Source organism: Ciconia boyciana, chromosome 1 (assembly GCF_034638445.1).
Source record: "Ciconia boyciana chromosome 1, ASM3463844v1, whole genome shotgun sequence".
NCBI lineage: Eukaryota > Metazoa > Chordata > Aves > Ciconiiformes > Ciconiidae > Ciconia > Ciconia boyciana.
The window spans coordinates 198,777,737-198,885,770 of NC_132934.1; the positions used below are offsets into that span (position 1 = coordinate 198,777,737).

A 108,034-nucleotide genomic window follows, 5' to 3' on the forward strand; every position below is an offset into this window, starting at 1 on the left:
AAATGACCTGGCTTTATGTTACCTACCATCCTTACCTGGATTCAGTTTCCAGTCACTGCTGCTTACGTCTTTACCATAAGAAGTCATGTAATTATATGCAATTATCAAAGTATTACTCTTTCTTTGCAGTCCTCTACTCTTGTCAGTCAAACCATCCCTTCCCTTTCTTAATCATTTAAACTGTACAGCATCCCATTTGAGTAACATTTTTCTGAATCTTTTCAACATATAAACCTTCTGGACAATGTTTGAAAAATGGCCTAAATAATCACGGGTAATTCTCGAATTGGTATTCTCTAATTCCCTCTTTCTTCAACCAAGGTTTGAAACTGCTCTTGCTGCTGCAGTGCAAGACAAGTGCAGGCTCTGTTGGTACTAATCAGGGCCATGATTAGGGCATCCTTTTCTGTTTCAAGAATACTGCTACTCTCATTATTTACGTATCTATCTTGTCTGAAACAGTCTACTGTGTGGAGTACTTGGTTTTCTTTTCAAAGACATTATACAGACAGCAATCTGTGGTGCCTACCAGCTTTTTTTTCTTTCTTGAGAAGCAAAATTTTGAAAAGATTCTGAAGCACTGTGATTTTAAGGACTGATGTTAACTTCCTGCTTCTTCAAGGTTCTCCAGCTTGAAGAACGATGCTACTGTTAAACAGTAAGCATCTCAAGACAAAGAGGTACCAAATTATACCGTAATTTTAATGGATTTTGGAATTTGGAATTCTATTAATTCATTATGGAATTCTAAAAATAATAAAATAATTGATCACTAACTTTCTATAGAATGCTATTATTAATTTGAGATCAACAAACCAAGACTGGTTCATGTAACGTTTTATTCACAAGTAGAAAAAGTATTACAAAACAGTTTATACAAGATTTTAATTTACATTCCTTAAAGGAGTATTTAAAACAGCACTATAAGTCCCTAGACGTGGTATGTGGGCAGTCTAAATGCGGTGGTAGTGTATGTTTTCTATTGGCATGTACAACATTGCTTGCCACAGGCAATATAAAAAAGACCAATTTGGTTAAATTAAGGAAAAAAGTATATACACAATATACACATATATTTAAAAAGCACTCTTCATTTTTTCCTCCCAATTTGCTCTCAAGCTGTTCTGTCACTCATTTAAAGAAATGAGTATTTTTCTCTAGAGTTGCCGGACAAAACCAATTATACAAAGTGTAAATTCCAATGGGAAAACATACTTACTGTGGCAGATGCTGGCAAAACTTTTGAACATAGCATTTTAAAGAACTGTTATTACTGAAAAGTTAAATCTCCATATGTTCTAAAAATATCTTGCCATATACTGAAATGCACATTGGATTTTTTCTATTTACAAAGTATATACAAAGAAGCACACATCTCTTCATGCACATGTAGTGAAAAATAATGTTTTGCCACTTCTTAAATGTATGAAAGTATCCAAAGAAATTATTCAAAACTACTCTTATTTGACTAGACACTCTAAAGTATTTAGCTGAGTAACGGTACTTCCTGTATAACTGTGTATTATTCTGTCAGTGACCAAATGGTGGTATTTACTACTTAAAAAAAAAAATAAATCTCTTACATAATTTCTTCACTTACTTTGGTTTGAATTTGATAACTGTTATTCAGGATTTCTGCACACATGAATAATCTCACTGGTTTTAGCTGAAGCATCTTACTGCCTTGGCTGCCTATACTGGCTTTAGCTATTCTTGTGCAGGTTCAATCTTTTACTGGGTGCTTCAAAGCAAAAGTCTTTTCCATTATGGAATATGAATACTGTCTCAACATTTCCATTGCCACACAAACCATATGGGGAAAGATGAGTCATATTTATTGCAAATTTGCATTTCTTTTGCTGATTGCTTTGCTTTTGTCAAGGCACATTGGCTACTTTAAAGAATAATTGCTAGAGTTCATCACTGACAAGTTTGAGCCTGTTGAATGTAATGAATCAGTAGAGATTACTGGGATTACTCACAGGAGTGAAAACTATTTTAGGGATAAAAATGGCTGCAGAACAAATGGTATTATGGGATGTGGTGCAACAAACTGCAGTTAAAATAATCTTCAAGAACAATGAGGGTGGAGAGTTGATAATTTACTAGGCATGCACGCAACTTTGAGGATTCAATTCAGAGTTGTTTTTTTTTTTAAATTATGAATTAATTTTTATATTTTGTGTGGAAAAATGGAATTTACACAATATTACAGTGAGAAAGACAGAGTGACATGAATAAAAAGGCCTGCTAAATGAATGAATTAGGTCACTGTGAAGCTTGACCCTTAAAAATATTGCATTACTAACAATATTAGTAATAGTCTCATTGTATGAATACTTTCATGGCACACCTGCTATAGTTTGACATTTTGATGTGACAGTCAATTACATTTATTTCAACATCCAAAAATTACATGCTGTAACAACAAGTGCTGTATTCCAACACTGAGACTACCAATTAAATACAACATCCCTATCTATATGGCTGACTTGCATTAAACTAAATCTAATTTAAAGCTAATCTCCTGCTATATTTAACAAAACAATGCCCCCTCCCACAAGTGTAATAATTGGATGGAGGAGACTTCAACCATACATATTGTAACATGCAAATTCTTTAACTCCCCAAACTAGCTTATTGACTATAATGTAATATATAATAAAAGCTTCAGTTTATCAATAGATGATCCTTGCATAAATAGAAATGTTTATTTTCTAAGTCCTTCAACAGCAGGAAACTGATTTAAAATTACAACCAGCCAAAAATATCCAAATGCATGCATAAATCTGCAAGCAGAATAACTGGCAACGTCTTGTCCCATGCCTTCTGACATCTGTAACCATATTTAAGATACCCACCTAAACACACTGAAGTATTTATATTTCTTGCTGTATTTACATATAATTTTAAGCTCACTCCATTAGACTTTTTGAGAATGTGAGGGAATAGAAGGTTCTTTTTTTAAAAGAGATGCAAAAGGTCATAAATCCACTTTCAGGGTTCTCCTAGGATTCTCCTTGAAGTCTCACTTTACAGCTGTTATGGCTCAGATGCAACTGCTCAGAAGGTGTGAAATGATGCCATTTTTTCCATCTGGTTTTGAAACCATGCAACATTGAAGACCACACTAAGTTTGATGAGAATCAGCAGAGGAGCATAAGGGAAGCATTCAGCTTTAGTGCTGAGAGAAATAGCTTGGTTTCCTAAAAGAAAGTGATAGAGCAGTTGTTACATAAACTCATAAAAAACCTGTATGTACTTCTATACGTGAATAAACACTAAAAAAATACACCTATACTTACTGCTTGCTGTAAAGATTCACCTAAACCTGAAGACTGAACCTGTATTAAAACACCCATTAAAACCCTTATATTTATGTGCACATAAATAAAAACATGTGTCCTGGTTTCAGCTGGGATAGACTTAATTTTCTTCCTAGTAGCTAATACAGTGCTATGTTTTGAATGTAGTTGAGAATAATGTTGATAACACACTGGTGTTTTAGTTGTTGCTAAGTAATGCTTACACTAGTCAAGGACTTTTCAGCTTCCCATGCTCTGCCAGGTGCACAAGAAACTGGGAGGGGGCACAGCCAAGATAGTTGACCCAAACTGGCCAAAGGGCTATTCCATACCATATGGCATCATGCTCAGTATATAAACTGGGGGGAGTTGGCTGGGGTCAGTGATCACTGCTCAGGGATCAGTTGGCAGGTGGTGAGCGGCTGTATCTCTTGGTTGACCCCCCCCCCCCGCCTTGGGTTTTGTTCCTCTCTCTCGTTATTTTCCTTTCCATTATTATTATTATTATTATTATTATTATTATTATTATTATTATTATTATTATTATTATATTTCAATTATTAAACTGTTCTTATCTCAGCCCATGAGTTTTCTTATTTGGGCTTTTCTGATTCTCTCCCCCATCCCCCTGGGAGATGGGAGGGTGAGCGAGCGGCTGCGTGGTGCTTAGCTGCCAGCTGGGATTAAACCACAACAATCTGCTATCTTCTGATTTTATCACGTTATTATTTATTTTGCAATATAATAATGAAGTATGGCCCTATGCAAAACTCTAATGCACCCACATGTACTAAAAAGACCATTCTTCCCTCAAAATACTTCAAAAAGACAAGAAAGATGAATGGCAAATGGAAAAAATGGGGTAGACTGAGATGAAATAATTTTCTTGGAGTTGTACAGCTGTCAGAGTTCAGCCTGAAAATACATCTCAGGTAAGCCTAGTCCTGGTCCTGTCCCTCAGATGCTACTTAAATTTCTCCACCAAAGATGCATATATAATGATGCACTGTACAGTCTGAATATGGAGAAATTGTACAAAATGAATCAATAAAGTCTATTAAAGAAAAAAAATGACAAAAAACCTAACTTGCTTGGTCCCAAACTATCTTGCTTATTCAGAATTATACACAAATCTCAGTAACACATGATAGTACAAATCCGCCAAAGAATACAGGATTTTGAAATGTCAGAGAAAATGTCTACATACACAAAGGAATCAGTAAGAAAATTCACAATTTATATAACATAACAAGTATGGTGAAATGTAAGTTAATTTTCATAGTGATATTTTGAGATTCTGTGGTTCCTTTAATGTAGAAAAACTAAATAATATTAATCACATACCTCTGAAGTTGATACATGGTTCAGTGGGAAAAAACCCACAAACTTTCAATTTTTAAAATCTTGTTAATATGGAAATATATTCCCTTAGGACATCAAGAGAGCATTCAAGTTCCATTGATAACTGCTGAAAAACTGGGAACTCGCAGCGTCGAGATTTGCAGTCATAGCCATGTCACTGTCCCTTCCTATATATACCTAGACCATACGACTATCACCTATTGATATTTGGCATACACCAAAATGAAACTATGACAATTGCTATCTAACACATGGGCAGTTAGTGCCAGACATTGTTACAGACTAAACTATATATTGTAAATAATATATTGAGAAAAATATGTGCGACCTAGATAAGGTTGATATTTTCAGTGACAGCAGTAGATTTTCAGGATGATATCCAAGTTCCATTGAAGTCAATGGCAAAAAAATTTACTGACTTAGCAGTCTGTTTACCTCCCTTTCCTTCTCTTGAAAACGTCATCTAAAGAATTAAGGCTTGATTTACGAGGAATTAACTACTGCACTTACATGTTTTCAGAATATGCATATTTTTTTGTTAAACACTAATTACTTTCTACTTCTTATTTAAGAACAATATGAAAGTGGCATGCAAACCAAATGGAAGAGGATCAAAGGAAGGCAGTTTTATTTCTGCAGATGACCCCAAATTTTCCTAATTACAGATAGCATAATTTTCTTAATTAAGTTTGGTGGATTATTAATATTAGTGACAACTGCTTCTGTTCCTGCCTCTGTGTACATGCACAGGAGACTATTTCAGCTTTCCAGCCACAGCCTGCATAGCTCTCGAGTAACAACGCCAGTACACATGCCATAATTTGGGATCCTTTCACAGATTAGCTACTTGTTGCTCCAAGTTACTTCCAATAGTAGAAAATGCTGTTTTAAAAATACAGAGCACAGCTAATGTTCAAAAAGATATAATGATGAAGCAGTAGCAGAGTGACTTTTTTTGATGGTTATATTGTTATGCGGTAGAGATGATTGTTTATCACCTCTTCTCATTTTGACCTCAGACCTGCATTTTCTCTGAACTTTTATAGATTAAATTCTATTCTATGGACAAATTTATGGAATGTTTTATCTGATGACATGGGAATATGAATGGCATTAAAAAGCATTTGAGATTTTCTATTCTGTTTCTGCTACTGCTGTAGTAACTTCACAGAGAAGGCTTTGTAAATATTTTTGGATGAACACTTGCATGTCTTTTATGCTTTGTTTACAATGAGCAAAGACAAATCCTCAGTTCTTCCCTCATAAACAAGGACTAGCCTCACATAATAGTTTGGTCATAAGGCTATTAAACTGATTTTTTTCCCCTGAAATTTAATGAAAAAAAACCCCTGATAAAAGCTGACTGGTATACAGACTTCTCCCTGTATTCTGGTTCATATTATCTCAACATTACAGTTTGAGTAATTACACCTTTCAAATTCAGTCAATGATTTAAAAATGTGAAACTGTTGGATCTCTTGTAGAGTTTTAATTTATTTCAGCAATAGCTAGGTGTAACCTATGGAGAAACATAACCCTACAACTTTTTACAATTCTATTTTATCTAGCTCTCCATGCCGCCTTGAGTACTCATTCTCACTCCTTTGTAGTTACGTTTTTTACCTCTTTATCAGTCTGTAGAGTCATTTGCTGTTCCATTACGCTTTCTCTTTGGCTGGGTTTCAGCAGCTGCTGAATTCTGAAGTGATGAAACCTCTATGCATGTTCTGTGTTTGGAGATTTCAAAGGACTTTGCAACGTTTCCATCAAGAGACTTAGCTGAAATAAGTACTTCACTTAGTTCCTGGTTATTATCCAGCTCAACAGTGGCTGCATTTTCAGTCTCAGGGCTGCAGGATTTTGCAGATCCTCCAGCCAGTTCTGAATATGATTCACAAAAAGAAATGCTGTCACAACAAGCTGAGTTTTGCATGAGAGGCCAAGCATCTGAAATGTCTCCACAGGCAGAGTGTGAAAGAGAACCAAGGAAGGTAGGAATCATTTCTCCAACAGAATCAGAAGCCCTGCAAAGGGATAAAAGACACATGGTTTCAAAAGCATTCCAGAAAATATTATCAGTATTGTAATTATTGTCATTAGTAATTATAGGTATTTCAAGAAGGTTTAACAGGGTTATATTAAGTTAATACTCTAGAGGCATCCTGTACAAACAAATTCTTTTGAAAAGGAATACATTTTGTTCCTCATCTGGAAATGAAGAAAGCTCTGGAGAACACTACTAAAGGTAAAGAGGATGCCTAGAGCCCTTCATAACTGTGCATTCAGGCTTCTAGAACACATGAACTAAAGTTGGGGTTGTTTATAGTCTAAAGAACAGAAATATGATAAAAAATACTATAGTAGTGTTCAGATACAAAGACTGTTGCAAAGAGGAAGGAATTTATTTGTTCTCAATGCATGGAGGGGTGTGTTGAGACAAGATATAACAGGCTTAAATTGGAGCAAGAAAGATGTTTGGGAAGACTGTGGAATCTCCAACTCTAGGGGGTTTTTTTCCAAAAAAACCCAGGCTAGACAAATACCTAATAGAAGTAAAAGAAGTAAAGTGGGTTCAGACTGGGAGAAGGTAATAGACAACAAGAGTGCTTGAAACTCCTTCTATCTGCGTGATTTCATATTGAACATGCATTCACTTTAGATTTTTCAGTTTGTTCTGTCTAGCCTTCAAAATGTGAGAAATTTTTCTCCTATTCTCTTTCATGTGGAAAGGACATAATATTAAAGAAGGGTGAGCATTTTAAATTCTCACAAGGATTATTTTTATTTTATGGAAAATGGAAGAAAGTGGAAGTAGAAACTCAATATTATCTATCTCAAGTGTATTTAAAGTGCATGATGATACTGGCATGTCTGACTGCACTATACATGCCTATCTCTGTTGAAAGCCCAGTAATGTTTTTTACTATAGTATACCAAAATAAGTATTAACAAAACCAAAAAGATATATTAATATGTTCTATTTCAAAAAACTGTCTACAGATTTATAAAGCTGCAAAGGCTATATTAAGTCTGATATACAGTAAAAATTTGTGTGACAAAACTCATCCCACATTAACATTGCCTATAACAGATTTTAAGTAGCCTTACTCATTTCCAAAACATGATGCTTTAATAGCTTTGATATTCACACAAAGCATTTTCATAGATGAGGCCAAAAGTCAGGACATTGCACCACAATTGAAGGAAATACATTATTTTGGCAAAGGAAACTGGAGCAAACTCCATTTCTACTGGAAGGAACCACGGGATCTTTGATGTCCACATAGCATGGATATAACATTTATTTTTAAAGCCTTAACCAAAAGATCCCTCACAAAGTACACGACTCTCAATTTGTCAGCCTTGGTGGTATAAAAGGATGACTCAAGCTTGCTGGTATTTAAACAAGTTGTTATAAAAAATATAGGTATTTTGTATCTTGTACTTAGGTCACTAAGTCACCTTGCATAAACAATATCTATGAAGAAGCTGCCTCTACATTTTTAGCTACATTTGGCCGCAAGAACAAAACAGCTGGAGACCAATTTAAACCTTATATGGAAAATGATTCTCGCTAAAATAAATAAATACATCCTGTGTTAAATCTGTAACCAGGAAACTCTGAATGACACCATAAATTTTATATATTTAGCTCATGGCACTGCTGTAGAAATAACTACTCTACTACTGTATTTATATTCAGCTGATCAGAAGAAAATAAGGGTTACAATCTGGTAGAAATTCAGATATAATAGATATTTCAAATCTCACAGTCATTAAGAGTTTCTAAAAAAAGAAAATCTTCATGACACTTCTAAACTGTACCTTAATCCCCCCAGATTCACAGGTTTATGCCACACCCTGCTAACCCATAGCAGAAGAGGGGGTCACCAAAGCCTCTAAGGCACCATAGAGTAAGAGAAAGACTATCTGCTTGTGAGAGAAGTCACTTGCTTCTTCTTCAGAGAAACCGATATATCAAGTCAGCATTTATTACGTAATACTTACTTAAAATAAATTTTTCACCATAAACCTGGTTTTGCCCAAACGGGAGGATATGGCTACAGTTCATCAAAATCCCTCATTCCACTCCAAACAGCTATTGTATCTGTGTAAATACTAATTTGACAGCATAAAAAAAATTTAATGTTTAATGGACGTTTATAAAACTAAGTTACCTTTCATTGAGCGTAGTCTGTGAGTGGAACGCACAACTGTGACTGCTGTGCTCCATGCTACAGGTTTCATCACAGCACAGTGATGGAATCAAGTGAACTGGTCCTAAGGAATTAAAATTAATTTAATAATGTTAAAAGTGTTAAAGCTCTGTATAAACTTAGTCTCTGTACTCTTTCAAACCTGAGTATTGGTTTGCCAGTTACATTACAATATACAGATTGAGGAAAGAGATTTCTTATTCCAAAAAATGGGTTCTTTAATTTATTACTTTAAAATCGAATTACGTATAAAAGCCAAGCCCTTCCTCCAGGAGGAATATAGATGCCAGTCATGAATATCTACTTTTTAAATTAATTTGCTTTCCAATTAGACAGGCGTGAGAGGAAGTACAACATTCTGAGTTAACATATTAGGATGATATTTAAGCCTGTAGTCTTGTGCTAAATTATGTATTTGTTAACCTCATAAATGCATCTGTTCTGATACGACTTCACAAAATCTCAATGATTTGAATTGTTCAGGTTGTTAATGTCCTTTAGCATTCATATCACGTTCTTAGATACTGTCTGGTAAATCCTTCACACTAATTTAAGCCTCAAAGCCAGATGCAGTGCTATTTTTATCAGAAAGAAAGGAGATAGACATTTAAAGCTTTTTTTTTTTTTTAAGTGAAGGGCCATTGGAATGAAAACAGGAAAAATAAATAATAATCAAATAGCTACTTAGAAATTCTATCTGCTTATTGAGAAATTAGCCTAGGACAACGGGTAGTTTGACAATGTTAGCTCTGTAGTTAAAGTTAAATGTAACAACTCAAGTGTTAGATAACTGTCAGATAAATGTTCATCATGCCATAAAGTCACCTTTTAGTAGACCTAACATACCACATGTCTGTGATGTGCTTCTCTGGCACTGGCAACATGTTCTGTGGTCATATTCATTTAGCCGTGGTCTATCAAAACATGACAATTCAGAGCCATTGTAGTGAACGTCTTGTGATCTCAGAGACCCTTTGGACAAAATGAATAAAAATATATATTATGATATATATAAAATGATATCCTTTTTCCTGTTCAGAGCCTTCTATCTTCACAGAATGCTTAAATATCATACTATACAGTATTTCCATACATTTTCCAATTGAAAGATCCACAATTATCATGTGGTTTCATATAACGTAAACCACAGATTTCGCAACAAACCCTAGAACAGCTGGTTCAACTACAGCCTCTTCTGGGAAGATATCTGCTCTTATTTTGATGATTTGAGAGTATATCTTATTCACTGTACGTTTTCTCAGTGTTTAACGATTCTCAGTGATTCTCATCTGAAATTTCCCACATTCAGCTTTCACCTACTGGGATTCTATTTATGTTATCTTACAGAACTTTATATTAACAGCAGACGTCCTTTAATCTGTATAATTGTAGGCCAAGGGAAACCAGTTACTAAACTTCACTAACTTAAGTTTGAATTCACTATGTCTGAATTTCTCAAAACTTACATTGTAAAGCATCTTCTAGGTTAGGAACAATTCTTACAATGCCTCTCTCAGTCTTTTTATTTTTGCATGTGCTCTAAGCAGTGATAATATCAATTCTTCCTAGATATTATTCTTGTTTCACATCCAGGGTTGATTAGAAGCTATAAACATATTTTAATAAAAGTTTTTTAAAATGATAAATGGGAACTAGAGTGCTTTTGACTTTTCTCTTTCTTCATTTAAATTAAGGGGCAGAAAAATGTTTATTATAAACAAACTGAATTACATGGATGAGCTGGTATGGATTTTTTTTTAAATTTACAAATCTAACTGGCTTAGGCATTTAATTCATCTTGAATATGCCCATAAAACCAAAATTGTTAATGACAAATCTGCTATTTACACTGGCCACATTCATTATCTTGATGAGCTAATCTGTGTTTCACAATCGCATGTGATGCACACATCCTCCAAGCTGGTATTTCCACATTGGCATTGCAACTCTAACGACGTCCCAGCTTGGATCCTGAATGGTCCAAATATATCTGTCCAGCATCTAACAGTATGACACAGAATTAATGCAACTGGACTATTTCTGGACATCTGCACAGCATTTTCTCAGTAGAAGCTGGAACATCCACAGTGAGCTGGCAAACTTGTACGGAGTCGGGCTTCTGCTAGCTTGTTCATCTCAATGCTAAACTTGCTTGAATGCTGTAGACATTTATTTACCTACAGAGGGATCTGCCAAACTAATACCGATATATAAACATTACAAAGAAAGAGTAATAACTGGAAACTCACAGCTTGGTTTCTTCTCCATAAACTGCCTCTTACAATAGATAACACAAAGAATAAGAAGAGCTAAGAGCACTGTTGCAAGTGCACTGCATATAACAGCTGCTAGAGCAGTGTCTCGAGGACTGGAAGCAGTTGAAGGGATCTTCACAAGATTTACTTTGGTGGTACCTGAAATATGATTAAATAATAGTTAAGGCAAACTGTAAACATTTCAGGAATATAGTCACGTAAATGAAAGTCTGGGAAATAGAAGAGGTTTGTAGCACAGCAAAAAAAGGATGTTCCATCTGCTAATGTATAAACATTAGTTGCACATATAGAGAGATACGATTATCAGCAACCACATTACGAACAAAATCTTAAAAAAAATATATTGCAAAAGGAGTGACAATGAGTGGAGATGCACACAAACACATACTGACTGTCCATGAGACTGGAATCAGATCTTCACCATGAAAACAAAGACCTCTCAATTTTTAATGTCAGATGATTTTAATATGGAGAACATTTCCTAGTGTATAGTTGAGAAAGCTATCCACTAGAGGGAGTCACAAATACATGAACTTCCCTTAATAAGGAAACTTTCTGAGAACTGAGACACCCACAGAAGTTCAAATGCTGTCAAAGCTATCATTTTGCCTGGTTGCGTACGTCATGACACCATGGTAATTTCTAGGATCAAACCTAGGATTTCAACTGTGCTAACTTTTTTTATTCAGCGATAGTTTTTTAATACAGATAATACCTCTAGTAAAAATTCAACAGATTGACTTTATATCCATATTAGTAAAGATTTAAGCAGTGTTTCTAGCTTTGACAAACACTGTTACTTTTAGGTGGAAAGTGAAAAAGATTTTAAGAGTATCAGAACTTTAACTACAACTATTGAAACGATCTTAAATTACGAATGGTGTTTTAAAATTAAATTATTTTTTAACAACTTATGAATTTTGATAGCTCATCTATTTCAATCTACTTTGAAGTCCACATCAATTCAATAATATTTTATGAGAAAAAGGAACAAAACATTGAGCATTTCTCTGACAGCAAATTTTCTAAAAACCACAAACCATACTTTATTAACTTATAAAAATAAGTTAAAGGTGCCTATTTACCCCAGAAAATCTTTGGTTAAAACCTAAAGATTATAATTTCCTAAGAAATGGTCCATGCAGTCATAAGTTTAATTGGGAGATAAATGTCTGCCAGAGTATATTAAAATCACTAATCAAATTGTACATACATACAATTGTTTGATCTCTTAACTGCAATATAATAAGCAGGAGAGAACTTACTAGCTTAGTTAGTGCAATCAATGGAATTGTATTACTCAGGAATAATTTTCTGAAATAATTATGTTATCTCCTCCACACACATCAAACGTGGGCACCAAAGCATTTACGATACCATACTGTTTTGTTGTAATGGCCAGATTGCCAAAAAGCTAGGTATTTTGAAAATCAACTTAATTCCATTGAATTCTAAGTCTTCAGACCACTTAACACCAAAGAAAATATTAACTTCTAGGAAATAAAGGATCCAAAATTTTTAAAAAAGACACCCAACATACCCAACATATTCAATAAAAACAGTTTCTGTGGATTATCATGTAATTGCTGGTAAGTGGGGGAATATAAAAAAGTGGACAGGTCAGATCACGGCTATTATTCAGAAGAAAGAATGTTTAGTTGTTAATTTCCTGATTTCAATGTGAAGAGAAACAAGTGTTACTGCATTTACATCTACTCAAATATTTCTGTTTGCCTTTCATTTGTACTATTATGTTCCACTGTCACATTAAAAGTGTGAAGAGCAAATTTATAGCAGATCTTTTAAATATCCTTTTAACTTGCCAAATTGGACAGAGTGGAGCTACTGGAGAGAGTCCATTGAAGTGCCACAAAAATTATTGAGGAACTGGAGCCTCTCTCCTATGATGAAAGGCTGAGAGAGCTGTGACTGTTCAGCCTGGAGAAGAGAAGGCTCAGGGAAGCTCATCAATGTGTATAAATCCTTGAAGGGAGGGTGCAAAGAGGACAGAGCCAGGCTCTTTTCATTGGACCAGAGGCAACGGGCACAAACTGAAACACAGGAGATTCCCCCTGACCATCAGGAAACACTTTTTTAACTGTGAGGGTAACCGAGCACTGGCACAGACTGACCAGAGTGGTTGTGGAGTCTCCCTCCTTGGACATGCTTAGAAGCCGTCGGGACATGGTGCTGGGCAACCAGCTCTAGGTGACCCTGCTTGAGCAGAGGGGTTGAACCAGATGATCTCCATAGGTTCCTTCCTACTTCAACCATTCTGTGATTCTGAGTTATTAAAATACAGCAGATCTGAAAACTCAAGCCAATAAAGAGGCTGAAGTCTCCTATATAAACTAGAAATACATTTTGTCCTTGTATTTAAATGTTATTTTCATTATCGTAGCAGATGTCTACCTATTATTTGTGTTCTAGATAACAGAATAAAATTCCAATGCAAGGTCTCAGGTACTTTTCCTCTTAAATAATTATTACCTGTCCTTCTCTTTATGTTCTTCTATAATTCCTATTACTCACAGAGCTAAGTTCTATGATCTCTCTTCCAGATCTTCATTGTTATTTAAAAGAAAAAGCAACCAGTGTCACAATCTTTTTGTCATAACTTGAATGCTCTTGGCAGGAGCTTTGCAGTCTTCCACAGAGAAAACTTTTCACTCAGTTTCTAGGATTCTTGCAGCTGTAGTTTTAAGTTTATAGTTTTAACAGACAGCAGCAATTTCTGCAAGGTATGTAAAGTTCCAGGATATAATTCTGTGAGAAGCAGTAAAACAAAGCAGCATTAAAAAAAAAGCTGTCTATACAGCAACGTGTGCTGGCTTTGGCGTGAAAATCAAGGACAGTGCTTTGATATCAGGTTTTCAATTTTAGTCAACTGCCTGACCTAGTATTTAGAAGGTTAAAGACACCCTGGACAAGTCTTTAAAAACACGACAATAAAAAACTGAGCAGAACATCTTCAAACACTTTTCATATCAATATACCTACTTGTATCAATGTACCTACCCAAAAGCACTAAACAGTTCTTAGAAATTAGGCCTTCATAATCAGTAGAAAAAATAATTGTTAATTTTGGAAGCAAAAATAGAACAAGAGCACTGGAGGTGGAGCTGCTATATTTTTCTCTCTCTTCATTTGCTCACAAAATATATCTATTTGCAAGTATAATTACATATTACATATTACATATTCTGGGAAATTCTAAATGACATGTATTCCTTTAGTGCCCATCAGCAACATCCAAACTGGAAATACAGAGATTTTATTTTAAATAGGGATGGCAAAAGTTTAAATTTATTTAGCCATCTAGTTATTTATTTTAATTAGTTGAGTTTGGTTTGTTTAGTTGGTTTTTTTTTTTTAACTTGAGAAAGCAATTTTCTGTTCCTGAGAATGCCTACCACTCATCTTCACCTTCAAAGAACTTTTTGGAATAGCTACTGTGAGCAGTCCATTGTAGTGTAGCTCTAATTATAATGATAGTGATCTTCCCTGCAGAGACCAACATTTCAGAAGTGGATTGCTATTGTAGAAGTGGCCCGTTGGGCATTGCTGAACTCTGCTTTCAGTGTTACTCGGATATGTATGCATTTTCATAAACTCTTTCTCTTTAGGCTCACAGACTTAATGGTCCCATTTCAGTAAAGCAAGGAGGTGCATTTTAAACTTTAAACTTGTACTTACATCTATTAAATGATTACATGATTAAATTTAAATATGTAATTAAACACTTTGTGAATTGGACGTGATACATTAAGAAAGGAGGGAGGAGGTGCACACTCTTTTATGATTCTGGAAAGCATGTGCATATTATGCATCACAAAAATAAAACAAAAAATATTTTATTTAAGAAATAGATTTCCTTTTCTAAGTCTTAGTTCCAACAAATTCTGGAAATGTGCTAGTGCTAAAGAAGAATTACCCAAAATACCAAGCTGTCTCCTGCATAATTTTGAGCAATAAGCCTAAATAAACATTCTTCCCTTAATTAACCAATAGTACATTGTAATGTCAGTATATGCAAAGGTGTGGTTCTTAAAAGCAAGTAAAGTTTCTGTTAATCCAAGAAGGTTAAATAGGAGTAACTCAGCTAATACAGAACATATGAATCCCAGCTGTATCGCTATAACTTCTGCCAATAAACAGAATAGTTGAATTTTCAGCCTGTTATACCAAACAACCAGAGACAGGACGAAATGTAAAAAGACTTCCTTTATCATTTATTTCATGTTTATTTTCTCAGATTTTATTTTCAGAACCATGATTAGTTACAGTCACTACTGGAATCAGAATGCCTAAAAGAAAGCTTTCTGTGGTAGATTAACCATGTGAAAACAGAACTTGCAACATTTTACATTTCCTCCACAGATATAATAAATAATAATATAATAATTACCAAAGCTGAGGAAAATAAAATGTGGAATATTATGTTGGGGTTTTCTTTCTTACCATGTCAAGTCAATGCTAACACAAAGAGGGTTTACTCAATAAAACAAAACTAATCAAAACTCCACTTAGACAGCAATAACATGGTAACATTGGACAGAGTGCCAGCTTTTACAATCAGGATTTAAAATAAGATACAAAAGTAAATTTAAATGTTGTTAATTCCTGCAATATAGGTTTTTTTGGTCAAGAGAGGGGAAAGGAGCATTTACCTATTATCAAAAGTGTTTGCCCACTACCTTTATGCTGATTGGTCCAAGTCAGTGGTATTGACCTTAATCTGATAAGAATTAAGGGCTCAGACATCCCCTCAAGTTACGATAATTTAACAAGTTACTGCCTGTCAGCTGAATGGCAGTGGCTACCTGTATGTGTGCTCTTGATTAATGGAAAATACAAGGCAATGTGACTTATCTTGAAACTCCTTCATTTTGAAAAAAGTTTAAAAGATGTTTATGTTCATTTAAAAGTAAAAATGCAATACCTCTACCTAGTCCCCAACAAGCAAAAGAATGTATTATGTTTAAACATGATGTGTGTATATATAATTCAGATACTACATGTATTATATATAAGTAATAGATATATATAATACATGTGTAATATATACTACTAAGCAGTAACATCAATGGAAAGTAAGTTGTCCTGAGTGTATTTCTGAGTCTTTACAAAGCAGCAGATTGCCTCCCTTCTCCTGATCTTTCAAGTAGGAGGTAAGAAACTTTATTAAATATTACTGTTGGAGACTGTGGTAAACACTGGAGAGAGAGTCTCCCAACATCTGTAAAAGGACAGCCATTTGCGTGCATGGCCTACACCCAAAAGTTCATCATGTCAAACCACATTTTTCAAATGTACTCCAAGTGCTGACTTTAAAGCCTTTAGCTTCCAAGTTAGTGCCCTACAAATTTTTTGTTTTATTTTGCTGGTTTTGTTACTTTTTCAATAAATGTACCAAAAAGCCCTAGGGCAGAAAATTACTATTCAAGTATTTATCCACTCTTTGGAAATCCTGAGAAAAGTGCTTATATTAAAATCTTTGGAATTTGATTTATTCATTTCCAAGACCATTTCTCTTGCACTGCGTATTTTCACAAACTCCAACTGCTGACAGCCTTTTATGTTTAAAATGGTAGAACTATTACACTGTGTATATGAATTTAAAATATATATGAACTCCACAGTACTGGATACACACCGCTATGTCTGTAAGACACAGTCAACCTCTGCAACATCTTTTTATTTTTATTTTATTAGCAAGAATCATCACCATCTCTTTTATTCAAGAGATGTTAATTCTTGGTACTACCATGGCCATCTAAATTGAACTGATATACGGACACAAAAGTAACATTGTTTCCTATACAAAACTTTCACCTTTGAGAACTGTCTAGCCATTTAAAAATACTACTACATGAGAATAAAGCCTCAAATCACTGGTACCCTCAAATAACCTGAAAAAAACCTGAAAGTAATCAAAAAATCAGAGGAAGTGGGATAAAATCTGTGTCACTGCTGAACTACATATTCTCCCCCCCACAACATAACATAACTGGTTATCCATGTGAAAAGACAGTACATCTCTCCTCCGTAAACTGGAAATACTTAGCATGATCTGGTGGCACAAAGTATATATTGCTGTTAATATGTCTGCGGTGTTGTCAGCAATTACCTCTCTGTCCTTTGCTTCTAGCAGCTCACTTTGCACCTCTGACAGTTCAGGGTGTCTAATATCTATTTTGCAGAAAATGCAATTTCGTTCTCAGGTGTTTTCATGTATTAAATCAGTATCACATAAAGTTTGTGTCAGAACATATAAGATTGCTAGGTACAGCAGAAAACCTATTTCCCTACTTCACTTCTAACTTGTACTTTTAACCAAATTATTTTACAGACATGTTTTGGGAACAAGAACACAATATTTTAGGATATTCTCTTGTTCAAATCCAACTATAGAATGCATCCATCCCACCCAGGCTATGATTTACAACTGAAGATGAAAGGAGAAAGTATCTGTTTTGTATTCCATATGTGCAGTCCCATTTCATCTTTCGGACTACCCAGTTATAGAATAAAAACAACCTGGTGCAGTATTTGAGTTAATTAAGTCTGTTTATGACAGTTACTGCTTCTATACACACTCTATCAGTCTCGGTTCCAAAATGCTTATACAAGGCATTACCCACATAAGCAGAAGAAGAGTTTGTACTGCCTAAATGCACACCATTTTCAAGTGGGTAACTACTGCCATTACCCGTTTTCTAAAAGAGGAGAGGAAGACCATATACCCTTTAGAATCTAATTATATATTCACTAAATGACAATGGCATGTATGTAAATACAAGAATAAGCATGTCTGAAGGTTGTTTCTTTAGCCAACAGAGAGTAATCCACTTTCATTAACCAAAAGTGGAATTGAACATTGTGAATCCCATGCATACTGGTTACAGATCTGTTCTAAAAGGTTCAAACAAGATCCCATGGTTGCTGTGCGATGAGCTTGCAGATTGGTGCATGAATTGGTTTTCAGTATGGATTGAAACATGACAGTGTAGAAAGCTCCATCCTGTAACCATGACCAGACAGGCAGGACTGAGGGCTGAGGGCTGGCAGGGTAGCTATGGCACTTTATGCCCTCTCACCTGCGCAGGGAACATACATGCTAGCACACTGTATGTATTTCAAGTGCAATTGCCACGTACACCCACAATCACTGAAATTAATACAGTACTATATATATTTGTATAAATCCCAGTAAAGCAAGAAGTGAATTGTCAGTCAGTCATAGAAGAGTTTTTGTCTCCCTCTGATTCAATGAGAAGTAATTTCTAACACTTCACTTTCTAACCCAATTATTTCCCTCTTTGTCCTGGTTCAGCTGTGGTAAAAGTCAGGGAGTAGAGCAAAAGCTTGCATGACAACTGCAAGCCTGTATCCTAAACTTGTTAACACAAACTTTGATGAACATCACTAATAGTCTAGGCAGTACATTTTCAAGAGCTCTGGTTTTTTCTTGCTTTAAAAATGTTTTGTAAACATTGAAGATAATAACAGTACTCAGCTACATCACTTCCATCTCCTGACTGGATACCTGTTTTGCCGCCAGAATCACAGGGTATATTGCGATAATTTTCAGTCACAAAGTTTTTATAGCTTTAGACAACAGGGATTATATATTCAAAGAAAAAAATTATATGAGTGATACATTACAAGACCTACTATATTTGAATATCAAATTATTTGTAGGATCATTTGCTTATTTTGCTTAAAAAGGAAGTTCTTGAATTGGCCAAATAACCTATCTAGTCCAGAGAGCTAGATGTTCCAGCAGTGATTAAAAAAAAAATCAATAAAATTTTAGTACCCTTCCCTTGTTGGTTCCTGGGCTACAATTCAAATACAAAATAACTGGGTAAGGAAAATGAAATCCTGATGGTTAGAGACATCTTCACTCCTTAAAATCTCTGTAATGTACTACCATTTTTTGTTACTGAATGTGAAAAAACATAAATGCTAAAGAAATTCTTCCAGCTATTAGAAATTCCATGCAGAAAGAGCCTAATTCTAAAATGTGGCTAATAAAAAATCGGTACTGAAAGAGATCTGGAAATATATATGTCTGCCTGTGTGTTTAACACTGGAAGAATTTATTACATTACATTTTAAAAAGGTTACTTCTGAATTGAAAGAATATATGAGACATGAAATACACAAGTCCCACAACTTTCAAATAATCTAAAAATCAATGCACATATAAAATTGATGACACTATATTTTGGTATCCATTTTGAAGAGTGACAAAGGACTTGATCTTTTTGCACAGGTCTTAAGTATATAGAAGTTAAGCCCTAAAATCTGTAATTTTTAAATCCAAGGTCTCTATCTGGGAAACTAGAAGCCTGTATTAGATCACATACTTCCTATACAGTGCGAAGAAAAAGTTAAACATGGAACAGAATCTGAAATATCTGTCACACTGAGTAACATGGTGCCTAAAGTCACCATGCTTGGCCTATAGATGTAGAAACCTGGAGAAGGATACTAAACTTTGTTCTTCCCATAAATTACTCAGAGTGGCAGAGAGGGGCTTCCATCTTCTCTTAAAACTCTCCCGAGAACAAAAATCTATGATCTTATTTTAAAATTAAATTGAGGGGGAAGAAATCATGGCTTATAATACCTTTCACATGCAACTCTGGAAAGAGGAAGTAATGATGGGGTTTCTGTGTTCTGTAAAAGCTTAAGAGCCCTTTGCCAAGAAGCACGAGATAGAGGTTCAGTTGCCTCCTCTGCCACCTCCATGGAGACTATTTTAGCCACTAGGCTGTAAGCTGAGCTGGGTAAAAGCTTATTTCACCTCTCCAGTTGAATTTGCTAAGTTGTAAAGCTTCAGCAGAAGTAGTAAGGACTACTCTTCGCGTAGCCAACAGTCATGTGAAATATATTTGTGGAATGCAACAAAATTAAATAAATCATACTTAGGCTTGCCCATCACTTATTTTTTTCCATTTACAGTTGTGTTAAAATATCACTAACGTAGGTTAAATTCTCCAGGCAAGGCAACTGCTTCTGAATGTGGGGTGGTTGCTTTTTTGTTTTGGGGGGTGGGGGTAGGGTGGGGCTGGTTTTGGGTTTTTTAAAAATGTAACTGCTAGCTATTTCCACATATTGGGGGGAAAATATGTCTGTACTCTGGAAAACACAGAGGGTGTTTACGTGATTAAGACTTGTTCATAATACTTACACACAACTGGGCTGCATTATGATTCGGAATTAAGGTGGAAGTTAAGAGTTGCATAACCAACTCTACGAGTATTTTCTAACTTTTAAATGTTCAACTTTGCAACCTCAGCATGTTTTTAAAATGCTTTTTTGGGTAAGTATTCTGAAATATATGGGATTAAATGTAAATTTTCATGATTTTATAACGTATACCCTTAACACCTTTAGAAGCTGGACATTTATCACCAGTTCATTGTAATACTGCAAATATCAAACTAAATGTCATGATTTACTGCAAAGAAAGTTACCTACTGTGCAATAGTAAGCATACACATGAAAACTATAGCACAGATGAAAAAGCTTTGAAGTCAGAAATAATAATAGCTTATAAAAAGCAGTTTTTAATTCACCACTTAAAGCTTTGGGGATAAAGTCAAGTCATACAGAACAAAAGGCTGCTGCGTACAAGATCCTTGCTTTGTTATATTACCTCATCTGAAACATAACATCTCCCCTCTTTAACAGAAGTCAACAGGAATTAGTCATAGAATACAGAAGACACTCGGAAAGGTTATCTTTGAAAAGTCAAGCTCTATTGGTACGATTCATCTGACCAAAGCAAACATCTGCTTCTTGAGGGAGTCATCTTTCTCTACACAGTGATGGTGGGGAGGAGAAAGGCTCTTTTAGGGTGCAATTAATCTGATTAGTGTTAAAAAGCTCCCTTGATCATTTCTCTCCACCAAACAAAGAGTGAGCCTAAGGTCACCAGCTTATAGATGTAGCCATTATAGATATCCACAGTCAAGGAGGAAGCATCCTACTCTGGGTTTGTCAAGTAAGGACACAGGGTTTTGGATGCCCTTGACTATTTTGACTTTAATTTCTGTTTCAGTTCATTACCCATATAATGGACACTATACATTTTACATCACTTCTATTGTAAAGATAAAAGTCAATAACAACTGCAAAATTTGTACCAATTGCTTTACAGTGGCAGAACCACAGGAAAGCCCAGCGGTAATTTGTAATTCACATTCTGCATGGAATATAAAATAGTGTGTGTAGCAAATAAGGCCAGACATAGAATTATAGGTTTTGCCTATCCTGTGCTTTAAATGAACAAAGGCCCAGTGGGAAATAACATATGCAACAATATAAATAAAACCTGTATCAGAGTGACTACATACAAAGGAATCTAATTATGGTTGCAGGCCTCAATTCTGGCACATTCTAACTTTGGCAAGTTTTCTTAGAATGGGGACTTTGGTTTGTAAGAAACATTTAATCAAAGAATAAGAAAAGTATTTTTATTAATTTTTTTATTTATTTAGCAGGAATGAAAAAATAAAAATAATCTACACTCTAAAAACTCAATTTTCCTCCTTTAATTAAAAAGGTAAGAGGAAGATCATATTTTAGGAAGACAGATACAATCATTCAATGTTGAATTTGCAGTTTTCATCTAACCTGATATTGACCTCTAGATGATACTAACTTCAGAAGTCTGAAGGTCTAAAGATGAAGTCAGAGCTACTCACGTTAGGCTCTCTTTCTAAAACAGAGCCAGAAATTGAAATCTCCAGAGAAGTACTTGATCTGAAATGGCTTGAAAGACTGCTTAGTGTTAGTCAGTGAAGCTTACCTTATCTGGCTTGCCTGAACTCTTGAGGTACCTAATTCTCTCTACTGATAATCAGTGGGAGTTTGGGCTGACAATTTCAGTGTAAAGCATTAACTTTTATATGCCTAAATTAGGGTGCATTAATTCCATCCTAAATTTCCACATGCAGATATGGTAACTATAAATTCCATTCAGTAGTATGCACATACAGTTATACCACTGGACTTAAATGAAACTTCATTAAAATTGGTGGATACAACCCTTTATTTAAGAAAGCTGTAACAAAAAGCTGATCTTTTTAAGAAACAGTCACAGCCTATACTTCAAAGGCATATGTCACTGCCCAAAATAACAAGTGAGATCACTCTGTGATCTTTGTAAAAGGGAAGGCTGGCAGCACGCTGCTTCAGCACAAGTGAACCAGTAAGAGTGAGAATGTGTGAGGCCTATCACACAAAAAATTAAAGGTGAGCATAGCAGAGGACAACAACTGGAAGGATACAAGTGATCAGTAGGAACATTAGGTCTTTCTTCTATTAGGTTGTTTCCAGCTCATGAGGTGTTAGTTTATAATGAATCATTACTGCTAAGGCCCTTAGTGCAAACTCCTGTTTTAAGGCTATCACAGCTTATCCTATTTCCAATACATTCCAGTCCTCCAGGTAATTCCAGTCCTCTGGAGTGATATTTCAGTGTTCTTTTGCTTGACAATGATTTTCTTAATAGGCAGTTGGCAACATGGAAAGCTTCAGCCTAGATGGATTCCCTGTTTTCTACTGTGGTTTTTTTAAACAAGAAATTTAAGAGAAACACAGCCTAAGTATTTTGTAGCCAAGCAACACAGCCAATAGTATCTACCAGCACGAAGTAGAATAACAACCCCCCAACACACTATTGTGCATTTGTTTAGCAGTATTCTATATTTGCATGTCTGTCAACTTGGACTCTCTGTACCCAAAAGCCATAGCAGTCAGCATGTATTTATACCGTAGGCACCAAAACTCAGTGCTGTTGAAGTGGTGCTAATGCAACCATTCCCAGAATTAGCTGGGTGATTATGACAGATAAATTCAAATATTTTCAGTCTGAACAGAGCTTAAAAGCATGTTATTAAATTCATATATTTAAAATAGTCTAATGCTTCTATGATTAGAAAATGTCTAAAAAAGTCTAAAAAATATTACAGAAAAGCTGTAACTACTACTTATTTTTTCAGATTACCCCTAAACACAATAAAGTAAAAATTAACTGAAAAAATGTTTTGCAGCTTTACTGCAATGTATGCAATACTGGAATAATTTTGATCAACTTAATGGCGAATTTAAATAAGAACCTTGCGAACCCACTCCATACAATGAACAGATAATTGCTTATAGCCACTGCAAGATTGGGCTAAAGAGCTAGCCACATTAGTAAGTACACATAAGAAAAAAACCATAGGAAATAGTACTTATTCAGTACAGGTCAACGATTAGCCCTTTCTCTGTAACTCTGGAATTTCAAGTTCACTTTAATCTAGTGTAATTGAGCTAACCAGCTCTTACATTAAAAAGTAATGATTAAGTTAAATTTCTTGCAGACATGTTGTACCTAAAACAAACATGCAGTATGCCTCTGGCAAAGAAGGATACTAATTATAGGATTGACTCATAAGATGAAAGGTTGCACAAGTTACTACTAGAAACAAAAGTATGGTAAACTGGTTTGAAAAAACATATTGAAATTCTCATACTCTGCAGTTAAGCTGAGAATTTCATTTTCTAACTGTACTTAACAGTGTCAAGAAACAAAACTAAATATGCTTGCAAACTGCTTGTTCATATTTTAGATGAACAAACTAGAAGTGAATACTGCAATTACAAACTTCGTAGTATCATAGAATCATTAAGGTTGGAAAAGACCTCTAACATCAACTAGTCCAACCGTCATCATTCTATACACTAAGGAATTTTTTAACCTAATAAAGAAGTGAAGTCTCTACAGTGAATTTTTACTACACAAAAGCATGTAAAACTAAGTATTTGGTTACTCTCAGCTTTCTTTTGTTATATAAAACATGCTCTTAAAATGGATATTTAAGGATTCATTGCATTGTCAGGCAATGAATTCCTAACTTCACTCTTAATGCAACAATTCATTCCCTGATTTAAAAGGAATCATAAAAGAAACACACCACCAAGGCTCCAGACATCTGTGGGGAAGGATATGCAAATTCAAAAGTAGTTTTGTGTTTCAAACTGAAGCTTTCACTGGGATTAGCAGATAGGGTTGCCAGCTGTGAGTTAGAACAAAGATACGAAGTCTGCCCTATATTTTACCATGTACTGATTCAATATAACCTTCTGAATGCCAGATGGGCACTGCTTATGTAAACCCCTATTAACAGTTGCATGAGCTTGTCATGTGAATTCATGAAAGCAATGAAATTTGATTCAATTTATTTTAAAATCGCAAGTGGACATTTCCATTTTCATTTCAAGCTATACATTTTCCATCATATTGGAGAAAGCAATGAGGAATGTATTTTCAAAGAGATTTACATTGGAATATTGATTCTCTCCAAAATACATTAATACATGCTTTAGTAGATAAAAATGGATTACACATAATTACTACAATTCTCATGCTGAAACTAGAAAGCCAATGCCTTTCAGTGCAATTCAGCTTCATCAAATATCACCTCAACTTCATACCATCTACTTAAAACTCTACTGGATTATGATCATACATATTTTATATATTAAATTTTCAGACATTATTAAAAAATAATGTTGAAAACCAACATTTCCATTCCTGATTTATTCTATGATTTCCCTTTGTATGATGGAAGCCATTTACATTACATCTGCTCACTCTGAAAATCATTTAGTATTTATATTGCTAACAGCTTTCTAAGTAGGGACTGCTAATACTAATCTTCTGTATTTTATATTAGAGTAGATATTTTTTTTGAAGTTTCAAACTTCTAGTATTCAAATTTTCCTGTCCCATCCCAACCCCATCATAATAAATGAGCACTTTCAAGAGGTCCAGAAATAACCATTTGTTTTATATTATTTTCCTTTCTGTAGATTTTCTGCTGTTGATAAATGTGGTAGGAGTTTATGCTACAACCTTCTCAGTAAGTGCACTAATGTAGCTCCCTGTTCACTACTAGGTCACTTGTTTTCGTAAAATCAGAAAATTCCTTGTCTGAGGTCTCTGTTACTCTGTCAGCATGGATAGAAATTAGTCATCAAGGTCAAAAGGATTTAAAAGGGATAATAAATGACAACAGCATTGTATATACTGTGTTCATTTAGGAAACCAAACTGAAGAAGACACAACTCTAATCTTATCATGTACCTTAAGAGCTTTGCAATAACACTTGAATTTACAATTCTGAAATTATTTTAGCAGCCAAAAATGACAACTGTCACACCTATGGGCCACTGGCAACATTCAGCATGCTTCAAATACGTAATTGCTAAAAACAATTAAAGACAAATTCTCTGTTCTCAGAAACCTGGCCTTCAGTGGCTGGGAAGGAAAAAGGGCTTCCCTCCAAAGAATGCTAAACTGCCAGGAAGGAAAATTCATTCACAGATCCAGAGACTAATATGATACAGGCATTAAATAAATTATCCACATGCTCAATGACAACCACCAAACACTCTGATAGGTGTTCAGTCAACAAACCCAATTCAGCTCAATCCAGCTAAATCTAGAACTTAAATGACAGGGATGTAGAATGATAGGAAATGTTTGACTGTCAGCAAGAAAGTGCTTCCTATCAATAGCCTCTTATAGCCTCAGGAATGTCTGTGAGGGTCAATCAGCACAAGGGTGGGACACAAGCCCACCAATTCTGGAAGAGGAAACCTTATGGCAGCATCCCACCTGCATTCCATCACAAACTTGCACAAAGTAACAGCAGGAAAGAACTAGAAAGGGTTGTTTTGGTTTGGTATTTTTGCTCTGTTGGAAGAGCTACAGGATTCCTTCATTTGTCAGCTAGCAAATGAAGTAGTGATCTTCATGAGTCTCTACCATCAGAGAGACAGTAATCTGTGAATGCTTAAAAAGTACAAGTGTCTTAACTGGCATGTTAAGATACAATGAATATTCTACCTCCTTATTTATTACTTACTAGCACTAACAGCATTTTGCATAAAATGTATATATATGACTGCCCTTGAATCAAAGGAAAGAGTGTTATTTTCAGACCCACATAAAAAACCTACCCTTTACTTTTGCCAGGACAAAGTGAGGTTACAATATTGTTTATTTACTGAAAGATGGATGGTTTTCACTGTTGGTGTATCAGTTTGGGCTTCCTCCTTCCATTAAGTACCACCTCAATCAGACAGATTTCGCATACAAAAAACTCTTCACTGTGGAACTTTCTATCTACATTTTGATCCAGAAGAAAGTTTCACAATCCATCTCACACAGCCTTAATTATGGCAACATGTGTAAAATCAATCTAACAAACCACATTTTGCCAAGAGAAAAATCACATTCTATAATTACCATACGTAATAAAAGGAAAGGTTCAACAATTTCCTTGAAAAATGACACACAGAAAAGGGGGATTCAAGGCACTTCCTTCTGTAGAGCCTCCAGAAAGAAATACTACCAAGAAATATGCATTAAATCCAAATTTTGTTTGGCTTTGCACTGTTACTGCAAAGTCTATGTTAGTGAACCATACCTTGATCTTGCATATGCCACAGAAATATTTATTTATATCTCAAGGACATTTTGTGTTTTTACAGCTGCTCAGAAAATATTTTCATTACAGAAGTACAAATACAATTACAGTCAAGGAAAGAAAAAAAGACAATACTTTTCTGAATGAAAAGGTACAAAACCCACACCAGTTAATACATCGGAAATGTCTTTTAATGATTCTTTTGTGCAGATTCATTCCTTGATGTAGAGGATTACTCATTACAGTGCATGAAGCAGTGCGTTAAACTTTTTCGGTTCAATAAATTGTATTTTAGAATGTATTCCTGATGCTCCACTTGAATTTACAATTACCAAGTTTCATCCCATTACTAATAAACCAGTTTCTGGAAAACTGTGGCATACATTCCTTCCTGTTGATCATACTTTTGGGGGTCGGGGGAGAAAAAGAAAAAAAAAAAAAGATCCAAGGTAAACTTTTTGTCTATGTTTTTCTTCCTTTTTTTGATATACATTGATTTTTGCTAAACTTTGTAGAGCCTTTACAGAGCTGTATTCAGCTTTTTAAATTTCCATTGGATGTCATCAGCAGACCTCTTCTAGGATTTGCTGGTCAGTCTCAACATATCTAGTAATACAAAGGTAGCGAGAAGCAAAACAGAGGACTGCCCATTATTTGGGATTAAAGAGCAGAATAATTGAAATAGAAGGTCTGACCCAGTCACCTGTACTTCACACAAACACATAAAGCAGGAAGCAGGGAGGAAAGTTTGGTTGATTAGTCAGATAATCATTTAAATGGAAATTGACTAATTTACAGCTTAAGCTTCACTTCAAAAATACAACTCAAATTCTTAACTCTTTGAACAAATTTCTATTCAATAAAAGAATAGTTTTATTGGTATACTTTCATCAGCATATCCAAACAGCAAAGATAGCAGATATGCTTTTTCCTTCTTTTTGAAAAGCTATGAGTATTAAATAGGAATTTATTATTTAAGCATCACTTGTGGTCGCAGTCAGAATGGGAGAACTATGAACAATGTCATTATCTTAAGAAGATATCTTAGAACAGTTGAGCTGTATTCAGACTTATTAATTTGATAAGGCATGAAATTAGGATCACAAATAGGCACAGGCCCTGCAGTGCTAAGCACTGTACCATCTAGGCTGCATACACAATGCTGGGAACCTACCTGTGATGGGAACCTACTTGTGATGTAAGAATGAAAGAGCAAGGACAAGAAGCCAACACACAGTTAGTCAACATGATAAGGAAAGAGTTCTGGACTCAAAGAAGTTACCAAGAAAAGGACTCCCAGCCAATATCCCAACCTGCTCTGCTGAGTTGGGCATGAGAAGACACCATAGAACAAATTGTCCAGAGATGGGTGACAGACTGATTAGCCTGTAGATCCTGATGGTTTCAGTTCCAGCTGGGCACATAGCTGCTCAGTGTTGCAAAAGTTTTTGGATAACCACTGAAGAGTACAGAGAACTTTGTAGGTGCCTCCTTAAATTCCAATTCCATTACCTCCTGGATTGACTGTGATAGAGAATGGGGTCCCTATTCTCCAATTAGGCACCTATTGAGAGCATCCTGCCTGATCCATGCATATGTATTTCCTTCCATGGCAGTCAGGGGAAAGGAGGTGAACCACAATCCTTTTGGCCTAATCTAAAGCTGCAGTCTGTCCAAGCCACCTTGACCCAGTGGAATCAGTGGAACACTCCTGGAGACCATAGTCTATGAATGGTTGTAGGTCCCTTGGGCTTTTAAGTGTTTGCACAGTTAGGTAGCTATCAAGCAGGACAGTTGGTGATGCAGTTTTGGAGTCAGGATCCTGGGCCTATTTGGATATTTAAGCCTTAAGTACGTCTAAATACTTGACAAGGCTAATGCTGCCTATACTAAGCATATTTCTAAAGCATTCACTACTAGCCTAGTTTTTAGTTTGTAGCTTGACCTGGGTTACTTGAGACTCAGTGAAATAAAATTTCACTGTGCAAAGAAATCTAAGTTATATTTCAAGTAGCAAGCACAAAATATGTGACCCTGCTTACTGTCGTTATAAGAGCTTCAATGAAGATGAGGAAATTTCAAACACTCATTAGAGTTGCTGAAGTTGTTCAGGTTACTATCCTTTTACGATAGACTCAAATGATAAATCTTTCATAACAGAGCAGACATGCTATACTGAGTACTTCTGTTCTACAGAAGTTACTAGTAAGTGAATCAATTCATTAGAACAACCCTCACACATACAGTTTTGCAGCACTAAGCTGGAAATCTTTCTGATAAAACAAATTTTCCTCTGTAAAAAGTAAACTGCATGGAACAAAACATTTAAGGATCATGCAAGAAGGTGGACAAAAGTCTAACAGTTTAGACTGACTGGAAGCCCCAAGAGCTTTGGCTTCCAAATTTTGATTCTTTGATAAAGTGTCTGGCTGGCTACACAGAAATTCTGTTGGGTTTGGGAGTAGCACCTCCTTGCAATGTCATTTCAACATTTTTAAGCTAAATTTTCTTCTATGGAAAAGTAGTTTTGGGTTTGTTTTTTTTTTTTTTTTTAATTGTGTTCCCCCCTCCCCCCCCCCCCCATTGTGTTTTGGTGCACTCTGCACCTTTTTTTTTTTTTTTTTTTGGAGAGGAGGAGTAGAGGGGTTGGTGGATAGAAGTGAGGGAAACACCTCTGACCAGTTCTACTAACTGTAATACATATCGACATATTTAGTGATAACAAGCTACATAATGAAGTGCTTCTATAGATACAGGCACAGAAATGAGAGGTACAGACAACAGGAGTTAGTGAAAGTAAGTTGGGAATGTGTATGTAAAAAAAGGGCTATTCTAGGCAAGGAGAAAGTTTTGGAACATGATTAAACTATGCAATGAATCTAAGTTTCCTCTCCATTAAGTAACATTTCAGAATTCTTATAACTAATTTTAGTGGTAACATCTGTTATTAAAAGAAGGAAAAATTTGTCCGCTCTTTATTTGCAACTTTTTGTTTTAGGAGGGGAGCCCAGCATGTAAAGCAAATTCAAAACAGGAAGAAAAGGAGCTGTTTGACTCTGTGTCATACATGAATCTTTCCCCAATGGGTCAGAAGAATCAAAATTATCAATGGCAAGGAATTGAAAACAGTTAGGTTTTCTAGGTTAACTCTCTTTGATCTATGATGAGTGAAAGAAATAAAATTGTAATAAAACTTTATAGGACATGAATAGCAATTCTCATCTCTCTGAAACACCTAGACAAATTTGTTTCAGACTTCCTGAAGATAAGTTACTCTACCATCAGGTCACATATGGAAAATATCAGACTGACTTATTACATTTTTACAAAAGTGTGCATTTAAGTTATGAGATAATGGAAAGCTAATGTCTCTGCAATAAAACAGTACTGATATTTGTAAGCTAGTGATGTTATTAGCTGTACTTAAATTAGCTGTCACTCCTTATGACTTTTGTGAAAGGTTTATACAATATTCCAGCTGCTTTCTATCACAGTGTCCAACATGGCCAGGAGGATTAGGAGAGATGCTGTGAGGTAACCCCAAATCAGAAGAAAATATTGAAATAAGATGGACATATATGTTGGAATAGAACCAAATAATTAAGAATGGTTTCACTTGTTATATACTTTCAGCTGCCAGTTGCCTCATATGCACATAAGCAGCCTACCTTCAAAGGCTGCTTTGCCTTAGTAATACAAAGTTTACTGTATAAAGCAACCAAATAAAAACTACAGAAAAACTTAATAGCTGGAAAAACATTATCTGCAGTCTAACAGCTTTCAAATCACAAAATTCTGTAAACAGAAAGAAGAAAGTGATACGAGTAAATTAAAATTCCACTATGTAAACAGAGGAACTAATGTGGAATTGAATGTCACCCCAAAATTACTCTCAAATTAAAATGCTATATTTATGTTTAATGAAATAATGTAAAACACTCCAGCAAAGCTGAGACAGTGGGAATTTTTCTCTTCCGCCACTAGTGAAAGTATTGTACAGAATACATATGTAGCCAGCAAGCTTCCAGCCCCCCCTCTACTTTAATCATGTATTTTGTCACCCTACAATATTCTTTTGCAGACTGTAATTTCCAGCTTTTTATTTTCTTTGTTCTGAAGTATAGTCCTTGCATACCCCAAATACCCATTACACTCACAAGAAAGTTTACAAAATCACAGATCCTAATCTTGTAAATGTAAATAAGCAGATTTATAGCAAATCTTACTTTTCCTATACTAGCTACTTTTAACACCAGGAAGAAGGAAATATCACCAGATTTTAACCCTTAAATAGCACCTTTCATTAGTGAAACAACATACCTTGTAGATTTAAAGAGTAAGACTCAGCTGCAGTTTAGGACACTTACATTTAATTCTCAGACAAACAATTCTGTAAACATACAGAAGCAAACTAATAAAAAGAAATCTACAGAAGAAAACTGTAAAGGGAGCTTTACGATCAATCTTAGTGGAGGTAGTCAAAGTGTTGTAGAAGTTCCTTAAAGAAACAAAATTTAAAGCAGGTAAGATATAGACACCTCACATGAAAATCTGATGTTTTCACTATGATCTGCTATATGTATTTTGTCTCAATAAGCTGTATTCTTTACTTTTATTCATCATCTTAGTAAAAATGTTTATCTTCTAGTTTGAGATACTCTTTATGTTTGAAACCATCATCACTAAATCAATATATCAAAACACGGCTCATGACAAAAAAAGTAGCCATTTTAGACCTGAGTGCAGGTTTATTTCAAATGCACATGATGTTACAATCAAACTGTAGATATTTCCACTGCTGTGACTTATTCAACAAAACATTTCTGCTTCATTGAAGCAAAGAATGCATTTATTTCCTGGAACATGTAGAGGCTAGTTTCCCAAGCTTCACACAGAATGGTATCCTGCCCCCATCCTGTCCCCCCTCCAGCTTCCCATGCTCCTTGCTTTTTGTCATGAAGACAAGCAGGAGTCCTGTAGAAGGAAGAATGAGTTTGGCTGGACATACTGTGCAATTTTTTACTGTGTAAAAAATTATTTTTTAAAAATATAATAGTGCAGATAATTACAAAAAAAAGGACAAGGCTGTTCCTTTGGTGGTGGTTTGGCTGTAAAATGCTCTTGGTGCCTAGGTGTTAATTTCCTCTCTTCCTTGACTCTCACAATTCATTCCAGTTTAACTGTTTGTACAGCCAAATTCTAGACTGAATTTGCACATAACAGGGGAACACCACTGACTGTAGATTGCTGCAGAAAGGAACAGTAATGTGGAAGTGCTAGGAACTATTTTTTTAATACATCTTGAAAAAGTTCAATGTCACAGGTTCTTCTACTTAGTAGAAAGCCTGTTCAGAGGCTAAAGGATTCTGGTGATGCTGTTCTGCACTTTGAATTGAACAATACAACAGGAACCCCTTGCAGGAATAGCTGACATAGCCAAGCTGATAAAATAATTCTATTGCTTTAATTTTAATCTGCCATCTTCTTATGACCAAAAGAAGATAAGGAGTATGGTTTCTAAAGTTTTTTGTTTAGTTGCTAAGACAAACTAGCTGAAAACATAATGCTTGCTCAAAGAAAGCAATGGTATCTCTGCAAAATCTTCTGCTCCTTATCCCAGCTTTTCCCACAGCCCTTCTTCACTTGCGCCACCACAAGTGTTTTGGGGTTAACAAACTCATTAGATTTAAAAATAACCTTAAGAAGGGAGTTATTTTAGTTCTTTGTATATCATGGATAGATTCACAATCTAGCTTACTGAAGAGTTTCATTAACAGTTTAAGCATAACCATTGGGGCAGCACAACACTGGCCTGAGCAGACAGGAGAGTGAACTCTGCAAGCCTAAATTGGTGCTGAGAAAAAAGAATCATTGAGCCGTTTCTACATCACTTTCTCTGCTGAACAGATACCAGTTTGGGACAGTCTATGCTACCTTCCATTTCAGAAATCACATCTTTGATTGACTGGGTTTTCATGCTAGTTCCCAGTTCAAAGGACTCTTTTTCTGTCATTCAGCTGAGAAAACAACATCTTCAGGTGAGAAAAATGTCTTCAGTTTACAAAGTGAACATAAATAGTAATTTTAAAAACATGCTTTCATTTCTAATCTAATGTTTAGATGCTGACCCTATATATAGGATTGGTATTTACAGTTTATTTACCTGAACTAAGCAAATTAAAATATAACTATATCATTGTGTATTTAATTTTCTGACATCCTAAAAACACACATAAGTCATTGTGTCCCCTTTAAAGTTTACACAAAGGTGATAGCAATTCTCCTGGCCTCTAATACTCTCTTTACTTGTTCATTATAGAATCCTTTCAACTTTGCCTCTAGCAATTCACAAACTCATTTTTTCATGAGTAAATATTTAAACCAGATCTGTTTTAAAATGTCTACAGAAAGAAAGAAGATAAAAGCAAGTATTTAGATTTATAGCTAACCGGGTAATAATCAACTGCTACTAGTGCTGAAAGAACTTCATCCATGTCTCAGCTTTAACACGAGCCTTTAGTCCAGGTAGGGGGCTGTGAGCCTTTGTGCCCTTATGGTAGTGTTCTTAAGCAAACAAAAGATTGCCACACACCTCACAGGACAATTAATTCATTGAAACAGGACATTTAAACTTTTCCTTTTCATCTGTAATGTAAGAGTTAGCTGCACTAATATTTGACTTTCTGTTTCACAGTGGAAAGAAAGAAGGATAAGAAAGGCAGAGAATTAGAACTTAGTCCTCTGATCATTGAGAACTTGCCCCACACACCTAATGGTCTGTCTCCATTTAACTTCAAGTAATGCAGTCTTACACCTCTTAACTATCAAAACACATTCATTATTGAAATAAACAGCAAACATTTTCAGCATTAGGTGGAAAAAGCTCGCTTTCACACACCGTAATTTATACTTCCTTGTAGAATCATGTTTTTGTCTTAGTCTTAAAACTGAGATATTTCCACCTATTTGATGTTAAGTAAAACTCAAAACAGATTTCAGTTTGTTTACTGTAGAATTACTGTTCATTTATTATAGGAATAACTTCCTAGGCTGCTCTGAGGCAGGCATGTACACTCTTCTAAGCTGAGACAGCTTATGTTAGAGACCTGAAGAATCAATATACAAATTCCGAACAAAAGCCTTCGGAAAACCAGAGTGACATACAGTAATTGTACTTCATGGCAGGATTTCAGTCTTTTAAGTTTTTAATGGTTGGTTAGTATGCAAATAAAGAACATTTTAATGATTTCAAACTTTTTAGTATTGCATCTGTAAAAGCTGGCAATACTTGCCAATTCTCACAACTTGCCACCAGCAATATGAAAAACAAGCAATTGTTAACACTTCTGTTATTTAGCCAAAGGCTGTGTCACAGCCATGAGATTAGGCAACAAAAAAGTCTCTAATCTGGATTTACTATTGCAGCTTGTGCCAGAGAAAATGCTCTTCTCCATGAGGTTGTCTGTTGCCCACTTAAAATTAGTACTAGCTTTCTAACTGTTCAATTTAGGATCCAAGCTTAGGCTCAATTACAAAAGCCAAATCACTGTAAACTAATAAATTCTGAGTTATTTCAGAAGATTTGGTAACCATTCTTTCACCATCTTTAAAAAAAATATCAAAATTTGTGATTTTGGAAAAGATGGAAATACGCATATGAGTCACTAACTACAGTCAAAGTGGAAAGATAAGGGAGGTAATTTCTTCTTCTTCCCTGTCTTTGATTGTGCCAGAGAGCAGAATTCATGTTTGAATAGCATGCTTTCTTAGAAGAAGGGAACAAACAAGAAAAGATTGCATGAAATGAATTTATCAGTTGGAGATTTGGAGATCCTAGATCAGAATAATACTGTTGCACTTCACATTTCACTAACTTTCTTTTTTTGTAGATGAAAAGAGAGTAAAGACAAATGAAGGGGATAATACTGAACTTGATCAATTGGGGGATTAAAATAAATGTACCTATGAAATTGCCTGTTTGGGTTCAAACTCTGCCTATAAATACCTTCTGCAACTCATTGAATTTGAAGTGATTTGCTCCAGTAAGTCAAGATCAGCATTTCATTCTTGGCATCAAACCCCATAGTGTTTGCTATGAAGAACATACTTTCTCTAAACACTTTTAAGATATTATGTTGTCTACACTACAAAAATAGTTGAAAATTTTTGAGTTTACTTTCTAGGCTTACGTTATACATGGGCAGGAGTTACTGCTGCAAACATTGTAACTTATTTGACTTATTATTTTTATAGAAATCTGATTTACTAGTTTTCAATGGTGCAATCTTTAATAAAAATTAAATTATTCTGATTCAGAGGTATATAATGGAATTCTCTCAAACCATAAGAGAAATGCACAGGAAGCCACGTTTATAAAAACTTTTACTATTAAAGATACTGTCTGAGAATCTGGTTTTGTAAGTTTATTCCCCAAAGGGCACTAAAACTAGAACGGAAGCAAAACAAGGAAGTTTGGTTCATTTGAAAAATGTCTATCTAAGCAATATATGAAATCCTGAAGAATCCTTATTTCATTAAATTTAATACAATATAAAACTATTTAAAAGTATGATTTTAATGCATGATATCATATACTTGGTTATATTTTAATTTAGCACAACTAAAAAGGAAAGAATGTTTATAAGAAACAGTGTGTCCTTATTAAAGTAGCATGAAGCATTTCAGAAACTTGACAATTCATTCTTTCTATAAACAATTGTAACTGTTTGGAACAGGGGAAAAGAACTCCCAAAATGTAACTTCACAGTTACAGAAACAAACAAGTAAACCCAAGGTTTTCCACAAGATTATGCTGAATCAATTTTATTTTTCATATTATAAAGTAGACAGCAATAAATGCAAGAAGAATAATTCACTCCTTTTGTTGAATGAAATACTTGATGGGATATAGATAATCTGTAGCCTTGGAAGAAGTAGTAAAAAGGCTTCTGTTGCAGAATAAAGAGGTTCTCTCCTTTTAAGGAGATTCTAATCCTCTCATTGGCCAAAACCAGAGAAATTGATTACTCATTTCCTTCTTAATGTATATAGTACTATAAAGATATTTATCTCCATTGTTCTCTTTCACTGTAACCTTAGTACAAAAGTTATTTTTAAAGGTATCAACAAATTACTCCTTTTGGGTGTCAGGAAAGAATTCATACTCACTGAGGCCTACCTGATAGTAGGCAGAGGGGCTAGGAAAGCTGCTTTTCTTTTGGCATTAACACAAAATAGAAATTAAAATTAATGACAACATCAGAAGTGGACTCAAGACTTCCTAATCACGTGGTATGACAGGAATGCTTATCCTCCAAGTGACTCCAAGTCATATGAGGGAACTTTGCAGTGATAGTGCTGGACCTGCTGAAGTGTATTAACAAAATCATTTACTAACAAGAAAATGCGCCTTTAAAAGAATTCTTCATAACTGACTATCATTTTTCACCAAGCTTTCAAGTTAAAACAGAAAACATTCTCAAGCAAAAAAGTTAATCCCACTCCAACAGGAGGAAAACAGCACTTACAGTGAGGCTCATAAGGAGGAGGAGGATCACCACAAGGAACACACTCCATGTCTTGAAAGCCTCCAAGCTTAGTCTTCCTATAAAATCTAGAAGATAAAGGAATGAAAAAAAACAGTTAATCAAATCCAGTTATTTTCCTTCACAAAATTAATCAGGTGTTTTAACAAAATCCTCTATAACTGCAAACTTTTGTCAATCTGTGTCCCAATGCAAACTATCAGGAAATAGAAGAAAATAAAAGTAAACAAAAGTACATTAGATATTAATTAATAGTACAGCAGTAGATCTAAAGTAAATTGAGAAAAAATTCTAAATCTGTTAGACCAAATGCATAGTCACTATAATCTTATATTCACATAAGAAATAAACAATTCTGGAGATTTCAGACAGAAATCAATATCCTGTTTTCCACATAGATCACAACATACAAGTACAACTTACATTATGAAAGCTTATTTACACATTTAAAAAATAAAAGTGAACTGATTAATCTACATAACTCTCCTAAAAGAAACAAGATATTACAAGGTAATTATCACCACTAAGTATAAAATGGACCAGATGTCAATGCTTTCTAGTTAAAATCCCCAAGACATACTCTAGCTCAGAGAAGGAAAAAAAAAAATAATCACTCAAATTGGTTCATTTATGTACTTGTACAGAAGAGCATCCCCCCCAAAAAGTTTTAACATGCTGTGTGACAAAATCTTCAGAAAATAAGATTATTCTGATTGTTTTGTAGAACAGCAAAACAGTAAAAATGGCTTTTCAGAACTATATTTTAGCAAACCAACAATCCCTCTCTGACTCTTCTCCTCCAGGAAGATCTTCACTACCAACCGAAGTCACAATGTGCATGGATTGTGAATACAAATTAATGAAGTTGCCACATGAGTCCCGATCTACATTATCCAATTCTCCACTTTGTTTTCATATTCTCACTTAAATGTACACTTTAAAAATTCTAGATAGCAAGCATTTCAAGGTATGAAAAAATGGATATTGCAAACAGAAGTATCACTCAGGTGGTTTAGATAAGTAATAGCAATGGGTGGCCACAAGCAGTAACAGGTGAACAATAAAATAAAACTCTAAAGCAAACTAACTAGCCAGCTACCCATTCCTAAAGAAATAAAAGCAAAAACATAAAAAAAAAAAAAAAAAAGCTGTCGTACCCAAGGAGACCTTTTATTCTAAAGACCCTGCAAGAACTTTACTATTGAGTTTATGTTTGAAGAGCTTACTGACTGCAGTGACAGGCAGAAGTCTACATTCCTAAACCAGAGAACAAGAATAGTTCCAAATGAAAAACCAGAACTTTAGAGTGTTATATTTCAAATTTGTACAAGAGTTTGACATCCTCTAAAGAACTTACCTACAACAGCTCCCTAATCAAGGAGGTCTGTCTGTCCTTCAACCAGTCATTAGTACTAAGCTAGAATCAATACCTGTGGTCTGTTCAAGATGAGTACATGAATTAAGTGTTTTCTGTAGTGGTAGTGGCACATTAAATAAAAGGTACTAACTATACTGATGTTAAATTACTAACACTGCAAATGCCATTAAAGTATGAAGACTGTATCAGCTAAAGCAAACAGCTTTCCAACTGCTCAAGAAACTCACGCTTTAACAATGTGAACAGAAACAGATTCATAGGCTCTAAGACTGAAGGGGCCACTGTGATCATTTACTCTGAATGAAATGTGTTAATATTTGTTTTTAGCTGACATGCTCACTGTAGTGTTCTGAAGCTGAACAATAGGGAACAGCATGTTGGAAACACATGCAAAACAGAAATAAATATGATTGCTGAGAGGTAAAATATTAGCTAAACCATTTGGTTTGGCTAGCTATATCCTCCATTCACTTAGGCAGCACCTAAACTAATGGACAGGTATGAGTGGTGCCATGTTCTACAATTCTGTTCCCCAAACAGTCCTGACCAGATGATCTGTGACTCCTCTACCCATGACTCCCTCCCTCCTCACATTTCCAACTTTGCTGCCAGTAAAAGCAGGTTGTGGCAACAGCTCTCATTTTAACACATACTCAACACGTATCTAGAATACATTCTAGACCAGAATACTAAGAAGCATTCCCAGGTCCCCCAGTTTAGATTTACCCATAATTCATGTTTTATTCTGGCTTCTTTTTTGTTCCTTTCTCATCTTCCAAAATTTAGCTTATGTTGTTTAACACCACAAGAAGAAAATTTTCTCCCTGCTGACAGCCAAATAAGCCCTACAATACATATATATTAATATGTGATAAGAGCATAAATCAATCCACCATGTGGCTGCAGGTAGTATCAAAAGTGGTTGTGAGTAACATCTAATGCCTGGGGCTGCACCTTCTTATACCGTGACTTAAACTAATATTAGTTACCAAAGCTTTACTAAGTGTTTTTAAATGAAAAGACCTCACTTCTGGCTTGAGAGGAATAACTGTAGGAGCTTCAACAGTGTTCAGGTATTTAATAGCCAGCATTATTAAAAAAAAAAAGTATATAAAATGAAATAAAATGGCTGAGAAATATATAGGAAACAAATGTATGAACTTTGAAGCATCTCTGAAATATATACCCTGAAAATACAAAGGCTGTTACAACTGCAGATCAGTTCTCATAACCTACTCCTATCAATTAAACTACCAATCCATAATTCAAAAAAGCATCAGAAATGCCTTTTAACAAGTTCATTGCAGGTATTTATAATAGCAGAACTTGGCCACAATGTAAAGAATAGCCTTTTGGAGATTTAACACTTAATACTACGAACAGAGATTAGCAACAGAGATCTGGGATGACTGGACAACAAACTAAGCACAGGTCTTGATTTATAACAGCAGTTTTGGTGAGTCTCCACACTGTTATAATTTGTTCCAAAACAATTCTTTCAGATCCATTTATGATTCTCAGCCAGGATCATGCTCTATGAATTTACCAACATGATGAAGGAAATTCAGGAGCATAAACCACAGCCACTACCTTTGACCTAAAAATATAGGTGTATGAGAATTATTAGGCATTGACTTAAGGAGGAGAAAAAAGCAAGCAAATAATGTGATCAGTCTTCAAGAAGGTAACTGTGTATGTTTCCAAATGTTTAATTCTTTATAACAATGAAGTAAGTCACGAGTAACACTCAATATTTCAAAGTATTTTGCTCAGGTGCTGCATAGACAATACTCCCATAGATCAGGTAGGTAATTATCAAACAATTTTTATGGATGAGATAATTAAGACTGCAATTCTGAAATTATGTGCTCAGATCATACAGTAAATTATTGGCAAGGCTGAGATTAGAAACTAGGACCTTCATACATACATAAAGGATACAAACATTTATCTGGAAAACATGAACAAGCAAATGTTAACACGAATTAGTTTTGAATTTGTTCAAGTCTCATCTTCAGAAATGGACTTACCCTGGTAAACAGTCTCCACATAGTGCATTGCTGGTGGCAGTACAGTTGGCCTTCTGAAACCGGTTAACTAATGCACAATCCAGACAAGGCTTGCACTTCTGAAAGCCCCAGTCTTCCTTGAATCTGTTTGGCCTGCATGTCATGCACTGTGCATCCTCCCCATATCCAAAGCCGCATTCCTGTAGAGATTAACAAGCAATAGCAAGCTATTCAGTCACTGAAAGCATGAACAAGAAGAGAATGCTGGGATAAAATGAAGACCTAGTGTAATTATTACTGAGAGTAGGTCTTTCTAGAGACAAAAGCCATCCTTTCAGCAAGTTCAAATGTGTCTTCCACTGCTAATAATCTCCCTTACTTCTATAAGTAATACTTAGTCATCCACTTTATTCATGAAACCACTGTGTATTTGAATGATAAAGGGCTTCAAGGACTCCCACAGTTTTATTATTACTAGCTTATGGTAGAATTATTGAGCTGTCTGTTTTTTAATTAGGTCAGTCATGTGAAAGTGCAGAAACTGGGACAAGTGAAGTATAAAGGCACTTACTCAGTTACAAAAACAGCAAAGAAACACTTTGATATTAAGGTTCATAGCTAAGGTGAACAAAGTTAATTGCCGAAGAGAGTGCACTGATCTTCAAAGGCTTAGAATTTCTGTTACCAAATAAAACAGAGCTGGTTAATGACCATCAGCTAGGCATGAAATGTTGCTTAGCTGCTAAGAATTTCAGAAACCCAATCCGCTCCAGTTCTAACGGTTCTTAAACTGTTGCAAAAGTGTAATCGCTCTGCAGATCACAGGAAGGCACGTTATTTTACTATACCAGCAATATCATTATGGTTGGTTATCTATCCCAAATTTAGCTGTTTAAAGAAATTATTTCCATTCATTTGCAAAAGGACACCTAATACAACTGACAGGCCTCAAAGAGAAACATTTCACCCAACAACATGTCATAGTTTGGGGACTGAATTCTATGTACTGATTATCAAGAAGTATCAATCTATTTCATTTTTATGTAACTATTTCTTAGAGTTATCAAGTTACTAAAAGAGTTGCTATTCCCTTTTCTCACCTGAATATCCTATTAATTTTTTTGCAGTACTTTGGAGTTAGATTTGATGCAAACCACAAAATGCAAGAGGAATAAAACAAATTGCTGGAAAGGACTTATTGGGAAGGGAGTAGGTGGGAAAGGCACAATGTGGGGACCTCCTTCTCCAGTATGTGGTCTCAATGGAAGAACAGGGCACAGTTCCCAGTGGGAAAACTGCAGGAAGTCTTCAACTGGGCCAACTTAAGGGAAAGTTTCCACCAGTTTCCTTCACAACACATGCATGTTCGATGCATATAAATAACTTCTTCCAAAGTCACACACCTAAGCAAATCTGATGCAGTAAATAGCTTTGAATCTTACAAATGCACTCAGGATTCTCCAAGGTTTTGCACTGAGAAAGCATCTACGGAACAAGCTATGTGATGGACTGGACCAATATGTATTTTATAGTGCCTCTAATTTGCAATGATAAATTAACAATAAACAACTTCAGATGCATTTTACTGGACATTCTAAGAATTTTCAATTTTCTTTTATGTTAAGGATATCTTTACTGTCCTCTGCAGAAGAACAAGCACTCAAGTACACAGAAAATTAACAATTCTAAGAAAGCAACTATAAATGTACAATAAAAATAGTCTTCTTCCTCTGTCTCTAGACCCAGGAATTTAAAAAATAAATTTTAATTTTTGTTTTGCTTTTTAGCTGAAATGTAGTTTCTTACTATTAACTATTATTCAGATTGAGGAGCACACAGACAAATTATTGCAGTTAGTAACAAAAAAAATCATACTACAGTGTCATACAGTTTCATACACTGTACAGCATGCTCCTTCTGTGAGATACTGACCCTAATAAAGCTGGTAGGCAAAAGGGGATAAAAATATTTTTTTCTTTTCTTTTAATTTACTTCAGACATAGAACATTTTCTACCATTTTATTTCAAACCTACCAGTTTCTGCTAGGAATCAATGCCAAAACAATGGAGGTTCTAGCAGTTCTATTTTATGTCACCTAAAAATATCTTACTGTGTTCAGTTTTACACTCAATTTCATTTATGCAATTGTAAGACTGTATACAAAGCTACATGATTACTACCGGGGTCTGGAACCAGACTAACTTCTGTTAGGAGATTTTGCTCTTCCTAAGTCTAAATAAAGCTTTTCATTGAATCTCATTATTCCTTAACACATCCTTTCTAAATACCTACTCTTTACTCTTTTTATTTAGATCATCCAAATAGTAGCGTTATAGGATATATTGCTCAGTCAAACCACGTATATTCAGATCTTTTGATAAATCACTTGGAATCAGTCTCTCCCAAGTCCTAGTAAACTTTCAAATATGAGGTTTAAATTAACTTAATTATAAGTTTTCCTTTTCAGACTACCTTTGAAGTTTATGATGAAAACCAAACAAACACCAGGAAATAAAGTTAGAATTAAATGCCTTCAACTCACTGGCCCAAACTACCAAAGCTCGAGTAAGTTGTTTCTAGCTCTCTCAGATCTGCTTTGCTATAGTTGAATGTATGGACACATCTTAGTGGTCCTTTGTAACGTGGAATGGTTTACTTTAAAGCTATAAAAATGGTGATTGCGATATAAAGAAATCTTCTGCCCAAGGAATTTACAGTCTCCAGTCTTTTCAGAGGTGGCTTCTAAGTCCTTACCAGGAATTCTGCAGATATAATCCATAACAACTACAACTTTATGTAAGTGCTTTTTATGTTCACATAATATTTGAGGTAGTTAACTGCCTGGCAGGTGCAAATAAATATTTAAGCTTGTAAACCAGACAGAACTTCAAACAGATCTGTACTCATAATTAACCACATTCCCAAAACTGAAGGATACGATTTAGACGATGGATTCAAACCCTTTGAAATCTTGGACTTTTTAATTTAGCAGTCCAGCAAAGATACAAACAATCAACTGTTCATCTTTTATCAGTACATGTGCAAAACTGATGTGCACCAGTGTTCTTAGTGCTCTGTTTATGAAGTTGTCAAGTTATATGGCTGGTGAGATCTGAATAGTTCCCAACTCCCCTCATCCCTTCTATCCTCCCACTCATATTTTTAAAAGAGGGCTCATCTGTTGCAGTTCACCTCAGGACTGCAGAAAAGAGAAATAAAACTTGTAACCTCAGTTAGCTAGATTTCAAAAAACCAATTTTTGTTTTTGTGCCAGAAAAAGAGCAGGTAAATATACGCTATATTTATTTCTCCTATTGTGAAGAACATTTAGCCCACTCTTCCCTTTCCACTTCCCCTTTTCAATGCTACCATCAATGGTACCAGGTAACATTAATGAAAAATTTCTCTCTCAAATGAGTACAAGCCATGAAAACCCAAACACTAATTTAGAAAAGTGCACTAAAATTAATTTTTAAAAAATCCTCAGAATTCAAATGCACTCCTATTTTCTGGATATTTATACAGCTTTCACTGTCACAGTGTTGTGACATCTCATTACCTTTAATGTATGTATGCCAAGAACAACTTTGTTCAGAAGTGGGTTTCACTAAGGTATCAAGTGAGATGACTAGTCAAGGCCACCTAGGAATCTGTAGCAAACTAGTTAACTCCTAACTTAGTTTCAAGCTAAAAATATTAAAAGCATACGATAATGCAGACACCTTTTAAAATACTGCCTTGGCAGTGTTAACATTTTCTTTCAGTACATACTACCCAAAAACTGATTCAGAGAGAATGACCAGAAGATAGCAGACCACAAAGGGTAATGGAGTTAAGTGGTATGGTTTTTCCCTAAAAGTTGAATGCAATGCAGAAAGTAAATGAACAGTAACTTAGATTTTAAACATTCTTTCAATTAAAATAACCTAATTTCATTTAAAAATAATTTAAAACAATGCTTTCAGGCATTATTAAGATTGTAATCTGCGAGTACATTTTAGAATTTGTTTCTAGTTCCACTGATTATCCACAACCCCCGTAAGTCCCTAGACAGTACAGCACAGAGGAGTTCCACTTAGGCCACAATGATTACAAGAATATTTGGGTATTCTCAAGAAAAAGCCTTCCAGTCATTAAGACACTTCTAATTGATGTCAGGTCATATAACAGGTTGCAGCACTACGCTGGGAAGTGTACTGCTACACTATGAAGTTTTTAGTAACACCTTTGAGCATATGGCCTTGTTAAATAGCACACAGTTTTAGCTTCCAAAAGTACCTTAGGCTGTGCATCAGCCTCATCTAGAATCCAATAATCACACATATCTATCAGCAGAAGTCCCTGAGCAGGACAGGCTGCAACAGTGTGCTGCAAACATGTCAGATTTAGCTGCTGTGGCAAAGTGCAAAGTTAGCGTCAGAAAAGTTTCATGTTTAGTGAGTAAGATTTGACATCCCTACATGCAGCTGCTCCAGCTTCCATGACACTGATCCAGAAACATGTTAGCCTCTCCTGAACTAGATATGGCAAGCTTCCTCACAAGCAGCTCTCTTGCTGTGAAAAGTTAGAGAGTGACTGCTAAACAAGGTAGCAGCTGCTCTCAGTAACTTCACTGGGACAACATGTCAGACATAGCACACCATCTTTCATGTTCTGTATGAGAACTATTACATTCAGGAGTAGCTTCAAACAGTACCTTCCTGTTTAATTCACAGTTCCTTTTCTCACCCAAGATGCAGGTCTCCTTTTCCCTCATCATACACCTGGTGCAAGGAAGCAACCTGTGATACTGCAAACCTATGCCATTTCCTTATCAACCATCAAGCTGTCACTGTCCCACAGGCTCTCTGTACCACAGCAGTCTCTTGGTGACAGTATTAATCACCACGTATTTGGTGGCAATGCTGGCTTAAGGCACTCTCTCCCTTTCGTCTCTGCCTTTTCTTCCTTGTCATACATTGTCCTCAACTGAACTGATACAACTGAGTATGAGGCTGAGCTGCAAATCCGATCACGGGACTGATCCAGGTTAAAAGTGATCAGTTCAGTGATCTGTTCCATAGTACACCCTAAAAATCTACTGCGTCAGCATAACTGCACAGGCACGGCACTGTGGAAAGAACTTACTATTGCCAAAACTGCCATTTCAATGTTTCTGAACTACAACCTCAGATGTGATCTGTTGACAAAACAATCTATAATTGCATTTGAAGTTCTGAGCTGCAATATAAGCTTGATGAGGCTGAGATATGGATTGCTTTTTCATATATAAATAAAAAAATACATGGAAGCTATAGAGAGTTATTTAATTTTTTTTAAAAAAAGCAAATGATTGTGAAAGGACTGGAAGGATTCTCCTTTCTGTACTGGAACATTTTCAGGAAAAGGCTGAAACCCAAACTATTCCTGTTTATTTTTTCTGCATTAATTGTGATTTATATAAATTTGAATCATATATAAGGTTTGATTTATACAGAAATACATTACTGGTAAGATAGGACAAAAAAGGCTCTTACTATCAAGCCACACCAATGACTACTCAGGCACTGGCAACCTGAAGCCACTTAAAGACAGACATTAAACCACTTGCTTAACTACATGATGCTTTTTTTCCTACAAAATGAATGAGAAATGAAATAATGCTGAGCCACGCGAAGCAAACACTTCCTTCTGAATCGATACAATCATTTCAGTTTCCCACCCCAGAAGAAAGCACTGCTTAAAAAAAAAAAACCAAAAAACCAAAAAAAACCCCAAAACAAACCAAAACCCAAAAACCAAAACAGACAAAAAACAACCCCCAACAACCCCCCACACACACACACAAAAGCAAGCTATTTCAGTGGTTCAAAGGCTTCACAAACATTGCCAAGGACACATGTTTATGAGAAGAAAAGGCTATATAGATTTTTTTTTTTTTAAATGAACAAATAGAAGCAAACAAACAGGAGGAGAAGCTTTCACTCCCTTCCACATCAATGCTAAATTGTTGATACAATAACAAAGCCGGCTTTCTTATGATGGCAATATGTTACAAGTACTTTATAAAAAATACAATCAACGTTAAGTGATCAATGGAGTTCTAAGTTAATGCAACATCTGCCGCGCTGCTGTTAGAACAGTTGACAGGGAATCAGAAAGGAAAAGTTGCGGGTGAATTCTATTTTCTTATTTTAAGGAAGAAAGAACTACTTTAAAAACTTTCTGGAAAAAAAGAGCCCCACTAAACTGTGACAGCAAAAGCTGAAAAAAATAGTCTAGGTTCAGAACTAGTTACATGAAATAAGGCTGGGGTTTTTTGTTGGGTTTTTTTTGTTTCATGCTGAAGTTGCTTAGCTATGCAGACAGGAAGGTCAATTCAATAGATTGAGCACTAGTTAGCAACTAAAATTAAACACTCATCATAGAGTCACAGAATAGCCCAGGTCAGAAGGAACCTTGAAAGAACATCTAGTCCAACCTTTCATGGCACCAAGAGCTGAGCTGAGCTGATCTAGCACCCTGCGCAATTGCATCCTAAAAACCTCCAGTGATGGGAACTCTATCATGTTCCTGGGGAGGTTGTTCCAGTGAATGATTGTTCTCACTGTAAAAAATTTATTTCTTATACAGAGATAAAACCTCTCTCCTGGTACAACTAGTTTCCGTTGCCCCTTGTCTTGTCCATGTGGCACGTTGTGAAGAAAGAGCCTCCATCCTCTTCTTCCACTCTGTGGCCTTTGTCTACTCTGTTCCACCAAAAACTTCCTGCATTACCATGGGCAAGTTGATTTCTATACGAGTGTCTCATGTATAAATTAAGAAAAGGCAACAGCATTTCCCTGACTTAGAAAGGTATTATGAAATGCTCACATAGTATAGCAACAAAGGTCATATAAATAACTCAAGTTAATAGTTGTAAAAATAAGTATACACACGCACACATATATATGTGTGTATATACATGTATGTATATACACACACCCACTCTGTACAGGTGGTATTTTCCCCTGCACATTTATCCACACTGTTGATGCAAGCCTGTAGTGTATCTGTGTGTATCTGGTGACATGGGAACAGACTGGACTGTCACACAGGACCTGATCTGATTAGGCTTTAACCATATCTTAAGTCACCTGTGCAGCCTGTGTTAAGATTCTGAAGTCTGATCTTCAGGTGTCACTGTGTCTTCCCTTAAGTACAGGGACAACTAATGACTGTTGACTTAACTGGGTTTTATAAATCCACAATAAAAATCCCACTGAAGTTTAAATAAGACAGATATCACAATTAGGTACGTATTAGTTTTGATTTCTATAACAACTTGTACTCAGTTTAACAAAGCCAAAAGGAAGAAGGGACATGCACAAGTGTACTTATGCTGTAAATTGGTTGCTGATCAATTCAGTGGCAATGTATTTAAGTCATAGTACCCATCTGTACCACGGTATTTATCTTAATTTTTATCTTGAGAACTCCAGTTTTCCTTTTATAGTGCTTAGCCTACTAACTCTACTTGGCTTTTGAAAGGAACACAGTTCCTATTTTTGTATAGTCAGTAATAACAAGAAAGAAATCTACAGATTTAGATTGTAACCAAGATGAAGTAGTTTCTCATAAATAAGAGTGAAGCGAGGGCTCTACAGTCCTTGACATTGGACCCGTCTGCTTCAGCTTACTCAGCAGTAGAAGTTCTACCTGAACTGAGTTTCAAGGGAAGGAAATAGGGACATATGTTTACATCAACCATTCACATGGTCCACTGTTGCATGACGCAATAGCTGGCATTTTGCATTCAACAATATAGGCTCAGGTTTTTTGTTACTAACATAAAAAAGAAACCTGTCAGTCAATTGCTTAAAACACTTTGGGGGGGAACCAAACCAAAAAGCCCACTGATAACATTGTATTTTACTATATACTTAGACATACACTCATGCTCACACACCCAGCAGTATATCCAGTTTTATCCATTAGCACTAGATACTTGATAGGAAAACAGACACATTATTTGTTATTAAGAAACTGTTATTAAACTACAGCATAATTACATCATTACTTTCTCACATGTAAAAAAACCAAGCAAACAAAACTCCCCCTGTGCTGCAAATTACTTCAAGTATATCATTAAATCCCTCTTCCCTTTGCGTTCTGACCTTTGACTCAACATACTTTGTTGCTTCAAGCTGTAGTTCAGGAAGACTACTTTCAACTGCATTTCAGTAACAGCCGCAGCATCACATCCTTCGCTATGATTCACAGAAAATTGTACCTCTATTTATAAAGGAAATTATGCTTCCACTCACATTTAGGTTTGACCAAAATTTGTTTAGTTATTTCAGTTCTAGTGTAGTAGCAAAAAGTAGTATTTGAAAGCCTATTCATGTCTGGGAGAAGTAATTGCTTACACATTGAAATTAATTAAGCATTCATGTTTTCAGAAAAACTAGTCCTAAGAATCAGGACTATCAGATTGTAAACAAAACCAGTTAAAGTAAAAACATAACTTGAATAGTGTACTATTGCAAACTATAACCTTCCTATTTTAGTTTAGCATTTCTTTATTAAGCTGAAAGTCAAATTACTGAGGGCATTAGGTTTTATGCTTTTGGTTTTTATTTGCCAACTGGATAAGTATGCTACACCAATGCATATAATACTGTTTTAGTAGGGCCACTGTTGTAAAGTGCCATATTTAGAAGTGCCTTTATAAATTAAAACACTCCCCAGACCTTTTCAGTCCTCAAATTTAAGGCTAATCTGAAAAAACCAAAACATCCGAACAAAACCACACCCATACCGTTAGTCATCTTCAAATCTCTACTTCAACAGCATTGTTTGTATGACTAAACCTTAACTAATACTGCCTAACATAGAAAGCAATCCTCACTAAAGCGTAAAACTAAATATTTCTGTTAACGCACTGAACACCAGCTACAGGGGATGGAGAGATAGAGAAAATGTGTCACTCAATTTCAGTAAATGTCTTCAAACTACCCACAAACCACAATACTTAACTTGTGCTTTTTTTCAGAGCTGAATATAGTAAGAAATACAAAGCCACAAACGGAAAGCTCCTTTTTCCCTGTTGTTTAAACACACATACACACCAGACTTAGTAATGTTTCATGTTAAAAAAATTTCAAAAATAACATTTCAAATTCCCCCTTGGATCTACATAACATACTTGCTTACAAAAGTAACCCTGAAAATTAAATTTCACTCCTCCTAAATAACACCCTAAATTCTACCTTTATCATCCTTTTTACACTATCATTAAGTGTACAATACAGAGTTTGTCCTTCTATATGCAAAGGCACTGGGCAGGGCAGCTACTTCTCTCTTGCTTTATGGCCCCACCTATCAGGTATTGATCAGACTGGAGAGTTATGTCTGGGCCACAGTTCTACACTCTAACAATGGGCAAGATGTAGGTATAGTAGCTGGACACTGAAGAAAGAGTCTTATGCTTATGCATGAGACTTGACAAGTCTGCTCACCCTTCATGATACCAGCCTGCGCTCTCTCTTTTTTGCCTGACCATCTTCACACCTCTAGCACGACACACCTGCTCCCCCAAAACATCCAGTCTCCCCATGATGCATAACTCATTCTGTTGTCTCTCTCACCTCCGGTGATCGAGTTAGTGAATCCCACTATATTCCTCCCTCCTCCTCTCCCTCCCTCTCGTCTCAGCTATAACTTCCTTCATTGTTCTCTATCCTTGCTTATACACAGCACCCACTTTCTCTGTGCGGAAGGCAACTAAGATCCCGCTCATGACTTGCATTCAGACTTCAAATTTTGCCGGAAATTTTGCCAAGTTAACTTTCTAGTTGTACTGAATCCCAGTCCATAACCTCAGTCACCATTCACCTCCATTGACTCATTTCTGCATTCCTAAAAAACCTGCTAATTCTAAAACTTTTATGGGGATTTTCTTTTGGAAAAGATGCAGTTGTTCCAAAAGAAAAAACATTTACATGAAACTCACAATAACAGTCTTTCCTTCTCCATGATATTAACAAGGATTTCTTATCTGCTTTCTACATATTACCATGTATTTTTCTGACCTCAACCTTCTCAATTACTTTACATGGCATAAAGACATGGATTAGGTTTATAGCATTTTTAATAAGTCGTAAAACAATGAAGTTGAGCCTCACTTGAATCTAGCTTCCCAACACGAAGTGCTCCAACCACTGAGCTAGTGAAAACAGAACAGTCACCTGTATCTCCCAGCTGTTCTAAGGAAATATCTCAGTTCTCACTTGAATCTTATTCTGTATTTATGTGCTTATGCCCTTATTTTTATTATAAACCATTCTGTTAAGACAAGTTGTTGTATAGAAAATATTTAAACATTGTCTATAGTGGCAATTTCACCTAAAATCCACAACTGATTCTGAAAGTTGGCATTGTAAAAATCAAGTCCCCCCATTTCAGTGGTCTGTACCAATCACTATTTTGAAATTTATTTTTCATACTCTCTTCTACACAGTGAGGTTATTCACTCTTAATTCCCTGTAGCTCCCCCCACCCCGCTCTGTAGCACTAACTCACCTTTAAAAAAAAAAATTTAATTTGAGAGCCCACACCCAGATCCTCTAATGGTATTGCCTACTTTATTAATGGCATCATCATCTTCTGAACTGAGCATTTTATATAAAGAGAACCAGAAAACATGATACTTGAAAAACTGTAAAAGATTCAAACACCAAAATAATAAAAAATATTTCCACATAAGTACAGATAACTATTATTTTAACCACATACGCAAGTGCACTTATTGGAAACAAAGTAAATTCAAGAAAGCATGATTTGCTTACCTTTGAGAGTTCCATTCCAGGTCCACACTGTTTGCAGAGGATGCAGTTTCCAGTGTGGTCCCTAAATTCTTGCTCTCTGCAATCTCCAGTCTCACAAATTACCCTACTTAGCTTAAAAAAAAAACCAAACAAAAAACAAACCTCACCAAAATATAATTAACATGTGATTAACATAATTTATATAAACTCTATATCTGAGAAATAAATTCATGTTTCTATCTTAAAAATAACTTTTTGCATTATCAAAAACTTTAAATATGGCAATGAAAATTAATCATCTAACTCCAAATATGGATAAGTGGCCTGAATTTTAAAGGTTCTCAGTACTCAGTGACTTGCAATAATTTTACAATTTTTAGAAGACCTGCTTGATATTTGGCACTTGTGGAATTTTAAAACACTTAATTGCTTGAACACAAGTTTAAGTTCCTCAACTTACTCAACATTATGAAAAATGCACATGACCATACTAAGGCTATAATTTTCATGACAGTAAGCTACGTCTATTTGCAGTAAGCTATTGCCATGTTTCATTTATTTGTGATTTTTAATTTTTCTAATGATGCTATTACAATTGAATAAATAAGCTTAAATCTATTGCTTTAAACATAAATATTTAGATTTTAAAAGGTCACTCAAACCTTTTGGAAACTCAAAAAACCCCCCAAACCTGTATGAATACTATTTATTCTAAACTTCACTATCACTTTATATTTAATGGGCCAAATGAGAGAGAAACCAATTTCTGCCTTCAAAGGCATTTAAGTACATTATCTGCCCAAACCAGATACCAAGGTTATGAGAAATACCATAAGCAGCAATATCAGCCATGCAAAGTCCCAGTATAATCATTGGAATCCTACCTAGGAACATCAGCAAACCCTGCGAGCTCCCTCAATAGAACTTTAAACTAAATGTCTAGAGATAGGCTTCCATGACAGAAAGTGCTCTCCACAATTGCTGCTAAATTCTTACTTTGTGTATTAGCCTTTTCAGAAAGACCAAAGCCTTTCTGATAGCTACAAAGCGTTAATTACCCTTAGTTCTAGAGCTTGTCTCTGCAAGCCAGAGTTGTTATGTTTAGTAGGCAATGTAATTGTGTGCTATGCTATGTTCTGTGGATAAACTGAATACTCCGAACTCCTAAACTATACATATATATATATATATAGCATACTGTACTAAGAGATGGCTACTGCAAATTGCCTAGAATTCCTACTACCTCTCTGAAGTGAAGTAGTATCACCTTCACAGCACTATATTCACCTACATTTTCTGTCCCAATCCAGTCCTTCTTCCATGAAGAGGCTCACAAGGTAAAATTTTTTAATTGCATGTGAGGAGTAGCGAGAAATTATACAAATCAGTTGACCAAGCTCACTTTTAAATTGATAAAATGCGTACGTAATTATCTGCGTATATGTGTTTAAGACTTTTAGTGTTAGTAGTAAAGTGTAAAACAAAAGACCTCATTCCTGTGTCCAATATAATTTTTTCAACATTCATGCGGGAGGGGGGATTTACCAAATAAGCCAGTAAAATTATGAGCATCTTCAGTTTATCTTCTCCTTGTAATCCTTTAGCATCCATTTCTTACAATTAAATCTTTCTCCCTATAAAAAATAAAAAGAAAAAATTTAAAAAACCATTATATTTCACAATGTTGTTTAAATTGCAGAAGTCATATGTCCATAGTACTTCATGTCAGTCAGCATGTCAAAATATGTATCTGTTAATGTGTTAATGCCATTAAAATATTTCAGATGGATTCCTGGAAGCTAAACAACAAACATATGCTTTAAAAATAATGTTCTTTTTTAGAAGACAAGGCAATATACACAAAAGTTCTATAGCCTTAATTCTCAAATGAGGAGACTGCTATCAGTCTAGATTAGAGAACGTCAACATTTGTAAATCTAACATCTTCTAACATCCCTAACATCTCTTTCTTGCTTGTTAGATGCCCAACTAAGTACATGATCAATAGACAAAAATAGATTTCTTCAAATATGCCACATATCAGCCAAGACATAGCTGATCACAAGAAGGTTCCTTCTGTGTTGCAACGTAGAGCAGAATGGCTTTGCCTAGTGGCTAAAATAGCCTCTTCTACTTCATTCTGCAACGAACTGGAGGCATACACAGGATCTGTTTCTACCACTTACCTAAGGGGTTTTAACTTGGTAAGATGTGTTAACATGATTGTTTATGATCCGGTAGGCAAAGGCTATTATAGAAGACATTTCAAACAGCATAATCAAATCACATCCTACCTCAGACAATTTTTACCATAATCTCAGAAAAAGAGTCCATAAAGTCTTGCTTAATTATTTTTTAAGAAGTTGTAACAAACAAGTGATAAAAAAAAAAGAAGGGGAACTATTTGAAACCGTCATGGAAAGGAAGTTCTAATTTCGGATTAGGCTTTTTGGATTATTAAATCAACGAACTGCATGCCCGCAATCATTAAGAATATTGTGCTTGGCCAACAGAACATTTTTTCCTCTGCTTACTTTCCTTTTGTTTATTTGAGTCTTTGTGTTAATTTCTGGTTTCTTACTTTTTGGTTTTGTCAGTTACCTGGAAATACAAATGTAACTTTTAGTTCAGAAATTCAAACTATATAGCAACAATAACAAGAAAAGAATAAATAAATCCAGCTTACATAACATGCTATTGGAATTTGATCCTAATTTGTGTACCTTATATGACAGTAATAAAACATTAGATGTTGAAAAATAGATGTGAAAAATAATGTTTAAAACATTTCTGGCCTACTTCAGAGCTTAAGGACTGATGTTTATTTACACTGTTTTAAAAGACAAAATAAGTATTTTTTATCATTTAAGGGTAGAAGAGACTGACAACTGAAAGGAATGAACCCAAAACATAAGGAAAGTAGTATAGAAAAAAATTAAGAACAGTTGCAAAATGCTTTATAATATGGAACTATAACAAGCATAGTAATTCAAAAAGTATACAACCAGAATGAGCATAAACTATAACTAACACACAAATTCACATTTTACTGCATGAATACCCTAATTAATGATTTCTAATCAATAAGAAGATAAATTGTATTTGGAAGTATAAAAAGAGCTAAAGTCTGCTAGGAAGAACAGAACAGGGAAAGAGGCGTGTCAGGCAGCACTCTACAGCAAAGCCAAGACTACATTTTTACGGGTATTTCTCACTTCGTGATGGTAATTGTCTATGGGCCAATGACAATTATCAGATTATATGAGTGTCAACATGGGTAAAAAAGAAGACATACCATCAAGTAATACAAATACACACAGATATAGTATTCAACATAGGTTGCTTTTTTAAGTCTGAGGAAAAAAAAAATAAGCAGAGAAACATGAAATGGGAAATCCCAGAAAGAATTCTAGATGACTCAAATACAACAATTTGATGTAAAAAGCACTGTAGAACAAATGGGAAAATGGAAAAAGAGAGTCAACAAATTTTAAAAGTTATTAAGTGCACAAGGTTGGCATGAGAAGCTGACAGCACTAATGCTGAAAAAAAAAATTAGGTATACAAGAACAAAAGTATATAAGAACAAAACAATTTCTAGTAATAGCAAAGACCAGACAGTGGACAGAGACTGTAAAAATACTGTTAAGGGAACTCAGAAGTTTCAAGAAATGTTTCTCATCTATGTTTGGAAATAAACAAGATGGATAAAAACACACATTATATAATATATCTTCTGGCCAAATAGTAACTGAAGATCTGCTAAGTAAAAACAAAAGACAAATCATGAGACTTTGCACCTTAGCAACCTTGAAAAAAGTATCAAGAAAGACTGAAGCTCGCTGCTGTTCAATTTTTATACAGTTTGGAACGCTACAGAAATTCAAGAGCAGTAATGTTATGAAAAGATTAAAAAAACTAAAAAACTAAGAATGGTAACACAATAAATATCTCTACACAATATTACAGAAAAGCAGTCCTGCAAAACAAACTTGACTTCACTTGATTCAGAGAAGACAAGACAAAAAGCTAAAGTCTAAAAGCTAAATTATATAAACTGATTAAATATTAATTCAAAGAATCATGCTGAAACAAAAGGGGTTTGGGAAAAAAATCCCCACTGACTTCTTGATTTCATATAATAGTATTCAGTGGAAAAAATTAAATACTTCATATGCTTTCTTAATTGCTACAGGAGGCAAAACTTTACATAAGTGTGCAAGTGAAATAAAACTGTAAATGTAACTGAGTTGCTTAGAACTGAATGTCAAGTGGAATAATTTCCAAGTCATATGAATTTATAGTCACTATATTCCTTAGTAATATTATTGTTAAAGAAATAAAAAGCAGCACAGTTCTAATGTAATTATGACGATCGACATAATACTACCAAAATTTTTAAAACAGGATTCTTTATGAAGTTAAAAGTATGGTTTATTTTAAATTTTAGTATCTAGTTTTGCTTTTGAAAATAGATGCGTGACATATCAAAAAAGAAACTGAATATTGTAATAATTGTATATTTTTATGTCAAGTTTCATGTAGATTTATCAATACAGACAGTATTGGTGAGCTGTGCTAAGCCTAATGATCTAAAATATGGAGCTGTGGCATAATGTAAACAGTCTGTATTTTTTCTGAGTAGGTCACCTGAAGTATGGAAGAATAAAGAAAATTAAGAACAGCCTGATTAACTGGCCAGCAGATTCAGTACTTGCCATATTATTGCAATAAAACTATATTAGCTTTATGTAATGAAGCCACATTCATCCTATACATTTTTTCCAATATGCAATAACCTGAAGATTTAATATTGTAAAAAAGTTAGCATACAAACAATTTATTAAAATAAATATTGAAGCAAAGCTAATGATGTTCATGTTTGTAATATTCTGGAGTCACAGTTGGATTAAAAAACAAATGCCAGTTCTTAATAGAAGGTAGCACAAGCAGTATTAAAAATGTTACTGGTCATGCTGACAGCTCGTATTTCAGTTTTGGAGTTGCCATATCTGTTATAAGATGATCTTCTTATAGCATATACTTCAAAGACTTTTAGAACATAGAAAACACATGGAGCAGCATACTGTACTAAAACACATTTTGCTGACTTAGGTGTGGCAATTTTATTGCACCTGTGAAATATTTTCTATTTAAAAGAAAATCTACTACCTCCATAACACTCTTGCCAAATCCAACACCTTCAAACATCAGGAGTTCCAAAACCCAGAGTAAATTTCTAAAATCAAGTGTTTTAGAACTGGCATCAAACTATTACAGACTTCTCCAACTCATCTACACATTTTACTGAGCTTCAAATTTGTTGACTGATCATTATGTGTACAATGCAATCTCATAGCTTTAGGTCTATGATAGAATATGAGATACCTTCTAGATAATTTGTCTTCTGTAGTCATCAAATCTTTCAAAATAAGCTTGCAGGTCTATAGGCCTTAAACTTCAGTACACTTCAGTAGGTTTAGTAGCACCAAAATATGTTCAAATCATTTCAGCAGACATGTGTGAATGTCAGTGGTATTGTATCACGCAATCATTGTGCTTATTGTCCCGGTTCCTACCAAAAAAACCCCCCAAAGACTATACACTGGCTATAACATATGAGAAAGAAATTAACTGGTGTACAATAAAAAACCATTGTTAAGAGTACCAAAAAAAAAAGTTTCTTTTCATGACAACATTTTGATAAAAATAATGCAAATGGTTAAGACACATTAATAATGCATTGTATTGAAAGCAAGTACTGAAGGAGACATAACTGTGCCAGCTGCTTGTTTCCTGTTTCTGTCTCCAGTTTGGTTAAAAGCCCTGCTTAAAAGGCAGACACTGCAGCAGTTAATAATAGGCTGCCATTGGGCAAATTTGTTCTCTCTTGATATCAACTCGCGTTACACTGATGTCTGTTGGACACAAGCCATTCACCTCGTATGCATTCAAGAAGTAACTAGAAGTTTTTGCCTCTAAAATACGTGTGACCAAATAGGAGTTCAATACGTTTAAAGATTATTTGTTCTTGTTCAGATACTGATATTTACAATGCTGAGTTCAGCTATCCTCAATTGTATTAAATGAAAGAAAACTGTGGGCACAATTTTTTGGGGTCAGTAAATCATTCCAAATGCATTCTTTTAGGTTAACAGTAATACACTTGCCCAAAATACTCTGGGAAAAGCAATCATCATTGGTAATGTACTGAACTCAAGATATAGAACTTCCATTAAGAAATGTGGTTGCATCGTTTTAAGGTCGTGTGGGGTCTCCTATGCGTATGTATAAAGAGGGCAATATCAAACAATAAATTAGGAACATGTAATAAATGTATTGTGGAAGTAAGAACTTCCAACCTTACAGGGTCCTAGAATCCATTGTCCTCCAAAATTTATTCCTACGTTTACTTGCTTGCCTGAGCAGTAGTCATCATTCTATTTCAAAGTCAATCTGTCAGAAAAATATTTCTTCCTTCTCTCCAAAAAAATAAAGTTTCACCATGAAGGACACATCACCTCAAGACTCAAGGCAGCACGATTAAATTATGGCCTACTAGCAGGTTTCTCATACATGGAAGCATCGAAACTTTGAACTCAACCATCCATCTTCTAAGGGAAACTTTAGAAGGGGTGAAGGGTCCCAACTTCGAATTCATTTAACTTTCCTAGATCTTGTAAGTTTCCCGTATTTGATTTGACATTCATACTTGATGACCACTTTCATGCTCTCTATAACACTGGCAAAGAGTACTCTGAGAAAGTTCTGGATAAGAAAGAGGGATGAAAATATAATCATCTTATCTTTCCAACAGAGGTCTCTGGTATCCAGTGAATAGGATCTCAGCTCCATTCTAACCATCCTGTTTCCCACCTGCAGCTGTCAACTGCATGCAATAAAATGACAAGGAGTGGCAGATGGCTTTAGCAGAGTCAGTGCCCCACGGGCAAGAAACAAGAGAAGAGAAAGTACTTATGCTGCTGCAATGATAAAGACAAAGGGAACAAGTTAGGGACAAGAACTTCCATTACAGAGCTACACATTGTTATTCTGCCTCATACTTCCAGAACACCTTCCCTTTACACGCTGCCCACAACCCTTGTGCTCTTCCCCTTTGTGAAGTAAATGAGGTCTTGTCTCACCATGTTTGCTCCAACTGCTCGGAGAAGGACCACATACAGGGAAAAAAAATAAAATACTGTCAGCTAGGTAGCACTCATCACATTAAATATAGTGTTGAATAAATCTGTATTTTTCAGAAGCTGCCATACATGAAATTGTACAAAATTAGGCAGCTATAAATTTATTTCTAGTTTTGTAAAGACAGAGATAGCAGATTAAAGTTGGAACATGGCTGGTGATAGAAAACATTTATATCCATTTTAGGGGCTGTAAAAAAACCCACCTTTTTTATTATTATTTTTTTGTGCTCCTTCTGAGTACCATATGCTTTGAGTTATGTTAGCTGAAGTACCTGACTTTACAGGAATAATGGTGATAATAATTTAACACCCCAAAGAAGCATCTCTACAGTGTCTTCACTATCATATGCAGCATTTACAGAATGCATTCTATCCCAGTGTCTCAAAAAGGGTATAATCAGCACAACTTGAGAATGAACTACATAATTCATCCTTTGTTTTGCCACTTACAAACGATGTTCCAAATCCATGCTGGTAAAATTATGTAAAATAGCTTATCATCCATGTTCTCCAACATTTCCAGACTATCATTAATTAGAAATTATAGTAAAATATCATAACAAAGGTGCAACGTGGTGACATTTTTCCTACACTTAAACAAAGCTTTTTAGAGGATCAGAACCTGTGATTCACACAAGAACTCCTAATCCCGTTGAAGTTGATGAGACTACTCATTCAAATAATGAACAATTCTGTGCTTCAACACCAAAACTGTGGTAAAAAATGTTGCTCCTTCTGTTTAATACATCTAGCTCATCTCAACTTCTAGGAGACACTAGTTTGCTAGATGAAGCCTCAGTGTAGAGCTGCATTTGTACATATTTGTACTTAGATATGTGAATAAGTAATAAAATAAAATGAGAATGCCAATATTATACTCATATTTCATTTACACTAAAGTATGCTAATAGTTATTTTTCAAAGTAATTTTTAAGAATCATAAACTATAAAGCATTGGGCTGGTTAATACATTAACTATTGCAATGGTGCAATGCCAATGTGTTACATTTATCCAGCGACCCTTCAGCAATTTGGATAGCATGCAATGTCTTAAAAAGCACAGACATGAGTTACTTTCATTCTCAGCATTCTCTTTTATTAGCATTGCAACTGCAAGTTGTGGAAACTGAGCAGAAGTAATTTATTGCCTCCTTAACTGACAATTTAAACATCTTATTACCGAACTAATAAAGAAGTTTACTTCTATTTCTAAAAAAACCCTTTGCTTATATGGTAAAAAGCTTCCAGTTAATATGCCTAACTTGTTTTACATGTGATGGTGAAGGTTTGCATGAAAGAGATTATGCAGTAGTTAACAAACCTACCTACAGGTTGAATCCATTCGCCACTTTTGCTCATATTAAATGCTACTGGACCCCTTTGTTAATTTGATAAAAGCATTCATTTAAAGTAGTTGTAAGTATAAAGATGGTAAATAGGTATTAAGTATCAAGATTTTTCTTGAATATCAGGTAAAGCTTTCAGTCCAAGGTCAGATTAATGGAGACAGACATCAGGAAAGGAAGTCAAACAATCAAAGGCTTTTCAACAGAACTATAATTGTGGCTTTTCAACCTCTTACCAGCCGAGAGAAAAAGTTACTAGCTCCTGTTCTTCAACTCCAGCTCCAAAATTGTTTGAAGCAGACTGCAACTTACTTATGCAGTAGACACGAGCAGAGCTTGTGAACAAGTAAGCCCTGCTTTCAAGGGCTTTTTGTTCGCCGCACTCCGGAGCCTGGAGGAATTACTCTAGGGCTGTCGAGATCTGCAAAACCCAGCAACATCAGCTGCGACTCTCTTCTGCTGCGCAGTGCCCTTCATACCCACTACGGGACGCCTCGGGGCAGAGGGGCCGGTTAGAGAGCGGCAGAGCTGGAGCCATCTCGGAGAGAAGGGGATCCAGCGGAGCCTTCCCCTCCGCCTCCCCCGCAGTCTGCACTTTCCGCGGAGGGTCATTCCCATCATCTCCCCGGCCGCACGCAGCGCGCCCTACGCGCAACGGGAAGGGCAGAGCGGGCCGGTGCCAGGCGCACGGCGGGGCCGCGGGCGCCCAGCACTCCCGGGTCAGCACCCAGCCAGGCCGGTGCCCTGAGGGGTGGCGGGGGAAACCTGCGCGGAGCCCCGGGAAGCGGGGGCGCCGCTGCTTCCCCCCCGTGGCAGCCGCGCTCCGCGCACCCCCGCCTCAGAGCCTCCCTCCTGCCCGCGGAGAGGGGCGAGGGGGCGCCCCTCTGAGGGAGGGGGAGGGCCAAGCGCGCTCCGAGGCTGAGGGGATTGGGCCCGCCCGGATCTCCCACGCACCCACCTGCCACGCCGCGGCCTACTGGCCGCCCCGGCCGCTGCGGCGGGGTGCCGGCCGGCCGCCCGCCACCGAGGAGCGCTCGCCCCGCGCCCGCTCCCTCCTTCACCTCCTCTCGCTCCGGCTCGCCCGTCACCCCGGCAACGCCGCGCCGCGCCGCGCCCCTCCCCTCCCTCCTTCGCCGGAGGGGCCGGGCTCAGGTGACCGCAGGCAGCCAATCAGCAGCCCCCCGTCCCACGTGCCCCGTGGCGAGGAGGCGCGCGCCCGCGGAGGCAGCCGCGGGAGGGAGGGGCTGCGCGGCCGAGGCGGCGGCGGTTGGGCGTCGCGCGGGCCCGGCGGCGGCGGTTGGGCGTCGCGCGGGCCCGGCGGCGGCGAGAGGCTGTTAGCGCCGGGCGCCTCAGGGGGCGGGATCCCGCCTCGTCTTCTGTGAGGGGCTGCCCGCCTCCCGCGTAGGTCTCTTCCCTGCCGGGAGATGTGTACTTGGTGGTAAGTGGTGGGGTGTGTCTTGTACTAGTGGTGCTCAACCAGGGTGAACTGCAAATGAGGGGCTCGGGTCCCTTTTATCCTACTAGGAGGATAGCGGAGACTTGCTGTGCGTACCTAGGTGGTTCATTGCAGGCTGCGGCTGCTACCCTGTCCCCAGAGGCAGCCTGGGCTTTGGGGGCTGCAGCCTTGGTGTTGCTGATCTCCCTCAGTAGGAGCCCTGGCTTAGAAGTGTTTATGGCTGCTTATCCTCGGACTGCTGGGCTGTTGTTAAGCGGACCGGGCAAACCCCTGTGCCACCATTCAGAAGGTGAGCGTAGGAGTCCTTGTAACTCACCAAAATCCGTTTTGCCTATCCCACCCAAAGACCACGATGGAGACCCTCGGACAATGCACTGCAAAATTGCAATACTCTCTGAAGTACTTGAGTAGCTTTTTTTTCCTGCTAGCTCAGAGTCTGAAATATTTTTCCATTCTGCAGGTAACAAGTTACCTAGCTATAAGCATAGTGTCAATACCAAATGCGAGTTCAGAAATCCAGCCCTTCACAGAGAATAAGTTGTTCACAGTCACTAGAAAGGGTGTACTTTACGGCTACTTACTGTGATGTAAATTAGGAGCTTTGCTGGAGTTAGTGATGCTCCAAAATTGGTGAAACCAGTCTCGGAGACCTTCGAGAAAGAACTGCTACTGCATGGATTTCAGGTCATTAGTTTTACTTCTAATGAAAAGGCTAACGATACCACTACAGTCTAGACAATTGTATGGATACACTGGGAACTGAGTTAGGTTCTGAAGAGAACGAACCAATGGATATATACTTGGCAGTAAAGCATTTTTGAATAAACAGAATTTTTGGGAGCTTCTCACAGAGATAAAATTTTGGAGTTTGCCAGCCTGTGGACTTCTATAAAAACAAATGGCACTTGTTGAAATACAGCAAGTTGTCTGCAAAGAGATAAATGATTGCTGCAAAATGAGTTGTTTTCAATTAAAAAAAATTGAACTAACTCAGAATTTATGGGGGTTTTCCTTTAATTATCCTAAAAAGGGCCTGCAAAGAAGAGTTTTGCTTCAGGACCCTTGCCAGAAGGAGCTCTGCAAGAGGCTGGAATTTCAGTGAGGAATGGCACGCTACGGCGAAACGGCGGCACATCTGTTGTGAATGGCAGCTGCTGCACAGCACTGAGCATGCTACATCCTCTCGCCATTTACAGGCAACTGTTTTGTACGTTAACTGTTTTGTGTAGACACCAGTGAAATGTCTTGCATGAGTTTTTCTTAGTGGAGTCATCGTGTTTCAGATACTCATTTTAAAGTAGTATAGCTAGACTAGTGTATTAAAACAACCCAGAGTTATTAAAGTGTTGCCTAAACACAGAGGATTACCATATAAAGAAACATGAAGACTTTCTCATCACACAGGGGGTTACTATGCCAATTAATTAAGAGCAATGTGTAGTCTGTAACACTGAAACTTAAATGTTTAAGTCCCTGTTGTAGCATGTTAAATATTTCCTCTAAATGTAAAACGGATGAGTTAATTCCATTCATCATTGAAAGATGTTGAAAATTGCAGGGTTTCTTTTGTTTTACACCATGATGTTTCTTCTAAGGAAATGGAAGAAGTGAACTGTTAGAGCAACTAGTATAGATGCAAGTACAGAGATTCTCACTACAGTAGAGAAAGCAGAAAAGAAATATTGGGAAAGTTGTTTCAGCTGACCCCTTTGATAAGACTAAGTTGCATGGCATATCTGATGTGGAAGCAGAAATTGTACAGCAATAGGAAGTTGTTATCTCCATATCTCAAATGCTAACACAGTTCCCCCAGTCACCTGTGAGATAGATCTACTCTTGTTATGACAGCTGTTGGAAACTGATGTCAGTATAACCATGCATGCCTTTTGATAGTCTTAACTATTACAAACCTTAAAATATGTTTATGATCTTATCTAAGACACACTGTTTGGAAATGGCTCTATTTATAATCAGAAATTGCTCAAGCTATTTTAATAAATAAATTATACACTTGTGAGTTTCCTAGTCAGATTTGCTTGAAAAAGCATTGGGAACATTTTCTTTCTGAAGACTTAAGCCTGAGGATTAATTAATGTTTATACAGCACTTTGTAAAAGCAAAGTCACAAGTGCCAAGAATTATTACTATTTAATCTTTAAAAGTCAGATCAATGAAAGACTAAACTGTCAGAGAACTGCTATTTAAAATAACAAAAACGCTGAAAATCCTCTCCCCCTCATACTTAAATATGTCCAACTGTGCTTTCATTTCAGTCTCACTTACATACAGACAAACAAAGATATTTTTCAGTGTAAATGGGTTAACGCCCATCTGTGTTTAAATAGGTGGGAAGATGACCTAAAATCCTAGGGACTTTTTACAAAATGAAAAAAATCTTTGTTTCTGAAATGCTTTTCCAGGTCCTAGATATTGCAAATATTTATATATGTAAGTCCTACTCATCAGTGTAATCTATCTGATTAACCAGTGTTACTTGTGTGTGCAACTTTACCCATTTGTGTGATGGGTCAGATCCTTATAGGGATTGTTTAATTGTATTAGACTCACATAGCTATTTTGACTTCTGAGGAAAAAGAATCCTTACATTATTTTTTTTAATTTGCTTCTCTTTCTACGTTACAGCAAACAGAGGTATGGTATAGAAACAATTTCCCTCAGAAAATAAATGTACATGTTAATGTACATTTAAATGTAAATATAACTAGCAACAAGCAAGAGAAGACTGGAAGGGTAGAGAAGCTCATCAGTGAAGTACAGAATTAATAAATAAAACGATCTTTTCAGGGTTACTGAAACATGTTTTAGTACATCATTGTCATTTAAGGAAAAATAGTAGATTTTGCTTTCGCTATGCCTTAAACAATATTCTTCCTTGACAGCTATATGCACATTATTCATGCAGTGCTAATTACTTCCCTTATAATGTAATTGACTTGTTAAGTCAGAATATGAATTAATTGGTGGTATAGAAAACTAAATGATACCAAGTCAGGCCTAGTTAATCTATGTCTGGCATATTATCTCTTGATATTCAGTAAATTTAAAATTTATATATACAAACATACTTTTAATTAGAAGAAATAAAGTTTGCAGACTGACTAATGAAAGCTGACTACCTTTATCTGGAAGCATTGATAACAATCCTATTCAGATGCAAGCAGACTGTTAAAATTTGGGTTTGCATGTTACTATGGTGCATACTGAAATATGAACATCTTGAGGGTCCTATGGACTGGTAAGCTTCTTGGAGAATAGTTTTCAAACAATGCTTAACAGCTATTAGTTACGCTGACTTTTAGTTGCACTTTGTTAATAAACAGATGTACTTAAGATTTATATACACTTAAATTTAGATTTAAGAATATACATCTAAAGTCAGTATTTCAGAAGAACTCACTATCCACCATTAAGACTAGATTTTCAAAGAGCTCAGTGTCTGGAATGTTGAACTTCTTTGCAAGTGTGGCCCCAGTTATGGGTTCCAAGTTCTTCTGAAAATCTAAATTATATTTAAATACCTACAGAAGAAGCTTCAGTCTTATTTTAACAGATTGGCTCCAGCTGCAGGCACAGAACACTCATGGATTTGGCCCAAACTCACCCAAAAATCTGGCCCTTTAAAACTGCAAATGTTTAGTGAATAATCCTAAATCTTCTAATGATTGCTCCCTTACAATGAATTTCTGGAGTAGATGTCTTAAATTTTCTTAAGCACAGTACGTGTTCATAAACATGAATTTGAGGAACAGAATACAAAATACTGTGAATGGGAATTGCTTCACTGAAATAGGAGCAAAACTTCCATGACGTTCAGCAAAACCAGGTGTTTGCTCTAGATAAGCTTAAGATTTCTTTAATATCTTTATTAAAATTCCTTAAAGGAAACGTCTATCATCAGGTTAAAATGTTACTTTTATTATTGAGATTTCTTTTCATATGGTACAGTTGAACTATCATCTCTTCAGTCTTGAAATTTCCCTTTTGTATATAAGGATGTTATGTTTATAAATTTAGTTCTAATAACTTGTGGAGGAGGAGAATTTTTTCATCTCAAGTATGAACCTATTAGGATTAAAAGTGTTGCGTGAAGTCGTCACAGTTTAATAAACGCACTGAGAGCAAATAAAGTATATACAGTGTGTAGGAAATTTGGTTGGTCTTTTCTTACAAAATAAATACTCCCCTAAGTCATGTAATACTTTTATTCGAATATAACTTCACAAAACTATAGACAGTAGGAATGAGCAGTGCACACCAAAATCTTATATAACCCCAAAATATTGAAAAAAAAATTGATTTTGCTTCAGTTTTCAATTGTCTATATATTCTAGATAGTCTGTTCTCAATATAATGCTGCCTAAGAGTTGCAAATAAAATGCTGCATAAATTATATGTATGATCTTTTGAACTTTGTCCACACAATGATGTGTAGTATTACCGTTTATGTGAACTTTATAAGTTCTTAAAATCTTTCAACACAAAACTGCAAAAAAATACAAAATCCAGTACCTGTTATCTGATGAAGTTTTCCAGTGCCCAGGCTTTCTGCAGCTTAATTTCACACTGCCAGAGCTTCTGTATTAAATGCTTTTACCTCCTTCAAAAAAAAAAAAAAAGTATGTCAGCACAAGCCCAGACGAAACTCCAAATCCGGGAAAATAAAATTAACCGTGCAGATCAAAGGCAGACGAGCACTGAGACCAAATGCCTGTAATCTGATCAGTGATCAGTTGCCATACATCAAAGGCAGTGCTTTGGAGAGGAAAAAAAGCTCCTTCTCCAGCAGGTAGTTGCACTCGAAATTCTGCCTTTCGGTGCTCTCGTTCTTTTGTTAAAAATCGATCACTAGCTTTCCCCCCCCTTTCCTTGCTTGTGCCGGGAGAACGCACACGATTCTGAAATGCTCGGAGTTGAGTGGCTGGATCTGTAGCTTTTGAGTTCCCAAGCTGTGCTGTGGATTGCGTGTTGGAAGCTTTCCCCAGTGCCAGCGGGTTCCGCTTTATCCCTTTCATCTCGCTGAGCTGCAGATCCCATGACATCATTCAATGCTGCGGGACTGGTTAGAGAGCTGTAACACAGCCTGTGGGGGAATACAGCACAGAGCAACAGGAGTTTGCATGATTTCTAATCAGGTTAGCCCGTTGTAACAAACCCAAGACTCACTTCGAAGTTTGCGTTACATTAGTTTCCTCCCAAGAAGGGAGAATAGTGTAGCTATAAGGTTTTCTTAAAAAGATGCCTTATAATTTTGTCTGCAACAGGAAGTTGCAATTTTCCATAAAGTTCTGGAAGTCAGACATGCAGGTCGGTTTGCTAGGCAGCTGTAATACATGACAGAAAACTACTTTTTTGGTCTCTTCATGAGGTTTGGAAAGGAGGACATGATGTGTTTTGTGCACTGGAATTGTTTTTTTGCACTGGCAAAAAGAAGCACAATAGAGCATGCTCTTAGTCCCTGATTCACGTCCTCCCTGCTATTTACTGTGTGGCCTTTTGCAAATCGTTTTATTTGAGCCTGATTCATCTGTGGCTCATGATTCCTTTACGTAAATGAACTGTAAAGCTGCCATAAGTAACTCTCAGAAGCTTTTCAGTGTAAAGGCATTTTTTAGCTGGGGTAGATTCAAAGTGGTCGCCATTGCACTGTCAGCAGAGGGAGGCTTTGGGGGGAGTAAAAGTATATTGACGGGCATTCTCCGTGCTGCTGCAGTTCATAGGCGCAAGAATTGTTGGAGAGTCCTGTGCAGCCCGGGAAAGCAAGGCACTTCTCAAGGCTGTTGTGACTTGCACTGTCGCGGTACAGAGGAAACGCCAAAGAAGTGTACAACTGAATCCCATTTTCTCTGATCTGAGGCAAGGTTAGCTTTTGGCACAGAGATTAATTCAGCCCTCAGTACTTCAGCTGTTAATAAAACATACAAATATCAAGCAGGATGGCTTTTAGGATAATCAGCCATATTGAAGACATCACTGAAGTTCTCATAAACGCATAACCCATACTTTGGGTCTACCACATGTGCAGATTAAAGTGATACAAGCATGTCAACTGGTAGCCATTGGTACACTCCTGCAAATATTTGCACGCTGAGTAACCGGGAATTCATTTAAAAGGCAAAAGTAAAAAGAGGAAATATGCTAGCCACGGTTGCCGCGAGCATTAAAACCAAAAGCAAGGAATCAGCAGATAATGGGTCCTGCATAGTCGAGCGCCAGAGCGAGAAAGGAAGCGTCTTGTTGAGATTCCTCATCCCATGCCCCCTTGGCGGGCTGCAGCCGCCTCCCTCTCGCCGCTGGCCCCCTGCCAGCGAGCGGCCCTGCTTGTCCCGCTCCTGCTTTTGCGGCCTGGGAGCTGCCCGGCCCCCGGCACGGCCGGCCCCGGCCGGCAGCCCCCGGCCCTCCGCCCTCCCGCCGCCCGGGCCGCCCGCCTGCTGCCGAGCCGCTGCGGCGGCGCTCGGTAGATGAGGGAGCCTTCTGCTGGTGGGATGGCGTACTGTGGGAGCACCAGGCCAGCAACGAGCGCTGGGCCTCGCAGCCGTGGGAATTAACGCTTCCAGAAAGCTTTGAGATCCTCAGAGGGGGTGCTATGTAATGCAGTCTTGTTGCTGGTTGGACATGGTTTAAATATTGTTTTGGATCATCTATCCAGGTAGGCCTTTGGGGGATGTTCTGGTAATTGAGATGGAGAGGTGTTGCAGGTACAAAGGAGCATCATGCAGGTAATGAATCCGACTTCCAGGAATACACTGCTGGAAAAATATGTAAACAAACCATAAATTTCTCTCTTTCTCTGATTTCCACTTCCATCTATTATAGGTCAAAGAAAATTATCCAGGCTGCTTACTTCTATTTTAACATTAATTTGCACTCTTCTGACATACAACTTCCCCCTACTCACTGCAAGATTTTTGGATAACAGTCCATTTATTGCTTTCATGGTAAAACTGGAAATGCTTATGTTGAAATAAAATTTACAGGTGAGCTGTACAGAACTGAAATAACCCTTTTCTGTTCATTTCAAAGGTGCTTTTCTGTAAGAACAAGACTGTTCACAGAAAGCACCTTTTAGTTCTCTGGATTTTAAGCAAAAGTGAGTCCTGAAGGTCTATTAGAGGTCTTTGATCTTCTTTTGTACATATGAAAAAGAGAAGTAAGGTTAATTATTACCAATTTAACCTTCTAAAGCTTAAGCATTGCATTTTGCATTTATGACACTATTTTTCACTGTGGAGCCTGGAAGCCTGAACAACCTGCTATTTCCTAGTCTACGGCTTCCTCAAAATTTGATCAGAAGTGTGTAATAATAACCACAGTTGTCTACATAATTCAGTATTTTTCCAAAGGTTGATAATAATCTTTTCTCCTTATTCAAAATGAGAATAATACATATATATTGTGATTCGTGTAAGGCACAGAACAGACCAGTACCAGAGCCAGAAATTGAACCCAAGTAACCTGGCACTTCACTTATACCTTCTGAGCATCAGCTTTTGTTCCTCTCATAGTCACTAATCTAGCAAAGCATTCGAGCACAAGTGGTCTGATTAAAATCTATTAGACTACTCGCTAGATGTTTGATTCTAATCACTAAAATTACTGGGGTAGGATCTGACCTGAAATTACTGGAATTGGGTATCCAGCTTATATTCACTGTTTAGGGATCTAAAAAGCTTTTCTGGAAGAAGTGCTTGTGTTTCCTGTGTGAAACCAGAGAGAGGGATGTCTCTGAAGGCCTGCAGAGGGAGATGCCGTCTTCCTAATTTATTGCTTAAACTTTTCTGAAGTGAGAAAGAATCTTCCTTGAGAAATATTTAGTGGGTTTACCATTCTCTTTTTACTATGTGAGGACCTCAAGCTCTTAAGGAGGTTGCTTCTTTTTTCTCCTAAAGGTTAGGCAAGAATTAGAGAAGGCTCTTAAGTTATACAAGTTAGATCCCATTTTAGGAATTTTTAGGGAAACAAAAAAAAGCCCAGGGCTTTGTTCATGCCCAAAGTGCTTCACTGGATTAAAGCCATAGAAGATAGTCAGCTGATAGAAATGAGAACTTTCTGGGTATGTTTCTTAGAAGAAACCATCAAACCTATCAAACAATTGACAGTGGTTATACAACCCCCTGCCCCATGCTTTTCAAGGATTTTCTATTATTCATGCTGTGCCTAACATACTTGTATCATGGACATCAAACAATTTACCATGTTGCTTTATGTACATGCTGTCTGCACGACTTCACTGTACCTCTTCTGTCACCTTTCCTCTACTTCAATCCATAGGAGCTCCAACAGAGGTTGAGAAAAGAAGTCAGGAATCATCATAGGAAATGCAGTGCCCTCATCATAGCCCATTCACCGGCCATGCAACCATTATTTGTGCTAACCACAGCCTTTCTAAGTGAGCATAGATACTGGCTATCCTATTAAAAATGTCACATCAGCAACATCAGTGTGGTTGCAAGCTTTCATCATGCACATCTACTGGGACAGCTGTGTCCTGGGGATCAGTGGTGGGCTGCTGATTTATAGAGGTGGAAGACAATTTTCAGAGCCTTTTGTGGCAGGTCAGCACTGGCTCTGAAGCAGTAGTTGTCAGTCTAGGCCCCAGCTGTAGTCAGAAGTGCTGATCATCACCCTTCTAAAGCATTAGGGGGATATCGTTCCATGACACTGGTCAGTCCTGTGGTGAGGAGAGATGCTTTAGAATACGCCAATCCATCTTCCTGCATGATCTGCATTGCCATCCCAATAAAAGCTAACGTGCTGTTTCTGCCTTATCACATGGGTGTTGTTAGTCCAGGTATTGCTGATACCTACTCCCACTCTCTGCTACAGTGCTTACAATCTCCTTGATAGTCATAAGGTTCATAAGAACTTCAACTACAGCACCTTTAGGAAGAAAAATCAAGACCCTTTGGCATTTCCTGAAAGACTGGCTCACTGTTATCACGGGGTATGTCATCAGACTTACTATAATCTGCAACACTCTGCCCAGTCATAGCAGAGCAACGTGTTCTAGTTAACACTAGGTTTGAATGTAGCCCCAGCAGGTTTGGACTTTCAGGGAAAAAGCCCTGTCTGCCATTTATATGTGCTGCAATGGCAGGTCTTTGACCTCATGACTTATGAGGAGAAAACAGCTTTGATTTGCCTCTCTTTGGTCCTGAATTTTTATTGCTGTTTGTCTGTGTTTTTTTGCCCGTGGCTCTTCACAGGACCCAGCTTTGACTGGTTCCCTTATAGGTACCCTAAGTTCTAAGGAAAATGGAGATTTTTGGTTCTTGGCTCACCAGGTGAATCACTCTAAGGGAAGCCTCAAGGGCATTCCCGCATCCAGATAATGCGGAAGGTTGGGAATTTGGCTTTGAGGTTGTCCTCAAGGATAATGTAGATGCACCCTGTAGGAAGTATTAGTTAATTCACCTGTGATTGGGAGTCAGAAGCTGTGGTTTTATTCCTAGTTCTATCACATGGGTATGACTGGAGGCAAGTTACTTTTTCTCACTGTGTTAGATCCTCAGTTGTGTAAGTTATAGCTAAAATGAAATCAAAGGAGCAATGGCAGGCTATGCCATATGGCCATCCAGTCCTCCCCAGTATGTTTTCATATCTCTTTAAAAATAATGTAAAGATAATTCTTTGTAATACTGTACTTTAGATAATGCAAAACAATTCTGTATGAATTCCAAACCAAAATAACCTGGTTCTGAAACTTCAAAAGTTTCTGTATTTAAAGTGTTTTTGAAGAATAAGAATAATAAGCATCCCTAGGGTACTAGTGTGCTTCTCACTTTACTGTGCACTGAAGTTTCACAGCCCTTAGCTGTCCTCGCACACATCAGAGAAGTGAATCAAGAGCGTAAGAGTTGTGTCTTTGTAATTGTACCTTATTGTTTCATTCAATGTAAATATAAAGTTTCTTCCCTCTTTTACATCGAGTTTTTCACTTGTACTGAAATGGTCCACTGTGATTTTCTGCCTGTTAGGGTGGCTGAAGCGCTGCACCAGCATGCAAACTAATAATGTGGCATTCTTTCCAGAGGTGCTGGTGGAGTTGTGTCAATGAACTGACTTCCCCCAAGGCTGTTGGAGCTTGATCAGCGATATTGTTCATGTAGCTAGAACAGGAGATTCAATAGACCCATGATTTTGTAATTTGTATTTCAGAAGCCAACGGATGTTTTTGAGGCACTGTATTTTCAGCCTACTTTTAAAAAATTCATGTACATAGCAGCATGTCCTTCCCTTCAGAACACTTTATTATCCAACCTTTACTCTTAAAGCATGCTAAGGTCTCAACCAGGTTATACCATGTTTTGCTAGATGTTGCAAAAAACAGTATCAAAACCCCCAACACTCCAAATCCAAATCTAACCATTCTATAGAAGAGGCAAAGAAAGCAGGCTAAGTGGGAAGAAAGGGAATGGAGAAACCAATCTGATAGGTGCAATTAACTGATCAGGAGTAGAGATCATAGCTGGCCACCTGCCTAGTTGTTGTCAAAACACATGTTTAGAAGTATTCCCTTAAGGCAACTCCAGCAAAACAATTTCTAAAAGATCATTAAGTTAGTTTCAACTAAAAAGAATGTTCTTATTTTAGACAAAATGATGTTTATAAATACTTACGTCTGATCATAGAGACTGCAATCACATGACCACACTTCTATCTTCAAACATTTGCTCAGTTTTGCCCTTTATTTTCACTTTGTAGTTCAGAATTTCCCCATTTAAATAAAACATCCTCAGTCTGTCTTACAGATCTTATACCACTTCTCCCTTTCTCTTCCCTTTTTTCTGTCAATCTTAATCAGAATTGGCCTTCCTTCCCAATCTTTTTTTTCCCCATGTGTAATCAAGAACAAAGAACAAGTTTACTTACTTTTTTTTATCAGTGCTTCATTTTAAATTGTTTTCTAAAATTTTATGCCAGAGCTTTGATTCAGTGGCCTATTTACTTAAGGTATAAACTTGTAGAAATGTAGTAGTCAAGATCCTCAGCTAATACTTGTAGTTTCCTGTGAGTTATATCAGTACAGACCTGCTAACGATACAATTCTTCTTTCCCTGATTTGTCATTACTTTGGCACGTGGGAGCTCACTTCAATAGTTCAAATGTAAAATCCCATACTGCCTATATCAAACCCTATACTCCAAAGTACACATACTGCAAACACAAATCCAAGTTTCTGTGCTGAGCGATTTCAGTTCCTTATGGAATGACTGCAAACTGTGGGTGTTTATTCCCTCTGCAGTTAAGATCCTAAGAGCCTGAACATAGTCACTCGAAAGTTGATAATCATCTTGAAAAGTGGAAAAGGGGTAGAGAGTTGAGGATTCTTTAATGCCATACCTATAGCAAAGTGCTCGTATGTCCGTATCTTTAAGCAGGACACAGTCAACAGGACTTAAGTGTATGCATATTTCTGAACTGGGGCCTAGGCCATGTGTTATTTTTGGAAATTCAGGCATAAAGAGCCTTTCCTCAGACGATGATATAGTAACTGACTTGTAGAGCAGCATTAGTGTAATTTTTGGATGAGTTTTGCCTCCTAGAGAAAAGTAGGTTTATTCAAAGAAATTAAAGACAAGAAGATGTACAGGCTGTCACCACTCTTAAATAGGCAACTTTGATGAATAGCACTAGCATTAAGAAGACATCTGAACAAAATCAACATCTCAGAAGAAATAGTAACTACATCTAATCCCTAAGCAATCGTCTGCAGCCCCAGTTGCAATACATCATTTTTTCACATATTCTACTTCGAAAGAGTTGGCAGATTTGATTATTTTTCTTTTTTTTTTTTTTCCCCCTGGTTATAGATGATAAACTATACTTTCCCTGTATGATGTGATAGCAGCTGCATCCTACTGTCTATAAGAAATCTTCCATATTAGCTACAGCCATAAAAATGCCAATAGAATAAGGAAAAAGATAAACAAAAGAGTGTAAGTTATAAAAAGGATCAGGCTCAGCTGATACTTGCCAGCTTTTCTAAAGCAGATGTTCTTCTTCTGACATTCATCTGTTTTTAGTCTGGAGTTCTGTATCTAGTTTGACACACATTTCCTAGCTCATGATTTGTAAAGCTTTCATATCTTTTCCCTAGATACATTGTTGCATGTTTCCTCACCTTAAAACTCTTTATGCTCTTCTAAAAAACAAGGATCTATGAAAAAATAGTTTAAAACAACCTAAAACCAAGAGACTATTCTTTATAGTCTAAGTGAAGATGACTCAGAAAAAGTGATCATGGGTTCTAATAATATCTTCAAAGTAATATTATAAGTGATGAGAGGACAGCTTTAAGATTTGGTTGGAAAGGGTTATGAAGGTATAACAGATCTTTTTAATCAGGAAAATACTGTGACAGCAGTTTATCTTAGGAAAGGTAACAAAAAAAATCATAGTCAAGATTGGTGACTATCACCTAACGCACATTAATTCCTTACTGAAATTCTACAGAAAAATCACTTCTTAGAAGCCTGTTTATTCTGTGGAGCATGACCTTGCATGACAAAGTGTTTTATTTCTTGATTCATTTTTGTGCGATGTACTTGCTCTCTCTCAAAATGTTGAGCTATAGAAATGTGCCTCCATTATTTATATTATATATTCCAGCTTCTGACCTGTTCTACGTACTTTGGTGTTAAACACATACTTTTATCAAGGAATGAGCTGAACTTTATAGAATGGCCAAAACCATCAGAAACATGATAACGCCCCTATTGTTCTGCAACTTAACATCATGCTGTATGAAGCAATTCCTCCTTTTGTTTATTCTGGACCTGGTGACTTGTTTCATTTGATACCCACAAGTTCCTGTAATAAAATAAACAGGGAATATTTGTTCCATACCAACATTTGGGATTTTATTTTAAGTTTTCAGTAATCTTTGGTTTTGCACCCTAGAAAATACTGTTATGAAACTACTGTCTTACTTGGCACTTAGTATTAATACCTAGCAATTGAAGGGCTCCATGATCTATGAGACATTGGATCCCTGGTATGTTCCACAAGATCACAGCAAATGCCCGGACTAAGCCTTATGCTCCGTTGGACTCCTGCCCAATTGCACGTTCGTGCAGCAAAGTTGATCTAAAAGAAAATAATCTGGAAGCAACAGACATAGGTAGGTGTCAAAAAATGGAGGTATCAAAGGGATCAGATTCAGAGGGATCAGAGTCCTGTGTGGGAAGTGTCAGTAGGTCAAAGATAGCAGCCTGGCAGCCTGCTGCAAAGGGAGAATCAGTTATGTGGGGGGCTGGAGATTTTGTAAGCAGGAACTCTGTGGAGATGCAGTCTACAAGAGGCTGCAGAATGGGAATGGACCTATAGGGTAATGATGGGTTATACACCGACATCACCATAGTATTTCAGTAGCAACTGTTTTCAGAAATTTTAGGTGCTGCTGCTATGACAGTGTAACAGTTTGCAGCAATCACAATGCAGATCTTGTGTTCAGCTCCTGACCCTGCAGCATCTGGCCCTACACTGCCTCTGCCTTTCTCCTGCAACCCAGAACAGATGTTATTTGCACAGCCTCCCTTCGCCAGCAGAAGAAGGAGCAGTGGCTAGAAGCTCTCTGTGTTCTCACATCCTTTTCTCTGTCCTTTGAAACACCTACTTCTTCTCAGAGCAGACTGGAGTATTCAGTAGGGAATCTGTATGTCCTAGAAGGGGAGAGGATGACAAAATGAGGTGCTGTGGGACAGGAGAGCCAAAGGAGGTGAACGTAGAGGAGATCTCAGTGCTCTGAGAACCAGCCTGCTTTGCAGCATCCACTGTTGGAAGTTATTTTGAAGAAGAGGTCCTGGTTCCTCTGTGAGACCAAAGTGACTGCTCTGGAATGGCACTGACCATTTGAGCAAAAGATTTAGTAAGACTGAAACACTTAAGACTTCATAGTACTTATTTGGTACCCGTGTCACTGAAAAATTCAGAAAGTATCACTCATCACTATTACAGGAAAAACGTGTATGAAGGGATTTCTGAGAATGGTTTGCTCTTATTTCCTACTGATCTTTGCCATATTTATTTACTTAAAGTGAAGAAAGCCTGTTATTTCATCAGCTTCTATATGTCTGTCCCCAATATGGTATTTGTTCAGATAAGGAAAACTAAATCAGTCAAACCAGCTATAAGTACCTGCTCTGCACAGCTACGTCATACTCATGTTCTGCTAAACTGCAGCTACACTGACTTCTGCAGCCCCAGTTAGGCACTAGGCTTCCTGTAGCCGTATCTTTTGGTCTGAAGTGCCAAACAAATTTGTGCCACTATTCAAATTTCTTCACAGAGTCTTATGGAAGAACCCGTTTGACCTTCCCTTTCACATGCTGGAAAGTGTTTGTAACATGCCACCATCATAAGTGAAATAAAGCACATAAGGCTATGCCCAGTCTTACTTCACTCCATGACCTGAGTTACAGCCAGTGCTGAAGAGCAGCACTTTCTTGCAGCATCTCTTTCAGCAGGAGGCAGAAGGGCCAGAAACGATGGCGAGAGCTTTGGCTTCCCCTGCGGAGGATGCAGTAAGTGGCTGATGGGAGAACCTGCAGATTGTGTATGAACTTGGCATTATATTGACACCAGGTGCTGATTTTAATAGCTATGTAATCTCCTCTGCTAAACAGCAATCGGAAGCAGGTTTGCTGATACTGAGTTGTCAGACTGCATGCAGGCAGCCATCAGTTCTGTCATGCAGAACAGGGCTGTCAAGCACTACCTGGAGATATTCTGGTTGGAGAAGGAAAATCTCTGTTGCTGGGCATTTGCAAGGCAATTGTTCCTGTGATTTATCCAACCTGCATGAGCACGGCTGATGAACAAGCACCTGACTGGGACAAGGGAACAGCTAGAACAATCAATAATACATATGTGCTCTTGGTTTGCCTTCCTAGCTCTACTTGGTAAACATATATAAATAATTCAAAAAGAAAGAATGGTTATTCTTTCATTTTATACCTCTTCATCAGCCACATAAAAGAATGAACAAACACTAGTGAGGATGCAATGATAGGACATCTGATATGTCTGAGACTCGTATATCTGAGGGACAAGGGAGGATCTTACTACATCCAGATGAATGTACAGGACAACTGTTCATTATTAATTCAGAGAGCCCAACCTATTTTCTAGTGCCCTGCCTCACAAAGCTGTATGCTATACCTGGTGGAAGATCTAATTACTCAAAGACTGGTTGCTTGATGGTATTAGAATTTTGGCTGACTGAAAACAAAAAGGTTTTGTTTTCTAAACCCGGCTGAATGGTGATGTGTCCAGTATTGTTCATGCTATTCATGCTGTCAGGAAAGAGCTTTAACCAGGCTTTAACCAGGCTTTAACCTTTAACCAGGTTCAAGATAGTACCTCACGACAGGTGTGGCTTCAGGAACCCTCAGGACACCACTACTATCTGGAGGAGTGGAAGGTGCTTTCTGTGAAGAAACAGAGGGGGAGATGGGATGGAGGTATCAAATACTAGTAATCTGACGCGTTTTTATATGATTTCAAATAAACTCTTATTTCCTAGACTCTTTTTGTTGATGGGAGTGTGCAGACACAGGCTAAAAGCCATTACATAGAGAGTTTAGTTTCATGAAAGCTATCTTTTCCTGATGATAGCCCTCATATTATTTTAAGAACAAATGCCAGTGGAAGATGTTAAACCACTGGAGAAGACCTCTAGCACAGAGGAAGTCAGTGGGCAGAATGGCAGGTGAACACAAATGAAAACGTGTTGAAATGTGCATGAAGATGATGATAACCTGCAGTTAAGAGGTATACTGTGGTATTTATGAAAATGCACAGAGGTTTACAGATTAGTGCTACATTTTCATGCAGGATTTGCAGCAAACAGCCTTGAAAAGTATCTATAAGACCTTGCATAGTGTTAACAGTTATTCAAAGAGAGAATTACAAATAGTAAGTGCTATAATAAAGACCCTATCTTTTGCAACATAAAATGAAATATGCTGATGTTTTAAGAATCCCTCAGGATCCTTAGTGCTGTAAATAGCAGTGTAGGTTTTTGGTACAGTGATCTACTGCAACTTTTTCACACTGTGTTAAAAGCTTATCTTTTAGGCAACTATGGAAAAGTGACTTAATTTTCAGCAGTTTTGGGCTGTACTAACATGCCACGTAGATTAGCTCTGCACATTTGCTGTTCTTTCAGCTCTGCTAGTTCAACCCCAGTCAAAGTTCACCGTTGCCTGGCCAAGACCACACCAAGGTTTTGTGGGGGTGCTGGCTCCTTTTCTGGGGAACGGCTTGCCTGCATGTTGTGCTCAGCAGGAAGGTCTTCATCCTTCCACCCCAAGCCACAACCTGTGCAGGCTCCCTGAAGTCCTGCCTGGCCATCCTGGTTTTGGCCCTGAATCATTGGGTCAGTGAGCGTTGGCTGTCTTTGATTTGGGCTGTCTGGTGGGGCAGTGGTCCCCACCGAGTGAAGGAGCAGATGCTGCCTTTCATCCTGTAAAAAGGCAATATGCAGCATATTACATGCTGCTTGGTTCTTTGTGCCTAACACGTAGGGAGCAGCGAGTTACACCGCTTTGAATTGGACTGAATCAGTATAAATAATTGTACTATTTACTGATTCTTTAATTCTTTGAATATCATGTTGACACTGTACATGTCTTGCTATTTTGATATTCACAGCTTTGACGTGCCTCTTCTTCAGTATATATGCTTTGAAAACAGAAATGCGTGTTGGAATAAGACTGTGTAGAAGGAGAGTATAAGCTTAATGTTTTGGGAACGGGTAATCTCTCTGGTTTAAAAGGCTTTGATAGCTACCTTTTAATTAAGGATCTGCAAATAGCAATTTTCATCCCGATTTCACAAGAAATATAATTCTGTTGAAAGCTGTCCTTTTATGGCATGGTATGATTACCCCAACTACTCTTTACAACTAGGCTCTTGCTCTTCTTGCTGAAACGATGCAGATAGATAGTCATTTTGAAAGACAAGGTACTGTGGATACAATTCACATTTACCTGTCGTTATGTCTATTTAATCTTCATATTTTGTGAATAGTATTTTGTACTTCCAATAAGTGGTTTAACTTAACCACTGCCTTCCACAGAAGCTCAGAATTAAACTCTAGATGTTATTTACTTCCCTTTAATTATAAAAATACATCAGGTTAGTTTGTAATTAAAGATAATGATAATGTTGTTTGATACCTTGTGGGAAGAAGTTTAAATATTCCATGACCAAGGAGCTGTAGAAAGGAGGGTAGCAAAGACAGCAGAAGTTTCTTTTTCTCTCTCTCTCCTGGAATGGAGAAAAAAGATAATAACCCCCCAGCAAATTTGGTACGTAAACCAAACGCAGGAAGACGGTAGCAGTTGTAGATCCACTGCATGCAAGAGAAGAGAGGGAGCACTGAAAAGCACAGAGATGAGCTCACGCAGATTTGGAGGCCCACCTTCAGGAGGTCACCACCCCTACCTAACTGCTTGTGTCCTCCCAGTGGAGACAGCAGAAAAGGGACATCAGGGGGTTCCGGCCAGATCTACCTCTTGATTTAAGCTGCACGTAAAAATTGGATGTGAGGATGCCGGACTGAGCACAAAAGTGGCCAAGACTTTGTTGTAGGTCCCCTCTGAAGGAACCTTCTTTCAAAGAGGTGGAACAGACAGTTGGAGCTCCTAATTTTGTTAAACCACCCCAGCAATATACAGAAGAAGTGCTTTGTCAGCACTCTTAAGTAGAAAGGGGCACTGCTGAATGACATCTTTGCATCCTCATGAGTGAAGTCAATATCTACTACAGACAAATGTGTATATGTGAGGAGGATTTTTAATAAACTGGAGTTTTTTCAAGCTTGCATATCTCTTGAAGAGATTGTTTTATATCTGGTATTCAAGTATAATTAAATTTTCCTGTATCTTTGCTAATTATGTCTTTACAGAAGGGAAGGAATAAAGAGAATGAGGGCCACTATAGTACAACTCATTCACAACTAATTATCACTGTATTGAAAAGTCAATATATCCCCCTATCATATAAGTAAAAAATGTACCTCGGACATTCCTGTTGTTTCAAACAATGAATGCTCAGCAATGTAGCTAGCTTGTATGTACCTCAGGAGGTTTTAAATTCCAGCTCATAAAACACTGTGCATAGGGATGACTTTCCTTGCCTACCTAGTTAGAGGAGGATGAACCTGAACTGGGATTTTGAAGTTTGCTGCTATTTCACCTCTTTCCTGCTTCATACGTGAATGTATTAGTAATAATCTCATGCAGGAGTTAATCCATCTTGATGGAGTTCTTTTTACATGTGAAGTATGCTGACATATGTGGGAGACAACACAAGAATGAGAGAAAAGAAGGTCTTTTACACAGCTGTAAAGAATGAATGAAAATCAGTCTGTTCTGGCTGTGTGGGTTAAGTATGTCATTTGCTGAACTTGTGGGATATACTGAAGACTGGATAACTTTTGTTGAGTTTGAAAGACTCAATTATTTTTTAAAAATATTGCTTTATGAGACAATACAAATCTGTAAAAAATCTGTTACAGCATTGTTTTATCTACAGATGTTAGCTATTTTAGAAGGCAATAAAGTTTACAGCTGAGATCACATTTAAACTCATATTTGTAATACTCTCTGCCTTGCTTTTTAAGCATTTTTGACACAGATGTGGCTGGTCCTTTGTGAATGCTTTCAGGTAGGGGAAGTAAGGCCATTAGTCAAAATTACCTACATTCTTTATGTTCTCTGAATACAAGGAACAAGAAAAGTACAATTGCATGCTGACTCGAGAGAGACTGGAGAGGGCAAAGGAACTCACACAACACCTTCTCTGAAATGGTCAGAGCCTCTTCCTTGATGTGGGTTTGCCCCAGCAGAATCAGCTAGAAATGCTTTTGGGGATTCCTGTGAGGCTACATCATAGCTCTGCCATCCTCAGTACAGGAAAACTGCACCATAAGTAATAACAGCCCATGGACAGTCCCTGTACAAAATAAAAGGGTCTTTAATAATATAACAAGTGAGGTTATGCATATGTTGTCATTGGGAGGTGTGACTGCAGTATGCGTGGGCATCCTGAGATAGCTTTCATTTAGCTAACAGCAAGCTTGGGTAGCCGTATCAGTGAGTCTTTAGAAGCACTGGCTTTACCCCAGGCTATAAGAAGATACATGAGTACCTGGTTTTCTAGATTTTGCTGAAGTCAGTGCTGCCACACCTTTACTCATGTTGCTCCTCAAACTGAAGAAATTAAAGCTATCCAGGTTCTGCTTACATAGGCTATAATTGCACCTTGCTGCAGTAGAAGTGTACCTAACACTGCAAAAAGTAGTGACTTGAAATTTTAAAAAAGGGGGAAGTAAAGTCCTCATTCTGTGTGTAGCATAGCCATGAAAACACTTTTTAACGTCTGTGTTGGCCTTAGACAATGCTATTATTCAATGTTATCTGGCAGAGGCCTTAAGCACAGACCCACCTCTTCTCTTTCTGGCAGCTGCAGAGAACTTTATGTGTATCTCAGTGAATTGCTGTAATGGACAGAAATGCCCTGAGAAATTTAGAGTACACAGCCCACAAAGGCTTTCCATATATTTTCAGCTGAACCATTTCCGCCAATAGAGTGGAGACTGCTGCAGGCATTGCAGAGACCCATTTCTTCTTTATGCTATGCCGAGGGTAGGACCAGCTTTAATTGCCACAAGGTCTCCTGTGTAAAGTGCCAGTATTTGTGTTTAATGCTTGTGGTGTGTCCTCCAAGTAATTACAAATCCCTTTGTAACTGTTAATCACATTTAATGTGTCAAATTGCTGCTGCTGCTGCAGTTTTATTTAACAGCGACAGCTATAGTAACTGTAATGGGTTAACTCTATTTGAAGCCAGTGGCTTGGACGTTTCAACTTATTACATTCACAGTTGAAACAGAATAATTTTCACTGTGCATGCTCCTAGATTATAGCATTATGACATACTTTGACTTACATTATTTTTTGTTGAAGTTTGCATTTACAATGGGCATGAGCAGCTACCACAGCTTAGCTGAGACACAGCAGCTTCTCTCATCTCTCAGCCCCTAGTGTAATGAGATCCTTCTTTCAAGATAAGCAGAAGAGAAAAATAAACTTGTTTGGGTCAGCTGTCTGAAAGAATACGAAGCATCTTACGGATGTTCCTCAGCATGAAGAACACTGGGGATGTACGGGAGGGTGTATGTTTTGATGACCGGTACAACAGAAAGACCAAAGCAACTCTAAATAAGTAGCAGAAAGCCAGAACAGAATAAAGAACACTGCAGTACAATACTGCAGATAAAGATGTGGTAAAAAGCTTTCAGGCTAAGGGCTGACTGGTGTAGGATTTGCAACTATACTTCCCGTTGCTTGAATGATGTCGTGTCAGGGAACTGAGACCTTGCCCATTTTTTTGTATCAATAAAATAACCAGATCTACTTAATAAATTCTTTACCTGAAAAAAGTGGGCAATGGTCAAAACTAGCTAGTAGGTATAGCAATATATAAACATTGTATGTTGATAATAATATGAAGTTTATTCCTTTTTTGATATCTGGGAATCATTTGCAGTACAATAGGGAGAAAGGGAACAAAGGAGTCTCGTCGTATGATGATGATGATTTTGTTATTTTTACAAATAGCATAGAAGGTGGAGACATAGTGACTTATCTAAAGGGTAATTAATTTCAAAAAATGCTTCTTAAAGTTGTCTTACTGTCCTTTTTGTCCTTTTTACTTGGAAAAAAAAAAGATTCTGATACTTGAAAACTCCTTCTACTTGCAAAAATAAATACATGTTCTGCAAAGTCTGGACTTGTTTGATTTTGCTGGAGAACTTGTTTTTTCCACATCTCCCAGCAAATTATACTGTGAACTCTCCCACTGTACTCACAGTGACAGGTCTACTGAGTTGTCTTTGAAGAGTTCCTTTCTCTGACTTCTGACTATCCACTGAATGTAAACAAGTGATAATTCAAACAACTCCTCACCCCGAATTCTTAGTGGTCTGACACTTCCTTTCTCATGGAGTTGGTCTTCATATGCCCTGATGTATACAGGGTCCTCCTGCGGCGGCACAGCCCTCTGCCTCCTGCCTGACGTTAGCTGGTGTCAGATGCTTCAAAAGAAAACATGAAACCTGTAACAGCTCACGGTGGAAAAAACCGCAGCACACACAAATCCTTACAAAAATTCCTGAAAGCCACGAGCTGACTTGTGCTTGACATCCTAACAGTTTTATAATTCATTGATAAAACAGTGAATTCTGTCTAATGTAGACTCTCTAGATTATTTTCATTAAAGGCAAGGTCTGGGGGCTTCTTTTGTAAAAATGCACTTGCTCAAACAAAAGATACGGTATGTTGTAAATTCTCACTTAATTTTGATCCCTCAGTTTAATTTTTCTTTTCCTTTTTTTTCCCCCACAAAATGTACTAAAAGTAGAAATTCTTACTTGGATTAAATGCTTCTCTTCATAAATGAGAGCCAGTGAAGGACATAGACTGAAAACAAAACAAAATGAAGATGCTTATGTTAATTACTCAGCCGACAAAATGTTAACACTGAACAAGCAACACAGATGTTGGAAAATAAAATACGTATTATAAGTGTTTTAAATTTAATGACTTAAGACATTTTAAAGCATTTAAGTTACAAAAGGTAGAAACCAGGGAATTTTTAATTTTCTTTTTTTTGTTGCCACACATGCTGGTTGAAGTAAATAGAACTATTCACTTTACTGGAAAGAAACTTTTTATTTACCTGCTTTAAATTGTAGATTTCCTAATGTAAATCTTAACTTCAAAGTATTATGTACGCAGTGTACTGAAGCACGTTTTCACTTGTTTCCCAGTAAGTAACTGCTCCTCTCAGTAGGAGGGTAAGATAGAAGATACCGGGAGCAGAATTAGAGGGCTCTTCAATTAGTATGAACAATCAGGCTGGTTCCCATATTTTAAGTCTTGTACTTCCTGATGGATTTCAAAGTCTATTTTGTTCTGCCCACCTATAGTGTAACTTGAACCCTTACTAGTTAGAATTTCTGAATATTACAACTGATTTGTGATTTATGTTCTCTAAGTGCTGCTGTCTGTTAGCTGTCATTTGTCTGGCAGGAATTTGTAGCCACCTGTCATGGTGTAAATAGTTTTCTACACTATCTTATGCTATGCAGCCTTATCGAAGCTGAAGATGTGTCATGGTTCCGTGTTTTATCTTTATATTTTAATTTACTATTCCAAGTCTCGTGCCAAAATAATTTCCTGAAACTTGTGTCTATCTTGATGCAGACAATTGTAGTTCTCTCTTTTACATGTAGCCTCCCTCTTTTGCATGCATATATAATTTCATAGAAGGTGGAAGTGCATATAATCTGATGTAGTTGTTCCACGCATACACCTACCTTTTAAGAATATTTTATATGCACATGCAGATGCCCTAAGCTCAGAAGTCTTAAGCAGGTTTTTCCGGGTTATCAAAATGCTCTAGATTTCTCCTTCCCATGGTAAACTTTATGTGAGTTATTCTTGGTTAGGAAATGTGTGTGAAAATCTCCTAAAAAGTCTGTGAAGGTGAATAATACTTTGTTCACCCTTCTGTTAGCTCAGAGACTCCCTCTCAAGCTGGGCAGATATCCCAGATCCTGCCTGGTTCATTGGGAATCACTTCAGTCCCTACCATTTGTGTTTATGCCGGGGTCCAACCGAGTGCCGACCCTGCAGTAAGTGCACAAACATGCCAGCTAGCTCAGGTACTAGAAACAGTCTGAACGTGCAGCCTGGCGCAGGGAGCAGGACAAATTAGCCTGGACTGAGCACCGTGCTGTCATCCTATGTTGCTATCGGGGCCCAAAGAAGTTGTCTGCAAGCAAGACGGGTTATCTTTATTTTACACGGCAGTCTGCAGTGCTGGTGTACCAGTATCTGCTGAGACATAAGGGCATCCCGGCTCTGCGCAAAGGAGAATGACCTGCAGCTCTACTGCATCTTTTTTGGGGATGCTTCTTGGTCTGTGGAGCAAGCCCAGCGTGCTCCCTTAGTCCTGACTCCTGCTGTGTCAGCCCTGCCTTCTGCTACCTGTGACGCATTCTCGTTGGGGTGCCTGAGAGAGAGGTTAGTGCCAGAGATGCCCTCAAATGTCTCTCTTCCAGTGGAGGCAGAGAATGCTTTGGGTGTGGAGTTACGAGGGCCACATGTGAGGAGTTCCCTGAAGGCATTGAGGTGGGCCAATACTTTAAGCATTGTAGGAGATCACATTCATTTAATGAGATCTTGGCTAGTTTGATATTCATAGTGGTTTCCTTTCTCTTGCCCTTTCCCACCCTACCAAGGAGTAGTGATTAAGAACTACTTTTTGGTTGATTGCTTTTTGATTTTACTGCTTTAAGTGGTGAAACTGGGTAAGATATGTGAAATGCATTATACTGCTTGCACTTTGTGGCTACTTAGCTCTCTAGAGTTGCACTAAAGCCAGAAGGATCAGGACCAAAAATTACATCTGCCCTTTGAAAACAGATTTGTTTAAGCACTTCCATATATCTCGTAGCCTGGGCTGGGAAAGCTTGTAGCCTTTCAGCCGCAACTTGCAAGCAGTTCAGATGCAGTTCTCATGCCAAGACTGTAGCACATGGCTGTCAGCAGGGCTGTCCTGGCATGGGACAGCTGGATAATGTGGCCTCTGGCTGCAGGAGGAGGTGAGCAAGCAGGAGATGGGGAGACCCAACATCAGCAGGAAAAGTAACACCAAGCTCTGTGCTCTGCGCTCCCGCAAATTACGGCAGGATAGATGAATTCCCATTGTGCTGTTATCACCTTCATCCTCTGAACTATCCCTGGAGCTTCCCCTGCTTTACAGATCTCAAGGTATGGCATATGTGTCATATGGCCTTTGATCCTGTGAAGATTTTAAATGCTTACAGGAAAAGGATAGCCACCCCGATGGCAAATCCTTAAAATACTTTTACATAAAAGAATAAAAAGCTATCTCGTCATGTCTTCTTTAAATGCACTACCAACACTTTTTCCTTTTGATCATATTTTAATAACACCACATTCTCTTGTTTCACTGCTCTAAGTCATCCTCTGTGTAAAGTATTTTCATTTGGTCCAGTGGTTGACTGAAATATCAAGTCTGTTCAGAGGGAAATATTCTTGAGACGTTCTGTGCCTGCACAGGTTCCTTGAAACTAGCATTTGTGACTCTGGGATGGTAAAATGTCAAAATTGCCAGTGTATACACTGACAAATGCACACATGCACATACAGACATGTGCACACTTGCAGACAAAAATACCATGTGGCAGAATATTACTATCATTTATTTCGCTGCATACTTGTCACATTATTTTGTTTATATCTGTTTATGCCAATTTCAGAAAGAAAAAAGTTTTCCCTGATTTTTTTTTTAATTAATCTGTTGAAGAGGCTTAGAAAAACATCAAGAAAGAGAGCGGAAATTAATGTTATGATAGGTGAGCACATTGGGTGTGGGATGCAACCAGTTAACAGAAGACAGCTAAACTATTTCCAAAGTAATAGAAGTGCTGAAAAGTAAAATAAATATTGTAGAACACGAGCACACATCCCTATTAATATAAAAATAGCAAGGAGAGCCAATTTGTTCTTACCGGTGTGCAAACAGCAAATAGAACTTCCCAATTAAATACAAGAGTAATTATGATAATAATGCTTCAAATTGGTGAACCTTTTTAGGCGAGGATTCTCAGATAGTTTTACAAAGGAATAGGTCAGAATTATTATCATAAGAACAACAAAGGAGGACAAACCCCCTTCATATCAAAAATATCCATTCAAAATCTGTTGGCAGATACTAAAAACAAGACCAGATGTGTAGATGTAGAGGAACTGCTATATCCTTGCTGGGGTGGTAATTTATGGAGAGGATTTGTTGTGGAATTCACCCATTGCTGCAGAATTGTTGTCTCCATTCCGAGGGTGTGTCCACACTTGTGAAGCTACTGGAATTTATTGAAATAATTCTTCCAGAATAATTTGGTAAATTTCCAGAGAAGCTCCCAGCCCTAGTTTTAAAATGTTTCTGGCCCCGATGTTTGAGAAAATATGTGGTTTTATTTGTATGGTTGTATGGAAATAGAGTTGTCTTCCTGAGGTCACAGAGAAAGCCAGAAATAATAATGTTGAGAGATGGGATCTGCCCTGTACCAGGCTTGTTTAAACTTAAAAAGGCAAGTCCACAGTGTAGTAAAGATGAAATGTAGACTGAAAGATGAAATAAAAACAATTCACTATCAGATAGCACAGAAGCAGCATTACTGAATGTATACTTCATATTAAAACAATAACCTGAATTTTAAGGCTCCTTGAAGTTGTAGATTTCTGGAAATTTACACTCATGTACCGTAAAATTTGGGGTCCTTCCTGAAAAAAGTAATACCCAGCTTTCTGCAGAGCACCTGAAGTCTCCAACAAAAGCAATACATTATGAGTTGCACTTCTGGAGGCCTCAGTAGGAAGATTATCATACTGGATAAAACTACACGTGCTTTCAAACCCAAACTGCTGTAGCTCTGTATAAGAACCTTATACCCTACAAACACTCACACATGAATAACTCTTGGTAAAGGTGACATACTCATGCAGGGTCAGTTAGGTATGAGGAGAAACATTGGTCAATTCAACAGACTGCCTCAGGATGTAGAATTTATATTATATTGGCATTACATAGTCTCCAGAAATATTAATAATTTCTCTTCCACTTCAGTGAATTGTTTGATTTTAAACATGTGTACATATGGGAGAAGTTATAAAAAAAAGCTTAGTGTATTGAGGTGGGCAATAGTGATTTACTAGTAGAATCGATTCTGATCTGTGGGATGGGGAATCTGCATTCTGTAAGAAGAGTATCCATCTATCTCCTCTTTCTCACACCATGTTCTCTTTTATAAACTCTCTCATGTTCACTCTACTGGCTTCCTTTTTTAAAAATAATAGTCTTAGTTTTTATAATATGCTTTATTTAGATTTTTTTACTGCTGTCTCTAGGTTCATTCTCTTCTCCTTGACCTGTATCTTTTTTTAAGTAGATAAGTAAAATATAATCCCTCCCTCAAATACTATGTGTACCATTGTTTTATCTAGGGGTATTTTATTTTATTCTTTAAAAATCAGTGCTGGAATCTCTTAGAGTGTTTGCTTTCTTATATATATTGTGTACATATTGATCTCGGATGTGTTCAACACTGTCATGAAAACCTTTTTGTGGAAAGTTGAGATTAAATTCACATCGAAATATATGAATATTCAACAAGTGCTTTTTTCCCAAAGGACATTAGCTTGTACATACCTGCAGGAATGCCATTTGCTCTCCTATTGCCAATTGTCTACCTTCAAATAGCTCTTTTTGAACGTTGGCGTAATCAGCTCTTGTTGGCAGGATTAATCTCACCTAACTTCAGCTATCCAAAAGTTGGAGGCTAAAACAGTTATTTACACTTTCTTAGCAGCCTGAGGAGACAAATAAGGGCTTTCAGGGAGGATTTCATCCTGCCGTCAACAAGATGCCCAAGACAGGTGGGGTGACTCAGCCTCCAGTGGTACTGATCTTTGTCCACTGCCTGCATGTGGGGCATAGGGATGACCAGTGCAGACACCTAAGGCACCAAACTCCCAGGCAGCTTTGATTAGGTGAAGTGAATGTGTCCTGAGAGTCTAAACCAGTCTAACGAGCTATGTGCCTGCAACACGCTCAACAGCATAGGTCTTAGTGCAGAACAGTGGGATCCTGCCTGCTGATAATTATCTTTTTCACTTTTTCTTTTTTTTTGCCATCTGTTTTCTGCAAATGTATATTGTATGGTTCACGTGTATTATTATTTTTTTATTTTAATTACAACAATGCCTACCTCAGACACCTTTCATGCCTTTGAAAGTACTGGTACTTGAAAATAAGTCCTAGATAACCCAAACCCAGTCCACTATAAATCAGAAACAGGGAGAAGGGAATCACATGTCTGAAGGGTATCACCAGGAAAAATACTCACTCTGGAGTAAATTTGCCAAATACTGCTATTCTGCTTACAGAGAGCCTAGCCATAAGCATACAGTACATATTTAACTATTTCGCCCCTTTTAATAATGCCTTATGACAAATTTGAATGCTTCTGTTCTAAAGAGTTCAATGAGATCATGGACTACTATTTGTTTATTTACTTATTCATTTTCAGAGGAGCAGTTCTGATTTGGTTATCCCAATTTCATGAGAATTTTAAAATTCTCATGAAAGAAATACTATTTTTTAAATGACAGCTGCTAAGTAAACTTTTTGGCCTCTATTTGCCAAGCTGAGCTGTTCTGTTTTGGTTTTTGTTGTTTTTTTTTTTTTTAAATAACAACTTTTGATAATCAGGCAAAACAGCTAGTTTGTACAACAGTGAATTATTTTGTTCACTCATTTAAAATTCTTTAAAAACCTGTGAATGAAGCAATCCAGGTGTAGTTTTAAGGGACTGACTCAAAGACATGGAAGTCAGAGGTAGTCCTTTTGCTGATTTCAGTAGACTTTGTTTGAGGATCTAAGTGATTAGTTTGTCTTAACTTGTTCCTGTCTAAAGTGTTTATAATTCATGGAAGTAGCAGCAAGTCACTGCTGGGGACATTTATGTTCTTGTTTCTAAATTTAAAATTGCTTTGATGTACAGATATAAAAGAATATAATCTAAAATATTCTACAGAGTACGTTATGAACCAGTGATATTTTTCAGTTCAAAACCCCATGATACACTGTTTAAGACAGTCTTGATACATGTCAAATGTCAAAGTTTTTAGAAGTTCCACGGAGTTGTAGACAAATGTGATTTTTTTTACACCCATGATTATCTTAATAGATGAAGATAAAAGGAGTTTAAACACCTGTAGTAGACTCAGAAATATGCAAAGCTCACTTCAACTTCTTTTGGGGGAAGGGAGAACATTTTAAATATAAAATTATCTTTAAATACTGAAACAATAGTATATTTTTCTATGCTGTTGTTAGGCATATTTGACTATTTAGCATGGTCTGTGTGATCTGTGTGAAAGATAATGTAAAAATGACTCTCAGTGCTCTTACATGAAACTTTCTTCTGATATTGAGATGCCTGGGGAAGAAGTAAATTATGATAAGGACAGATTGTGAATGCAGGATCATCTGAATAATTTGGGAAATTTACTATAAAGAAATGTTTGGGCACACTGAAATGTCCATATGTTGAAAGGAGTATTCAGGCCATAGTTACAGGCAAGGGGCCAGGGAAGGAGAGACTCTGGAGAAGGCTTGAGCATCATGATGGGATGCCATGAACACCTCTCCTGGATGAGTTTGTGTGGGTGCACTCTGTGGGGCCTCTGCGTGTGGATGCAGAAATAGCGACCTGAAAACAGCAGGCTGAAGAAAGGAAAATTACATCCTGAGAAGTAGTGTGTGAAAGTCTGTCAGGAGCTGACAAGCTCTGGAGACTCCTCGTCCTGGCGAGTCTGTAAGAACAGATGAACTCAGGCCACCAAGAGCCTGTGCAAGGCTATCAGCGCATGCTGACACCTACAAAGGTTGTACAACTCGGACCGTATTGAGGAAGGCGGTAGTTGCTGCATGCAGCCTGACAATGCACAGGACCACAAGGGACTTGCTGAGCACCCCCCTGAAGCCCCCAGAGCCTCAGCACGATCCTCCGCTTCTGAGCAAACCACCGGGACTGGCCTCCCAACCACTGCTCCAGCCGGGCAGTGAGGAGTGATCGCGCACACGTGTCTGAATACTTGAATGTACCATTATCTGCTATTAGTAATAACAGCTTGATGCTCTAGTAGTAACAGTTACATTCATAAATGGTGTCCTGATAGACATTGGTTGTGACGTGTGTCTCCCTGTCTCGGTCCCCTATGAAGGAAGTTTTCAAGAGGATTATCATCTGAAAATGACGCTTTGGTAAAAAAGACAATTTCCATCTTCTGATGCGTGAATAGGGGAATATAGACTAAAAGTTTAGACTGAAATATTGACTGTGATTCCAGACGGCCGTGGACCTCAGAGGAAAAAAAAAGCACCAGGGTCTCACATCTACATGTCAAGAAGGTGAAAGGCTGTAGGAATGACCAGAGTCCTTGAAAACTTGCCTCGGGGTGAGAAAGTCAATGAACGTGTAAGTACCTATATCAAAACCAGAAACTCGCTATGAAAAGGCTTTTTGAACTCTAAAACAAACTAGGCTTTAATAACATCCAGTTGGTGCAAGATGAAGCAGATAAATGTAAACTACAAATAAAGCACACATTTTTAATAGAGATGTTAATTAAACTCTGGAACAGTTTATCACTGGTTGTGGTAGATTTACCATCACTGAAATCATTTAAATCAAGTTCATATGTGTTTCTAGAGGTCTCCTCCGGTTGAAAGGGGAGTTAATTCAAGGCAGTCCTGTGGCCGTTATTATTCAGAGAGTTAGGTTAGATGATCTCAGTAGTTTCTGGCCTGGTTAAATATTAATCTAACAAAACCCACTTTGTCTATGTAGAATGAGAAGAATTACCTATAATCAGAAACAAATAATACACCACAAACTATTTCAAACAAAAGGTAGCCTCAGAGAGGGAGCAGGGGCTGGACAGGTGGCTGGGGATCTTGCAAGACGAACATTTAAAGACGTAAAAGGAACTAGGGATGTAAAATAGCCAGTTAAATTGCATGAAAAGAGAAAGCAGTAAAAGCATTTTTCTTCTGCAAAAAACATCGTTTTTGACATGCTTATAAGGAATGATTGGAGGGAAGAGGATAAATGTACATACAAGACGCACGAATATAGCATGGTCAGAGATTATTTATGATATGTGGCAATGGGGAAAAAATCAGCATATTAATCTCCAAAATCACTCTTCCTCTGTCTGAGTAAAGTGCAAATTAGTTGCACTAGTGTTGAAACACATAGAGGTCTAAATGATATATATTTGAGCAGCAATGATCTTTTGCTCAGCACAAGTCACTGATGTGTATAAACTACTGCAAATGGTATTTACAGGGGACTAACAGATAACAGTAACATGCTTTAAAAATCTGATAAAATTCCTGAATGGTTCCTTAGCTGATCAGCATATATAAGACTTTTTAGTGCATATGTACTTGGTTAGATTGTAAGGTTATGCAACCCTTGAATTATCTTGTGTGCCATCCTTTTATTTTTAATGATGCATTTTCCTAGGAATATATTTTAATACATTTTCTTGCATCCACCTATATTTATTAGGTGTAAATTGCAAATTCTAATTTGGCAGGTTGCTTCCAGTGATTGCCATTAATGTAACAGTTATCAGTCACAAGGATATACAGAGCTCGCATAGCAATGAAATAAGGCAGCCTAATCTGTTTTTAAAGTGTCTGTAACCAAAGGCACTGCAAAAATATTGCAAAACAATACTTCAAAGTAGCACAAAGGGTCAAGTTTTCTACACAGTTGGTTAATTGCACTGTTCTGTAAAAGAGCTGCTTAGGATCCTGGGGTATATTTGGCACTCACTGAGGGGTGGGATTAGTCCATCTCGCTGGCACCAGGCTTGCGTGTGGGAATCCCTGGTTGTAACCTCGTCGTGGCTCCGTGTTGTCCATCTGACCCCAGTTCTTTGGGGGGGGGGGGGGGCGGGATTCACTTGGGGAAATAATTTTCAGTCTGTATCATACCTGAGGTGTCCCAAGGTGAAATGCGGATGAGGGTATCCTATATTTGGAGGTTGCAAAGGGATCCTCCTCCAACCCAAGCTTCTGTGGAAGGAGGTGACAGCAACGCAGCTGCAAAGCTTGGAAATCCTCTAAGATAATGGTTGGGTCTTTAAATTAATTTAGACTAAAGTTTTAAATGTAGCACCACTTAACAAATCTTCAAAGTTGGATTTTAATCCAAGCTCTGGATCAAAGGCACTTCTGCTTTGCAAAGGAGAGCAAATTATGTCTCTGCATGACAGGCAGACCGGCAGGTTGCACCCCGCTGCGGCAGGAAACGTAGCCCCAGGAGGTGACCAGCCTGCCTGTTCACTGAGGATGGGTAGCTTTTTTTTGCCGTGAGACTCCCATCCAGCAGCAGGGACTTGAGTTCTGAGAGCCGTCTGTGGCTCCTGCAGCTGCGTCACCTCTGCGGGGAGGTGGCAGCCGGGGAGGGTTGTGGCTGGTCGTCACTGCCACTTCTCTCTTCAAGCCCCAGCTGTGCTCTGCCTCGAGGCACGTGCAGTTTTCTTCTCCTAAAGAAATCGGATGGGAGCATAAGTCATGTAAGCCCAGATCAGGGTTAATTCCTTCAGCCTTTGTGTATTAGCAGGTAGCACGTGGTGCTCAAAAAAGAGCTATCTGGGGACCTCCGTAGCATGAAGAAGTGTGTGCCCCTTGGGACGAGGGTCCCAAGAACACGGGACAGCTCTGTAGAGTTAGACTTGCTCACATGTGACACTGAGGGTTAATCTGGCCACCAAGAAGCCTGGGATAAAGGGACTGGAAAAGTGGCTGATATCCATTTTCTACACCCATGTCTCCTCTATACCAAATGTGACCATTGTACAGCCTGGTTTTATACACTTGCACATACACACTCGTCATCTCAAGATTGTACTTCAGCAATTGTTATGGACACAACCTATGAAACCCTGTCTTTTTTATAGTGCCCAGTTGTGCCTGCAGGTAATATCCCAATAATTTATTTTCTCCCAAAGACTGCATTTTTGGACACAGGAGTGACAGCGACTCAGTGGTCATAACTTCTCTCAGTTATTCCGGGACAGCAGCATAACTAGCAGCGAAACATGAGCAAAATGAGAGCACAGAGCTTTCATTGGTGGCCAGTTGAGGAGAGGACAATGTACTTGTCCCGAAAGCATAACCTGGGAGGCAAGTAGGGCAAGTGCACAAAAAATGTTGATTCTTTTTAAAAATGTAGACTAAAGTTGACATCCAAAGGGTTAAGTATCATACAGCTGATTAACTATTTCACTATTGCAGCTGCTTGTGTAAAACCTTGTCAGAGAAAAAAAATGTAATAAATGTTCATTTGAAAACATATTTTCTTTATCCTTTGCCTTTGTGCTAGTTTTCAGGGCATAATGAAGATATCCTTTAAAGTCTGAGGCTTTCAAATTAAGTAATTTTTAAAATTATAAACACAAAAAGTCAGGCACTTTAAAACATGGGAAACCAGACGACATTTTTATTTACATCTCACTCAGTTTGATGGTTTTTCATCAGGTGGGGCTGGGAAAAAAATCCTTAAAGACCTTTTCTGCATTCTGGCAACAAACAAGGAAAAAAGAGACTGTGTGGTGTGGTGGTGGATGCAGGGGAAAGGAGGGCTGAAAGAAAAAAAGAAAACCGAAAAGCTGAAAGAGAGAAACCTCATTTCAGTGTGAACTTTGATTCTGCAAATGTTGACACGGATGCCAAGTTTCTTCTAATTCAGGGCTTCAGGACTGAGTCTTTTGTAGATGCCTTGCTAAGCTCTGAAGGAGGATTATTTTTTCCTACCTGGACTGCAAAGATGAAGTTAACATTCATTATATTTTTCATTACACCTTATATTTTTATTACACTTCACAGATCCTTTATTAATTCCATCTTTCCTTTTGTTACGAGTTTTTATACACGGTGACAGGACTTGCATCTGCAGTAGTTCCCTAAGATGTACCAAATCTACCTTCTTCAGTCACTGACATTATATAAATCTGATCACTGGATAGCATAATTTGGATCAGTTTTCCAAAAGGAAGATGAAATAGTAGGAGAGCTTGATCTAAGAAAAGATAACATTAAATTATGTACAAAAATATAAACAAAAATTGTGAAGGAATCTGGGAAATCCAAACTTCAAGTCTTTGTCCCACCATGGTCTAGATGTGGGACTCCCCTGGTGCATGGAGGAGCCACCTCAGTGGCGTTGTCCCTATGGCTGGAGTGGGTTTCTTCTGCTCCCTGCAGAAAGCTCCCCATGTACCAAGAGGGAAGAGGGGAGCATGTGGAAATGGTCTGTGAAGGCTGGAGAAGAGGCTTTGTCAAGAAAAGGTGAAAACTGAGTCTGCTTTATGCAGACTCAGTGCTGCTTTATGCACCACAGTCTGCTGCAGATGACCCACTTTCTGCAGAAAGAAATCTGTGAGGGTTGTAAAAATCATAACTGGATTTCCCTTCAGAAACTAGGCAACGCACATTCCCTAGGAGAAATCTGTGTCACGACCACAGTAGTTTATTCTTCCTTGGCCTGAGTTTTCTCTAGCTCTCACTGAGTCTGTCCTACAATATTCTCTCTATTATAATAATAATAGCTATGAAATTATCAAGAAATCTATGGCACATTTCTTGGTGCTGTCAATTGTCAGCCTAATTTTGGTTAAAATAGTTTATGCATGAATTTTGCACCACCTTCTGGCAAATGAACTTGGTTCCACATGTCAAAGAAGGCTATTTTGCCCCACTATTTAATGTGCCCTTAAAATGATCAAGATATTAATCTTTATTAAAACAGATAACTGCCATTCTGGGAAAATATTCAGCTCCCTGTCACCACCTTGTTAACAAGTTATAAATGGTTTTGAGTGATAGCAGTACATGACAGGTTGGAGAGTGTCATAAAACATAGAGAAATAGCCATGTATCTGAGATGGAGATTGAATTCAGCTCTCAGGAATTTTTGCTGCAGTTTCTGTTCCAGTTCAAAGCAGTGAAATAAGAGGCTAAGGGCTAAAATTAGTCTTCATAGTGTTTGTGCTTGGTACTATTTATAGTCTATGTCCTAAAGCCTGCGAGGTGCTTTGTAGTCAGAACTACAACATCTTATGTTAGAGTGGTACCTGAGTCCTCAAATGCGTAAACTGCAGCTTTATTTTTGTATCCTTTCATCCCACTCTTGACTGGCACCTGGTGGTGCAACCATAAAATGAGTAATATAGAAAAAAAGAAAAATGTGGAGAAAACAAACAAACAAAAAGTTGTTTCAGCATATTTTCTACGTTTGCCTCCCATTGCTTCTTATGAGGCATGCATTGTCTCCATTTTCAATCAGTTTTAAGGCACAGTTTTAAGGTCTGCAACACAGAAATCATGGAAGATATCTGAGCTAGCTTTTTGTAGACATTACATTCAGTTTATAATTTATGTTTTTTCCTGCCCTAAAAGCAGAAGAGACATCCTTTCCCCACTTCACCTCTGTTGACCCATGAGATCGAAATTACACCTACTTGTGCCAGCATGGGCCAAGTGAGCCCTGGGGGGATTCACCTGAGTGCTCCTACTGCCTTCCCACCTTCGAAATTTCTGGATGAGTGGAGCAGCAGTGTTTCATGAAAACTCCTCAACATCCCTCCACCGAATAAAGAGTGGGGAAGGGGCTAAGCCTCTTGCTTTCCAGCAGCCTCACTTATGCGCTCGTCATAGCCAGCCCTGCCATTGTAGAGGATCTCCTGAGAGATGGTTCTTCTCCGGCAAGGGCGAGCCAGTCTCCAGGCCTCCCTAAGCAGGCTAAATTTAGGCAGAGAATCACAGAGCTGTAACTCATTCCTCAAAGTCTCTTGCTCTGCTTCACTGATGGTAGGCAAAGCAGCGAGTCTAGCCCAGTATGCCCATTCCAGCTTTTAATCCTTTTGCTTGAAAGATGGGATAATCTAATCCAACATTCTCATGAAATTCAAACTACTAGTTTTTTAATAAAGGAGCATCCGTATACATTTTTTGGTACTGATCGTGGGAACACCTCATTCACCAGATGTGCAGTCTCGGGGGGAGACTTTTCCTGTGAGATAAGTGAGTTCAAATGCCCTCGTATGGTGGAGACTTGGAAGATGGGTCTCACACCTCAGTAACTTTATTACATGATCCAAAACTGTATGAAATACCAGTATTTCCATAGAGCATAAACACATAAATACATAACAGCTTTATTTTGCAAAAGCTGTGTATCATCACCTATCGGGGTTTTTTTGCTAAAGTCATTACTCTGTGGGAGATTCAGGTATGCTCTTCAGCAGAGGTGAACACTTTACTCCAAAATCCTGCACTGCTGTGAGATAGGGCGATGGGACAAGGGACATACTTAAATAATACCAGACAGAAAAAAGGAACCGAAAAGCTCTCATACTTCCTGGAGGAGTGCTCTGGTGCCCTGTTATTGTGCAGAAGTCTTCATTTGGGGGATTTTTTTGAGGTTTCACAAGTGTTTTTGAGGCAGCACATCAAGGAAAGATTTAAGGCTGTGCTGGCTGGGTCTGAGTGGCAGCTGGCTGCGAGCAGATCCCACAGTGGGGTGCTGCGCCCTCGGGCCCCCAGGGAAGACACTGGGCCATTCCCTTCTCTTCGCATTTCCTGCTGGTTCATGTATTTGGCTATGCAGTCAGTGCGCTGCCCTGTAAAGATCCCATTTGCAGATGCTTCATGCTCCACCAGGCAGCGTGGACACTTCAACATCTAATTTTGGGCTATGAATTTTGATTTGTGCCCCAGCAGCTAAATGTTTGTGTGGCATTGCTCCCCAGCGGCACTCCAAGCATTTCACTCTTCTTTGGAGTTTGCTATTGATGGGTATTAAAATGACATAGTCATGACAGAAGTGCTGAAGATCCTAATGAAGTGTATTATCAACAGGCCTGCATAGCTGAGTTAATGTCCTTGCCAATATGTTTTTTCAGTTAAGTCATTTATTAATATTGCTTTGTGTTACGTTGGGCAAATGTTCTTCTCACAATTGTGGGCTCCTTTTACCTCAAGTGCAGTGGCTATATATGAATCCCAGTAATAAAACCATAAACTGAAAAGCTTAATGCTGTCATTAGAGATATCATATTTGATTTTAGATTTTATTTTTCAAAGGAACTGTATTTACAATTTTTAAAGCCTGGGGGCTGAATCACAATATAGAGTATCTAGTTTCATATACCAGATAACTGCTTAGAAAAGATTAAAACCAATTATGCTATTGTAAAGTTTTAAAGTTCAAAGGGTTTGAGATCTGTAAAAAATGTTTAGATGTAATCTTAAGACAAAGAATTAGGCACGTATGGCTTCATTTGGAAGTGTGCTCCACAAGTTATTTCATTCTCTCTATCAGCCTTAGCTCAGGACCCAGTACTGTAGTGTATTAACAATGAGAAATTGCCTGACATTAGTGTGTGGGATTGTCTAAAAGGGATTTGATAAACCTCCTCAGCGCTGAATTGCAGGAACCTCATGGCTGAAATGGCATTGCAGCAAACAGCCTTTTTACTTCCATTTAGTAAGCTTAATCCATGTAGAGATTGACATATTATATCATAAAAGCCCCTGATAACTGGGTGTTTGTCTTGCAAGCTTCCACTCCTGTGAGTGGCGTTACTGAAGTCCAAGGAACAACGTGTCAGGGAGCACACAGATCGCAAATATTCTTGCAGTAATATTAGAGGTACAGCACAGAGAGTTTAGGAGAAAGCAGCCTGAGGTTTAGCATTTGCAGACTTAGACCTTCAGGTCTGCTGCTTCAGTCTGCCAGGCAAGCTGCGTAGCTGTGGCTTCACAGAAGCCACAGCTTCACAGAAACACGGCCTGGCTTCACAGAAACACGCATCCCAAAGGTCGCTGCTTTGGGCTGTAATGCCGTGCAGCGAGCTGAGCAGTGGAGCTGAGACCTTTCTAGTAAGTCTGTGAGCTGCTTTGAACACAAAATCCTGAAGCCCCTCTTCCTGCAATCTTTTCATCTAGTACAGGATGAAATATACAGCTATCTGTGCCAGAACTGAATTTCATCCATAAAGACTAGAGAAAGAAATAATGGTTTGCAGGTTTATATCCATATTCATCATGACAAAATTTGTTTTAATGAAAAAGAAAAAGGCTAAGGCTTTATCTTAGAGCTAGCTATGTTAAATTCATTGGAAAAATAGTTCAGAGAGACTGAGAAGGAATGTATCTGCATATATATGGAGAATGGAAAAACACAGACTTTTATGCTGTGCCTATACGGGTAAGTGCGGGCACTTTTGTCTCTGAACTTGCAAGACAAGGGCTAGCTCAGGACTAACATCCATGCAAACATGCTAGTGCAGTACGAGCTACTGAATACTGCTTCCCAGCAAAATTTATTAACTTAAACTCAGAGCTCTGTTAATACAGCTTCATGGTTTGCCAGGCTTGGGCAATGGGTACAGCAGCTGTGCAACCGTCGGTACCGAAGTACGTAGACATGCTCACAAGCCTCTGTACAGCTGTAAGGAAGAGTGGTGGACTCAGCTTCCTTTTGACTTTTTCATGGCTACATTCTTTTATTATTATTATTTCATCCCTTTTATTAATATAGGTCTATTCCTAGACCAGCGTGCATCTCAGAGGATGCTCCCAGCCCCGTGAGTGCCAGGAAGCGCGGTGTCAAGAGGCAGAGAGAGCCTTGAGCAGCCAGACAGCCAGGCTGCATGCATGGTTTGAGAGAGCCCAGAGGAGAGGCGCCTATGGCTGAGCACAGCATGCGCTGCGAAGCCCAGCGCTCTGTTATCTTCCCTTCCCCAGAACCAGCTGCAGAGAAGTCATATGGAAGAGAATTTATCTTGGGAATGAAGGCAAAACTACAAAAAAGTACAAATGAAACAGTAAACTTTGTTTCTTCGTTTATAACCATTCTTAAAACCTGTTTGCTATAGTAGCCTTCCTCCCAATATTTTTAATCTCCACTCGTCTTTCCCACAGCAGTTGCCTGGTTTCTTGTCTTGCTTGTATTCTCTGATTTGGGGCATAAGAAGAGCTCATGCTGTTCTCTTTCTGAGGCTCCCAGTATTAGATGGTAAACTTGTCAGGGCATACTCATACATTGCTCATTTCATGTGAGTATGCTTTGCTTCTGTGTTTGCAAAGTAGCACTTAAAGAGAGTTTCTTATTAATAACAGTAAATTATTCTACATTTTCTTATCAGATAATATGAGATCAAGTAGCTGTCAAGACATGTTGGGCAGATATCTACAAAAACAATAATATCTAAAGATCCACAACAAAAAGGAAAAAATTGGAAGGTCTACAGTCAGCTCCTAGCAGCTGCAAATTTTGCTTTGGATGAAATAATGAACCCATCTAAGGGTCTCTCTGAAAACAGTTTTGCCGAGTTATACTTGTCAGAAGTTGTATTTGGCTTCTCACTTTGATATATTCCCAAAAAAAGGAATTGGAACAAGCACCTAGAACTGGGTAAGTCAGCAAGATATCTAGGTAAGACTAGGGTGTATAAATTAAAAAAAAAAAGTGGCCTTATATGCAGCTGATTTGCAAAAACAAGGCACTTGAGATGCTGCTGAAGTTGCTTTGGGATTACTTAGCTAAATCTCTCGCTCATTATTTATATTCAAATTTTACACTGTATAATATGATGTGCAAGATAAACCTCCAACCTAAAATCAGCCAATGCCCTTAAGGCCATGGTACAAGTGCTTCTATTTGTATAGTATTTGATTAACTATTATATTCCTCTTGTTTCATAGTTTAGATTTCTGTAATGAAAATGAGTGGCTGTACTGGCAATTAACAATACAGAAACTAGTGAGGAAAAAAAGGATTAGTGTAGTTGCAAACACAGTGAAACAGAAGCAAATTATTAGTACAGAATATTTTATATTTGCCATTTGGATTCCTGTTCCTTTTTGTTTATTTGAAGATATTTTTGTGCATGAACAGAAAGCATTTTCTGCACAAATGCAGCTATTTAAGGAAATACATATTTAATCGCATAAAGATGGATTGGCCTTAATTAGTATTTTCATTTTTATTTTTTGAGACAATTTTGTCATCTTGTATGACAATGATTTTTTCCTTGAAAGTTGTAACCCTTTGTTGAAAAAATCATTACCCAGTGATGTAGCAATCATGATATTTTACTTCCCTGCTGTTTTAAGAATGTAATTTATTATACTTTTGGGCAAAACTGATATTAATTTGGAAATATTTATATATGTATTTACTCATTTTTGCCAAACTTAGGCACATTCATCAGCCATAAATTAGGGACTTTAGCATAATATAGATGCCTTATGTTAGCTGAAGGAAATAACTATGGGCTGTTCATATAGTGAAAGACAAAAAATTGTCACATGCCTTTGTGCATGTACATGTGTGTGTGTGTGCACATATGTTTGTGGTAACCTGGTACCCGCTCTTTGCATCTTCTTTTATATGTGCCTGATTGCTTCAGTTGTAATAAAGCCTTTCTGAATGCAGAGCCAAATGGGCTTTTTTAGGGTAGCAGATAGGGTGTTTCCCAAAGTTAAAGACTCTAATGCTGTATTTTGTATATATTCCAAATCTTCATTTATCATCATGAAAGGAGCTCATGCCCTGTATGCCCTTTACATAGGGTAATCGTAAGTGATCAAGGAGGTCTCATCTGGCCCTGGCCAGCACACAGTTCAGTTCTCATTTGCTTGCTGAGAAAACAAATGACATATTGAGTATATGCTACAAGAGCCACCAAGTCAGAGAATTTGTAAGTAGAAAAGACTTTCTACTTTAGATGGCCACAGAGTCCTCCTATTGACAGCATTAAAACCTACCGTGTTTTGTCCTTTTTCTTTCTGGCCCAGTAAGTATTAAGCTTTGAAAACAATATTCACATATTAACTGGGAGGCTACTACCAGTTCAGTCAGGGCTCCTGTACTCAAAAGGGTGCTGAGATGTGTCGTCTAAATGAATAAACACGTTTCCATTGTGGAATGGGTGGCAGGCCAAGTTAATCAATAATGTAATTACCAGTGACCCATTTTGCTTACTTCTAGTTGACAGAGAATTTCTACGTTCTTGCATAAATTATCATTTATTCAGCTTCTCACAGATGGATTCAGATGATGCTTTTCCTGCCGTGAGGATGAAATGAACTTAATCCAATATTAAAAATGAAAAACAGGTGTCCAAATACACATTCTTTTCCTCATAGCTTGCATTGTATTTATGTACCTAAAATAATTCCTAACTCAAAATTTGCTGCCAAAAGTTTAACTTATCTTCACTTAAGGTGAGTGGGGCTGTGGGTGTGATCGATGCAGCAACAGAAAATTACTATTAGCTATGTTTTTTTTGAAGTTGCAAGCCCTTGTGAGAAGGCCAATGTTCACATGTTGTAGTTATTACTATTATTCATTTTTATTGGGAAGGCAGCTGGCTGGAGCTCCAGAAATAGAACAGGTTTAAAGTGAAGCAGAAATGCTCATTTGTCTCTAAAAATAGGTCATCTTCCAGTATGGAATTTGAAACTGCCAGTTTTTATGCTTTTGAATTCTCAAAGTTATTCCTGTTGGATTTCTCTTCATACAATTTTAATATGAACCCTTTGAAATTGGATGCTGGCTGAAGTGTTTCTTTGGCTTGAAAGTCTGCATTTCACTTGCAGTTGTTTTAGTTAAAAAAAGAAAAGAAGCTGGATGAGAACAGGTGGTGTGACATACATTTTTTTATAAGCATTCTGGATTTATGTGGTGTGTGGCATTGTAGTCATCACCACAGTCAGGTGTGTAGCAGAGAAGCATGCATTACATATCCTTGAGGGATTAAACTTCTATTTTATCTGCTCTTTTGATTTCTGATAGTATCATATGCTCTATATAGATTTCCTAACACTTTGCCACAAATTATTGTGCATGTATTAATTGTAATACCGGCTAGAGATCTAAAGAGAAATCAGGATGTTCATGTCTTAACTCTCAACAAGAAAGTCGGGAGACCGTTCTTACTCCAAACTGATAGCAAGCAACACGGACAGCACAATGGTAGCATTAATACCTCCACTATGCAGATGAGAAACCTATGTGCAGGAAAACGTAAATTATTGTCCCAAAAGCACTAAGCCTATGTCTAGACACCATAACCTGGGAAACATCTGAGTTTCTGATTCAGGATGTGCACAAAGGCCATGTCTGGATCACATTTTGGGCTGAAACCCATGTGCGTGCCAGCCATCCCTCCCCAGATCCCTGGTTTCCATAGGAAGGACACGTGGGGATGTGAGCCAGGCTGGAGCTACAGTGAACCCCAAGACATGCCCCAGCCTGGCTGGTCAGGGAGCCGGATGCAGACGATGGAGCACCTTGGCAGTTAGGCATGCTTCAGGGAGAGCCACAAAAAAACCCCCAAACCCCCCAAACCCCAACCTTTACAACACTAACTCCAGTGCTTAGGTGCAAATCTCTCCTCTACGGGCCCAAACATTTAGCAGGATTAAAATGTTCAAGTGGTTCTCAGTGAGTGGGAACAGTTTTTAAATACGGTGATGGGGTAATGGTTGGAATAGTTCCACTATTGTCCAGAGCCATTTGCTGGATCCTGGGAACAGCGCTTCTGTGCAGCCCACCCTTCTCAATATGCAGAGGCATAGAGTAGATTCATTAGGCATTTTGGAATGTGTGATGTTTATTTTAAAAAAACAAAATGTCTACTACATTATGGGTGGGTCACTGATGAACTGCTAGCTGTTTTAAAACTTCTTGAGTGTACTAAAGAAGAAAATGAAGGGACACTTCAAACTGAGAATCTTGTCTGGGAGCAGTGTCTTCCTTTAGTGCTGCAGTAGCAGTGACCATTTAAGGACACAAGCAAGATAAAGTTTATGAATAGAAGTAATATGGTCTGTATTGTCCAAATATGGCCTTTATTACCTCTTCCTACAAATACTGTCTTTATGTATTTATTTCTGATCTGTACTACTTTTAGCATAATGGTCTGTAGCTTTTCCGAAAAGTTTTTATGATAAAGCTACTGCCCGAGGTAGAATATTTTATGAAAACTCTTGTGAGCATTTGAAGCCAAAGCTTTACTGTTATTCACACCTCAGACTTCAGTATAGGTGTAGGATTTATGCCTACTCAACTAATCACACCCTCAGAGAGCACATCATTTTAATTTAAAAACACGCCTTGAAATGTGTAAATTCACAGATGTTAATGATTATGCACATGTTTTCCCTTATTGCTTCAAAGCCAGCAAAGGCCAAATTTTGCTGTAATTTGTACTGCAGTGATGAGATTTAGATTAATATCAATGAAATGAAAAAACATTATCAGGGACTTGTTGCTTTTTGCAGATAATGGGGCATTTCTGGACACGTCTGTTTTGGAGAAGAAAGTCCTACACTTTAGGTGATAAGGCAGCAGGAGGGTCACTCCCGAATGTAAAGTCAAAGGTGTGCAGCAGGTGAGGAGAGAGAACAAAAGGCACCTTCTATATCCCATGGCAGCACCTGGGTGTTGGCACCACTGTCTACATGTTACGGAAGAGAAGGAAAAAAAGAGCAAAGTGGTGGGTGAAAAACACATTGCTACCCAAATGCAACAGCAGTGGTGATGTTTGCATACTATACACATTCTGCTACTGAGACTTCAGCTGTGCCTTCTGTATCTATTTACATCATTTCATGTGTTTCCATGCATGAATTTTTGTTGTTATATACATTCTAAACAATAGAGTTTCCCCATTTCTGTAGTAATTCTGGTACCAACCATCATAAGGTAAGACACTGAAATATGAAAAAATATGAAAAAGCCCCTCTATACAAATATGTGTGATCATAAATAGTTTAATAACAGGGAGAAATGTGTGCCCTATGAAGAAAGTTTTCATATGCTTTTCTTTCTTCGAAGTTGATGTAAACATATGGGTTTGTTCAAGTTCTTTCTACATGATTGCTAAGATTTTTAGAAAAGGCTAGGCTTCAGAACCTGAATTTGTGGTTGTATGTAAGCCCTCTGTTGCACTTTCCATTCACATTAGAAAGACCCACTAGACACTAACAATTTTCAAAACTTTAAACTGAGCGTTCAATGACTAAGCAGCCAGACTCAAGGCATCTGCTTCTGAAATTTTTGCTCTAATCTCTGCAATAGCCCTTTTTAAGGGTCAGGTTCTATTTTCTATAAGTGGAATTTAATGCGTGTAGGAATATGCATGCACACAAATATTTTTCCTGTCTCTTTGCTATCAAAACAAAAAGCCAGTGCCATGGTTAAAGGCACTACTGTAAGGCATCAAGCTGGCACTTCATAGAGCTTATAACTTACTGCGTGACTGAGCTCCAACACGAGTCCAGGCAACCAGGCGTGCTAGTGCCTTTTGGGAAGGGCACTCCTCACCCACTCCTCCGTGGTGACAGTTACGCGACAAACATGACTCCTGGCTCACCGCATGGTAGTTTTGCAGTGATGGCCACAGTCCAAATGCCTGATATACTTAGCTGCAGAAAGTAATTCAGATTCTTTTAGTTCATGTCTTTGGTCTGGAAATTTCTTCCCCTCTTCAGTCACTCTTTAATGACACGATAACATTTTTCCCTTCTAATCAGCCACTTACAAGGTTACTTCCCCCCCCCCCCCCCCCCCCCCGGTCATCTAGTGCTAAAGCATAAGTGTTTATGACTAGCTGCATGCAAATACATGCACTCTGCTTTGTGTATTGCAGTACATCGCTGAGGTATGTTACTGAGGCATCGTACATTCATATTCAGGCTAATTCAGCAGTTTCACTTGGTAACAACGCTATATACTTAGAGAACATTTTCTATCTGGGAATTAAGCAAGATTTTTAAGAAGCTTAGGAAAACAAACATTTAAGTCTACTGACTATATTTCTCACAGTGTCCTAATCAGAAGTCACTTACAGAATTTTGGAGGCTGTAAGTAAACAGGTCATTTTGTCATGACAAGGCACTATACAAGTTTTATGCAAGCTGAAGCTGTTCCCTTGATACAGCAATGATCTTGAATTACCAGGCCGAAGTTGGTTTGCCATAGCTTGAGACGCAGTTTGATGGGGGAAGAATACAACAGGAGCCTGGATTCATCACTGCAGCTGGTGCAAACAGGCTTTAAGAGGGTTGGGCTACAGAGACTCTCTGCAGCTTTGACGTCTGCCTAAGTGGAGCTCACAGCAGAACTGGGCCCGAAATGACCTGCTTCTCACGTTATGCAGTATCACTGCAGGCAAAGGAAGCTGAGGAACCAGATTTTCAGACACTACAAAGGGCACTATTGTGTGAACACTCTGAGGGTATTGAAGGGAGAGGTCCAATCCTGTAAGGCATTTTTACAGGTGCTTAATTTCAAACATGAGAATAACCATACTGATGTCAATGAATTGCTTATGAACTTAAAATTAAACACATGCTTTGTTGGATTAAGGCTAGGGCACAGTCTTGCCGAATTTAGCCCCTGGTTCTTTCTAACTGTACAACTAGGCCAACCTGTTCCTTGCCATTCCCTTCTGCAGTGGTGATTAATGTGCAACGAGTCCGTCTCTCATATGACTTTTAAAATAATAATAAAAAAAAAGCGTGACAACTGTTGAGATGCTGCATTGACCAAAACTAACAGGGAGGCTAATATGCTGCCACCTGCACTGTCCTTTCATGTTGATGAATATAGCACAGATACGTGTTGCTTTCACTACCACAAATCATTATTCATATGAACAATTCGGCTGGAGCACACCCATGCCTGAAGTCATCCGGATGCCTACCAAAATGCAGCTCAGAGTATGCTTCAGTGAAGGATATGGCAAGCGCTGCGTGAAAAAGAAGGTATAATGCACATCCGTTTGCTCAGGGCTCCCGTTGGCACCCGGAAATTTGCACTTCCATTGTGATTTTAAAAGTTACTTTGGAGGGAAGTGACAGTAATTGGGTTTGTTCGAGGTCTCCTCAGAGACAGAATATTTTTCTGAATTATTCTGAGTATTTGGTCAATTTTGGCCATTTTCTCTAGTTCTGGTTTTGTTGTTGTTTTTGTTTTTTTTTTTTTTTTAAACTTACTCTCTATTAAAAGAACAAGAAGTATAACTTCAGTGTTGGAAACACAGGGACACATAACTGCAAACATGAGGCAACAAGGCAGGAATTTGCAAATACCATTATTTTAAACACCTTCTCATCCAATCACAATTACACACTTTGGGGGACGAGCTATGAGCAGACTCCGCTCTCTGCTGGATGTTATCCTGCAGCCCGTTCTGGAAATGGAATTCATTTAGCGGGGGGAAAAAGAACGAAGTCTCATAGCTGGGTGCTTAATTTTAAGACAGCCAAGTCTAAGCGGCTTGCTCAAGATCAGGCAGGCTGCTGGGACCGATGTCGGGCCAGGCTGAAGCGCAGCCCTGCCTCGCCGGGTGCGGCTGCCCCGGGAGAACCGGGCGGCCCGGGGACGGGGCTGGGGGGACCTCTCCTGGTGGAAACCCAGGGAGCAACCCCGGCTCCTGCTGCTGGCACGTACGGCAAAGCCCTGCCCACTGCTGCAGCCGAGTGGAAACGACAAAGTGAAGGCAAGCGCGGATTAACGAGCAGGAATCAAAGGATGCTGTGACTATTACTTGGGATCAGTGCTGGTTTAAACTCGGGTACCTGGCTGTATTTTAAAAACATATTGCATGAAAAAGTCATACTCGTCTGAGTAATTGGTGCCTATATTCATATTATAGATATAATTTTCAGTGTCCTTTCGGTGACACATAGTCCCAACAGAAGAGATTTTCCATTCCCAGTTTGAAGGACCTGCTCTTTCATCCTTCCTCAGGCAGTAATGCTGCAATTCTTCCTCTCTTCCTGTAATACTAGTTTTCCGGAGTTCAAAAAAATAATGTGGTTTTATGCTTATATAATATAATATTTCTTGGTTTCTTCCCTGCGTTCTGGATTTTTTTTTCCTCAAAAATACCTAAACTATGAGTTTGAAGAGCAACACCTGAAGTACTTAGACCAGAATAGTTCAGTTGGAAGGGACCTAAGATGATCACCTAGTCCAACTGCCAACTACTTGATTCCAGTTTTTTAAAAAATTATGAGCAACGCATTTGGTCTGATAATAAAACTCTTCAGCCATGACCAGAACTATCCTTGAGGAAATCTGAGAACAATACCATGTACAAATGTACACTCACATACTACTCATAGAGTTTTTTATTATCTTCTAGGATATCTTATGGAAATGCCGGTCTTCAAGGCAGATAGCCCAGATTCCCATTTAAGCTTCCCAATAAAGAGATAAAGGGGCTCTCATAATTCTTTTTTGACCTATTTGTTTATGTGAAAGTAAGATGAAGGTGCAGTGGCTTGTTTTGTTGTGTTTTTTTTTTAATCAAGAACTACTCATAAGGAGGGATGAAGAAGCTTCTCTTACTCAGCTTCCAAAGAAAGCTGTTTCAGCCATCTTGCTGAAGTGCAGCTGCAGTGCTGAGATTGGACCACAGGCAGGGATGAGGCACAGCAAGAGATGGCTTTGCATGCATGGTGGGAGGGAAGTGGAGCCATTGCTATGATGTCTGCCCAGAATTTTATGGACTGGAGGGACACATTTTCAAGAGAATGGACCTGGAGGATCATGGGATCACGGGACTGCAGGGGGGACCGCAGGAGGCCTCTGGTCCAACCTTCTCTCACAGCAGGTCAGCTCTGAGGTCAGACCAGGCTGATCAGGGCTTAATCCAGTCAGGGCTGGAAAACCTCCGAAGATGGAAAGTGCATCACCTCTCTGGGCAACCTGTGCCTCTGCTTGGGTGTCCTCATGGAGAAAAAAACTTCTATCCAGTTGTCATGGTTTAATCCCGGCTGGCAACTAAGTACCACGCAGTCCCTCGCTCACTCCCCCACAGTGGGATGGGGAAAGAACCTGAAGGGTAAAAGTGAGAAAGAAACTTGTGAGTTGAGATAAAAACAGTTTAATAGTTAAAAAGAAATTTAAAAAAACTGTAAGGAAAACCCCCCATCAAAACAACAAAGAGAGAGGAAAATAAAACCCAAGCAGAAAAACAAGTGATGAAAATGAAAACAATTGCTCACCACCAACCGACTGATGCCCAGCCAGTCCCTGAGCACTGGCCCCCCCATCAACCTCCATCCCCAGTTTTATTGCTGAGCATGATGCCATATGGTATGGGATATCCCTTTGGTCAGTTGGGGTCAGCTGTCCCCACGTTGGGCACAAAAAGGGACTGCCGTGGCTTAACCCCAGCCGGCAACTAAGCACCACACAGCCACTTGCTCACTCCCCCGCAGTGGGATGGGGGAGAGAATCAGAAGAGTAAAAGTGAGAAAACTCATGGGTTGAGATAAAGACAGTTTAATAGGTAAAGCAAAAGCCGTGCACACAAGCAAAGCAAAGCAAGGAATTCATTCACTCCTTCCCATGGGCAGGCAGGTGTTCAGCCATCCCCAGGAAAGCAGGGCTCCATCACGTGTAACGGTTACTTGGGAAGACAAAACGCCATCACTCCGAACGTCCCCCCCTTCCTTCTTCTTCCCCAGCTTTATATGCTGAGCATGATGCCATATGGTGTGGGATAGCCCTTTGGTCAGTTGGGGTCAGCTGTCCCAGCTCTGTCCCCTCCCAATCTCTTGTGCACCCCCAGCCTCCTCACTGGTGGGGTGGGGTGAGAGGCAGAAATGGCCTTGACTCTGTGTAAGCACTGCTCAGCAGTAAGGAAAACACCCCTGTGTTATCAACACTGTTTCCAGCACAAATCCAAAACCTAGCCCCACACTAGCTACTATGAAGAAAATTGACTCCACCCCAGCCAAAACCAGTACACCAGTATTAACCTTTCTTGTTTCAGCTTATACCTGCTGTCTCTCATCCTCCTGTCCTGCACTGCCGTGAAGAGCCTGGCTCCTCCTCCTCAGTGACCTCCCTGTCGGCACT

The 108,034-nt window shown here is 37.9% G+C and overlaps 1 protein-coding gene across 4 annotated transcripts; it reads right to left on the minus strand.

Annotated features, from left to right (window-relative positions):
* Positions 1–883: 883 nt before the first annotated feature.
* Positions 884–65,377, minus strand: TNFRSF19 (TNF receptor superfamily member 19). Of its 4 annotated transcripts, XM_072854920.1 has the most exons (11): positions 65,295–65,377; positions 64,915–65,002; positions 51,923–52,011; positions 50,399–50,509; positions 39,611–39,789; positions 36,185–36,270; positions 11,134–11,298; positions 9,731–9,856; positions 8,846–8,948; positions 6,291–6,691; positions 884–3,206 (listed from the first exon to the last, which is right to left on the minus strand). In XM_072854920.1, the coding sequence occupies exons 3-10, from the start codon at positions 51,986–51,988 to the stop codon at positions 6,298–6,300; spliced, it is 1,230 nt and encodes a 409-aa protein (XP_072711021.1). In that variant the 5' UTR covers positions 51,989–52,011; positions 64,915–65,002; positions 65,295–65,377; the 3' UTR covers positions 884–3,206; positions 6,291–6,297. The 4 variants fall into 4 exon arrangements, with proteins under 4 accessions (XP_072711021.1, XP_072711031.1, XP_072711051.1 ...); XM_072854930.1 differs by lacking the exon at positions 65,295–65,377 and having other exon boundaries at positions 64,915–65,131; XM_072854950.1 differs by lacking the exons at positions 64,915–65,002; positions 65,295–65,377 and adding an exon at positions 59,990–60,071.
* Positions 65,378–108,034: the final 42,657 nt, after the last annotated feature.

Coding starts and splice junctions, on each gene's coding strand:
- TNFRSF19 (XM_072854920.1), bottom strand. CDS start 51,988: ATGGATGCTAAAGGATTACAAGGAGAAGATAAACTGAAGATGCTCATA. Junction 50,510..51,922: donor TAATTTTACTGGCTTATTTG/GTAAATCCCCCC, acceptor TTTTTTTTTAAG/CTAAGTAGGGTAATTTGTGA. Junction 8,949..9,730: donor AAGCACATCACAGACATGTG/GTATGTTAGGTC, acceptor TTAATTCCTTAG/GACCAGTTCACTTGATTCCA.